The sequence below is a fragment of the Cervus canadensis genome, chromosome 6 (assembly GCF_019320065.1).
Source record: "Cervus canadensis isolate Bull #8, Minnesota chromosome 6, ASM1932006v1, whole genome shotgun sequence".
Lineage (NCBI taxonomy): Eukaryota > Metazoa > Chordata > Mammalia > Artiodactyla > Cervidae > Cervus > Cervus canadensis.
Window position 1 is genome coordinate 77,078,711 of NC_057391.1, and position 144,179 is coordinate 77,222,889.

At 44.6% G+C, this 144,179-nt stretch overlaps 1 protein-coding gene and 1 long non-coding RNA gene across 3 annotated transcripts; one reads left to right on the forward strand and one right to left on the reverse strand.

Moving 5' to 3' along the window:
* Positions 1–5,232: 5,232 nt before the first annotated feature.
* Positions 5,233–88,433, reverse strand: MAP3K9 (mitogen-activated protein kinase kinase kinase 9). 2 transcript variants are annotated; one of them, XM_043472426.1, is made up of 12 exons: positions 87,670–88,433; positions 79,817–80,230; positions 42,125–42,305; positions 31,487–31,635; positions 30,378–30,553; positions 25,038–25,278; positions 22,493–22,615; positions 20,615–20,768; positions 18,320–18,388; positions 16,780–16,892; positions 14,723–15,529; positions 5,233–13,328 (listed from the first exon to the last, which is right to left on the reverse strand). In XM_043472426.1, exons 1-12 carry the CDS (start codon positions 88,067–88,069, stop codon positions 12,844–12,846), a joined length of 3,312 nt encoding a protein of 1,103 aa, XP_043328361.1. In that variant the 5' UTR covers positions 88,070–88,433; the 3' UTR covers positions 5,233–12,843. The 2 variants fall into 2 exon arrangements, with proteins under 2 accessions (XP_043328361.1, XP_043328363.1); XM_043472428.1 differs by lacking the exon at positions 18,320–18,388.
* LOC122443815 lies at positions 88,087–120,212 on the forward strand. The gene is made up of 3 exons (XR_006270114.1): positions 88,087–88,185; positions 117,965–118,151; positions 120,115–120,212. It is a non-coding gene; the product is annotated as an uncharacterized LOC122443815 (long non-coding RNA).
* The last annotated feature ends 23,967 nt before the right edge of the window (positions 120,213–144,179 follow it).

Genomic DNA, 144,179 nt, shown 5'->3' on the forward strand with positions numbered 1-144,179 from the left:
TAAAGAGCAATATTGCATAGGAACCTGGAATGTTAGGTCCATAAATCAAGGCAAATTGGAAGTGGTCAAGCAGGAGAGGACAAGAGTGAATGTCAACATTCTAGGAATCAGTGAACTAAAATGGACTGGAATGGGTGAATTTAACTCAGATGACCATTATATCTACTACTGTGGGCAGATCCTTTAGAATAATGGAGTAGCCATATGGTCAACATAAATCTCAATAATGCATCTGGATGCAATCTCAAAAATGAGAGATGATCTGTGTTCAAGGCAAACCATTCAATATCACGGTAATCCAAGCCTGCCCAGACTCAGTAATGCTGAAGAAGCTGAAGGCTGAATGGTTTTTATATATATATCTATCCTTTAGAACAACACCCAAAAAAGAATGTCCTTTTCATTTATAAATCTATTAAAGTAGGAATCAAGTATATAATCTATCTTTTAGTAACAGGCAAATTTGGGCCTTGGAGTACGGAATAATATACAAAGGCTAATAGATGCCAAGAAGAACGCACGTCATATCTATAATACTCTCTCCAACACATCATTAGAAGACTCTACACATGACATCACCAAATGGTTCAACACCAAAAACCAGTTATTGTTTATTCTTGCATCCAAAGATGGAGAGCTCTATATCTCTCTATCTATATAACAAGACTAGGAGCTGACTGTGGCTCGATTCATGAACCTTATGCCAAATTATATATAAAGAAAGTAGGGAATATATAACACTAGGACCTTCAGTATGACCTAAATCAAATCCTAGACTTATACAGTGGAAGTGAGAAATAGATTTAAGGTATATACATGCCTGATGAACTATGGACATAACATACTAACAACAGACAGACCCATTCCCATGGAAAGAATGCAAAAAGGCAAAATATAGAGCCTTACAAATAGCTGTTTGAAAAAGAAGGACAAAAAGCAAGAGGAGAAAAGGAAAGATATTCTCATTTGAATGCAGAGTTCCAAAGAATAGCAAGGAGAGATAAGAAAGCCTTCCTCAGCGATCAGTGCAAAGAAATAGAGGAAAACAACAGAATGGGAAAGACTAGAGATCTCTTCAAGAAAATTAGAGATACCAAGGGGACATTTCATGCAAAGATGGGTTCGATAAAGGACAGGAATGGTATGGACCTAACAGAAGCAGAAGATATTAAGAAGAGGTGGCAAGAATACACAGAAGAACTGTACAAAAAAGATCTTCACGACCCAGATAATCACCATAGTGTGATCACTCACCTAGAGCCAGACATCCTGGAATGTGAAGTCAAGTGGGCCTTAGAAAGCATCACTACAAACAAAGCTAGTGGAGGTGACAGAATTCCAGTTGAGCTATTTCCAATCCCGAAAGATGATGCTGTGAAAGTGCTGCACTCAATATGCCAGCAAATTTGGAAAACTCAGCAGTGGCCACAGGACTGGAAAAGGTCAATTTTCATTCAAATCCCTAAAAAAGGCAATGCCAAAGAATGCTCAAACTACCACACAATTGCACTCATCTCACACACTAGTAATGTAATGCTCAAAATTCTCCAAGCCAGGCTTCAGCAATACGTGAACCATGAACTTCCAGATGTTCAAGCTGGTTTTAGAAAAGGCAGAGGAACCAGAAATCAAATTGCCACATCTGCTGGCTCATCGAAAAAGGCAAGAGAGTTCCAGAAAAACATCTATTTCTGCTTTATTGACTATGCCAAAGCCTTCGACTGTGTGGATCACAATAAACTGTGGAAAATTCTGAAAGAGATGGGAATACCAGACCACCTGACCTGCCTCTTGAGAAACCTATATGCAGGTCAGGAAGCAACAGTTAGAATGGACATGGAACAACAGACTGGTTCCAAATAGGAAAAGGAGTATGTCAAGGCTGTATATTGCCACCCTGCTTATTTAACTTATATGCAGAGTACATCATGAGAAACGCTGGGCTGGATGAAGCACAAGCAGGAATCAAGATTGCAGGGAGAAATATCAATAACCTCAGATATGCAGATGACACCACCCTTATGGCAGAAAGTGAAGACGAACTAAAGAGCCTCTTGATGAAAGGGAAAGAGGAGAGTGAAAAAGTTGGCTTAAAGCTCAACATTCAGAACACTAAGATCATGGCATCTGGTCCCATCATTTCCATGGGAAGGGCCCTCAAGGCCATGCTAAAGAATGTGAATCTTCTCCTACAGACCTTAGGGTGTAACATGATCAGACCTGTATTTCGTGAGCATATTTGCTAGGGATGATCTGTTGTCCTAACCCTCCCCCTTACCCGTTTCACAGAGAAGTCCCCAGTGCCCACCACTGAGACTGCACAAGAGGCCCTCCCAGCTGGGTAGCTGCAGTGTGACCCGTTTCTGAGAGGAGAGGCAGGGCAGAGTGCAGAAGCCCACTCTTCACCACCACTACCCCTTGCCCCTATCCCAGAACATGTTCTCCAACTTGAGCTGGTCAGACTAGATTGGGTGGGGACTGGAGGGCTCAGAGGATTAGCACATCCCAGCCTTGAATGAAGCACATTCCATCATCAGCTAAACAGGGTGTGGTGTACCTTGGCCCAGCCCAGCTCCTTTCATGGAGGGGTGTGTCTACATGTTGCAAGCTGAAGAGTGCATGACAGGCCCATCCACAACCAGACAAAGACCTCCATGTACCTTCTCTCTTAGGACTTTCTTCACGTCTCCTCACCAGGTTTTCCTTGCATTTTTCAGGTGGCTCACCAGTCCAGCACCATCTCTCCATTGGGAGGAAATGATGAGGAAAGGGGTAAGGAAGAGAAGAGATTCCATTTGGACCGGGAAGCTGCCCCTGGCCCCAGCACCAATTTCATCTTCCAAGAGCAGGGCTTGTGCAGTTACCTTGCTGTGTTACTAGGCACAGGGGGGTCAGCCTCAAAGCAAGGGACCTGTGGAACATCTGCAGAGACCCCTGGGATCATGAGGAAGTACCCCCAAACTACTACAGTCATCCTTGTTTTGCTGACTGTAAAGTGAACATATATTCTTTGAAAAAGGCCTTAAAAGTTTTGAAAGTAAAGAACATTTTTAGGTTATCCATAATACCTCTCCATAGAGACATAAATAATGACTATCTTTCCATCTTTTACTTATGCTTATCAAAGGGAATTTTTTTAAAAGATGGAAAGGGAAAGGAAGTATATTTTCTGTATTGGGATCAAGTTATTTTTGAAGTTTTTGGTATCCTGCCTTTTAACTTTTGAATGCTTCCCTATTTTCTTAATTATTCTTGAACAATCTGATTTTAATGGCTACAATACCTCACATATGGTTGAATCATAAAATCAGAACTTAGTGTGAGGTATCACCTGGGGTCACTTTCCCACAAGAAAGAGACAGGTGTGTACTGCTTGCTGTGAGACAAAGCCATCTCATGCCTTTGTGCTCCACCATCCCTTAAGACTCAACTCAGATGTCACCACCTCGGTGAGGTCTGTGAAGCCCCAGCTCAGGCTAATGCCAATCCATGGTGTTCCTATAGGACCATCATAACACTGACCACCTTAAACAGGTGTCTGTATATTTCAGTCTCTTCTAGCAGACCACAAAGTCTTGCAGAACTGGCCTGTATCTGAACAAGCTGTAAATCTCCAGTGTCCAGCTGGCACCTGGCACAAAGATATTCAATAAATGCCTTGCAGAGACGGAAAGTTTAAGCAACCCCCTGTTGCCAGACATTTAAACTGTTTTTATTTTTATTTTTTTTTGTTTTTTTTTTTTTCAATTATTTTTATTAGTTGGAGGCTAATTACTTCGCAACATTGCAGTGGGTTTTGTCATACATTGACATGAATCAGCCTAAACTGTTTTTAATTTGTAATTAGAAACATGCTCTCATATTCTTAGATTCCATGTTGACCGAGGAAGAGGGTAGAAGTAGACCCCCAAAATCTTGTTTGGGTCATTTGTAGTCACTAGAAACCTCCTGTAAATAACACTGAGATGACCTGTAAACAAGTCTTTGCCTGCATCTGACTCATTCTTATGATATGAAAGCAGAAGCTAGAACCAGACAAAGCCCAGCTGCACTGTTTGATAGTTCTGTGGCCTTGGGCCTGTTCCTTGACTTCAGTCTTCATTTTTCTCAGTATAAAATGGAGAGAATAATGGGATCTACTCTTAGGATGCTGAGATGTTGTAAATGAGATAATGCAGGTCAAGACAGTACAAGGCTTGGTACACTGTAGCTAGTTGTTGTTACTAAATGAAATTTCTGAGTCCATGTTATAGAATTAATGCCACAAGATCAAACTGCTCTGCAGAAACATGGAGCAATTTATATACATATGTCTCTCATAGCATTTTTTTTGAACAAGGAGTTGAGTCCATTTTTCATCTTTGCCCAGTCAGCCTGACAAAAGTCATATGGCTCTGGTCAAACCAACTTTGAAGTTCAGCACCAGGTCATCTTTCTCCTCAGTCTAAGAATCTAGCATCCACCCCAGACACCCTCCCCAGGTAGCAGAGAAAGGGGCTAAGAGGTATGAAGTGAGTGAAGGTCGAGGTGTTAAAGCATGAGCGGGTCAACATGGAAGTTCAGAAGCCGCTTTTCCACATGCAGCTGAGTGATGAGAAACAGTATGGACTAAAGAATGGCCCCAAACAAAATTCTTCTGTCTGTTTTCACCCTCAGCCTCACCCAATGCACAGTCACGGAAAGTGAGCACAAAGGCTGCTTTGTGGTGAGCTTGCTCCAGAAGAGACCCAGAGATTAAGTGGCTTGTCCAAGGTCACACAGCTGGCAAGGGCCATCCAGAGTATCAAGGCCACAAGGAACCCACGACTCACAGCTGGCAAACCTTGTCCACAAGTGCACGGCTCCACTGGCGTTTGTCCTCTCAGTCACATTCCCAGCTTCGCCGGGAACGTCAGGGTGGACAGTGATAGTGGGCGAGACAGCACATACTTGCTAGGAGTTCTGAAAGCCAAAATTCACTGCCTGGGCAAAGTCAGTGTGCAAAGAGACTGAACTGTGTGGGTAGGCACCTGTTGGTGGGCCTCCATGGTCCAGTTGGGGGGGTCTCTAGAATCTTCAAGGAGGTTCCTCACCTACCTCCTCTTTCCTGCACCATATCTACCCCTCTCTCCAATTATTTTATCCCTACATATGGCAGTCCTCAAGAAACAGTCAGTTACTTGGACATCTAGTGTACTTACGAAGAAAAGAGGGAAAAGGACAAGTTTACAAAGCACCACAGCAAACCAAAAGTCATGATTGTAACAGTTTTATTCAAGTCTGTGTGTGCTCTGGTGGTGAGACCAGGCTGAGATCAGCCTTACGCTGTAATACGATAAGAGGTTTAGCCATTGAACCAAGCCTGCTTGGCATCCCTAGTTAACAATTTACAGTACCTTGAAAAAAAAAAAAAAGCCAAAGAAAAGAACCTGATAAGTTTCCTTCAGGACTTTTCTATTTTTAAATATTGTTGACAAATTATAATAACTTAAATCCCAAAGCAAAATGGGAATTCAAGGACACAAGGTCAGCACGCATGGACAGAACACTGGAGCAGGGAAGGCTGGGGAATGAAAATTAGGAGCTACACACAAAGGAACAAAACCAGCGGGGTATGTGAACTTCCACTTTACCTAGACTCAAAGGCTCTAACGGGGAGGAAAATCCCAAAGAAAGGTTTTCTGTGAGTTAAATAAAACCCATCTCCAGCTCCTTTCCTTAACCTCCCTAGAAAATACTGATACAGTCTCAGACTAAATCTGCAGGTATGTGCGTGTGAGCATGTGTGAGTGTGAGTGTGACTATGTGAGCAGGAGTGTGTGTGTTTACCGGGGGGAGTGAGGAGGATTAGAGGAAGAAGTGGACAAGTTCATCACCTTCCTTCTTTGCCACAACTGGGTAACAAGGGCATGTGATTTGATACAATAAAAAGGCAAAAGCCTGATTTCAAGTTCCCAAGAGGAGCTACAATAAGGCTTCCAAACTCGAGAGGCCCAGAGGGATGTGGGTTGAAGCTGCAGTAAAGAGTGGTCAGTCATGGGGCAACTGTGGGCTGGAAAGAGAAGTGACAGCCCATAGGCCTTCAGTGATCCTGGGAGAAGAGCTACGCGACTGACACATTCAACACCCCCTGAACAATCATGAAGAGGAAACGAAGGAGAAGGAAGTAGCAGGTGCAGAGAGGAGGTCGGCTGAGCTCCAGGGAGATGGCAAGCCCTGTCGGGTGTCTCCAGTCTCAGAGGCTGGTGGTAGATTAGGCACAGGACAACTCCTCCTTGGATAGAGAACCATCTCAGAGCCTCGCTGGACCTAAGCTAGGCTGACTTTACCTCCAGATTGTCTAAACAGTGGTCTAAAATGCACTCAAGAGAAAACAAGAGAAGACTTTGGAGCCAACAGATCAGCAACACTCCTTCCTAGCTGAGTGACCTTGGGCCTATAACCATCTGAGCCTCGGTTTCCACATTCTTAGTTGGAGGTAATATACTCCCACCCCACCCCCAGGGTAACTGAGTCAAAAAGAAAGAAAAGAAAAGAATATACACTTTCAGGACAGCACTACTCACCAGAAATATAATGGTTTCAAATAATTTATTGTTAGTCCTCATACCCAGACCAGGATGAACCCATGCCTCATTCTGACAGTGATGAAGCAAAGAGCCATAGCCAGCATGGCCTCTGGAACTGGAGGGAAAGATAAGTAAAATAAAGATGACAGAGAATAATAACAGTAGTGAAAAGGATACCGATGGAGGTGACGTGATGGCTGACATTATGAAGGTCACTGAGGGCCAGGCAATAGAGAGCCTGTGGAAGGGAGTAAAAAATGCCTCTGTTCATTTCTGTCCTTTCTGGAACTGGGAAAATGGTTTATTCACTTCTCTGAAGGTTCAAAGATATCCCAAGAGTTTTCAGATGGAGACTCTGAAGCATCCTTCCCACTATAATCCCTTCCCTTTACACAGGCACTTCTCTAAGTGGCCTCAGGGTTTCAGAGAGGCTGACAGGCAGCTAGGGGACATCCCGGAAAAGTCACCCCCAAGGCTGAAAACTGCCCTCTGGTGTTTCACTGCTGTTAAGTCAACACATTCCTATGCAAACACTTCCAGGGTCACCACCCAACTCAGAACCTGAAAGGAAAGAAGACCAGAAAAGACCTAAGCCTACCTCACAGTTCTGCCCTCAGCATGTTCAGGTGAGGGGCAGGCAGAGCTGAGACCAGGATAAGGTGAGGCAACTCGCCTTGGATGTAAAATTTAAGGGGTCACAAAAAACCCCTCTGCTATCCAGATGAATCATATTTCAAAGCAGTACTTTTAAAAATTGAAATTAATGAAAAATTCATGATGAACACAAATTCAAAATTTTTTTAAATGTCAGAATCTCTCAAAGCAAGTAGTTAGATGTGAAAGGTTTCAGGAACACGGGCAACAGGTTATTGGACTGGCCAGAAAGTTCGTTCGCATTTTCCATATTTTACAGAAAAACCCTAACTTTTTGGCCAACCCAATACTTATGAAACTTGGTTTTAGACTTCAGGAAGTGTAGAGAAAGACCACTATATCTGTGGGGCCATCATCTACCAGGACCCCTCTAGATAAACCAATCTGACCTCTGGGTTCTGACGTTGGGTTTCCTGGACGTCCACCCAACGCAATCCAACAGGAAAGGCCTGTCTCTGAACCTCTGGCACTGTACTCTGGTGTCCGTCCTGAGATTCCTACCTAGTTGCCAGGTTCATGCCTGCCCATCAGGCAGGTAAAACTAGATTGTGGGTGTTTGCGGGGAGGGTGGATCAGACTAGTCAAGAGGGAGACTGGGTCAGGGGAAAGGCAAGTCTGTTTCCAAAAGAAACAAAGAGAGGAGTAGACAAGCTCCTGGCTCTGCCAACAGCTGGGCCCTGAGACACTTCTCTATTTCCAGCTGTGGTCATGAGTGAAAGACCCAACGCCAGGCCATGGGCAGGAGATGCAGAGAACCACAGCCAAGAACAATCAGGAAGGACCAGTCCTACTGGCTCCAGATCACGGAGCAGCCCAACCTTCAGAACAAATCATGGCTCCCTGAGCAGCCTTGGGAGGCCAGGGTGCTCCCCTAGGGCCCAAGATCTGAAATGGACAAAGGAGGGAGTGAAGCCTGTCAATAGTGCATCAGGACAAATGGAAAATAATCTAAGTGAATGTGAGGCTTACCCAGGCCATAGGGCCAACCAGAAACACAGGGCCAGGTCAGGCTAATTAGACACCTAACCCCTGTTAATTAGCCTTAATCAGCTAGGATTCCAGTTTCTGCCTCCTGCCCTTCCAAAGCCAGTGACTGCGGTGGTGGGTGCCAGGCAGCAAGGCCAGGGCACAGCCAAGAATGAGGCCTCCCTGGAAGCAGTGGAGGGTTTCCCCTTCTGATGTGGAGTTTTACTCATTTGAATTCCTGATCTAAGAAAACAATGATACGTCTGACCAAAGAGAGACATTTGGGAATCTGTTCCTCATAATAGCTGTGACTTGACAAGAAGGCATCTCAGGCCTGAAGCCAAGGAGAGAAGCAGGTGGTCTAGTCAGTCAAACCACACGAGACTGCCAATATTTGACTTTCAAACACATACACACACACACACACACACACACACACACACAGAGTCCTCTACAAAGGGAAGCAACCCAGCCAAGGGAGGCTTATCAGTGCTGGAACAGGGGCCCTGGGACTACAGACTTTTAAGCTAGAAAGGTCTCTTGCTACAGGTGGGGAAGGCAGCATCACCCCAGGCTCACAGCTGGGCTCAGACATCCAGAGAGAGGGAGAGACGTGTGTGACATCACACTAGTGGGTGGGTAGCTGTGATCACCAGTTTCCTGCCGCCCCTTCCCCTTACAAGGCACCATGGGCGGCTCTCCCCTGACCCCAGTCCACAGTCTCCGGCAGAGACCTCGCAAAAGCCTGGCACTACAGAAGCGGGAGCACCTGCCCCCTCCCCGAAATTCTTTAAGAGACAGCAGTGTTTCTGACCTGCCCTCACAAGCTTGAGTCAAAGAGGTGGACTAAATGAGACATGTGTGGAAATGGTCAAGGTTCTGCATTCACAGAGGGGTCTGCCACATCGCACGGACGTACCAGTCCCACAGTGTACCACTCACAGCCATCCTTTAATACCCGCGGCTCTGTATTTTGAAGAGTTAAGAATGCTCAAGAGGGGGTTCCTTCCTTCTAGGGGAGGGGGGCGGGAAGGAGTCTCTCACAGGGGCCTGTGAGCAAGAATGCTGACACGGTATCAGGCCTAGATGCTCTTGGGGTGACTTGTGTCCTGAGCAACTGTGGTCTACGGGAAAAGCAGTCTTGTGATGAAGCCCCCACCACGACATGTGTCCCATGGGCCAGCAGAGCCTTTCCCAAAGATTGTTTCAGGAACTAGCCTGATTCCTGCCTCAAAACACATCAGACTCTGGGAAATGACTCAAAGAAACGAGAGGCCCTAAATCATCATTTTGGTGCTGACTCCAGCTCCCTGTCTCCCACTTCCTGCTCCATAAGACACTCATGGTAGGGATGATTAGCCTAACAACTTAAGTGGGGGAATTAGGAGCGATGCTTGTAAACACCAGGTGCCACATAAGTACAGGAGAAAAGCATGTGCCTGACCACTGTCCCCATTAGTCATTAGGCCAACTCCAAATCTTGCCTCTTCCAGAAGCCAGAGGAAGAAGGCAAGTCCCCTAGAGGCAGAGGTGCTGGGGACTACACCGTCAACTTCAGCAGTTTGTCCTGTTCGCTGGCTGGGAGCCACGGGCTTCTCGGACCTGCTCTGATACACGCTCTTTTGCCCTTGTAAGGGAAGCAGGTGACGGCTGCTCTTACAGGAAGGAAATCTGAGAGGGACTAAGAGACAAGTCCGAGGTCAGACAGCAAAAGCAGAACAGAGAACACAGCCAATGCATTCAGTCTCAGAGCCAGGTGCCCAACTCAGCAATCGGTCCAAGCAGCTTATTGACTTCTCTTCACTTCGATCTTCACCTTTAAGCATTTTCCCTTCTCTACCATCAAGTATATCAAAGGTAGAAGCAAATAATGTACTTTTGTAAAGGTTAGGAGGAAGGGTTAGCACTATTCTGAGTCATCCAAATGTCAGTTACCATCACCATCATCATCACTATAGACTCCCCCGATACTAAAGGATGTGAAGCTAAGAGCATCCTTCAAAGCCTCTTAGACATAACATATGAAAATAACTGGGACACCTATTCAGACCCTGGCAGTGACCTGGATCCCCAAAGACAGAAGACAATCCTATGTAGAATCATTGGAATGAACTGAAGAAGCCAGAGGGGCAAAGAGCAGTATCTGCTTTCTATCACCATCTTCCATGAAGGCGCACCGGCCAAAAGCAGTGGAAAGTGTCCAAGGAAAGGGGAAAGGGGGGCAACCCAAACCTTATTCTATAGGATCCTATCCCACCCAAGCCTTGCCCCAGAGAGACAGACAGAGTGGCAGATGGGGGCCCCTCAGAGACCCAGTTTGAAGGAGCTGAGAGATGGAAAGTCCTCCATCGTCATGGAAGCCCACAGATGCATCTTCAGAATAACCCTGCTTCTGCCTCTTGTAGGCAGAGCTCCTCCCACAGTAGAGCCCCTGCCTTCCCTTGTCATCCCCTTGGTGAATGAGGAAGCAACGGGTTCAAGCTGTCACCCAGTGGCAAGGGTTTAATCTAGACAAAATGACAAAAAGCAGAAAATGAGCAAAGACTCCTTGCCTCATTCCAGAGCGCTGGCCAGAGCCAGGGTGGTCTGGACTACACTGTAGGCTGCACCCACCAGAGGACCAGGGTTTAGATATGTGAAGGTGGCTTAGGGCCTGGGGCCATGGAGAGTCCTGGGAAAGGACACAGGCCATCTGAGAATGAAGAGCAGCCACTTGGTTGGCTGAGCTGATGGGATTCAAGCACCATCCCCCCAACCCCACCCCCTCTAGCCAAGGAGTGGGGTCGGGGGCAAAAATCATCTCTTTCGGACTGTCTTCGCTGAACAAAGAAATGAGACGCGACAGTAGAACCCTGGGCAACAAAACCAACAGTGCCTCCCCACCCAAAAGTAGGTGGGGCCCTTGAACCTAAGTGCCTGCCAGTGGGCTCGTAAAACAAGGAATAACTTGAAAACCAAGGTCATTCATTTTGTCATCCTCAGGGCAGGACTTCTAGCATAGTCACAGAGAGAGCAGTGACCAAATCCATCACTTGTGCCAACATCGCTGGTCTCCTGTCCTGTACCCGGGCAGCAAACGCAAGGAACCAGCAGGTGGGCTGCCAAAGTCTGCAGAGAAACAGTCCAGGATAAACGACGGGGGAGTGACGCAGAGAGTCTGGGGCCGGGACGAGTGTGAACTAAGGACTCTACTCCTGTTAAGTCGTTGTCCCCACTCAAAGACAACCGTTCACACTTGCCTCAGGAGCCTCAGGGTAAGAGGAAGAGTAGAGACCTGTGTGAGAAAGCTCTAGAAGCTCAACATTCAAGTCCAGGAAATGAATTCCAGAAAAGTCAGGATTGGCTTCTGCTCCTTCCTATCCAACTCATGGTCTGGAGCCCAGCAGCAGGGGCGACCCCTGCATGGAGCCAAGAGGTCCTAGTCAGTCTCCAACACTCGGGACTTGAAGCTGAGGGTACATGAGGGGCTCACAGAGCACCTTACCGGTATCGTCACTCACCACATCCATTCACGCAAGGAACTACTAAGGGCTCAGTTTTACTTAAGGGCATTGCAGAATGATGATGGGTGAGCGGGAAGCCCCACAGCTCCAACTCCCAGTGTTTAGGACCTGCTTCTATATGCTATTCTGGTGCATGGTAGAGATACCTCCCCACCAAATATGTAACCCCAAATCCACTAATGCCAGGGACTGGAGGGCAGATCAAGGCAAAGGAAGACACACACAGATCAGATGACAAAAGGGGCAAACACAGGAACTTTGTCTCTGGTTTCAGAACTGACACCAGAGATTGAGCCTCCCCGGGCGATTCCCGGGATGAGCGCATGTTTTTATCAGAATCGGGTCTGACCACGTCTGGACCCCCAGGTAGGAGACGGGTGCTGTCAACACATGCTGGTTTCTGCCCTTCTTTGAGTGTTTATAAAAGGAACGAGGACAGACAGACTCTGTTACCCTCTTTACTGCAACTCCACTGTATTTCTTAACTCCCCCCTCTTCCCACTTCTCATGGAGGCAGGTCCTATACCACTGGGAGGCTCAAATAAAGAAGTGGGGGTGCACGGAAGTGCAGAAGGTGGTCCCAGCTCCCTCAATTCCTGTGCCCAACGTGGGGGCACTCTGCCTTCCATCCTCCAGCTGGCACCATAGGGCTTAGGACACAGAGAAGCTCACAGCTCACACCAAATGAGATTCTCATTCGTGAGTTTCGGGCAAGCATGTGGAAGAGGAGCAAAATCAACCAGAGACCATCCAATACTGGGCGTTTGGGAAGGCTGAACTCAGGGCTAACAGAGGGACCCCAGGAGGGCACCCTCTGGGGGGCTGAAGAGAGGGAGCAGCAGACAGATTCGGCTGAGTGACTCTGCAGAGTCACCCTGAAGGCGAGGAAGACTGTGGAGGGTGGGGGACATGCACGCACCCCTCCCTCCCCTACACAGCCAGAGCTGACGGCCACAGCCCCTCCAGCAGACCTGGGCAGAAGGGCCCTGCAGGGTGAGAAGCCCTCTGAAGGGGCCCTGCTTCCATCCCTTCCATCTTCAAAGTGCATTATCAGTGCAAGAAGCAGGGCGGGAGGCTCAGGGAGGTCCAACTCTGAGAAAGGGCTGTGCCAGCCAGCTCCCCTCCCCCTCTCCTCCCGCGTCCCCCCTTGCCCGCCCTCAATCCTTCGCGTGCTAAGACCAGAACTCTTGCTGGATCTCATAAGGGGCAGGCCTGTGTGTGTTCAGTTCGGCTCTGCACAGCGGCACAGTGCTGTCCTGACTCTGGCCCTCCGCATCCAGGTCCAGAAGCGTCCGCTCGGCGGGCGGCAGCGGCCCCGCCTGGAACGGGAGCAGGGCTGGCAGGCCCGGCCGCTCCTCCACGGTGCTGCTGCTGCTGGCCAAGCAGGAGTCCAGGTTGCTGGGCGTCTCTGTGCTGGAGCTGTTGGCCGGGGAGGCGCTACGGGCGTGGCTGGGGGACACAAACCACCAAGGGTCCAGCCGTTGCCGGTTGGCCGAAGGACGAGGCCGAGGCAGAAACTCCAGAGTCTTGGGTCTCTCCAAGGTAGAGTCCTGCTGGGTGTTCCAACGCCTTGGGGTCGGGGGAAAGACCACATTGGGGTCAGGGAGACGGGGGAATTCACCGGGGTCTCGGCTGGGGCTGGGTGTTTTCAACATTCCTGGTCCAAGAGACAAAGGGAGAGGTATCAGGTGACGGACCACACTCATGGGCCACGCACCCCACTTACTCCCCGCCCCCACCCCCCCACCATGGCCCTGACCACCTGGGATAACTTGAGAAGTGAGCACCTACTATGTGTCACGCAGTGTGTTGGCAGGCACTGGGGGTGTAACTGAACTACAGACCATATCCAGGGCACAGACTGTGGTCCCTGTATCTTATAATAATGGGACACATGAGGTCATATCTGTAATGAAACAACTTAAGGAAATGTCTTTCATTCTCAGTTCATCCATTTAATAAACATGTGACAAGAACAAGGGCTTTCCCGGTGGTGCTCGTGGTAAAGAACCCGCCTGCCGATACAGGAGACATAAGAGATGCAGGTTCAATTCCTGGGTCAGGAAGATCCCCTGGAGGAGGGCATGGCAACCCACTCTAGTATTCTTGCCTGGAGAATCCCGTGGACAGAGGAGCCTGGTGAGCTATGGTCCATAGGGTTGCAGAGTCGGACATGACTGAAGTGACTTAGCATGCACGACAAGGACAAAGCAGGTATCAGAAACCTAAAGACTAGTCATCTGGGGGTCTCTTTCTCCAAAGAGGCCACATGTCTGATTTGAACAAAAACATCTGAGCAGAAGGGCAAGCTGAGTAGGAAAGTACAGCTATCACTCATATTCGAGTCTCACGAAAGGGTATGGCCACACCCTCTCCTCCTATGGGATTTCAGGTGGTTTTTATGTCAGATGGAGGTCTTCCAGGGAGCAAGGGATGGGGCGGGAGTGAGAGTGTATGCTCAGGTGACTCAGATGTCAGCCAGAGGAGGACAGGATGTGCAGCGGCACAGCAGATCACCTGAACGCATGTCCACGTCTGGGAGTCAGGTGTGAGTAAGGGGTGAGCGATGCAGGGTGTGATGCCCGGCTGGAAGCCTGCCTTATGAGTGTGTCTGCACTCATCCTCTGTACTCACACTGTAATGAGAGGCAAGAGCCTAGCTAGGAGGCAGAAAATACCCTCCTGTGCATGGCAGGATTCCTCCCTGTACTTGCAATCTTCTCTTCAGGGAACAAACAGAGCTGGCTCCTACCCTTGTTGCGACCTGCAAGCACTGTCCCATACTCCCAGACCCAGGGCCCCAGCATCTCACAGGAGTCCCGGTCGGATTCTCTCCAGATCCTGTCTGTCTGCTTCCCCTCTTCAGGGAAGGCCCCCCTGAGGCACAGGAAGGACAGATATTAGTCCCCTCCTGTGGCCCAGAGCAGCCTGTCTCAACTGGTTGAGTCAGAGGAGGAACTGGAGGTCGGCCTGATATCTTCACTCCTGGGAGAGAGGCCCCAAGGTGGAAAGGAGGAAGGAGGAGGAGGAGGAGGAGGAGGGCAGGCCTCACCTGCTCCAGGGCTGGGACTCAGCCCATTGCTGGAGGAGGGGCTCCTGCTGGCTGGAGGGGCAGCCGGCTTGAGGGCCCCGTCGGAAGGAGTCCGCCGGTGGGCGCTGGGCTGCACCGGGGCCGTGAGGGTGACGTGGGTGGGGGTCAGGGACTGCTTCGGGTCTCGTTTGAAGCGCTCCACTCGGACGTTGACCAGGGGATTGCGGGTGCAGGGGCTCAGGGCTGGGGCCTCCACAGGGCTGACGGGCATCTCGTACACCACGATCTCATCGCTGTCGGATCTCAGCAGGGAGCGGGTGGAGTTGCACTCCGAGATGGAGGAGAGAGACAGTAGCGTCAGCGAGGCGGAGGGGTCTCCTAGCAACAGCACGGGCTCCTCCTTCTTGAAGAGCTTCCGGGATGGGGGGCTGGTGCTCCGGCGGGGCCGGCTGGCTCTCAGGAAGAGCCCCTCGCGCCTCTTCTTCTCCTCTCGGGCTGGTGGCTCGGGCTCCTCCGGGGGCAGCAGCTGGCACTTGCCAGCTTCCAGCAGGTCAAACCCGAGGCCCGTGGCCGCGAGGACGGCCCCGCAGCCGAGCAGAGCCACCTCGCAGCGGCGGTGCTGGGGGCCGCCCCGCTTGAGGCTGTTGGTTGGCGTCAGCTGAGGGGTACTGGTGGCCGAGTTGACCGGGGTGGGCTCCTCGTGACCGCCGTCGCTGAGGGGGCCATCCCCATCTTCCCCGCGAGGGAACGGGATACAGAGGTAGGACTGGTTGGGTGACGGCGGGAGACGACTCTCCCCACTCCGTGGGCCTTCACTGTCCTCGTCCTCTGAGAAGACGAGAGGAGTGGAGGGGGAACAGAAGATGGGAACTGAGGCGGCAGGAATAAAAATCTGGTCCTTCTCCCCGACCCCAGGTCCCCGGCTTAGAGCTAGGGATCCAGAAGTTGAATAATCAGGGGTGCAGGACCAGGAACCGATCGGATTTCACGCCTCCACACTCAACAGTGACCAACATAGGAAAGTCACTCTCCATCCCAGAGCCTGTTTTCCTATTTGCAGGAAAGGGGACCTGCCAATTTGCTCCTTCTGTCATAGAAGTGCAGCATCAGTTTCCCAGAACAGGTAAATCAATTATTTTACAACTTGAAACTGGAAGGGAAAGGAGTTCAAAAGGGACAGGATATATGTATATGTAGAGCTGATTCATTTTGCTGTACAGTGGAGCTAACACTGGGCTTCCCTAGTAGCTCAGATGGTAAAGCATCTGTCTGAAATGCAGGCGACCCGGGTTCGATCCCTGGGTCAGAAGGAAATGGCAATCCACTCCAGTATTCTTGCCTGGAGAATCCCATGGACAGAGGAGCCTGGTGGGCTCCATGGGGTCGTAAAGAGTCAGACACCACTGAGCGACTAACATACACAGGAATCAACACAACATTGTAAAGCAACTATACTCCAATAAAAATTAATTAAAAAAAAAAAAAAACGGGAAGGGACCTTAAATTTCTAGAATTGACAACCTACAGACTTCTCTTAAGACCCATTTCCTGCAAAGGCTTAGAATCCTCGGCATGGATGAAGGCCAATCTACTCTATGGACTGACTTATTATGACCTTGGAATTCTAGAGAGAGGAGTACTTTCTGAGAGACAGCCTGGAGAAGGCCTTACACATTTAGTAATCACAGGGCAACACTGGAGGAGCTTCCTTGGAGGAACACTGGGGTTCTATCACCATCTCCCATCCTATGGACTCCCCACATTAAAATACAAGGAAGCAGACCCAGGAAAGGCAAGTGCCTGATTCCACACCTCCCCCTGCCTCATTGCCCTAAGGAGACTCTAACGAGCCCCTTGGGACAGGAGGTCAAGGGCAGATTCCACGGCAGCGGTGGTGATGTGGGAAGACTCCCTGTAATGGGTGTAAAGTGAACTGAGAGGGAAGGGTGCAGGAGAAGCATTGAGGAGAAGAGGAAACAGCCCCGTGAAGCAGTGCTAGAGGTCTTGAAAGAGTCCAAGAAGCTTGGCCAAGAGTTCCCTGAGGGATCGGGGAGGGTTAACACAAAGGCAATGCTTACCCATCTCCATAAGGCTGGTGAACCCTGGCAGGGCTGGACTGCTCCTCGGGCCCTTCCCCAGGTTGGGGGCACTGGACGACCACTGTTTGTATCCATCGACCAGGGACTTGAGGCTGAACGAGAGGAAAGGAGGAAACTGTCAGAACTGGTTACTCCCTTACCCTCAGCTCCGTGGGCCTCTCCCCGTCTGCTTCATTACAGCAAAGCCCAAGAGCCTCAGGGTACAGGCAACAAAGCTTACTGAGCCCACCTGCCTCATTAACAGAAGTGCACATGCTCTGGGGACAGAAAAGCAGAGGCAGGACACACCCCTTCACATGCTGCCATGGAGCTGTGGGAAGACCTCCTGGGCAGGCTGGCAAGAGAACAGAAGGAATGAGGACTGCCCGGCCCTGGCCAGGGTCTTGCCTAAGCCCAACTTAAGGGAAAGGCCAAGACGCCACAGACACTGACTATAATACAACACACCGGTGACATCAGAAAAACGGCAATGCTGAGATGTGCAGTGCAAAGGCAAGCACTGGGCAATGAGCTCACAGAGATGGGCCAGGCCACTCCACTCACACCACTTCTCAATTTCTCCTTCCAAGCCTCCGGCATGCTTAGGGAACTTCCAAAGCCATCCACGTTTCAAATACAAAAATCGACCGACAAAAGCTGCATCAACCCAGTGCACTTTGGGACAGACCTATGTGGGTAGTACATAAGGCTGGACTCGAACCTTCGGCCTGTCTGGGAACGGAGAGGAAAAGGACAGGAGCTGGCTTTCAAATCCCTGTTATCAGCTCCCAGTGGCAAGTCAGTAATTCCAAGGACACAGACTGGGTACCCCACCAACCCTCTTACAGGACAGGGCATCAGAGGCCCTCAAGCACTGGTCTTTTTCCTAAAGAACAGTGAAGGAGGCCTGAGGAATCTGTGGACTATGATTGCCAAGGAGATACTGGGATTATAACCAGGGACAGCTCTCATTTTAGAGCTAGAGAGAGCCATTCAACTAAAGCCCACTCTTCCCAGCCCATCTCCAGGGAGGGAGAAGGACCAGCTTTTTCCCCTGCCTGCAGATCTCTGTTTCAAGTGCTATCAGAAATACCAGTGAGTTAAAGTACATTCCAGACATCAGTGATTTCAACCAAAATACACAGCCAGAGAGAAACATGCTGCCAAACCCACAGCCTGAGACTTCTGACTGAAAATCTTATAAATCCCTTCCAGCTCTGGATCCAGGGAATTCAGATCATCAGAGTCAAAGCCTGTGCTGAAGACCAAAGGATAAACAGCCATGTACTGACTGCCTAAAATGAAGGATGCTGGGAGAATCTTAACAACAGGAGTGGTCAGGGCAATGAGGAAATGTAAGTCGGACCAACACAGGAATTTTCCCAAGGTGCACGATGGTACTGCTTCCAAAAAAAAAGTCAGCATGGCCCTGGCAATAATGAGGCTTGATTCTGCAGGGTGTGCTGTGAGGACAAGGAAACGGGGGTGGGGAGGAGGATTATTATAGTACATGTGATGAGGTGGTGAAGATCAGACTCACCCCAAGTGGAAATGTGGAGACTCTGATGGGGTACTTAAACCATTAGCTTTCTCCCGTCTCTGAGGGGATCTTCAATGAATAAAGAGAATCAGTAGCAGGCAACAGTGGATACATGCCGCTCAGCCTCTCCCACCTGAGAACCCTCAAGGCTGGGTTCCTGTTACATCGCCAGCTGCCCTCCCCTTGTTCGGAATGCAAAGCCCACCCCATGAAGGGATCATAACAAGATGGCCCTGCTGGAATGGTCACAGGTCCACGACCTCCCTATCTGTGGGATAAACATCCCAGGGGCAGCCACAGCTTAATTAGTGGGGGGCTGTGAATCCATAGATAGCTGCTGATTACAGACTGTGCATATGTTTCCTACAGAAACATACTGTTTTTTTTAAAAGGATGGGGATGCAAATTCACCTAATGTTACTGATTTCAGTACAGCTTTTTGTCATTATACATTTTCTTCAGTCAACAGGAACTAACATTAGAAATAGTGTCGTATGGAAGCTCTCAAAAATTCCCAACATTAAGTCTTTTCCCAAGACTGGGTGGATTTTATTTCTTCAGAGGAATTGATAATCATGAAAAATTAAGTCACATATTTTGAACTGCTTCAAAAGTTTTGAGGGCAAATCTATGTAAGGAGGAAGAAAATTCTAAAGTTAATGTTTTGTGTAATGTTGAAATGCAGTGAATTTACTGGCAAGACAAAAAATATGTTGAAATGAAACAACCAGAGAGACTGTTGGGATCCGTAGCCAACCTGGTAAAGCCTACCTGGAATCACACTAATGTCATAAATACCAAGGGACTCAGGGTGACTGCGTTCCTCAGACCCAGCTCAACCCCACTCCAGCCAAGGCTCAAGGGACAGACTGAGAAGTGCTTGCACTTCCAGAATTTAGTACAGCAGAGCAACCACGGGACTCCATCACTGATTTCTTACACTGTAGCTTAGGGAGGCCTGCCCTACATATCTAAATTTTCTGTTCCAAAGTAACTAGTGACTTCCAAAGCCTTCATGAACCAAAACTTATTTTCACCTTCTAACATGGCGAAATAGATTTTGAACATGAAATCTTAGTATTCAGAGAAATACCAAGGCCAAGGCCAGTTACAGGTTGAAGGCACCTTTAAGTCTAATAGTCAACCTTAGAAGCTCTCTGGAAAGCCACTAAAAAGGATGAAGAGGGCTGCTGCTTATCCTCACACTTGGAAAAGTCAAGAAATATGGTTCTAGATTCTAACACAAGAATAAGAAGTATACCCCATCACGTGCATTCTTCAAGTGTGAAGCAGAATTGCATGAGAAGCATGGAAGAATCATCAGAGCAAGTATTTACGTAAGTTTATTTACATAAGTTTACTATGAGCTAGCCCACCTTTTAAGGGACTTCCCAAAGATAAGCTTACTCAGGGTCAACTCCTTGAGACGGGTATGGAGAGAATCCCCATTTGACAGATGAGGATACATTAGACCCCACTGCTGGGTGTGGAGGAGTCGGGAGCCTGGAGTCAGCATTCGTGCACTTCACTACCAGACTACAATCAACTGGTCTGTGAAAGACCAGGACCTGTGGGCCACAAACCCACAGTGAAAACACAAGCACATCCAAGGCAACAGGGCCTGCTGTGTGCTTTGTCCAGAGGGGTCTCACACACATCAGCGTGGCTATGGGGTGGGCTCATAGAGAAGGGTTAGTGGCCCTGGAGTGACCTCCGCCTGCACCTCCAGGGCCGGGTAGCTCTGCCTGCCTCTGGTTCAGGACAAGCCTCCGCTCAAGAGCCCTGTCATCCCGCCTTTCCTTGTCTCTCCTCTGGGCAGATGCTTTAAGGACAAGAGCCAGGTGTAAGTAAAACACTCAGGCAGAACTCCTCGCAACTGGCAAATGCTTGGGCTACTTGCTACTCTGAACAGGATGCTCCAGGGGCTGGCAAACTAACTCATGAGCTACATCCTGCCCATCACTTGTTTTTGTTCAGTTTTACTGGAATGCAACCACGCTCATTCACTCACATATTGTCCATGGTCTGTGGCTGCTTCTGCATTACCACCACGTGGGGCTGAGTAGTTACTACGGAGACCACATGGCCCACAAAGCCTAAAATACTTCTTACCGGGCCCTTTATGAAAAAAACTGTGCCAACTCCTGAACTAGGAGGTTTCAGGGAACAAGGCGATTGGAAAACCTTGTAAAGATCAAGAGGCATGTAATTTTTTTGAACAAGGTGAAACACACAGCAGAGAAAAAGGTATTTCACGCCGCATTTTTAAAGGATTTCCCATCATCTGGCTCTTACCCTTCGTCTCCTGAGGCAAACTCCTTCTGACCAAGTGTACTTGGCCCCCACGTCCGCCCCTTCTTCTTGGGGGCCCTCTTCTCCTCCTCCTCCCCCTCCTCCTTGGGGACCACAGAACTCCGGCCCCAGGTTTTGCTGCTTTCGCCTGGTGTCACTGTGAATAATAAAGGTCAACTGGGATTAGGAAAACAGAGAGGTGTCCCCCTAAACTAGCCTCTCCCCAGCCAGACACACATGCTCAGGTAACTGGAGCTGCAGGTGTGGGGGAGTCAGACTTTGTGAGTAACTCTGTGCCCAAGTAGAGCCTGCCAGGCATGTAAGGGAGCTCCCAGCCACCATTCACTCTGTGCCCTCAGAGTGCCAAATGTGGGAAAACCACCCAGATTCTTCCGAATCCAGTGGAAGGTGGACACTCTGGCGAGCCAGTCACCAGAGCTCCAAACAGATCTGACTTAGGGAACGTGTTTTATTGGGGGTGGGTGGGTGGGAATTGGCCTGGGGGATGATGTGGAGGAGGGGGGTGGTGAGAAAGTAGGTGGGAGAGATAAGGAGTAACGATGATGTGGAAGTGAAGATATTTTGGTAAGAAAGTGCTGGAAAGCAAGGAAGTGAGTTCAGCACTATGGAGAGGGAAGTTAGGGAATGGAAGCAACAGGCCTGGAGAAATATAACACAGAGGGGAGGAGGAACCTTCTCCTGACCCTGACACCTTAGAGCAAGGGCTGAAACCCAAATTCTTCAGAGACTGGCCTTTTATCATCAATGAATGGAAGGAGTGTATTAGTTGCTCAGTTTTCTTCGACTCCACAACCCCATGGACTGTAGCCCATCAGGTTCCTCTGTCCATAGAATTCTCCAGGCAAGAGTACTGGAGTGAGTAGCTGTTCCCTTCCCCAGGGGAGAGTGGAGGGAGCCAGTTACCAAAAAACAAAGAGTTAATGGGACTGAGGCAAAATACAGAGCACATGAAAAAAAGAATCCACTGATTTGACTTGATTTTTCAAGGAAAGCCAAAAATTCAGGTCCTGGGGATGGGGTGGGGGGTTGGTTTTGGGATGAAATCTCTCTATCTTTAAATTAGGGCATATGCCCCTTCAACCTCTCCCTTCCACACACTAGGAATATATGGATATATGCTTGTGTATGCATAAGTTCTTTTTAATAAACACCACCATAAAATAAAATGGGCTCAGATTTGGCCTATTGTAAAGTATTTGGCAAGTTTACCTTGGAACCTACACTTTGACAAAGCCCCTTCCTAGGAAGCATGGACAAAAGAAACACCATGATGCCCCAAGTATGGCAGAGGTCCCAAGTCCTAAATATACCAGATCCCAAGTCCAGGATACCTTCATCACATTCCAAATTACTCAGTAATTCACTAAAGATCCCGCCAACACCCACAAACCCCTCTGCAGTTATCTGGCTAATAGTGAAAGGTAGAGGAGGCAGGGTCAAATTCATGGAGAGATGAGGTAATGTGGGTAAGGGCCTGCATATATATGTGAGTGCAAGCGTGCCAAGTCACTTTAGTCATGTCTGAGTCTTTACAACACTATGGACTGTAGCCCACCAGGCTCCTCTGTCCATGGGGTTTTCCAGGCAAGAATACTGGAGTGGGTTGCCACGCCCTTCTCCAGGAGATCTTCCCAACCCAGGGACTGAACCTGTATCTCTGAGGTCTCCTGCATTGGCAGGCGGGTTCTTTACCACTAGCGTCACCTAGGAAGCTCTCACACACATGCATGTGTACACATATTGTCCAGGAGAGGTGGCAGAGTTATGACGGAGCCAGCCTGATCAGTCTGTGGCTGGACAGAGCAGGGGACAGGTGCCCTGGTGTGTTCTGGCCCCAGCTAATTTGGGGAACAGGCTTACACTGGATGGCACGAAGGCGAGGGATGATGGTGGGGCTCGCAGGAGGACTGGACCGGCTGTTGATCAGACTCTTCCTTTTATCCATGGTGGGCGAGGCCTGTACCGTGAACTTGTGCTGGAAATCTGCTTGGGGGAAGACAAACAGATATGTGGGTGTTAGAATTTTCCCATCATCAAATTCTTATGAACTACAGGGATATATGGGTTCCCCTGGTGGCTCAGTGGTAGAGAATCTGCCTGCCAATGCAGGAAACTCAAGGTTCGATCTCTGGGTTGCGAAGATCCCCTGGAGAAGGAAGTGGCCACCCACTCCAGTATTCTTGCCTGGGAAATCCCATGGACAGAGGAGCCTGGTGGGCTACAGTCCACGGGGTCACAAAGGAGCTGGACACTACAACTAAACAACAGGGATATGTGGTCCCAAACAGGAAATACAGCCAATATTTTATAGCAACTATGAATGGAATATAACCTTTAAAAATGGTGAGTCATTATGTGTGCTCCTGAAACTCATATAATATTTTACATCAACTCTACTTCAATTTAAAAAAATTCCTATGAGAGAACTGACACTTGCTGGCAGCCTTGAGGGATGGGCACTATGTCCTGCGGAGCTCCTTTTCAACTGGGAAACGTTCTCTTTTAGAATCATTTCTTTTTCCCATTGGGATGTGGCAGTTGGATGTATATAGAGACAGAAGCTTCATTACCCAAATGAACTTCATTAGACTGTTTTCGTAAAGTTGTCTATATAATGTACATAGACGTAGCAAGTACCTACTGGGAATAAATTTTTTAAATATCATGAGACCTTGTCGATTATTCTGTGTATGTGTGTTTAGTCACTTGGTTGTGTTTGACTCTTTGCGACCCTTTGGACTGTAGCCCGCCAAGTTCCTCTGTCCATGGGATTTTTCAGGTAAGAATGCTAGAGTGGGTTGCCACTTCCTTTTCAGGGGACCTTCCCAACCCAGGGATAGAACCCGCATCTCCTGTGTCTCGTGAGTGGCATGTGGCTTCTTTACGCACTGAGTCATTGGGGAAGCCCAGTTGATTATTCTAGGAAATCTAACATAAAATACATAAACTACTCTGTCTCATATAATCTATTAGTACACATCTCCTTTACTCAGGGACCAAACCAGGGAGACCGATGCCTCTCATTAAGTGCAGGGTAACATGGAACCTGAGAAAATGAGGGAGATGCAGTTAATGGTCCAAATTCCGGTTTATTCCAAAAGCATTTATATCAGAGCATGAGGAATATAAAATGTACATTCTCTGAGTTTCTGGGATTCATTCTCCCCATCTATCGAAGGGCTTATCATAAAGATCTGCCTGTTGGCACCTAGGTTTCCCCTCTAGAAGGTGATCTCCCTGGAGGTGGGCTCCATGGCTTTTCTATCTGCTTCCTTAGCACACATCAAGATGCTGGCACGTGTTGCTCCAGAGATGCTTAAAGACTCTGTGTTGCCTGAAAAAAAAATGTGTAGCAACACTCACTGAATTTCACTAAATGGATTCTCGTCTATACCTAAGCCACCATCCCAGTGCTTAAACTCATCTACTACTGCTCCCATTTTACTATTTTCCCTTGATTCCTTACACTTCTAATAAGCCTGCTTTCTGGGGACTGACAGGCTCAGAATACAATGAACTTTTTTATCTACATAAACACACACTTGAATGCTCACCTCCCTCCGTGGGTACGTAAACTCCAGAGACTCTAATTCATAGTTTCTTATTTCTTTGCATTTTCCCAAGGTGGTACCTACTGCAAATGTACCTTTGCTCAAATAATGTTTTTCTGAAAGGTTATGTGTAAATCAAATTCTTAAACATTCATCCTAATCTCAAGTGCACACAGAGAACTAATTATTATGGAAACCCTGAGTTATTTTGCAGAGCCAGGAGTCTTCTTATCTCATAGGCACATACACACACTCACCCTGGGATTCTTTTACCCCAATGACATCTTCATTCTCCAGGTTTTCCTATAGTAAGAATTGCCTGTATGCACGGCCATGCTTTTTAGCAGACCGGACCATGCCTGCCTGTCGGGCTGGCCACAGTCATGGCCTTGCCTTCCAGTTCTCTGTGCAGTCACACTCCAAAATCCCCCTGGAAGGTTGGAGCTTCTCAGCAGGCCAGGCTTTCCCTGGACTAGAACCTGGGGTCTCCAACCAGCTCCATAAGGAACCCGGGGTCTCACATTTCTGAGCCCAGTCCCTGGTTCCCACAGACCCCCTGCCACATGAGCCCCACAGCCCACTCGCACTTCCCCCAGCTCATGCGTGCTCAGTCGCTTCAGTCGTGGACTGAAGCCCATGGACTTTGTGACCCCATGGACTGTAGCCCACCAGGCTCCTCTGTCTATGAGGATTCTCCAGGCGAGAATACTGGAGTGGGTTGCCATGCCCTCCTCCAGGGGATCTTCCTGACCCAGGGATCGAACCCGCTGGTCTTACGTCTCCTGCATTGGCAGGCGGGTTCTTTACCACTAGCGCCACCTGGGAAGCCCTCCCCCAGGTCCCCGGGCACCAACCAGAAGGGAGGCTGATGCGATTTCCGTCCTTGAGCTTCAGCCGGCTCTTCCTGAACTTGCCCTTGCGCTTCTTAACCCGGGGCTTCTCCTGGCACAACTGGTGGATGATGATGTTGAGCTCTCGTTCCAGAATGTCGATCTCCCGCTCGGCCAGCTCCTGCTCCCGGCGCCGCAGCAGCTCCTCCTGGTTCTTCTGCTGGAGCGCGGCCCGCGTCAGCTCCTCCTCCCAGGTGCGCAGCTCCTGCCAGGCAGGTAGAACCATTAGAGAGAAGGGGGCACCCCCCTGGGGCAGCGGGGGCTCACCCCTGGGGGAGCAGTGCTCACGGCAACCTGGACAGCTCTCCTCTAATGCCCCACACTTCACTCTCTGGAGGAGATGGGGGTGCTGGATAGCTAGTTGGGAAAGAACACCTGACCACCCCAAATGGTCAGGGAAGGCAGGCTCAGAAGAGACATCCTGAGTACACAGCTAGAGTAGCCACAGGCCAAGCCCTGCAGAAGGGGGCTGAGATTTCCTAGTGCTGGAGAAGACTCTTGAGAGTCCCTTGGACTGCAAGGAGATCAAACCAGTCAATCCTAAAGGAGATCAACCCTGAATAGTCATTGAAAGGACTGATGCTGAAGCTGAAGCTCCAATACTTTGGCCACCTGATGCGAAGAGCCAACTCATTGGAAAAGACCCTGATGCTGGGAAAGATTGAAGGCAGGAGGAGAAGGGGGTGATAGAGGATGAGATGGTTGGATGGCATCACTGACTCAATGGACATGAGTTTGAGCAAGCTTCAGGAGATAGTGAAGGAGAGGGAAGCCCGGCGTGCTGCATCCACGGGGTCACAATGAGTTGGACACAACTTATGGACTGAATAACAACACCTTGACTGGTTGATTAAAATTATCTGTGACCAGGAAAAAACAATAGAGTTTAGAAAATACATAATCATGTACTTAACTTTCATAGTCTCGGTTCTATTTTGATTTTTTTTCCTGTTACATAAAGGAAATTTTTTAAAAACCAGAGCCAACTTAAGGTAATCTAACTTAAAAATGAGCCTGCTATAAATGAGTCACATTCTAGGCATCATCTAACATGCAAATAAAAACAAATACATTCCCAGGGTGGCTGTTCAGAAGGTTCTTGAGGCATGTCATCTAAATCTTGGTTCACCTGGTGAGTGAATCCACTGAGGCATGTGGTTGAAACTTTCATCTTATCTTAAAGGGCAAACATTTGCTCTAGAGGGACAGAGACAGCCCAGCAAAGAGAAGCAAGAACATTTCCTGAAGTCTTTGCCAGGCACTTGCTCTAGAAACAATACCACACTGGGTGGGCAGAACTTCTTCCTTGCCTTCCCTTTGTCCTGTGTGAATTTATAAATGAACTCAGCATGGAGTTCCTAGGAAGAGGTGGGAGCTTACAGCATCAGGAAATAGGAGAGAACCCAGGAAAGAGAATAAAGCATCTGTAAACAACTTTAAAAATCTGGATTCTAAACTATTAACACTGGCTACTGTAGGCCCATGATGAAGTGAAAAAAAGCTATGGCTCAGCTGGTATGGAACCCCACCTGCCAATGCAGGAGACACAAGAGATGCGGGTTCAATTCCTGGGTCAGGAAGATCTCTTGGAGAAGGGATGGCAACTCACTCCAGTATTCTTGCCTGGAGAATTTCACAGACAGAGGAGTCTGGTGGGCTATAGTCCACGGGGATGCAGAGTCGTACATGACTGAGTGACTAACACTTTTACTTTCAGGATTGAAATGGGGTGGGAGCAGAGGGTGAAAACTTCAGAAGCTTTCATGTCAACAACCTGAGAGAACCAGGTCTAAAAAGGGGGGAGGTTTTTTTGTTCTTTCAATAAAGCAGCCAGACCAACACTTCTGTGATTGGAACTTAAAATTCTCAATTTAATGCTCCACTCTAAGAAGTCATTCTGCTCTAGAAAAAAATATAGAAATGGAACCCAGGGCTAGGAAAAAAAGTATGTGAACACATACTGGGGAAGCAGAGCAGCAGGCAGAGAGCAGAAGACAGAACAGAGGAAAAATGGGAATAAAATATTCTGATGAAAGGAGTGTTTCATTCAACTTGCCTTCTGTCATAAGAATACCTGCTAATGGCCACTGAAGTGATAGAAAGAATAGAAATGAAAAGAAGATGAGCACTTTGAAGGTTGGATGGTACAGGGTATATTCTCAGTAGTTGCTGATTAACTGTTGATTCAATGAATGAATGAAAGAAATGAGGAGAGGAGAAGACAATGTTATAAACACAACCCTTCTTTATGGTAATATGGATTCATCACAAGTGCCTGAGAAATGAGCTTGAACTTTTGAACTTCTTCTTTGATGAATAGATTGATTGCTGTGTGCCCTCCAAATCCTTGGCTTTCTTGTTCGCCTGCTTTGTTTTCACCAACAGAACAAAAACATGTAGAAGATTCAGAAAAATTATTCCTGGTTGGTTCTTTTGCTGCTAATGGGAAAGCTAAAATTAGTTCAAGCTACTCTCAGCCTTCCTAAGTCCTCTCTCCTACATGCTTTTGTCTAAGGAATGGCTTGGGTCTAAACTCCTTCCTTTAAGGGAATTCGAACCCCAGCCCAGAAACCAATCCATCCTCACATACAAGGAAGCAGCAGGTTGAGCTAACCTGAAGAGTGAATTATGTGGGAAACCAGGACATTCATGGAGTACTGGCCTATGGCACCATATACCTGGAACCCTTCCAACATGGTAAATCCCCTTCTTGTGAAACACCTATTTGGGCATCAACTCCATACTATGTAAATCACATCTTTCACATACAATGATTTAAGAGGAATGTCTCCAGAGAGAAAGCTCATCATCTATCTTTACCCTCACTTGCTGAACTCCAGGCCTTATAATGGAGAGGCATGTTCAAGGCAAGGACTCTGAAACACAGTGGTTGAATCTGTGGCCTTGGGCAAGTTAAAATGGGCATCACATATAATATGGAGGTAACAGCACCAACATCACAGGGTTGTATTACCTAAAACAATTACTAGCTTTTTATGCAAGATTATGTAAGAACTCATATAAATTACTTAGAGCATGGCATATAGCACATGCGCTACACATGTTAGCTATTATGAGAACTGGTTTGACTTTTCCTAGTATCTACTTTCTGACAAAATCCAACTTTCATTTTTCTTACCAGTTGGTACCCTTATAATGTCATCAATCAAAAGAAATAATCAGAGAACTATATTCAATATTCTGTGATAAACCATAGTGGAAAAAATATGAAAAAGAATATAAACATACATATATATACACACACACATATACTTGCATCACTTTGCTTTACAGCAGTAACAAATGCGACACTGTAATTCAATTTGTTTTTGTAGTTCAGTCACTAAGTTGTATATGATTCTTTTGTGACCCCATGGACTCTAGCCTGCCAGGCTCCTCTGTCCATGAAATTCTCCAGGCAAGAAAACTCGAGTGGGTTGCCAGTCCCTGCTCCAGGGGATCTGCCCAACCCAGGGATTGAACCTGAGTCTCCTGCATTGGCAGGTGGATTCTTTACCGCTGAGCCACCAGGATAGCCCATAATTCAACTACACTTCAATAAAAAATAAATTAAAAAAAAAAAAACCCAGGAGTTAGTGATTCAAAAAAGGTCAGGAACTCTGGGGTTCTAGTTGGAATATAACTAGTAATTGGAACAGTCTCTCTTAATCATTCTGCTCAATGGTTAGTGCGGATCCACCCCCTCTCCCAGCTAAAGAATTGTCACAAGCTCATTGCATCCCCCTGCAGAATGCTCCTTGACTTGCCAAACAGTACCCTGGTGGCTCAGTGGTAAAGAATCCACCTGCCAATGCAGGAGACTTGGGTTTGATCCCTGATCTGCAAAGACACCCTGGAGAAGAAAATGGCAACCCACTCCAGTATTCTTGCCTGGGAAATTCCACAGACAGAATTAGAGGAGCCTGGTGGGCTACAGTCCCTGGGGCCACAGAGTCAGACACGACTAAACACAGAGTCAGACACGACTAAACAACAAAAGCGGGCTTAGGATTGCTACATTGCATCAAAACATTTACATCTTCAGATCAGCTCTGGAAATGATTTTTAAGTTATTTGTTTAGGGAACAATGATGATATTGGAAAGAAGATGGTTTTGGAACCAGAAGGCCCTGGTTCAAGATTCTGCTTCCTCACTTACTAGTTGTGTGACTTTAGATAGATACTGATCTTCAGCTCTGAGATGCAAAAGTTAATAACACCTGCCCTACATGCTGCAGCAGGGGCCATAAGACTCCTGGATAAAACGGATGAAAAGGTCTCTTCATACCTTGCAAGTGAAAAGAACTGGGAAGCCATGAAGACAATTTTAGACACTACTATTATATTGCTTTCCGAATTTCCACAGTGGGGAGTGAGAATGGAAAGAAGAAATTAACTAAGTCTACCCATGGACATCCCTCATGCCCCGAGCTGCAGGTCCTGAGGGACAAGCAACATAACTGCTTTGATTTGGATTAGCTTCCTCTGTGTGGACCCTGACTGTCAGCTAGACACTACGGCATAAAAAGGGGCCATTCAGAGAACGGTCACCAAAACAAAAAGGCAGATCTCTAATGGGCTATGAGTCTCTGAACTCCTCAGTTGGTTCAGCCTTTGAGCCCCTTCCATAAAAACATGAAACATGCCAAATAACTTGAGACTCATGGTATTTTTAGCCCATGTGCTGTTTCTGATCCTGATCCCCAAAGACACTGGCAGGATGTTCTGATAACTGTTCTCAGTGTTCAAGTATCCCTATATCCTGTTAACCCCATTCGACGAGTCCATTACAGAAACTAGACACCTTTCTAGAACTTTCTCGTAATATGTCCAGCCGCCAGAGTGAGACATCCTGTTGGTACTTGCCCAGTGGTGCTCCTCCTCCAGTTTCAACAGTGAAGTAGATACTCTGCAAGGAGAGCTTTGGGCTCATGACTTCCCTCACTTATTCCTGTGCGTGCATGCTCGGTCAGTCGCTTCAGGCATGTCCAACTCTTTGTGACCCTATGGACTGTAGCCTACCAGGCTCCTCTGTCCATGGGATTCTCCAGGCAAGATATACTGGAGTGGGTTGCCATGCCCTCCTCCATTTATTCCTACCACATCCCCCAAAGAGAGAAAAACTCTCTTATCGTTTCAGGTCACACCTGAGGCCTGGAGAACACTCCATATAAAGCCAGGAAGGAAAAAGCTGCTTTGATATCACAAACCAAGCAGGAAGGTGACCGCATCACAGTCTTGCTCAGAGGCCCCAGTGGAGAAGGTCCACTGAATCAATGCATGCCTTCTGCTTCTCTTTCTTACCTTTTCTTTGGCCCTGAGTTGGTCAAACATCTCCTGAATCTCGTGTTTCCAGTCATCCTGCAGGCAGTGGAAGGAGTCCTTGGGCATTTCAAAGAAACCAGACTCCTCTATGGTAGTTAGCTGGTCCAGGATACTCGTGAAAGATGGGCGTGAATGGGGGTCGGGATTCCAGCAATCTGCATGGAGCACATGAGTCAGGAAGCATGAACGGACAGAGGCAGACGGAAGACTTAGGATGTCATGTGACCTCATCTGACAGAAAACCACCTCTCATTTCTTCTTCCAGAAATAAGAGAAACTGGCATTGAGGGAACCCCCAACAGGGCTCAGGAGGTAAAGCAAGCTGCCCAGCATCACAGTCATCAAGAGTGAAACTGGACACGCAACACAACGACTCTGCGCCCACTCTGCTCTACTCATTTAGCAGAAGAGAGGCAAGTCCAAAGAGTTTTCTTGCATGAAGTACAACTGCCACAGTTTATCAAGTTAGTATAATACATGATTCCGGGCAAGACAGTGGGCAGGTACACCTTGGGCCTTGATTTCCCATCAGTAAATGAGCTATACCCTTCCCCTCCTCGATGTGCTGATGAGATGAAAAGTACAAGCAGGGGGCCCAGAAAAAGTGAATTCTATCTACTCGCAGCTCAGTCCCTAACCACTGGAGTGGCCACCTATCCATTTAACCTCTCTCAGCTTAGGGTTTCTCACTGATAAAAATCATAGGGCCTAACTAGATGACTTTTAGAATTCCTCTCTTCTTAGATCTTCTTCGTTTCTACACATACGACACTCAGAGGTCTTGAAAGTCTGCAGCTTTCTCATTTCGCATTAACTAATATACCGAAGCACTGGATAGCAGCCTTTAGTTTCTAAGTTAAGTTGTATAGTTACTGGATGGACAGAAGGGACGTGGGTGACACCAGTGTTTTAGGGTGTTGATATCATCTTGAGCTAACTCTTGTAACCATCTTTAGGATTCCTCCTTGACTGACTCCTACTTCACCTCCTCTTCCAGTTACTGGTCATGCGGAACTGGCCAGAGTCTATCCACTGCTGACAGAAAGGTAAAACAGTCTCCAGTTTTGTTCCAGCCAGGGGTCACTCACCTTCCATGAGTCTGGCAAAAGGTTCCGGGCATGTAGAAGGAATGGGAAGGGCCAGCTTGTTCATGGCCACTCCATAAGCGACCGCTAAGCCATCGATTCCCCGGAAGGGCACCTCACCAGTCAGGAGCTCCCAAAGCAGCACCCCATAGCTGGGGAGAGGAAGAAGACAGAAGTCACACAAATGAACCACAGCTGTAACTTCATCGAAATACCTCATGAGGCTTTGCCGAGCATCCCACATCTTCTCCAACATGTAGGGAGACTAACAGAACACACAAACTGCCATAATATAAAAGGGAGGCCATAAGCCCTACTGGCTATAAGCAAAAACTCTGGAGTCAAGCACACTTGGTTTCAAAGTCTTCTTCTTCAAATTCCTCATCCGTGAAGTGCGAATAACATGAGCAGTTGGACAAGGCTATCATGAAATGAATGCTCTATTGTTTAAATCACTGCTCAAGGGCTACAGCTATTCTGTGGTTGCTATTGTGAATGTAACAAACTGGACGAAGAGGAAGGCTCCCAGGAATATATTTTTTCCTGCTTTAAGAAAACTTCAAAAAAAAAAAGAAAACTTCAGCTTTAGTCACAGATATATTATTTTCTTTTAAATTTTATTTAAGTATAGTTGATTTACAATGTTGTATTTAATTCCTACTGTATAGCAAAGTGATTCAGTTCATTCAGCTCAGTCGCTCAGTAATGTCCAACTCTTTGTGACCCCATGGACTGCAGCACGCCAGGCCTCCCTGTCCATCACCAACTCCCGGAGTTTACTCAAACTCACATCCATTGAGTTGGTGATACCATCCAACCATCTCATCCTCTGTCATCCCCTTCTCCACCTGCCCTCAATCTTTCCCAGCATCAGGGTCTTTTCAAATGAGTCAGCTCTTCGCATCAGGTGGCCAAAGTATTGGAGTTTCAGCTTCAACATCAGTCCTTCCAATGAATATTCAGGACTGATTTCCTTTAGGATGGACTAGTTGGATCTCCTTGCAGTCCAAGGGACTCTCAAGAGTCTTCTCCAACACCACAGTTCAAAAGCATCAATTCTTCGGCATTCAGGTTTCTTTATAGTCCAACTCTCACATCCATACATGACTACTGGAAAAACCATAGCTTTGACTAGACGGCCCTTTGTTGGCAAAATATTTGCTTTTTAATAATATATATATTTAAATATATATAAAATAATATACAATATATAAATTTAAATATATATATAAAATAAAAATATATATTTATTTAAATATATATGTGTATACACACACACACACACACTCCACACATATATCCTTTTTCATATTCGTTTCCATTATGGTTTATCCCAGGATATTGAATATAGTTTCCTGTGCTATACAGTGAGTGTGTGTACTCAGCTGCTAAGTCATGTCCAACCTGACCTCATGGACTGCAGCCCACCAGGCTCCTCCGTTCATGGGATTTTCCAGGCAAGAATACTGGAGTGGGTTGCCATTTCCTCTCCAGGGGATCTTTCCAACCCAGGGATCAAACCCATGTCTCTTGCACTGGCAGGCAGATTCTATAATGCTGAGTCACATGGAAGCCCATGCCGTGCAGTAGGCCCTTACTGCTTACCCAGCCTATATAATGGTTGGCAGTGCGAATCCAAAACTCCCCTCCCTTTTGGCAACTACAAATCTGTTTTCTACATCTGTGAGTCTGTTTTTATTTCATAGATATGTTCCTTTGTGTCATATTTTAGATTCTACATATAAGTGACACATATAGTATTTGTCTTTCTCTTTCTGACTTACTTCACTTAGTATAATAATCTCCAGGTCCATCCATGTTGCTGCAAATGGCACTATTTCATTCTTTTTAATGGCCAGGTAATAGTCCATTGAATATATATACCACACACATCTTCTGAAACCAATCATCTCTTGATGGGCATGTGGGTTGTTTCCGTGGCTATTGTAAACAGTGCTGCTTTGAACATAGGGGTGCATGTATCTTTTCAAATTACAGTTTTGTCTGGGTACATGCCCAGAAGTGGGACTGCTGGATTACATGGCAACAGATATATTGTTTGTTCAGCTTTAGAAAAGCAGAGAGATGACCACCCGAAACAAACAGATTTTGCTCCAGTGAAAAATTTCTTTCGGTGCCCATTAGGCTGAATAGATTCTTGCCCATGACCAGCATGAATGCATCCATAACAGGAACTCTGTCTAATTCAAAGGGGCAAGTTTCACAAGGGTGGACTGCAATGGTGGAGCAGGGCAAGCTTCAAGTTCCCTCCCTACCTTTAAAGTCCACATGAAGAATTTCTTTTCATTTGTCCTTGGAGTTAGAAAACTGGGAATACAGAACTTACTGGAATAATTATCCTTATGAATTCACAATCACAACCAGGCAAACTCATGTAGTGTTTAATCCTTCCAGAAATAAGTCAGGAACAGAAACCATAAGGCCATGAGCAGTTGGAAGAGGGGCTTTCCTTATATTTTCAACACAAACCTCAATTTTTTGGTAATACTCATTGGTAGTTCATAACCAAGAAGACATATTAATTTTAAAAAGAATAATAAACCCAGTAACTATTTGACCATAGTACCTTGTATGTACAGCATGCTAAGACATTTACAAAGGTCATCTGGAATCCCTACAACAAACCTGCAAGATAAATATTATCATTTTTTCAGATGAGCAAAGTTAAGTTTTAGATAGGGTCAGCCACATCTATTAAGGGTGTATATAGAGTAAGTCACAGTGGTCCTGGATCAATTCTCAATTCTTTCTCCCTAGAATGCCCTTCTACCATTTCTCTGCTTGGTAAACTCTGCTAATTATCTTTCAAGATCTGATTCAAATGCACCACCATTTATTTATTCATTTTAAACATCTACTATGCATCAAACTCAATGCCAAGCACTGGGATATAGGATAAAAATACACAGATCTTATCCACAAAGAAATCAGAGAGAGGAACAGAAAAAAAAACACTACTTAGAATACAGAGAGAGAAGTCACAACAGAGATACTGTGAGGGCACAAAGGAAGGTCACCTACATCAGACCAGGACAGAGGCAGGAGGCAGCTAAACCCTGAGCAAAACTGCTAAGCGAGGGAGAGAGGCCAGGGATCAGCATAAAAAAAGGTGTGGACTTGCCCTCAAAGGACTCCAAGTGGCCTGGCATGGCTCCAAAGGAAAGCAAAGTGTCCACCTCTGTGCCAGGGCATCCCAGGGGTCTCTACAGAGGGACCCTCAGAGTGGACTGGCCAGTCTCCTTGGAAAATGGCTTTCTGCCAGTGAGCCCTCCAGATACTATACATTTTCTTCATGTATTTTGACAGGGGGAAAAAAAAATAGCCTAGTAGACTGGTAGTTACAGGTCTTGTCTTGTCCTGACAAGAAGTTGGATTTTAGTCTGAGACTGATGGGAACGATTGGACGCTTCAGGAAGCCTTTCCTGACACCCTGACGTGTTACTCAGCCCTTCAGTTGTTTGTTTACCAGCCTGTGGTCTCCTAAAGGGCAGGGACAACCGGTTCGTAACCTTTGCATTCTCAGGGCCTTGCCCAGGCTCTGGTACGCCTACACCCTCACATAGTGAATGAGTTGATGAGTGGATGTAGGAGTAAGGGCACCAGACTGTCCTGCAGGCTGCACCAGGGGCCGCAGAGTAAGCCCCAAATATCATCAGGAACTGCACCAGGGCACTTCCTGTCAAACCTCTCAGGTGACTTATCCAGATAGCGGCCATGCTGGGCAGCACCCATCAAGGGACGACCTCTACGAGTTCTCAGCATTGCTACCTAGATTCCATGCTAGTCATTCCCGTGTGCGGCTGTGTGTTCCTGGCACTACTGCCTACTTCTGCTCTGAGGAATAAAAACTCAACATCCCCCACACCCCTTTCTTCCATCCAGGCAAAGACAATCAATGTCCCAACCCTAATGACCTGGAAAAACAGGGTGTTTTCAAAGATCCAAACGTATCCAAAGATCCAAACGTATCCTGTCTGTGTCCTCAAGTCCCGCCTGCTATGGTTTTTACACTGAGTTCTACTCCAGGGTGATGTCTCAGGTCACCTGGAAGGGGGAGGAGCCAGGGACCGTCCCCTCCAGCTTCCACAAGGGCAGCTCTGCTCTCCCCTGGCTTGTCTTTTGTTCATGGGCTTTCCACTTCATCCGAAGGGCTCTACAACAAGGGAAAGTGGGAGAAGTGCTGCTCAAGAAAGACTTAGACAGGCTTGAGTCAAATGCCTGCTTTACCACTCACAGCCGTGTGACCTTGAGAAAGCAAGCTCACCTCTCCAAACCTGTCTCCTCAACTGTGTAACAGTGCCGGCAATCCCAACACCTCACAGGAGAGTTGCAAGGAACAAATAACAAGAACTACCCTGCGACCTGAAACTGCCACCTATTGCTGGAAAACACTGCGTGCTTCTCCATGGAAAGGGCCTGAAATGAGAAAGTGTCTGGAGGGGCACTAGCATTCAGGGAAGAAGCCCTTCTGGGGATGACTTAACCAGTCAACGTGTTCCTCTGCCAATGTTCCTCTGTATTTTTATAACAGAAGGTGGGTGATATAAATGAAGGTTTGGTGTTCCTTTGGCAGGAATAGAGTCCGAAAAGGGGACTGGAGAAACACCCAATAAGTGGCTCTGAGCCCCCAGGGAGAGGTAGACATGATTTACTTGGGTTTAGCCTATTTTCTTGCCCTCCCAGGGTTAAGAGAAGGTCAAGAAGTCTGTTCAAGACCATTTACAAGTGGCCTCCCGGTACCAGCTCAGCTAGAACTCTGCTTCAGCATCCCTTCCCCTGAGAGAACTGCCAGCTCCCACAGGGTTGCCAGTAATTTCCCAAGAGTCCTCAGAGCCCAACCCCAAACCCTTGGGAATGCACCCCGTGTCAATCATTAACCACCTTCAGAGGTGCAGTAATCCTTTCCACTGTTTGGTAACGCTGGATGTGGGGGAAGGGTGTTTTTTCAAAGTGAAGGAAAGGCTTAGAGTGAACAGCAACCCTTCCGAACTGAAGGTGCAGCAATTCTGCACCTGTGCTGGGCCAGGGCTGTTTTTCTTATTAACCTGCGTGGACTTTAAGACTGCCAGCTCAGGGGTCCACTCTCTAAAAGGAGACAATGTCCCTTGAATGGGCTCCTGCGCTTGGTCATCAGCTGGAACCCCACATTGCAGGAACCACACTGACCGTTTAATAATCTTGGCAAAGACAGCTGAACTAGCATACATGAATGCACTTTGCAAACTGTGAGGTAGCATATAATCGCTCTTCTTATTGTTAACCAGGCCCTCATTCAAAATGACGACATATTTACATACTTAATACTACTTTACATATTTAATACTAATTTATTTACAAACATACATGTTAATATATTTATTGACATAATAAATACTTATTAACATGGCAATATGTGGACTTCCCTGGTGGTCCAGTGGCTAAGACTCTGTGCTCCCAATGCAGGGGACTCGGGTTCAATCCCTGGCTGAGGAACTAGATCCCACATGCTGCAACTAAAGAGTCCACATAAATCCCACATGCCCCAAACCAAAGATCCCGTGTGTGACAACTAAGGCCTGGCACAACCAAATAAATAAGTTAATTAAAAATAAATATTAGAAAAAACCAAAGAGCAGGAATCATAAAAAATGCACAAAACTGTTTTTTAAAAAAAGCATGAGCACTCATGTAAAAAAGGATAAATACAAAAAAAAAAAAAGGCAATATGTTCATGCTGCATTATATTCAAAAAGTTAGCTTACAAAACAGAAATGATCCCATTTTAAGGGACGGGTGGGTGATCATGGGAACAGGAACAAACACACCAAAATGTCATCATAGATTATCTTTAGAAGTGCGCTGTGGGTGATTTTCTTCTTTTCTTTCTTTTTCTCTTTTGTTTATCCATATTTTCTATTTTTTTTCTGCAGTGAACATGTTTTCCTTCTGTCATTTAAAAAACTTAAAATAATTAACAAAATGCCCCCACCTCATCCTACACACCACAGGCAAGGAGTCACCATGGGAGGATGCCCTTCGACTGTCAGCACTGCCCTCCCCGCACAGCACAACCAAAGGGAAACAATGTCTTCTTGAGGGAGTCTGGGCCATTCTCATCCTACCCCCCATCACAGCATGGAAGAGGTCCAGAGAACTATACTTGAAGAACAGTGAGACACACTTTGCTGGCCCTGGGCACCTGGCAACTACAGAGGCCCAAGGCCCTGGACGAGTTCAGCAGAGTGAAGGCGAGGTAGGGGAGCTCAAGGGAAGGTGGTTGGACTCAGGCTAAGCCCAGTATCTGACACTGAAACCATACCATTACCTTCCACACTCAAGGCCCATAAGGTAGAAACGAGATAGGAATAAGATGATACCTGGAGGATGTCAAGCTTGTTTTGCAGAAAACCAGGGAAACCACAGATACAGAAAACAACCTGCTTCAAGGAACACTGAGGGACAACCAATAGTGAACTTTGATAATGAACTTCACACATCACAGGCTGAAAATCCACCTCACGTAATGCAGGGAAGCCCCCTGAATTTGCACATGCAACCCATGCAGAGGCATGAAGAGCAGTCAAGACTGCAGAGAACTCCAGAAACTGACAAATCACCTTCCACCAATCATTTCCCAGCCCCTTCCCCTCTATTCCCTATTTTCACATAAATATCCCACTCAACAGTCAATTGATTTGTTGTTGTTCAGTCACTAAGTCATGTCCAACTCTTTGTGACCCCACGGACTACAGCACACCAGGCTTCCCTGTCCTTCACCATCTCCTGGAGTTTGCTCAGATTCATGTCCATTGAGTTGGTGATGCCATCCAACCATCACATCTTGTCGTCCCCTTCTCCTCCTGCCTTCAATCTTTCTTAGCATCAGGGCCTTTTCCAATGACTTGCCTCTTCACATCAGGTGGCCAAAGTATTGGATCAATCAATTAGGGAGACAGATCTGAGTACCACTTCCTGCTTGGCTGCCCTGCAATAAATCCTTTTTCTCTCTGCAAAAGTCTTGGTTGGTGTTAGGTCTTTCCATTATGCAGCAGGAAGCGAGCACACTTGCTTGGTCATAACACAGAGTAAGTAATTTTTAAATAAACATTTCTTGAAGGAGTAATGCATTACAAGGCAGTTTGGGAACCAGCTTTGTCCTGAGTTCCTAGACATGCTTTAGCTCTCGTGGGACATCCTGTGAGGTCTCAGGCGTGATGGGCCATGGGCCAATCCCCCTGGAAGAGGGTGCCCAAAGTGCAGGATTAAGAGTACACAGATGGTGAAGTGGCTGCAAGCACAGATTTTCAAGAGACACATATCTAGTTCAAATCACAGCTTTCCCTCTACCACCTGGGTGAACCTAGGCAACTAACTTCAATCGTCTAAGCCTCAGTTACATCATCTGTAAAATGGAAACAATAATACCTACTTTTGGAGTCATCTCCAAATTAAAGATAAGCTGCTTGCCATGGATAAGCTCTCTTTCCCCTTTTCTGTGGGATATAATTACAATACTTCTGCAGAAGTAACTGTCACTCAGATGTAACTGTTCAGATATGAACAACATGCTGAGGGATCCTTAAAGAATCTGAGTTCCTAAATGATCTCAAGGTGCACAGCTGTTCCACCAGTTTGGACAGGCTGGACTGCTCCTTGAAAAAGAAATACATTTCTTCCATTGATAGGTCTCTTTGTAACAGAAGCTTAGCTTAATACATCAACTAATCTAATTAGCCTACAGTCAAGTAAAAGTTGAAGCGTATGAAATTACTGTTTTTATAGGTCAAAAACAGTTGAATATCAGCATATAGCTCAACCTAATGAGATCTAATCAAATATTTTAAGCAAGTTTGGAACACTCTTTTCTTCACAATCGCTACTTCACCCTGTAATTAATGTGCAGGGAAGTAAGATTCAATATTCAGAAGCTATAAAGCATCATTGAAAGAAATTAAAGAAGGTCTAAATAAATAGAAAGATATCCCAGGCTCATGGATTCAAAGACTTAGTTTTACTTAGATGGCAATACTCCCCAAGGTGGTCTAAAGATTTAACACAATCCCTACAAAATTCTAGCTGCCTAATTTTCAGAAATGGACAAAAAGACCCTAAAACTCATATGATAACTGAAGAGACCCAAATAGCCAAAATAATCTTGAAAAAGAAGAAAGTTGGAAGACTCACACTTCCTAATTTCAAAACTTACTACAAAGCTACAGTACTTAAAAAACAGGTGGCGTTGGCATAATGGCAGACACATAGATCAATGAAATAGAACTGAGAGTCCAGAAATAAACTCTTACATTGTGGTGAACTGATTTTTGACATGGATGTCAAGACAATTCAATAAGGAAAAAAATAGTCTTCTCAACAAGTGGTGCTGAGACAACTAGATAGCCACATGAAATATAATGAAATTATACCTCCACCTCACACCACATACAGAAATTAAGTCAAAATGGAAGAGACCTATACATAAGAGCTAAAATTATAAAACTCTTAGAAGAAAAAAAAGGTATAAAACTTCATGACTTGGTTTCTTGGATAGGACACCAAAAAGCACAAGAAATCAAAGAAAAGGCTGATAAATTGGACACCAAAATTTAAAAAGCTTGTATTTCAAAGGATAATATCAAAAAAGTGAAAAGAAAACCCACAGAATGGGAGAAAATATTTACAAATCATGTACTTGATAAGGTTCTTGCATATAGAATATATAAAGAACTCTTTCAACATAAAAATGTAAGGACATATAACTCAATTTTAAAACTGGTAAAGGATTTCAACAGACATTTATTCAGAGGAGATATACAAATGACCAATAAGCACATGAAAATACGCTCAAGATCATTAGTTATCAGGGAAATACAAATCAAAACCACAATGAGATACCACTTTACATCAACTAAAATGGGCACAATAAAAAATAACCAGTGTTGAGATGATATGGAGAAATTGGAACACTCATATGTTGCTAACAGTAAGCCAAAAAAAAAATTGTTTGGCAGCTCCGGAAAAAGTTAAATAAAGAATTACCATACGACTCAGAAAATTTCATTCTGAGATATATACCCAAGAGAACTGAAAACATAAGTTCACACAAAAACTTATACACAAATGTACATAGCAGCATTATTTACATTAGACAAAAAGTGAAACAACCCAAATGTCCAACTAATGAATGAATAAACAAATTGTGGTGCATCCATACAATGGGATATTATTCAACTATTAAAAAAATGAAGTTGTGACACATGCTACAACATATATGAATCCTGAAAACATGCAAATGAAGGAAGCCAGACACGGAAGACCATAAAATGATTCCATTTATACAAAATGTCCAAAATAGGCAAATCCATCGAGACAAAAAGTGAATTATTGGTTTCCAGGAAGTAAGGGTAGAGATAGGAGATATTGGGGAATGACTGCTAATAGGTATTGAGGGCTTTTTTGAGTGATAAAAAGTATTCTGTTTGTCATGGGTTGAATGGTAGCTCTGAAAAGGTACATCCAAGTCCTAATACCCAGAATCCTTATTTGGAACAGAATCTGCCCTAGAGTCTCTGGAGAGAGTATGAGTCTACTGATACCGATTTCAGACTTCTGGCCTTTGGACCAAAAATTTCTATTGTTTTAAGCCACCAGATTTGTAGTAATTTGTTACAGCAGCTTTAGGAAACTAATAACAATGATGATTAGTGTAAAACAACGTAAATTCACAAAAAAAAACCATTGACATATATTTTAAAAGGTACACCTTATGGTATATGAATAATATCTCAATACTGTTATTTAAAATACACACACACAAGCTCACTTTACAACACAGTGAGAAGTAACAACTTCATAGACAAAATATAATGGTCATCTATAAGTCCTTTAAAGGATTTATAGATATAAAGATGATCTAAAGTCTTTTCTTTTATATACCAAGATGATGCTACTGTCTCACAGCCATGAGGATACTTAGACTCTGTAGATGCTCATTCTCCCATTAGTGGGAACAAGATTTTTAGATCCATGTCCTTGTGACTTTTTGGGCTGACATTAACTAGAGGGATGGTTGGTCTAATCTTTGACTCTGCAGTTCTGGGTACATGCTTGAGACCTATCTTCCCATTTCTTTATCAATGCTCAACAGACAAGACAGATCCTTAACTAAAAGCTTAGCTGGGTAACTGGAAAGGATAATTTCCAGCTCACCCAGAAAAAAGAGACAGCACAAACAATACTTATCCGCTGAAGAGCTTACAGTGAGAACAAGTTCATCAGTAACAGCCACTGATGCTAAGGAAACCAGGGTGACTGTGGGGAAGGTCTACGGGAGGGACTGGGTCCCCCACCATCCTGTAGGTTAGTACACACGGCCCCTAGAATCTCCTGGTCTTTCTTAGGGGTCAGTCACCAACACAGAGGAGCCTACACAGAGGTACCAGCCACAGCACTGCAGGGACTTCTGGTTGATGAGGCATCAGAAACTGTCATTCAGCAGTGTGGAATTTAGTATAAATTGCTCTGAAGAGGTCACCCAGACCTCTTGGGGGTGCCTGGGATTCTACACCAATGCTCCAAGTCCTGAGGCATCTGTGCAGTGAAAATACATCTGGGGAATGCTGACTGTTCACCTCTGGACCTTACCTCCACACGTCGCTGCCTTTGGAAAACATGGAGGCACGAATGACTTCAGGGGCCATCCAGGCATACGTCCCAGCCGCACTCATCTTGGTGGTTCGGTGCCATTCCCGAGCCAGGCCGAAATCAGTGATCTTCAGAACCTTGTTGCTCAGGTCTCCATTCTCCACCTTCTGGAGGATCAGTACTGGACAAGGAAAGGAACACAGAAAAAAACCAGAGAGTCTGCATTAATCACAGGAAACCACGCAAAACAGAGCCCTCCTGCCATCCTCTGGGCCTCTCCTGCAGACTCCATTGTGTGGCTACCGTGGGTGGATGGTGGAGCCACCATCCTTAAACACCTCGGATGTACTCATTCTGGTGCCAGATATACTGCAGGCATGATCTCAACGCTCACAACCACCTTATGAGGTAGATACTATTGCCACGGCTGCTCTACAGACGAGGAAACTGCAGTGCTACTAAATAAATTTTCCAAGGTCACTCAGCTAATAAGCCAGGGCTGAAACCCTGGCAGCCTGACCCAAGAGCCTCCTCTGTTACCGTGACACCGTAGGGCCCCCTCACACCCCAGGACAGAAGAGCAGGGGGTCACAGCCGACTCTCCTGAGGAGAAGCTCCCCAGGCTTCCTGTCTCTTTCAGGGCACTCCTGGGCTTTCACCACTCTCAAACCACCAAGAGTGGAGGTGCCTGTTGGACTTCTGAGGTTTTCAGACAGTGTCTGAACAGTTTCCATGAGCCTCTGCAAGTGACTTTATTTAAAGTCTTACGAAAGCATGTCTTTGGGGCACAGAGTTTCCCCTTAATCTGAGCTCCTGGGACGTGAGGAAGCCGAGCCTCCATTCCCACAGCTGGGACGGTTCCCAGGGCCCCTGGGTTGGCACCCCTCTGAGGCCCAGATGCTGAACCACCTGGAGTTCAGAGCTCTGTGAGCAGGATTTCAGAGAAGGAGGGAGGATTCTCTCTGCCGTTCAAGTCTAAACGGGAAGAGCAGGAGAAGGGGGTGGGTTTTAGGACAAGAGCTGAAAGCAATCCCTCAAGTCATACAACTGTACTTTTCTTTTCCTGCCCCCTAAACCGCACCCGGCACATGTCCACTGAATTGTTACACAACAAAAGGATGTGGGCCAAAGTTTTCTATGTCCTGTGTGCTTCCCAGAAAATCAGCAGTAAAGAGAGATTGTTGTTGCTGCTGCTGCTAAGTTGCTTCAGTCGATTGTTGTTGTTTAGTTGCCAAATCTCGTCCAATTCTCTGCGACCCCATGGACTGTAGCCCACCTAGTCTCCTCTGTCCATGTAATTTCCCAGGTTAGGGATTCTTTCTGACCCAGGGATTCTTTCTGACCCAGGGATCGAACCTACGTCTTCCACTTGGCAGGTGCATTCTTTACCACTGAGCCACCAGGGAAGCCCCAAAGAGGGATGACAAGCAGCTAGAGGGCTAGAAGCACAAAAGAAGATAGCCGCTCCCTGGATCTAATGGACTAAGTTCCTTCCTCCACACCCTCTCCCCTGCTCCCCTGACCCCTGACACACCCCCACCCCACTCCAAGCTTCCAGCATTCTGAATGGGTCCAAGTCTTGAAATGCTTGGGAGATTAAAACAAACAACAAATAACTTTCTACATCTCATCTAATCACAAAAATCTTCCCAGATTCTTCTGTGCCTCTCTCCCCTTCTCTGCAGGTAGAGAGATAACAGACTAATAAGCACTCAGGCTGCTGGGGAAGCAGCACTACAGAAGCTACCATGCCCTCTGCAGTGGTGGTAACTGGTTGCTAAGCATTTCTCTGAGCCACTTTTAAATAGAAGACGCGGGGAGAGCCCTTCCCCTTACAGATCCAATGGAGTGACAGGATTGGACAGGTGGCTGGGATGGGGGGCAGTGGGAGGAGGGTTATGGTTTCACAATGCTTCATGAGTTCAGCTGAGCTTTCTCGGAGCCTATGCTGGAACGGGAAGGCAGAGAAGTTTAGATGCTATGACAGGAGACTGACTTTTAGAAACGGAATGGCCTACTGAAGATGATTTTCTAAATATATCAGTCACTGGATGGCTTAAGAGGGATAGCCAAAAGATGCAAACAGGCAAGAGGCAGCCCAGGGCAATTTGTGTAAACTGGAATGCCTTTAGACAGTGCCCGTCCAGCCCAGTTCCACCCAATCTCCATGACTCCCTGCTGCCTTACAGCCAGATGACCTCAAACATCTGTTCTAACAAGTTGGGCTCCTGAAAGCATGGAAGTTAGAAATCTCTGGCCTAGGGGTCCTGCCCACAGCAAAGGAGAAAGGTTATAAATCCTGGCAGTCAGTAATTCTAGCAGATGGTTGCAGTCAATGGTTCTCAAGAATAGTGTCCTGAAATACTGGTATCTACCAAATATGTATTACTATTAACAATCAAAGCAACAAAGTTTGTGAAAGCTGTTTTTTGGTAGTGTTTTAAAACTGAGATGAAATCCATATAACAGAAAATTAACCATTTTGAATTGAACAGTCCAGCCGCATTTAGTACACTTGCAATGCTATACAACCACCACCTCTGTCTAGTACCAAAACATTTTCAACACCCCCAAAAGGAAACCCCATATCCATTAAACAGCTATTATATGCAGAGTATATGCACATATACATCATGTGAAATGCCAGGCTGGATGAAGCACAAGCTGGAATCAAGATTGCTGGGAGAAAGATCAAGAACCTCAGATATGCAGATGATACCACTCTAATGGCAGAAAGCAAAGAGGCACTAAAGAGCCTCTTGATGAGGGTGAAAAAGGAGAGTGAAAAAGCTGGCTTGAAACTCAGCATTCAAAAAACTAAGATCATGGCATCTGGTCCCATTACTTCATGGCAAATAAATGGAGAAAAACTGGAAACAGTGACAGACTTTATTTTCTTGGGCTCCAAAATCACTGCAGACGGTGACTGTAGCTGTGAAATTAAAAGATGCTTGCTCCTTGAAAGAAAAGATATGACAAACCTAGACAGTGTATTAAAAAGTGACACCACTTTGCCAACAAAGTCCGTATGGTCCAAGCTATGGTTTTTCCAGTAGTCATGTATGGATGTAAAGAGTTGGACCATAAAGAAGGCTGAGTGCTGAAGAAGTGATGCTTTTGAACTGTGGGGCTGAAAAAGACTCTTGAGAGTCCCTTGGACAGCAAGGAGATCAAATCAGTCAATCTTAAAGGAAATCAACCCTGAATATTCACTGGAAGGACTGATGCTGAAGCTGAAGCTCCAACACTTTGGCCACCTGATGCGAAGAGCCAACTCATTGGAAAAGACCCTGAGGCTGGGAAAAAGTGAAGGCAGGAGGAGAAGGGAGCAGCAGAGGATGAGATGGTTGGATGGCATCACTGACTTAATGGTCATGAGTTTGAGCAAACTCCAGGAGATACTGAAGGACAGGGAAGCCTGGCGTGCTGCAGTCCATGAGGCCACAAAGAGTTGGACACAACTTAGCAAGTGAACATTATCATCACACATCATCCCCGTTCTCCCCTCTTCCTAGCTTCTGGCAACCACCAACTTGCTTTCTAATGTTTCCAAGGTTCACCCACATTGAAGCTCATACCAGTACTTTATTCCTTTTTAGTGACTGAATAGTATTCCATCATATATATATACACCATAATTTGTTTCTCCTTTTGTCCACTGATAGACATTTGGGCTCTTTCCATCTATTGATTATTGTGAATCTGCTGCTATAAACATATGTGCACATATACTTGTTTGAGTGCCTATTTTCAATTTTGGGGGGTGTATACCTAGGAGTGGAATTATTAGGATATATGGTAATTCTCTGTTGGACTTTCTGAGGAAGCACCAAATTATTTTCCACAGCAGCTGAACCATTTTACATTCCCATTAGCAATGTATGAGGGTTCCAATTTCTCTGCATTCTCATGATACTTGCTATTTTCCTTTTCCTTTTTCTTCTTATTATTGTCATCCTACTAGATGTAAACTGGTATCTCACTGAGGTTTTGATTTGCATTTCCCTAATGACTAATGACACCGAACATCTTTTCTCATGCTTATTGGCCATGTGTACGTCTCCTAAGGAGAAATGTCTGTCATTCTGTTGCTGAGTTATGAGTTCTTTATATATCCTGGATACTAGACCCTTATCAAACACATGATTTGCAAATATTTTTCCCTTTCTATAGGTGTTTTACTTTCTTGATAATGGTCTTTGATGTACAAAAGTTTTTAATTTAGATGAAGTCCACTTCACCTATTTTTCCTTTTGTTGTTTCTACTTTTGATGTAATACCAAAGAACTGCCAGATCCAAGTTCATGAAGGTTTGCCCCTATGTTTTCTTCTAAGAGTGTTACGGTTTCAGCTCTCATATTTAGGTTGTTAATCCATTCTTAGTTAATTTCTGTATTCATATGAGATAGGGGTCCAGTGCCAGTCTTTTGCATGTGAATATCCAATTTTCCCAGCACTGTTTGCTAAAAGGGAAAGCTTTACTTTTTAAAACAGAGTGGAGCATAGTTTCCTCCAAACATGTTTTCCTAGGTATGAGAGAAAGGTTATATTCATAGCAGCTTACTTATCTACACCACTGCTATGAGGCCATTCCAAGCGTCTACTGCTGACAAACACAGATGCAGCAGTAACAAACTACTGTGTTTTTACTTCTTGGAAAACTTAAGGATGTTTTATCAAAATCTGGTGAATTCCATGAAAGCGTATCATATAAACCCCCCTCTTGTGGGGGGTGTGGTAGAACAAATGCTGAAAACTAATATATACAAGTCAAGAGGAGTCTGGCCAGGCAGAGGAAGAGAAAGAAAAAGATGCATTGAACTCAAATCCTAGTGATTAATCAGATATAGGGGCTTGACACAGAAGGAAGACATCTCTTGTCTTTCAGATATGGATGACAAGTAGAATGGCAGTACCCCTAACTGAGAAGTCGAAAGACAAACCCATTTGAGGAAGCCAAGTTCAGTCTGGGACATAATGGGTTAGGGTGACAGTAACAAGAGTCAGTGAGAATAGAAAAAAACAAAAACAAAAACAGGCAATCTAAATTCCAGGCTTGACATTTTCCATGCAACGCTTGTTAAGTTTCATAAACTCTGCATCATTATTCCTGATTCTATAAAATGGGGATAAAGATTAAAGGCAATACAGTGATAAGGCACCCACCAGAGTGCCTGACACATAAACAAATAGGCACGCAGGATATTACAGCTATCATTACCACTATTATGATTAAGGGTCTCATATGTATGTGGAAACCATGGGACTCTGAGTTCAAAGTACTGAGAACTCTATTGGAAAGCCTGGCAGGCCCTGACACATAATAACCATGCAATACATCTTTACTGTATAAATACATGGGCTTCTCTGGTGGCTGAAACAGTAAAGAATCTGCCTATAACATGCAAGATCCAGGTTCGATCCCTAGGTCGGGAAGATCCCCTGGAGAAGGGGAATGAAGGAAATGGCAACCCACTCTAGTGTTCTTGCCTGGAGAATTCCATGGACAGAGGAGATTGGTGGGCTACGGACCATGGGTCGCAAAGAGTTGGACATGACTGAGTGACTAAATCAAATGGTTGATTAAATAATAATGACAGCTAACCATTATTGATCACTTATTATATACAGACATAGCTCATTTCATCGTACTTTGCCTTATTGTGCTTCATGGATACTGCAAAGAAAAGTTTGTGACAACCCTGCATTGACAAAGTCTACAGGTGGCATTTTTCCAACAGAATTTGCTCACTTCATGTCTCTGTGATAATTCTTGCAATATTTCAAACTTTTTCATTATTATTATGCTTGTAATGGTGATCTGTGATCAGTGACATTTGTTCTTACTGTTGTAATTGTTTTGGGGAACCATGAACCATACCCACAAAAGATGGCAAACTTAATTGGTAAATGTGGTGTGTTGTGTGTGTTCTGACTGCTCCATCAGCTCTCTCCCATCTCTCTCCCTCTCCTCAGGCCTCCTTATTCCTTGAGACACAACATTATTGAAATTCGGCCATTTATTAACCCTACTATGGCCTCTAGGTATTCAGGTGAAACTCTCTCACTTTAAATCAAAAGCTAGAAATGATTAAGCTTAGTGAGGAAGGCATGTCAAAAGCCAAGACAGGCCAAGAGCCAGGCCTCTTGCATCAGCTGTTCAAATGGCAAATACGAAGGAAAAAAGTCTTGAAGGAAATTAAAAGTGTTACCCCAGTGAATACATGAATGATAAGAAAGCAAACAGGCTTATCGATGATATGGAGAAAGTTTGAGATCCAGATAGAAAAATCAAACCAGCCACAACACTCCCTTAAGCCAAAGCCTAATCCAGAGCAAGGCCCTAACTCTCTTCAATTCTCTGAAGGCTGAGAGAGGTGAGGAAGCTGCAGAAGAAAAGTGTGAAGCTAGTAGAAGTTGTTTCAAGAGGTTTAAGGAAAGAAGCCATCTCCATAACATAAAAGTGCAAGGTAAAGCAGCAACTGCTAATGTAGAAGCTACAGCAAGTTTTCCAGAAGATCTAGCTAAGATCATTAAGGCAGGTCACTCCACTAAACAGCAGATTTTCAATGTAGAGGAAACAGCTTTATATTAGAAGCTGCTACCTAGGACTTCCATAGCTAGAGAAGAAAAGTCAATGCCTGATCTCAAAGCTTCAAAGGACAGGCTGATTCTCTTAGGGGCTAATGAAGTGGATGACTTTACGTTGAAGCCAGTGCTCATTTGCCATTCCAAAAATCCTAGGGACCTTAAGAGTCATACAAAATTTACCTAGATGGGTACCAGGCAAGCCTGGATGACAGCACCTCTGTTTACAACATGGTTTACTGATTATTTTAAGCTCACTGTTGAGACCTACTGCTCAGAAAGATTTCTTTCAAAATATTACTGCTCACTGACAATACATGTGACCATCCAAGAGCTCTGATGGAGATGTACAATGAGATTCTTGTTGCTTTCACAACTGCTCACACAACATCCATTCTGTACCCCATGGATCACGGAGCAACTTTGCCTTTCAAATCTTAAAATTATTTAAGAAATACATTTCTTAAGACTATAGCTCCCACAGTGATGTATCTGATGAATCTGTGCAAGGCCAATTAAAAAACTTCTGGAGAGGAGTCAACATTCTCCATGCCATTAAGAACACTAGTGATGTTCAAAATATCAACATTAACAGGAATTTAGAAGTTGGTTCTGACCCTCACAGATGACTTTGAAGGGTTCAAGACTTCAGTGGAGGAAGTCTCTGCAGATGTGATGGAAAGAGAAATAACACGAATTAGAAGTAGTATCTGGAGACATGACTGAATTGCTGCCGCCTCATAATAAAACTTTAACAAATGAGGAATTGCTTCTTAATGGAAAAGTGGTTTCTTGAAATGGAATCTATTCCTGGTGAAGACTGTTGAAATAACAAAGGTAGAATATTACATAAAACTTAGTTGATAAAGAAGCTGCAGGGTTTGAGAGGATTGACTCCAATTTCACTCTACTGTGGGTAAAAAACTATCAAACAACATTGCATGCTACAGAGAAATCATTTGTCAAAAAAAAGTCAATCAATTCTGTAAACATCACTGTCTTATTTTAAGAAATGGTACAGCCACCCTGATCAGTCAGCAGCCATGAACACTGAGGCAAGACCCTCCACCAGCAAAAAGATCATGACTCACTGAAGCTTCAGATAATGGCTAGCATTTATCAAGAAAGTATTTTTAATTAAGGTATGTATATTGTTTTGTGGACATAATAGACTACACTCAACAGGCTACAACACAGTGTAAACATAACTTTTATATGCACTGGGAAACCAAAAAATTCACGTGACTTGCTTTATTGTGATACTTCACTGTGGTGGTCTGGAACCAAATCCAAAATATCTCCAAGATACAAGCCTATAGTGGAGTTATGCTCTTTACATGATGTATGTAAAGAGCTTGCCATCACCTTAGTTAATCCTTAAACCAATCCTATGAAGTAAGCATAATTATTTTCCCTATTTCACCCGTGCTGAAACAGACACAGGGAGGTTAAGTCAGCTGCCCACAGTGAGTGAGGGATGGAGAGGTGTTCCAAGGCCGGATCTCTCTTCACGTGTTGTGCCATCAAGAGGACAGGAAGAAATCCTATACATCTTTATGGCTTAGCTCAATTTCCACCTGATCCCTAACGCTGTCATTAATCAACTAGTCTTCACTGTTCTCCTTTTTCATGAAGTATTCCTTCAGCACCCAAAACCAGTGCCACATAATTTAACACTATATGCTATTTTTTTAAGATTTTTTTTTTTTTTTTTGCTGCACAGGTCCTAGTTTCTGCACACTGGGTCTTAGGTATGGCATGCAGAATCTTAGTTGCAGCATGTAGAATCTAGTTTTCTGACCACAGATCGACCTCCAACCCCCTGCACTGAGAGAGCAAAGTCTTAACCACTGGACCACCAGGGAAGTCCCCTATATGCTTCTTCCCCTCCAGGAACGAAGCAGAGGACCATGCTCTCAGAAAGAACCAACCCCTCACTGGTCCCTTATTTCACTGAAGTAGTCCCTGTGCATCTTCTCAGACTATCCTCTTCCCCATCCTGTTGCTGCCAGGGTTGGAGGGACATCCCTCCTACATTATCCAACCATGAAGCACTAAGGGGAGCTGGGTGGGTACCAGGCAAGACAACAAGACTGGAGAAAGGGGGAATACTTCAGCCAGGGTTAATGGTGATGAATGCATCCTGCTGCTGTCAGGCGGGTTGGGGTAACACAAGGATAGATAAGCTGGAGATGTTGTCCTTAAGCGCCCCCTGCATGATGTATGCAAAGACATGTGACAAAACTGAGGATCAGCTCAAGACGACATGTGCTTCAACTGAAGGCTCATGTTCTACCATCAGCAGTAAGATAATCACAGTTTTCCAAGCCTCAGTAAACCAAGGACACTATTTCCAGATAGGCCACCGCCTATATACCATTTACTTAGTATTTCTCATTAATCTGACTTTTAAAAAATTACAAAAAGAAAAAATTTTGTATCATGATTTTAAGTGGAAAAAAACAAATATTCTCCTAGTATCAGGTAACCTGTGCAAATAAATAAAATGAGAACAAAAATTAATGTTAGTAAGTTTCAGCAGATCCTGCACTAGTCAAAGTTCTGAGCCTAAGACCAGCTGCCTCTGTTAGAAAATATTGCAAGGGTTAGAGAGGAATAAAGGCAAATTCGCACCAAAATGAATGTTGATCCTCCATGAATTCAGAGAGAGTAAATGACTTTCTATGGGATTTGATGTTCTCTAACACAGACCACCAGCAAGGATCTCAAGTCCATCCCCTGCTAGAACAAGAGAGAGAGAAATGAATGAGTCAGGCAGGGGTGGCCACAAAGGACACTGTGAGTCTGACCAAGTATCACTTAGCTGGAGGCCAGGCTCTCAAAACTTGGCATAACTGAGGAGACTTTCCCATATGTCCTAATGGGAAATTGAGCTTTGGTTGATGATTTATCATTTTGAGATTTCTAATTAATTATTCATCTCCATTAGCACAAGGGACTTTGATTCACTAAATGTTCACCTTGGCGCCAAGGTTCCCACATCCCCAAGCTTTCATTTGGCCCAAATGATTCAACATCATCTCTCCCAGATTAAACAATAGGTCCATTCTGTTTTGAGTGCTGTGTTTTACTTGGTTTAGTTTTTGGTTGTTTTTTTTTTTTTTAAAAAGCTGTCAAATATATATACACATGAAAGAGTGTATAAAACACATAGGATTTAAAGAATAAGATGAAAACCCATCTGACTCCATCCAGTCCCTTAGAAGCTCCACTCGTTCCTCTCCATCACATCCCTTCCCCTCTCTCCAGATATCTCACAATCTTGACTTCTATTGCTGTTGTTCAGTCACTAAGCCGTGTCTGATTCTTTGCAATCCCATGGACTGCAGCACACCAGGCTTCCCCAACCTACACTATCTCTTGGAGTTTGCTCAAACTCATGGCCATTGAGTTGGAGATGCCATCCAACCATCGCATCCTCTGTCGTCCCCTTCTCCTCCTGCCCTCAATCTTTCAAGGCATCAGGATCTTTTCCAGAGTTGGCTCTTCTCATCAGGTGGCCAAAGTATTGGAGCTTCAGCTTCAGCATCAGTCCTTCCAATGAATATTCAGAACTGACCTCTTTTAGGACTGACTGGTTTCATCTCCTTGCTGTGACTTCAATTATTTGTCCCTGTTATCTTACCCGCTATGTATACATTTGTGAATTAAGATGTAATTTAGTTTTGAAAAAGTGAGTGATGAGCACAAATGTAGCTAGATGTACTAGTTTCCTGGGGCTGCTGTCAAATTAACACAAATATGGCAGCTTAAAACAACAGAAATCTACTGAATCTCCGATCTGAAGCAAGACTTCTGGTCCAAAATCAAGGTGCTGGCAATGGCCATGCTACCTCCAAAGGCTGTAGGGAAGAACCCCCCTTTGCCTCTTCAGGCTCCTGGCGGCTGCCAGCAATTCTGTGTTCCCCAGCTTAGGGCAGCATAACTCCAGTCTCTCTACTGGCCATCTGCCCTCTGTGTCTGTCTCTGGTCCTCACATGGCATGCCCATTGCTGTGTCTCTCTATCCAAAATTCTCTCTTCTTATAAAGACACCAAGCACTGGATAAGGGCCAGTTCTCATACCACAGGACCTCATCTTCACTTGATTACAGAGACCCTATTTCTGGGAATTCCCTGGAGGTCCAGTGGTTAAGACACCCTGTACTTTTGCTACAGAATGCCTGTTCAATCCTGGCTGGGGAACTAAGATCCTATAAGCCACGTTACATGGCCAGAAGAAAAAGAAAAAACAAAGACTATTTCCAAATAAGGTCACACCCACAGGTTAGAACTTCAACATGTCATTTTTAGGGAGACACAATTTGATCCACAATACAGTAAAAAATATTGCCTTTGCTAGACGAAAGCTCTCAAGGAAATAAGCTAAACGGTGTCTGGCCATGGTCCCAGAGAACTGACAAGAAGAGCCCTTCCTGAGAAAGTCAGTAAGCAAGATCATATACGAGGGCTAGAAAAACTGGGTAGGTGGCCATGGTGGGGACAGCTGACTGCAGGCAATTGTGGGGAGAGATGCAGACATTGGCTATCCATCAGAAATATGTTTGTGGGGGGTGGGCTCCCTCTATATTCCGTTTCTAAATTCACTTGGGCCTACCTCAGGTTCTTGGGGTTGGTCAAAGAAAACATTTTTGTCTATCCAGGCAACAGAGTTTCATGAGCACATGAGCAAGACAGCCAAGTATGGATAAGAATCCCGACGAGGCTCCCTAGGTAGTCATTCCTCAGGTTAAACTGACGGAGCACCAGCAGTAGGCGAGTTGGAGATGACAGTCCTAAGTCACACTTTGGGATCCAAACTGCCCCCCTCTGTGTCTCATGCACAGCTCCTCTCCTGGGGTCTCCTTTCACAGTCCTCGGGGGTTTCCCTTCATCGGGGTCCTGTGTCCTATACCCTGCTTTCTCTTTCTGCTGCCTTCTTCTCTTACTTTAGTGATAGGCATTCTCCAACAGCTCCTTAGAAAGAATGCATGGAAGGTACACTTTCTTTGTTATAAAAGTTCTATGTTCTATCCCCATACTTGGCATAAAAATGATGAGATTTTCCTTCATCATCTTGAAGGCATCATGCATCAGTTTCTTGCTTCCAACATTGCAGTTCAGGAACCTGGAGCCATTTTGCTTCCTGATGCTCTGTATGTGATGTGTCTTTTTCTTTCAAGAAATTTTGAGTTGCTTCTTAATCCCCAGTGTTCTGAAATATCAGAGGGATGTGCCTTGGGTGAAGACTTTGTGAGTCCTCTCAAATCTGAACACTCATGTTCTTCAGTTACAGGGAACTTTCTTGAAGTATTTCACTGTTACTTTCTTCCCCATATTTCTCTATTTTCTCTCTCTAGAGCCTTTATTATTTAGGTCTTAGGCTTTCTTTATTGGCCTTCCAATCTTCTTATCTTTCCTCCTCTACTTTTTCATCTTTTTTCTCCTTTTGATCTTCTTCCTGAAATGTTATCACTTTGTCTTCTAACCCTTCTATTAGGTTTCTCATTTCCCCTATCATGACTTCAGTTTCTAAGGGACCTCTTTTCTGTTCTCTGAAAAAAAATCTTTTTTTTTTCGATTGAAAGACAAGCACCTTTCCCAGAACAATCTCTGAGCTGCAGCAAGGCAGAAAGGGAAAATGCAACAGATAAAGAACCAGAATGCCTGGGTTTCTGGCTTCAGGGCTATGCAATCTTCACCAGGCCCCCGTGGCCCACCTCTGACCTTCTCAAGAGTCTATAATTCCTTGAAAGCTGTGATGGTTCCCCCCCACCTCCCCAGGGGTCAGCACAGCTCCCCCACCCATCTTGAGCTGAAGGCCAGCTACAGTTAAGGGCAATTAGGCCAGAGGCATTAGGCCAGAGGATTCTAGCCCAGAGAAAAGCTCCCCTCACCAGACCCAGCCAGGCCTTAGGGCGCCTGAGTCAGCTCTGAAGACACAGCTTCCGGCAGCTCCTTGTCTCCAGGGGAGGGAAGAAGACCTCCGGCTCAGCCCCACCCAGCAGCCCAGGGAACCAGCAGTAAAACCCCACGGCAGGCTCGCTGTGGGGCTGAATCAGCCGGAGCCACGTGGAAGAGCCTCACTTCATTGAGAGCATGGCCAGCACCCAAGCCCCGGCCTCTCCTGCGCCCTGGCCCTCGGCCCACTCTGTGCCCCCGGGCGAGGCCGAGAGAGGCCGGACGGACCTGCTCACCGCGGCGAATGATTCAGCGCCTAGACTCCCTGACTCTCCGCCTCAGGAGAGGGGTGGCGTTGCCGGGAGATGGCAGGGAGATGCCGGCGGCCGCTGCGGCCCCAGCCGGGTTCAGCCCTGTCAGCAGAGCTGCGCCGAGGTCCGCGGGCACGGCCAGCAAAACAACGGGGCTTCCCGGCAAACACCCGGCACAGGCAGCCAGAAAGCCCTGTCGGGAGAATTGCAGAAAGATGGAGCGAATCGGGTGCTTGGGGATTTAGGATCCACTCGTTCTTGGTACAGAAGAGGAAACCAAAGTGAAAGGGCATGTGCGGTGAACTCCTGGCAAAGCCAGAGAACTCGGTACAAGGAGGGACTCTGTCCTAGAGCCAGGGCAAATCCGAACTGTGACAGCCTCCCTTCTGTAACCTGAAGAGGCCTAATAGGTGTTCAATGAATAATGGTCCTGAACGAATGAATGAATACAAACTATCCCCAAAGGTTTCTAATTAAGTCAGTTAAGGCAGTGGCCCCAAATATGTGTTTGAGGACTGGTTACACTGGATTCACCAGAGGCTACAGCAATTATTCCTGATCTTTTAAAATATGTCCTTTCGGCTTTTAAAAAATGCTATTATGATGGCAGCTGTACTTACAGTGTGTGTTGATTAAGAAGAAAACACTAACCAGAGCTCATGTTCATGGGAGCCTTCGTGTGCATAATCTTATTTAATTGTCTCAACCATTCTGGAAGGCACTGAAGATATGGAGAGTGAAATGAAGAGAGGCTGGCCCACAGGTGGCAAGAGGTAGGGACAGGACATAACCCAGGTCTGAATAAGGAGAGTCCCAGACTACCAGGCTATATTAAACACCCTGGAGAAAAGTGTTTTTAAATGACTTTGCATTTTATCAACACAGTAGCACCTACACACCTTTTAAAAACAGAAATATGAATACTCATACTTTCTACAGTGCATTTAGATTCAAAGGCACCTTGCAGTAGCCCCCTCCCCCAGGGTCTGCAGCCTACCATTGGGAATCACTGATGGCCAGGCTGCCACCGGAAGCCCATTCTGCAAAAAAAGAACAGCTGGTTACTGCCCCTGGGGGAAGGGTCCACTCGTCTGCCATCATCTCCCATCCAAGAAACAGGTGTCCCAAAGCCTCCGACTCCAGAGGGATGGATGGGTGAGTACCTTCAAGGAAGGGTTAAAAGGGTTAAAAGAGAAGGACAGACTCAGCAGCATTTGTGAGAAAGAAAACAAAGTGAAAACACAGCAGAAACGAACGAACTGCCACATTAGCAATCCTGGCAGCGTATCATGAGAGGACTAACAAGGGATTAATGGCAGGAAAAGAGCTTAAAGTGTGTGACCCAGACTGCCAGTCGCCCTGCAGTGGTTATGCTCCCCTCCTCCCATAGTAACAGAACCCTCCATTTCAAGATGGGCACCCGGCCACGGATAACATTAACATTTCCTAGGCACCTTGTTCCAAGGTACAGCCAGGTGCCTAAGAAGTATCATGTGACTGCTTTCTGTAACCTGTCATAAAGGACATCAGCTCAGGGCTTTTGGCCCTTCTTTTCATCCCTTCCTACCCTGCGCTGCCTGGAACATGAATGTGATAGCTGGAGATGGAGCTACCATCTTGGACTAGGAGGAGAAGATCATGCCCAAAGGCTGGCAGAGGTATGGATGGAGGAGTCTAGAGCCCATGGAACAGAGATGCTGTGCCAGCCGTGGATGGTCTCCTGTTAAGACCTTTATATACAAGAGAAACAGATTTATCTCAGCTACTGTTACTTTGGGTGTCTATTTCTCATAGCTAACTTAATCTAACTAATACAAAGTTCAATTTCACTACTATAAAATCTCTTTATAGCAAAACAGAAATAGACACGTTAAAATTGAAAATCTAAACCAAAAGCCACATTCCAGGCAATAAAATCTCCATATGATATAGCCAAGGATTTGGACAGCCTCTCCAAACTGCTATAAAATGATTCAATTTGAAACGTGTTTCAGATGCATATTTTTTTTTTTTTAGTAGAATGTCATGTTCTATAATAAGTGTTGACTTAAATCCTTCCCCCCCCCCAAAAGCCCACATGTATAGAGGGCCCATATGCATTGTGCTAAGTACAGAGTGTTCAAATATAAATAAAACCAGTACCTCCCCTCAAGAAGATCACTAGCCGGGATGGAGATTCAGGGAGTAAGAAAGGCAAGAGCAGGAGAGCTTTATTTTTTATTATGAACCTTGTGATATAATTTGGTTTGTCAGACGAGATAATACGCATGCGTTACTTTAAAAATATGCATATATTGTTGCTGTTTAGTTGCTCAGTTGCATGTAACTCTTTGAACCCCCTGAACGGCAGCACGCCAGGCTTCCCTGTCCTTCACTATCTCCTGGAGTTTGCTTAAACTCATGTCCATTGAGTCAGCGATGCCACCCAGCCATCTCATCTTCTGTTGCCCCGTTCTCCTTCTCACCTTAATCTTTCCCAGCATCGGGGTCTTTTCCAATGAGTCGGCTCCTCACATCCAGTAGCCAAAGTACTGGAGCTTCAGTTTCAGCATCAGTCCTTCCAATGAATATTCAGGGCTGATTTCCATTAAGATTGACTGGTTTGATCTCCTTACAGTCCAAAGGACTCTTCTCCAGCACGACAGTTTGAAAGCATCAATTCTTTAGTGCTCAGCCTTCTTAATGGCCCAACTCCACATCCATACATAACTACTGGAAAACCATAGCTTTGACTATATGGACCTTTGTCAGCAAAGTGATGCTTCTGCTTTTTAAAACACTGTCTAGGTTTGTCATAGCTTTTCTTCTAAGGAGCAAGCATCTTTTAATCTCATGGCTGCAGTCTCTCTGCAGTGATTTTGGAGCCCAAGAAAATAAAGTCTGTCACCTTTTCCATTGTTTCCCCATCTATTTGTCATGAAGTAATGGGACTGCAAGGAGATCCAACCAGTCCATCCTAAAGGGAACTAGTTCTGAGTGTTCCCTGGAATGACTGATGTGTTGTAGCTGAAGCTCCCAATACTTTGGCCACCTGATGCGAAGAGCTGACTCATTTGAAAAGACCCTGACTCTGGGGATGACAGGATGAGATGGTTGGATGGCATCACCGACTCAATGGAGATGAGTTTGAGTTAACTTCGGGAGTTGGTGATGGACAGGTAGGCCTGGTGTGTTGTGGTCCATGGGGTCGAGAAGAGTCGGACATGACTGAGCAACTAAACTGAATGGGACTGGATACCAGGATCTTAGTTTTTTGAAAGCTGAGTTTCAAGCCAGCTTTTTCACTCTCCTCTTTCACCTTCATCAAGAGGCTCTTTAGTTGCTCTTCACTTTCTGCCATCAGGGTGGTATCATCTGCCGATATGAGGTTACTGACATTTCTCCTGGCAATCTTGATTCCAGCTTGTGATTCATCCAGCCCAGCATTTCACGTGATATATTATACATATAAGTTAAATAAGCAGGGTGACAATATACAGCCTTGGCGTAGTCCTTTCCCACTTTGGAACCAGTCTATTGTTCCATGTCTGGTTCTAACTGTTGCTTCTTGACCTGCATACAGGTTTCTCAGAAGGCAGGTCAGATGGTCTGATATTCCCATTCTTAAAGAGAATTCTTATTCTTTTTAAGAATTTTCCACAGTTTGTTGTGATCCATACAGTCAAATCCTTTAGCATAGTCAATGAAGCAGAAGTAGATGTTTTTCTGGACGTCCGTTACTTTTTCTACGATCCAAGGGATGCTGGCAATTTGATCTCTGGTTCCTCTGGCTTTTCTAAATCCAGCTTGTACATCTGGAAGCTCTAGGTTCACATATTGTTGAAGCCTAGCTTGAAAGATTTTGAGCATTACCTTGCTAGCATGTGAAATGAGCACAATTGTGCAGCTGTTTCAACATTCTTTGGGATTGCCCTTCTTTGAGATTGGAATGAAAACCAACCTTTTCCAGTCCCGTGGCCACTGCTAAATTTTCCAAATTTGCTGGCATATTGAATGCAGCACTTTAACAGTATCATCTTTTAGAATTTGAAATAACTCAGATATTCAAAAGATATGTAGAAGGCAATTTAATAATATATGTAACCATATACTAAGAAAATATTAGTATACAAAAATACATAATTTGATCAGTCCTTTGTTACAAATATGCTATCTATCTATCACATAGAAAAACACCTGAATGCTATGGACTGGGACTTGGGGTGACAAGCTTTTCTCTATGTTCATCTGTATTGTTGAAATCATCTAAAATAAGCACACAGTTTTTGTTTAAATTTTTAAAGATTAGGTCATTTAATAATACTAATAGCTACCATTTCTTGCATGCCTGCTATTGTCCTAGGTACAATACAAGAACTTCATATACATCACCTCATTTAGTCCTCATGACAATGCTGCAAGGGGGGGGGGGTGACAACCTTATTTTAAAGATTGGAAAGCTGGGCTCAAAAGTTAAGTACCCTTCCCACATCTAGGTAGAGAGAGAGAAGCAGGACGTGAACCCTGCATTGGCTTCTATGCCCATGCTCTTTCCCCTGTACCACGCTGCCCCTCCCCTCTGGGGTTCTGATGTTCAACAGATCCATCTCTACAAGCCCTTGCATCTCTATAATGCTGGTCTCTCCTATACCAGTGTACGAACCACATCTGCATTTGATGTGTCTTGGGGCAGCCTCAGATCATAAATTAATTGGGCAGACTGCTCACCTAATCCTATATCCTATATGGACAGAGCCACTGCTAAGGGTGGTTTTCTCTGTCAAGTTGAAGCTTACTTCTCACTGAAAGGGACAAGGAGGGATAATTGTGTTCAGAGCGGAAGCAAGCTGGCAGAGAAGCCCCAGAAACTAGGAGTCAAATGTAATTCTGAGTCCACTGTCCTTTCCACTAGAACCTGGGGGACAAGTGGGGAATCTCTAAAGCTAAACCATTTGAACATTGCTCTAGATGCTGCTAGAGAAGGGATCCTGCCCTTTATATGTAAATGGGAGGGCTTTAGAAGTGAAGTCTGTACATATTTGGGGAGCTAGAAGCTATTCAAACTAGGACAGCTTTGACAAGGTGTGGTGGCAAAGGCTTGCTGGGGGGCAGCTTCTCACCAGCCCTAATTCAGGGCACAGGTGTGCTAGAAGCACCATGGCTAGCATGTTAGCTTGAGGGTTGGGACAAAGGTCTCGTGGGCAGGACAAGTAACCCTCCTGCGCCAGGTCTGACATCGCTTCAGAAGCTGTGAGATTTGTTTTGGGTCACACCAGCCAATCCTGCGAACTCAATACCACCGACAATCTCTCAGTCACAGCCCTCTAGATGGCACAGCTAGGCAAACCATCAGTAAGGTCAGTGGAGAGCTGGGGAGAGAAAACGAAATGTTAAAAAGTATGAGGATAAGAAGTCATAAAGCAGAGAAACCCTAGGCTCTTAAAGTTCCACTATCACCCCTAGACCAGCCTCCTCCAAACAGGTGAGACAGGTGCTGAGCATAGCAGAGGGGTCAGTATGGCTGTTCACTGGAGCCCAAAACAAAATGTGCTTGATCCAGGATCTCCACTTCAATTTACAGAATCCTCTCCCAGGGGCCCTTCAGCCATGAGGCTGTAAGAACTATGAAATGCGTCTGACTGACTCATCCAGCTGTCCGCCTGACTCTAGGTCCTGGTGCTTGGCCCAGGGTAAATGTCATTATCCCTTTCACAGGCAAGTCTTCAGTTCCTGCCCCTACCCATACCAAGCCACCATCCACATCTCTTTTTCCTTTTCCAAAATGTGTACCCGACCCAGTGATTCACCTCCAGATCAGCAGAAGCACCCCCTAGAGAGTGGTAAGAAAGGCTGAGGTTCATATATCAGAAAGACAAAGAATAAGCATCAACTCTGAAACTCTGCACCTGGGGTCCACCAATAAGGAAACGTTACTCACGGCTCATCCATCCCAGGAAGGACAATTCATCATGTTCAAAAAGGGAAGGAAAGGTTATTTTAAACAGGAAGATTCTCCTTGCTCCATTACTTTCCAGAGCTCAGAAAGACTCCTATCAGACCAACCTGGTGCTATTAACAATGGTCAGGGTACCCTGGATGGAATTCTGAAGCACAAGGAGCAGCCCCTCACCAGAGGGCAACATGCCCCAACTAGTCAACTCTTGAGATGCTGGGCTCAGTCCACAGACTTTAGGGCCCCACCCTGACTAACTGGAGCATCCACCCTCCTCTCCAGGAAGGAGCCAACATGGATGGAAAGTGATTTGGTTAACTAGGCTCTAAAACACAACCTATACCCAGGATCACAATGAGAACTGAGAAAATATCCAGGCTGTTACTCCAAGAGATCAAGACTCATCCCCACTAAACATTCCTGTGTGCAAATCCACTGGGTTGGCCAGTAAAAGATGGCAACTGCTTCGGTTACTGGAAAAAGTCTGCTGGCACTTAGACAGGCAAAGGGAGAGGGACAGAATGGGATGAAGAGATGATCTGATCAAGGAACATAGGATGGCACTTCATTCATTCTCACATTTCTATGCCCATGCGTGCTGGCCACAAAGTTACACCTATAGCCACTTTTATCATCATTACTGGATTTATATATTTATGGAGCACTTCCTACATGCCAGGCACTGTGCTAAGCATTTCACAAGCACTATCTCTTTTTAAAAACCTCAAGAGATGGGCAGTGTTCTCATCTCTATTTACAGATGAAGAAACTGCAGCTGAATCAAGTGAGGATCTACCTCAAAGTCACACAGCCAGGAAGTGGCAAAGCTGGATGAGTGGCTTCAGCTGCCATGTGCTTGATGAGGATCTGATTCTGCCCTATCTTATTTGAGCACCTACTGTGGAATAACAGGCAAAGGAAGAAACTCCTCGGAAGAAGGTCACAAAATTTACATCTCCCCTTGCAACTGTAAAGGAGGGTCAGGGCTTAGTCCATGGGAGAGCATCAGAAGGGCACTCTACGGAGGGTGGGTAATGTGATTCCAAGCCAGAGAGGGGGAAGAAACCTTGATGCCGCAAAGAAACAGGAAAGAGTCCCTTGTAGCTGGAGCAGAACCTTCATGAGGGGAAAAAGGAAACGATGGAGCTGGAGCATCAGGCTGGGGCGGGACCGGAAGATGCAGGCCACATGGAGGGGCCGGGCTCTATCCTGGAGTCACAGGCAGTTTTTAAGCAGGGAAGTGGTGTGAGCAGATTTGTGTTTTAGTCAAACAACCAAGGCTGCAGTGAGACAAATGGAACTGAAAAAGCAAGAGGCTGGCAGCAAGGACACAAGAAGTAACCTATTAACTGTTCAGGGAAGGTGATGAAGAATGGACTAGGTACTGGGGGTGGGGATGATGGGAGAAGAGGCAGAGTCATTAATTACACCAAAGGGGGATGGAGTGGCCAGCAAGTCCTAGGAAAATCCTCTGGCTTTGCATGACCCGCTTGCTCAAGCAGGGAACCTGTATGTCATCAGTCTCATAGGAAGGTACCAGCATTCAGTGAGTACAGGGGGGCTTTTAGATGCCCCACTCTCCTACCTCTGTGCCAACATCTGCCCACCCATTCTTTCCTTCCAGCAGGGACCAAAGCTGCCCATCTCCCTCCGGCCTCCTCACAACCACCAAGGAACACGGCTCCTTTGCTTTCAGTTGTAACCACCAACTCACACCTTACTAACTGTCTCCGTCTGGACCACACGCCGCTGCACAGTCCAGACACGCTAAGACCAGACATTACTTGCCAGAAGAGCTCCGTGCCACACTGGTCTGGCACAGTGGGCCAGCCCCAGATGCCAGGGCCCTGCGCTTCACAGTGTCAGCCAAGGGTGTGCAACCGAGAGCTCAGGGAACGGCCAGGGCTAAGAATCAGGCCAGAGGGGATGCATTTGACAGATGAGCTTCCCTCGGCTGGCTAGGGTGTTGTCCTGGAGAACCAGTCCTCAGTCAGGCACCTGGGCCTTAGGATAGCTAACGGGACTGTGACACAGAGGCCTTGGTGCACACCCCAAGAGTGTCCAGGGTTCCAGGCCACTCCCGACTGGCAGGCTATGTTGTGATGACAGGCCATGGGGAGCAAGGGAGAATCACATGTACACGTGTGGACCAGCACTTGAGAAACAGCTCGAAGCACCAGGCTTCTTCGTAATGTCCCCACATCTGTGCTTGCCACATGATTCAACAGCAGGAAGGGTGACCTTCTGCTGCCTTTTGGGGCTAGAAGATAGAGAGGGATGTGGTAGGGAATTACTCTTATTTAGAGACAGACAGTGGCTCCAGTAGGCACAGCAATTCATCAGCCTGTCTCAAGCTATTTTTCAGTGACCCCTTGACTAGCCCCAGTTTTCCCCAGAAACTTCCCTTTCATCTCTTCTCTGGAGGTCGTATCCCCATCTTACCTCATTCATGCTACTGAGGAAAAGTTTTCTTACAGCCAAGCTTCCTGTGATTAAAACAGAAAAACTGGTATCACCTACCTCCCCGACCAGAGTCACCAGCATGTGTTTGCCGGATGCCTTGCTCACCAACATCCTAAAATATGACTATTTCAAAAGTCAGATCTTTTGGGCAGCTATAGCCCAAAAATCTAAGATCCACCTGAGCACCTATAACCACTGCCATCTTGCACAAATTAAGCTCGGATAACACAGCTGGGACTCCAGCCCTGAGCTCTTCCAGACACAGATGGCAGCAGCAGGAGACAGAAAGCCAGAGACAGAGCCCCTACGCAGCCACTTTCCTTATTAAAATCATCTCCAACACCCGCCTGCCCTGAATATCCCTACCACCCAGCTCAAAGTGACTGAGGACAGTTGCCAGATCTCTGCCATGCCTGGGAAGCACCCAGCTACAAACTAGATAAAAACAATCAAAAAAAGAGTCAGCACGTCAGACTCTTGACGATTTTGTCAACAAAGAGTCATTCTCCTTTCTTGGCACATGGGTGTGGGGGGCTGCTGCATGACTGACTCCCTAAAACCTTGTATCCCCAGCTCTGCCATCAGAGTTCCCAGGGGCAGGCATGGAAGGCTGATTTTCCAAATGACACAACACCTCCCACCTTAAATGCTTCCTCCAATGAGACCCGACACCCCTCCCACTGAAAGATGTGTCTATGTGGCCTGTCTGTGAACCTGGGGGGGCCCGAGACTCACTTCCAGGAAGCAGAGGAAGTGACATTGCGTGACTTCCAAGCCAGACCAGAGAGGATGACTCAGCTTGGTCCCTGGAGCACCTGTGCTTGAAGTCTTGAGTCGCCGCGTAAGAAGGCTGAGAGCCCTGAGACACCACGCTCCTGGAGGAGCAATACACTGACAACCTCACCAGCCATCCTAGCCTTCCAGGCCTCCCAGCCCAGGCACCAGATACGGACACAAACAAGCCTTCCAGACGATTCCTGCCTTCATCTGCGGCCTCACTCTGAGCCTTCAAATCTTCCCAGCGGAGGCTCCAGACACCGAGAGGCAGAACAAGCCATTCCTACTGAGCCCTCCTTTTCTGACCCCAAATCTCCATGAGTATAATGAAATGGCTCTTGTTTGGGGTGGTTTGTTCTGAGGCAACAGGCATGGAAGCAGCTGGTGACATACTTGTGGGTCTATTCTCAGATCTGCTGCCACCAGAGAAGCAGCTGCTCTTGGAAACACAATTTCAAGAAAAAGTTCCCCTTTATTGAGCATTTACTTTGCACCAGGCACTGTGCTAAGGGCTGATACACAGAATTTCACTTAATGCTCATTCTGGTGCTGTGAGTTAAAACTAGGATTATCCTCATTTGACAGAAGAAGAAATGAGCTCAGAGGCTGAGGACCTTGCCCAAAGTCAGGTCTGCCTGACTCAGAGCCCCTAATACTGTATCACACTCTGCTCTTCGGCCATGCAGAGACAGAAGCTGTTTGTGTAGGGAAGACTCAGTTCCTTACCATAGACGGCCTGGCTTTCCTGTTCAGTAGGCCAGGTCTGGGAATTTCCTGAAGAAGCCAGGTCACAGGGACATGGCATCAACAAACACCAGGCCTTATCTGAGCAGGGGCCGGCTCCCTTCCCTATAAAGGCATTGCTGTGGCCTACCACCCTTTTGGGCTCCCCAGGTGGTGCTAGTGGTAAAGAACCTGTCTGCCAATGCAGGAGACATAAGAGACGCGCCAGTTTGATCTCTGGGTTGGGAAGATCCCCTGGAGGAGGGCATGGCAACCCCACTCCAGTATTCTTGCCTGGAGAATCCCATGGACAGAGGAGCCTGGCGGGCTACAGACCATGGGGCTGCAAAGAGTTGGACATGACTGAAGCAACTTAGTGCGCACGCACACACACCCCCCACCCTTTTCCTGATTCTCCCTGAATCCCACTCCTTCTTTAAGGTCTATCCATCAAGGCCTTCCAGAGAATCCTCCGTACCCCTGTCCGTCTCATATACCCCTGCACAATATTCCATACGGCTTCATACTGTTCTGGTCGTTGGGGGGTGTTTACACAGCACGGCTCTGAGGATGGGAAGAAGGTGGTGGAAGAGACATCTATGTAGGCATATGATAAAATGACTGACCCATCATATTGCCTACAGCATCGTTATAATAGCAGACACAGCCGTCTCCCACAAGGACCTGTTGGGCTGAGAATCATCACCCAGGCACGACACAAACGCTCCAGGCTCTGCGACCTGCGCTTCACCTGAGGCATCAAGGGGAGAAAGGATTTGAGGGCGGAGGAGGAAGCAGAACACACCATAGAGACCCATCACCAGCACCTTGCAAGGGAGGGAGCCCAGCCAAAAAGGCTCAAAACAATGGGAGCTGCCATCTTGAACCGCAAGTCCTTAATCGTCCTAGAAAGCTAAGAGACACAGATTAAAGCTTCCTGTGAGTCATTCCTCAACCTCTCTGCCTAAGTAGGGAGGGACCAACCTCCAGACCTCCTCAGGTAAGACTAGCTTTGTTCTGACTCACCGTCTTCCTGTCGGTGCTATGGATGCTCTTGCTAGTACCTTCCTTCCACCTCCATGCCCACTGGGATGGGTGAGACAAGGCGTGTGCCTGCCTTTCCAGCCTACCTCCAAAGAATACTGTACTTCCTCTGGGATGGAGCTGAAGATCTTGCTATGACGGTAAAACTCAAGACCACATAGATTCTCAAGGTGATGCAGTTCAGTTTCCAGGAGAAAGCCAGCCTGTTCCTTCTTTCTTTGGTACTTGGGAAGGTGGGCATATTGGGCACAGCCAGAAACTGCTGGGAATAAGCTCCAATGCCTTATGTGCTGTTCTTTAGGAACTTCTTCCTTTTTCCTGAGCAGGGAAACTCTTACTCTTCCTGGAAGGTCATTATCGGTAACCTTCCCATTCCCACTCACTTCTCCTACATACTACATATCAAATCAAGCACCAAAAAACTTATGCTGGGCCTAAAACTGGTCAGATTCATGGTCCATCCAACCGAGAGCCAGGCAAATAAGGCCAGACTCACAAGTTAGAATCATGGGGCAGAGATGTGTTCAATGGCCAGAGGAGGATCCTAAAGTAATTCCAAATTAGGTGGACTTGATATTAGGCAGAGGGCTCATATGGTCCACTGCAACACTTCTCAAATCCATTTTTTCCTCCCACTCATTGTCTTTACACAAATCAGCCCACAAATTTCCTGCTTAAAATTCCATTTTAAAAAATGTTTCCGTTGGGCTGAAGGTGCAGGATTCTAGTCCTTGTCCCCTTCCCTGTCCTCCTATCACAAAAGCTCAAAAGTACCAGTAGCAACAGAGTCAAAATTCTCTCTGTGAGGCAGCAGAAGGGGACAGCTGGGAAGCTTCACTTATAAGAGATCTGTGTGTGCGTGCTCAGTCACGTCTGACTCTCTGTGATCCTATAGACTGTAGCCCTCCAGGCTCCTCTGTCCATGGAATTTTTCAGCTAAGAACACTGGAATGTGCTGCCGTTTCCTCCTCCAGGGGATCTTCCCGAGCCAGGGATTGAACCCGCATCTCCAGCATCTCCTGCATCGGCAGGTGGATTCTTTACCTGTAAGGGTTTGGGTGCTACTCCCTCAGCGATCAGTCCTAATCAGGGCAGTAAGTAATGAATGGTGAAAAGTCTACAGCAAATCCCCTACATGCAAACCTTCAAGGTGCCAACTTTCAAAGATATGAACATGTATCTGGTTCCAGCAAGGAACCAGAACCTGTGTCATCAGCATCAGGTGTGACTGAAATTGCAGCTTGCCCTCCATCTCCTACAGCTGAGGATTCTTCAGCCCTATTATCTTCCACCTCCTTTCCCAGGTCCAGCCAGTAACTCTTCTTGCCCGTGTGCTTGATGCCAGACCCTGTATCCTAGCTGTTCTACTTTTCAAGGGACTGTACTATAAGATTAAAAAGCATGATTTTTTGTGCTTGTCTTTTATATACTATTTGTATGAAAAGTATTATAAACCTATTACAGTACAGTATTATATAGCCGATTGTGTTAGTTGGGTAACTGGGCTAACTTTGTTGGACTTAAAACTGGCCTTACAAACGTGCTCCCGGAAGGGAACTCATTCATACATAGGGGACTTACGGTGACTTCTTTTTCACAGTATTAATCTAAGAATATAAGCGGGTACCACAAGGCATGCCTAGCAATCTGTCTTCCATGGGGCATGGAACTGCCATTCTGCTGCAACACGGTCCGTCTGGTTACACACTCAGCTGCAAAAGCAGTGCCCCAGGAAGGCCTGCTTCCCTCCCAGATGACACGGAGCTAGGAGTTGTGACATCTGAACGACCACGAAGGGCTGTGCCATTAACAAATGTGTCCAGACACTTTCTGAATGTCTACATTACTCTTCTGGTTAGAAATTTTTAAATTCCATAAACAAGCATCTGTGAACTTATCTGGAAATCTACAGACTCGTCCCTTGTTTAACCAAACACAAAACCATAACACAAACATAAGCAAAACCAAGATAAAACCAATAGAGCGGAAACTTTCAGAGGCGTCAGAGGCCCCTGAGCTGAAACACTGCAGGATCACCTCCCTGCAACTCCAGATGTGGGGACAATCCACCCCACAAAGCCACAGGATTTGAGTTCAGTCACCATCATTCTCTAGTTCTGTTCTTGGGCAAGGCATTAAACCTCTCAACCTCAGTTTCCTCTCCTATTAAATGGGGGTGATCACCACCTCTGCCTGGAGTACTTAGATACTGTTCCAAATCAAACCCTATAGCACCAAATACAAAATATGATTATTCTCCATCCTAACTCTAAGAATACTGGGGGGTGGGGAAAGTAAAGGGACATGTACTGCTTCATCATGAATAACAAGCTAAGGGAACAAAATCAGATAGTGCCACAGCACATTAATCATCTTAAATCACCGTAGAGAAGCTTTTACTGGGAAAACCTAAGTTGATTTTCCATTACCATCCATGGGACTTGATGGAGTATCCTTCCATGTCACCAGCTGCTATGCACTTGGGACAGACAAGTAATTTAATCCAAATAATTAGGAAGGGTAGGTCTCCTATGGCATTGGGGGTAGGGAGGGGAGAAAAATTGCCAATGGTAATGAGATTACTGATCCACCCCTGAGTCTCCTATATCTAGGTTCAGGTAGCCAGGAGTTCACTGCTTAAGATATAAAAATGTTTTTCAATCTGATTAAAAAACTGGCCAGGATAGAAATTTTTGCTAAGAAGATACACAGATGGCCAACAGGCACACAAAAAGCTGTCCAACATCACTAATCATCAGGGAAACGCAAATTAAAACCACAATGAGGCATGACCTCACACATGTTAGAAGGGCTACTACTGAAAAAAACAAGAAACAATAAGTGTTGGTGAGGATGTGGAGGAAAGGGAATCCTTGTGCACTGTTGGTGGGAATGTAAATTGGTGCAGCCACTATAGAAAACAGTATGAGGTTCCTCAAAAAAATTTTAAATATAGAAGTACCTTATGATCCAGCAATCCCACTTCTCGGTATATATCCAAAGGAGATGAAATCACTACCTAGAAGAGTTATCTCCACTTCCATGTTCACTGTAGCATTATTCACAATTAGCAAGTTACATAAAAAACTATGTGTCCGTCTTTGGATGAACGGATAAAGACGAAGTGTATATATATTATGGAATATTATTCAGCTATGAAAAAAGAACCCTGCCATTTGTGACAACATGGATGGACCGTGAGCGTATTACACTAAGTGAAATAAGTCAGAAAAAGACAGATACTGTATGATCTCTTTACCCGTGGAATCTTAAAAAAAAGTCAAAGTCATAGAAACAGAATAGAATGGTGGTTCCCAGGGGCTCAGAGGTGGGAGAAATGAGATGCCAGTCAAAGGGTACAAATTTCCAGTTATAAGATAAATAAGTTCTGGGGATCTAATGTACAGCACGGAGACTATAGTTAACAACACTGGATTATATGCTTGAAAGCTGCTAGGAGAATAAATCTTAAATGTTCTCACCGCACAAAAACACGGTAATTATGTGAGGTGATGGATGTGTTAACTACTCCTATTGTGGTGATCATTTCGCAATATTTATGCGTGTCAGGTAATCATGTTGTACATCTTAAATGTACGCAATGCTATATGTCAATTATATCTCAGTGAAACTGGGGGGAGAAAAGAAGAAACAAAGATTTTTTTACTGTTTTTTTCCTCCTGAAAATTAAACCACCTAGAAAAACAGTGAATACTGTTATCCTTCTACAGAACACCGAGAAGAAAATGACCAAATTCACATTGGCAAGCAGGAAAGACAGACTTCATTCCTCGGCTCTGACCTCTGGGTCCTGTAAGTTAGTCATTGCTGATTCCCTGGTTTGTGTCAAGAGCCTCATGCCACCACTGCCCACCACACTGGCTGGAAAGCCAGGCAAAGTAACTGGCCATTGTCAGGTTCTGGGAGTGGCTGAGAGAAAGAACACAGTCATGAGATTCAGGAACCCCAAGTACATGGCTTTAGGCAAGCCACTCAACTTCTCCAGGTCACAAAAGAAGGCTCCTTTAAGCTCCAACCTTACCAATAGACACTAGAGAAAATCAGGATCACTGGAAACTGAAGACTATCTCTATTTCAGTCAACCATGGCCCTTTGCCCTTCCTCTTGGATTCTGAAGATTAACAGAAGGCAGGAACAAAAAAATATAGTAAGTATCCAGACAGTATGTGAACTATGACTATAATGGTAGGAGAAGATGAGGTATATTGAGCAAATCATATATAACCATTAAAACAGCCAGATTTGCACAGTGGAATCCGGGATCACTTTTTTTTTCAATCATCATCCTTCTTCCTGTTACACTGCTGTATCAAGCACGTCAGGTTGGAAACAAGTCACCAGGATTTGCAGGGAAAGGTCTTACCTACAAGATTCATCACTGACTCACCCTTGCCCCAAGTTTGGGGTGCCCCAACTCTGCTCCCAGGGATGGGCAGACAGACGGAGCCTTCAGAGGTGGGCAATTCTGGAGGCAGACATTAGGCTTCTGACTTTCCAAGCAACTTCAAGGAACCCTTTCCTTAGGGTTCCAAACTCCCCAAAAGTTTATGAAATGGCTATATAAAAGCCGAGGCTAGACAACCATAGGGCAGCTCACCCAGTAAAGGAGTTTGAGTCCATCCAGACAGGAAGTAGGAACAGAAAAGGCAAGATTTCACAGCAAAATTGGAACTGCTGCCAAACATCTGGACTGCCATATGTAAGTCCTATGTTAGGCAGGGTTGGGGAGTGGGGGAGGTAGGAGCAGGGAAAATGGAAGAAGGAAAAACAACAACACTTCTGCTGTCAAGAATCCTAGTGGGTGGGGTATAATTTAGGAGACTGGGATTAACATATACACACTATATATAAAACAGATAACTAACATGGACCTACATAAATATTGGTTCTCTAGTGGTTAGGACTCTGCTTCCACTGCTGAGGAACTAAGATCCCATGTCACATGATTTACCCCCCCACCCCAAAAAAACTTACTGAAAAAAAAATCTATAGTGCAATTGGAGAAAATGTAAATAAAATACTGAAAATACAAGTATAAGACAAATCATACTCAAAAGTACAAGATCACTAATTGTGGATGTAAATACCAAGGGAATATAGCTGCTGGAATTACAGTACTACTGATCAGTAGATGTATGCACCACTTACTATGTGTCGGGCACTGCTAAGAGATACACCTACCTGATTTTATTTAATCCTCACTTCTACCCAGTAAAATGAGGGAGGTGGGATTATGATTATTCCCATTTTACATTTGCAGAAACTAAGAGAGTACATCCTTTCCTGAAGGTCCCAGCTAGCATCAGAGCGAGGACTCAATGAATGTCACCCAGAACTCACGTGGGTTCATCTCCAGTGGAAAAGGGGGTTCACCTCTCAAGTGTAGGCTCTAAAGGAAGAGAGCTTGGGCATTGTCTGGAGAAGGTCTCTGGGGGCAAGGGGATTCATGCACGGGAAAAGGCACAGGGCTGGAATCTGTGATGATCAAAACCACAAACATTTCTTGAGGACCTTTTAAGTGCTGGGCACAACCAGATTTGGAAATAAAGCTGCAATACCGAGAAGGAAAAGAGGTACTCATACTCCATTCTCCTTCCAAAAGAAGGCAATGACACTCAAAATAAAATCTCTTTTGCCCACTCTGAATATTTCAGGGTCTCAAAAGAGACCACACCACAAGAATGCTACATTGATTTGGGGAAGCCGGGAGGGGGATGCAAGAAAGGGCATTCCCTTTGACCTTGGCAGCAGACGAAAGAGCGAGAGAAATATATTGCCTTCCTCCTGGGGCTAAAGCATTTTAATTATCAGCTGAGAGGCCAGCAGAGCCATAAAACTGGCCAGCTGTCCCATTCAATCAGGCCAAAGGCCATAACAAGACAAGGCGGCGTTCTCAGGGGGCCAAGCATCGCGAGTTAAGGCTGGGTCTGGAGACAGCAAGAGGCCCGCACACAGCAGGAAGGAGCGGCTGGGGACCGATGCCTTCCGTGGCTTCAGCTGAAACAAATCTGCCCGTTTCGGTGGAGAAGGAAATGGCAACCCACTCCAGTATTCTTGCCTGGAAAATCTCATGGACGGAGCCCGGTAGGCTACAGTCCATGGGGTCACAAAGAGTCGGACACGACTTTGTGACTTCTTTGTTTTTGGTGAGAGGGATAAAACTACCCCTGGCTGACTTGGCAGAAAGCAGGGCTTTCTGGCTGCCCAAATCCCCATACTACTTTAAAAAGGAAACCCAACTAGAGCCTGTGTATACCTAAAATAACAAGGGATAGAAAGAGCGGGGAAAGGGGCAGCCCTTCACCGAATGTGGTTCCAGGTGATACCTTCATGGTAAGTTTCTTCAGTCATGTCCGACTCACTGCGACCCCATGGACTGTAGCCCACCAGGTTCCTCTGTCCATGGAATTCTCCAGGCAAGAATACTGGAGTGGGTTGCCGTGCCTTCCTCCAGGGGAATCTTCCCAACCCAGGGATTGAACCCACGTATCTTACATCTCCTGCATTGGCAGGCAGGTTCTTTACCACTAGCACTACCTGGGAAGCCCGGATGATACTTGGCGCACGTCATTTCAGGCCATCTTAAAACAGCACTACTCTCTTTTGTCTTGTCCATGTGTTACAGATGAGAATCCTGGTGCTCCAAGAGACACGCCCAACATCAGGGGCACAAGAAGTAGCCTAAATCCGAGTCTCTCTGACTCCCAGGCAGTGTTCCTTCCGTGAGACCACATGGCTCCCAATGTCAAGCTTAAGGGGGAAATGCTTACTTCTCAAAATCTTCGAGTTTCCAACAGAGAGCAAAAATCCTGGGAAAGTTAGGAAAGAAGGCCAAGTGTGATCCACAGCCTTAACATTTCTCATTTCTGTGTCTCATGGCCACTTCTAGTGTGCTGCACAAGCAGTCTCCCGCACTTTTGTGGGTGATGGGCACAGAGGCACAAGATTAAAACCACTTAAGTGGTCTAGAGGGCTTCCCTGGTGGCTCAGTGGTAAAGAATGCCCCTCCAATGCAGGAGACATGGGTTTGATCTCTGGGTGGGGAAGATCCCCTGGAGAAGGAAATGGCAACCCACTCCAGTATCCTTGCCTGGGAAACCCCTTGGGCAGAGGAGCCTGGCAGGCTACAGTCCATGGGGTTCGCAAAGAGTCAGACATGACTTAGTGATTAAACACCAAGTGGTCCGGAGCCCTGCCTGAAAAAGCCGTGTGTTGTTGATTGAGAGGAGTGGGTGAGAAACCAGCCACAGAGCTCTGACAGGCCAGGATGCCCCCTCGCTCAGCTCCAAGGACAGAGGTGGCCTGTGATGAGCTGCATCCTGCTTCCAGGAGGAAGGAGGCTGCCCTTGGTATATTCTAAGTCCCTGGCATGATTCATGTGGCCGGAGCATCTTGTCTCAGCAAGGCCATCTGTCACGCTCCGAGCAGCGAAGGGGGAAGGGAGAACCTGTGGGCTCTGGTCAGCTGTTTCCCTGCTGTACTGCTTGGTGAAGACTCCCCATCGGGAGCTCTGGCCCCTGCAATGAACCCAGGAAGCGGGGAGCCTGGGTGCACTGTAGCCTGACTCATATTTAGACAGAGGGTAGGGTCATCATCCACCCTCAATACACACACATTCACACTTTAGATCGTAATGTCAGCCCCGGGAGGGAGGGATTTTAGAGACCATCTCATCCAAACCTCTCATTTCACAGATGAGGAATCTGAGGCCCAGAGAGATGATGAGATGTGCCTGGGGCCACCCAGCCCGTCTGCCCAGGGGGTACCTGGTCAGTGCTCCTTCCACTCCCCCATCCTCTTCTTACCCAGATGCCCAACTAAGAAGCTCTCCTTTCGCCATAACCTTCTCTGAGCCTCAGATGAGTATAAGCTGTAACCCTCTTCTCCCAAAATTAGTATGAGCTGTAACCCTCTTAGTTGGGCATCTGGGACCATGCTTGTACCGGGCTGGTTTTAGGTCCTTCTCTGTGACCCCAAAGGGAACTCCTTGAGGGCAGGACCATGTCTGTTATAGTCCCAACACCAAGCACTCAAAATCACACGCCAACGAGAACCATCTCTGCACAGGAGATGGTCACGTCCAGGTGAAAGGGGGAAAGCAAGGCTTCCAGGCAAAGTTAAAGAACTGAGAGGTACACGGGGCCTGCAGTTCAGACCTCCCAGCCTAGCCCACTGAGTCACACTCACCTGGATGGTTATTTGCTTCATTTCTGCTTTATTCACTTGTGTATTTATTTTGACTTGCAGAATGTGTCTCTGTACCCACAGAAAATGCAACCCATCCACTGAACACAATACTTTAGGACATGCCTGGCAGCTGCTGGCTAACCTTAGAAAGAGACTCCTGCTTAGCACTGACTCCAGAGACAGGCTATCAGGAAGTGGCCAGATGTGACTTGAGTACAGGAAAATGAGTAGGATTTGGACAGGTAGAGAGATGAGGTGAGGGTACCTCCGAAAGCAAGCTTGTTCCCACAGCAACAGTAAGTGTGATGAGGGACCAGTGGGTGGGAAGTAATACACAGTATATTCCAGGGGAAAGATGAAACTGGCCTGGCTAAAGGGAAAACGCCTTCAGAGGAAGAAGAGGGAGATAGGACAGCAAAGACCCATGAGAAGTTCACATTTAAAAAGAGGAAGGCTAGCTGAGTTTAAGCTGACATTTGAAAAGGCGTGGCTAGTCCCAAACCAAATCCAGTTCATCGCTCACCTCTGCTCTTTCAGCTATGAAATTAAGAAAGAAATTAAGAATGAGTTCTCACAGGTTAATGACATGTGGACGCTAAGGCCCAGTGATCAGAGTAATGTTATTCCTAATTATATAAAACAAAAGCACTACACGAAATAAGTATCAGGGCAGTGAAGCACCCCAGCTAACCCTCAGCAGAGTGCAGATAACAGTGCAGCCATGAGGAGTCAGGCCTGGTCTCAGGACTCGCAGTGAGAACCTAGAGAAATGGCTGCCCATTTTGAGCCTCTGCTTCCTATTTGTAAAATAAAAGACACAGTCTTCACTCTGCAGCATTGCTGTGAAAATTAGATAAGAACCCACATAAAATGCTTAGATAGGGCCTGACCAAAAGAGAACACTCAATAAGCATTAATTGCTGGTTATTATTATTATTATTATTATTTAGAGGTTTGGTGATGATGATTATATACGGGTTTGGTTTAGTTAATATACTGTATCTAAATACTGTACTTGCTGTTGTTGTTTAGTTGCTAAGTCATGTCCAATTCTTTTGCGACCCCATGGACTGTAGCCAGCCAGGCTCTTCTGTCCATGGGATTTCCCAGGCAAGAATACTGGAGTGGGGTTACCATTTCCTTCTCCAGGGAATCTTCCTGACCCATGGATCAAACCTGCATCTCCTGCTTGGCAGGCAGATTTTTTACACTGAGCCACGTGGGAAGCCAAAATACTGTAGTGGAAAACTGTAAAACTTTTAAATATCTTGTGGTAGAAGAGTATTTACTTAATAAGAAAGTGGTCACAATTTAGCAAGTTGGCAGTGGGGAGAGAAAGCATGCTACAAGCCATGTTCAGTTCAGTTCAGTTCAGTCGCTCAGTCATGTCTGACTCTTTGCGACCCCATAAACCGCAGCACGCCAGGCCTCCCTGTCCATTACCAAGCCCCAGAGTCCATCCAAGCCCATGTCCACTAGGATTTCCTGTGTAAGATTTGGGGCTTCCCAGGTTGCTCTAGAAGTAAAGAACCCGCCTGCCAGTGAAAGAGACATAGATCAATGTAAGAGACGCAGGTTCGATCTCTGGGTTGATCTCTGCCAATGTTAGAGACATGGGTTTGATCCCTGGGTCAGGAAGGTCTCCTGGAGGAGGGCATGGCAACCCACTCCAGTATTCTTGCCTGGAGAATCCCAAGGACAGAGGAGCCTGGCAGGCTACAGTCCACAGGATCACAGTCACACACAACTGAAGTGACTTAGCACACACGCACAGTTAAGATTCAGGGGTGAAAAGAAATATGCAAAAATGCAAAAAAAAAAAAGGAAAAACACACACTGCATTTAGCTCTATGTTCTTCCATGTTTTTTAATGGGAGGAAAGAAGTTAATAACAAAAGTAATACCACTACCTTCACTTTGAGCAAGGCTTTTCATTTTCTATCACCTGATTTTTATACTAATTTTATTTTTAATAGCCCCTATTAAACTGTTATTTTGCCAAATGCCCTTAAGCCAAAAACCTGAAATCCACTTACCTACCCCCAAAAGGACAATCTTTCCACTAAAAGACCATCTTTCACTAACATCTTTGCTAACAATCAAGTGGCTGGTTTTCCCCAGTGTGAGGAGCAGAGACACATAAATCCACTTTTATAGCCAGGACTTCAGTGAGTAGTTTCAAGAAGAGATGTTTAAGTTAATGATGCACTGCGGTAGCATAGTAGAAACCATCCCTTAAATCAGGAGTCTGAGCCACACATCCCAGCGCCTGGCTAACCTTGCTTTATTGGCTGTATAATGCTAAAAATCTAATAAACATCTAAGAGAACACTTCTTCCCAATGCATGTCCCCAGATTTCATGCTAAGACTGCCAGCAGAGTTTCCCCACCATCCACGTTCCTCTCTTCCTTGGTAACAGACCCTGATTATTAGCCAGGCTCCACGCCAACCCAGCATAAAACCCTCCACCGCCCCGTGGCCCCTGCGCTAGCCATGGCTATGGGACTCCATTCTAGCCACTGAATACACACAGATGTGTTGTGCTGGATTTCTAGGAAGCTCATGGGAGACGACTCAGCCACAGGAGCAGCTTCCTCTGTGCTTCTGCTTTTCCTGCTCCTTCAGGCCTGTGACTCTGACCAAATAATTGGCATTTCAGAAATCATCTTGGATCCTAAGGCAACCCTGAGATGCAGTAAAGAGATGTGGAGATGCTTTAAACACCCCTGGCCTTCTTTCCAAACACAAATGAATGTATACCTTGTTTTAGTCACTGTTACTTTGTTTTGTTTTTTCAAGTTATGTGCATTAAACCAAAACTTACTTCAGATGATACATGAACAACCTAAGATAGTCTATGCTACAAATATGTCATAAATAGCACAGGACTTTTTTAAACAGATGATCAGAAAAATAAATAAATAAATAAACAGATGATCAGGATATATAAAACCTTTTAATAAATTACTTTTTTACTAAACCTTTTGTAACAGATTTTATCACCAGCTATTTCCTTTTTTCCACAAGACAGCCCCCATGTATACCTTATTCTTTTCTCTAGGTGTTCAAAGTCAACTAACACATATAATTCACAGAATTCTGCCCTCACATGACTATAAACAAAATGAAACTTTCTGGAGCTTCTAATAAAAACCAAGCGAAACAGCATCTCCAAGTATCCCCAGGATCCCCAAGTCTGCAAAACACAAAGAACTTACAACTCTCATTCTGCAGGTAAAGAAATGACGTAACATTTCTAAAATGATTTTCAAGTCGGTACACGCAGCAATGGAATAAGAACAACAGCGTCATCAGGGTTCATATTGGATAAATTCAATCACGGACAAACAGCCACCCACAGACAAATACCAAGGAGTCACCCCAACTCACATGTGAGATCTACAGCAGGCATCAACATCAGCACCAGTGGACTATGCACATTTCAGGGCATCAACTGTCTTGCTGGGTAAGGTCCTTTAAAATAGTACCCTATGTATGCCCTGTCACCATACACTGTACCTAAAGGTCCCCCTCGGAAATCCTAAAACCCACATTAGGACAAGGACCAGGGTTTTGTCTCCAAGGAGACAGAATGACACTCAGGTCCCCTGCACCTCCTTAGCAAGTTAGTTTTCCCTTCATAAGAGTCTAGATTTCCGTGCTCGCTTCGGCAGCACATATACTGAAAGAGTCTAGACTTCCAAACATAAATCAAAAAATGTAAAACCTTGTATCTGCAGCTTGAAATTATACCCAGATGTAAAACTTCATAGAGGAAATTATTAACTTTTACAATCACCCTAGACCAAGTTTTAAAATGGGCTCAATTATGTAAGATTAGTGCACAATGCCTGGTTCACCCAGCATGATAAGGATATAAGAATGCATTTTTTAAAAATTCAGCTTCTATATCACGTTTTCTACCAACACATCTGCTTATTCTCACTCCATCATCCAAAGCAATTTCTAGGTAGAAATTTTTTTTTTTCTTAAAAAGGAAGTCAGCAGAAGTTTTAACTTATTTTATACATTTAAAAAGCTTTTCCTGGTGGCTCAGATGGTAAAGAATCCATCTGCAATGTAGGAGACCTGGGTTCAATCCCTGGGTTGGGAAGGACCCCTGGAGGAGGGCATGGCAACCCACTCCAGTATTCTTACCTGGAGAATCCCCCCCCATGGACAGAGAAGCCTATAGTCCATGGAGTTGCAAGGAATCAGACACAACTAGGCGCACACACACATACACATTTAAAGAACAGAATTGCGCAGGAGGGATGACAATAATCATATAGTAAAGAGATAGAATAATGGCAGAAGGAAAAGAGAAACCAGATTTACTTTATGGAACTTAAATCCTTCACATGCATTATATCCATAATACATATCTAATGCTCCATACTCTCACCAGGGGGAAATCTGCTCTTACTAAAGGGGAAGAGGATACATGTAGATGAGGTAAGGGTAACAAATGCTATTTTAAAGTAAGCTGGAAAGTGTATTTCTGTATATATGGGCCATATATGCTTTTTAAATGTCTGGGAAAACATGCCAAATGCAGTATATACACTTCCAGAAGGAAAACATTATCGGTGATCCTTCTTTCTGTTTATCTACACTTCCTAATTTTTGCAGAACAAAAGTACTTACTACCTACATTATTTAAAACGTATTTTTTAAAGTTAACAGATTCACAATAGCATCAACACAAAAATAAGCCACATCTGGAACAACCAGGAGGAAAACAAGGTCTAAAGGATTTCTGGGCTCAAAGCTGAAGGACACAGAGCGTGAAATTCCTGGGACCCCAAACTCCTCTAACGCCCTCCTCTCTGGACAGGATGCCCAAAGTGACTTTAGGCATATACCACTTAGCAAATTGTATCCTCTCTGCCATGCAGTTTAGGCCGGGGAAAGTCCAAATTACCACACAAAAGCAGCATACTCCCAGGGCCTGCTGATTCAGCCAAGTAAAGAGACTGAAGTTGATACCAACCCTCCATTTAATTATGTCTAACACTTGCTTTACAATCCAGTTTATGGGTTCTAGATGTTTAATAAACAGTTACTTCTCAGTTCCCTGCTATTAAACACTGTGTAGTTATGACAATTAATTAATACCACCTTGAGGCTATCAGGAGAGCTGCAGGTCTACCAGTGAGGTCGTGTTCCCCAAGCTGACACGGTCACCTGAACGGGCCTCACGGCTTAAACGACACGCCTCCTCTCTCTTATTCCCCTTCTCTGATGGGAACTCAGGTTGGACAGTTCGGACAGAAATGCAAACAGATGGTATTGGTTTGCTCTATCTATTGTTTCACTGAAGAGGAAAACTCCTTTTGTGTTCAGAAGCACCCACCCTCTCCTTAGAATGGAAAAATGAACCTATGCGTTTTGTTTGAATAGTACATCACAGAGATACACACCGCCAACCGTGCCTGCTAATTGGGTTTTTTCTTTTTTTGGTATTTTTCTTCTTTTCTCTTTTTGGTAATTTTTTCCCCTTTTTCTTTCTCTTTTTGGCTGTGCCCTGTGGCATGCAGGATCTTAGTTCCCCAACCACGCCCTCTACAGTGGAAGCACGGAGCCCTAACCACTGAACCGCCAGAGAATTCCCAAAGGATGGACTGGCTTTAAGCAGGGCATTTCACTGCCCACTAAGATTCCTGAGACATCCACCCCAACCCAAGCTATGGACCGGGTCTGAAAGTGATCTCCAGCCCTCCAGCCCCACCTCTCCATACTCACTGTTGCTGGATTTAAGGTCACGGTGGATGATGGGGACGATGGCCTCATCATGTAAGTAGTTCATCCCTCTGGCAATCTGCACGGCCCAGTTCACCAGGATGTCTGGGGGAATCCTTTTCCCAGATAATACTCTATTCAAAGGCCCTCCACGGGCAAACTCCATGACCAAGCAGAGGTTGGGTTCCTTCAGACACACCCCCCGAAGGGCAATGATGTTGGGGTGCTTCAGCATAGCAAAGAGCTTGGCCTCCTGGCGGACGTTCTCTATGGTCTGGCTGATGTCCTCGTCGGGATCATGGCGAGCTGCTTTCACGGCGACCTCATCCCCAATCCAGAAAGCACGATAGACCTTCCCAAAGCCCCCAATGCCGATAATCTCTTCCAAGGTCAGCTCCGCAAAATCAATCTCTAACACTGAGAAAAAAAGGCAAAAAGGAGCAAGTCAAAAACACTTGAAAAACACCATTTAATCACCCATTTATCTGGCTGGGGAAACACAACAAGCTGTCTGTTCACTTGGCTTTTCAGTCTCCCCAGAATAAACTCCCCAAGGACAGGAAAAGGGGGTAACATTTTTTTCTGTGGCCAGCGCGTTATCTTTAGTGACCAGCGCAAAGTAGGTATTCAGTAAGTATTCACGAAATAACTTCTACTTGGAACTTCATGAAGAATACTGTACTGAGAGCAACCATTTTAACTAACAGAAAAACTGCGGGAGATCAATCATTGTGTGGCTTATTCACATTTTACTCTGTATACACTAGGTAGAAAGAAGCAAATAATACAGTGCCAAGGCAGACAGACAACAACCAAACTGTAGGGTAAAAGAGCTTTGGTGGTGGTATCATCCGAAGATGAGGGAAATCACTCACTCCCACCACAGGACAGGGATTAAGAGAGTGAGTGGGAAAAGGATTCTCAAGGAAGGAAACATCTGAAATGGGCCCAAAGAATGAGAGGAAGGGATATCATCAGGAAAAGACCAAGGTGGAGAAGACAATCCCAGTAGATGGAAGGTCATGAGCCAGAACATAGGGCATGAAGCACTTATTCACAGTAGACATGACATGGAAACAACCTAGATGTCCATCAACAGATGAATGGATAAAGATGTGATACATACATACAATTGAATGTTACTCGGCCATAAGAAAGAATGAAATAATGCCGTTTGCAAACATGGGTGGACCTAGAGATTATCATAGCAAAGGAAGAAGTCAGACAGAAAGACAAACACCGTATGATATCACGTGTACGTGGAATCTAAATTATGACACAAATGAACTTATCTATGAAACAGAAACAGACTCAAAGACAGAACAGACTTGGGGTTGCCAAGAGGGTTAGTGTATTGAAGAGAGATGGAGTGGGAGTCTGGGGTTAGCAGATGCAAACTAGTATATATAGAATGGATAAATAACAAGGTCCTGCTGTTCCTACAAGGGAACTGCATTCAGCATCTTGTGATAAACCATAATGGAGAAGAAAATAAGGAGGAAAGTAAGTATATGCATAACTGGATCACTTTGCTATACAGCAGAAATTAACACAACATTATAAATCAACTCTATTTCAATAAAGAGAAAAGGGCCGGGGGGGAAAGAACATGGGCATGAAGGTATGTAGCCTATCAGGAATTTCAGGGAGTACAGGGCAGCTGGATTGTATGCATTAGGGTAGAAGAGGCTCAAAGTCTTGCTGGGGTCAGACTTGTGACTTAGAAAGGAAACCAACTCTGGCAGCTATGTGAAACGTAATAGCAAAAGGGACCGCTAAGGAGACCACCGCAGTAATCCAGGTACACAAGCACAAGAGTCAAATCTCAGTAGCCATGAAGACTGGAAATCAGGAAAAAAAATCAGGAGACCTTCAAAACTTGGTTTTGCCAGGACCTGGTGATTAAAGTATGCGTGAAAGAGGAGTCTCTGAGGCAACATCTTACTCCCACCACAGTTCCATCCCTGAGGTTCCCAGTGTCACCCCCACCCTCATTTCCCATCCCAAATCCAGAGTTTGAATCTACCATACTTGACTGTATCTTTAGCTGTTTGGAAAGACTTCCATGGATAGGGAATAATAACCACCAGTGATGATGAATCTTGAGTTAGATATGGTGTTCTGTACAAGTAAAGTGCTATTTCATGTTTCTCTCATGAAAACCCTATTCTCTGTCATCTCAGTCTCTTTCCTTGTCTTCACCCAGATGACCCAGCTGGCCTCGGGTCTCAGCTTCATCTCCTAGAGGAACTTTTCCTAACCCCTCTACTAAACAAGGCCAGGCCCCCATCAAGCACTTCCATAGCAGTCTCTATTGGCAAGACTCATCAAGGTTATAATTACTTGTTCAATGCCTATTGTCCTACTAGACTGCAAGATGCAAGAGAGCTAATCCTCTCTGCCTGACACACCACTGTCCCTTACGTGCTGAACATTCAGCTGGTGACCAATAGACAGTAAAGCAAAATGGGGAGAATCTACTTCCGTATGACAGAAATCAAACTCAGATCTGTGGGGGAAAACTGGAACTGGACCTCCTGAAACAAATACAGAGAATAGTCACATTGCTACAGAAGAAGAGATTGAACACAAAGATCACGTATTTCTGAACTCTTGGCAAGACCGAAAGAGGAGATGCCCACTGCAGACTGTTCTTTTCTATTCTCAGCCAGCTCCACAATGTCTCCATTCTCCATTCAGACATTGGTGGTGCTCAGAACTAGGTTCCTGCTCAGTTACAGCACTTCCATCCTATCAAAGGCTAATATTCATTTATATTTTGTAATTCACCTGGCAGTCTGCACAAAGAAAACTCTTAGGAAGTTAGTCGGACTGCCTTGAAGTCTACAAAATATGTGGCCCATTTGCACCCTCAAAGTTCCAATTGTTCAAGATTATCACCTCAGTAACCAACACAACATTGTAAAGTAATTTTCCTCCAATTAAAAAATAAATTTAAAAGTTTTATGAGAACAAAAGTAAATAAATGACAGCAACAACAAAAGATCATCACCTTATCTGACACCCTTCTTGAAAAATAAATGGTGGGTCCTGCAGACTAATAACCTACATCCATTCTACAATCCTCCAGTATACCTTTCAGTACTACAGAAGCTGGAAAGTTTAAAAACTACATTTCCCAGACTTCTTGACAGAGTGCTGGTTCAGCCAATGAGATGCATAAGATTCAGAAGGCAGAAGTGATATGGAGACCATCTCCTTGCTGCTTCTCCTGGTAAGCAAGGCTGTGGAGAAGTGGGTTTTCTATAATATCATGTCAGTGTCCAATTATTCAGCTTCCCAAGTGGTGCTAGTGGTAAAGAATCTTTCTGCCAATGTAGGAGATTAAGAGACATGGGTTCAATCCGTGGGCCAGGAATATCCCCTGGAGAAGGAAAGGGTACCCTACTCCAGTATTCTTGCCAGGAGAATCCCATGGACAGAGGAGCCTGGTGGGTTATAGTTCATGGGGGTAGCTTATTAGTTTTGCAGATGTGGAAAGGAAAGTTGCAAGGCCAAGTAGTCACCTAATCTCCAGACAGCAACTACAACAGGGTATTGGAGAAGTCAACTTCAGTGGCAACTCCTGATTCTGTACCTTCTCAGAGAAGCAGCAGTTTGTCTGATGGGCCAGGTCTGCAATGGACTGGGGAGTTGGTCCCATAGTTCTAGCCAAGAGCCCCTTCTCCCTGCCCTTCCAACAAATCTACAAGCACCCAATTTCTTCTACTAAATTGTTTTCTGTTTAAAGTAGTTTGAGTGTTTTTAGGTCCTAAAATGAATCCTGACTGATTATTAATTATTGTCTTATCTATTACATGAATAAGAAAAAACATGCCTACATCAAAAAGAGATTAGAACCTTCCTGGAGAAAACTGTAAGTTATGTTAGGAATCCCTTGGTCATGGAGGGAGCACTCTTTTTTTTTTTTTTTTTACCAGATTTGTCATGGATAAAAAGGTAGGTGCCTATTTAATAAATGCACATTTACATATTTTATTCCTCAGATATCTGAGTGATCCTTAAGGAAATTAAGTGCTGTATTTTCTTGTGTATCCACCCTCTTCTTTCCTCTGGTCTGAAGCATAGTTGTGAACACACAGGAGGTGTTAAATATTTATTTAAACATTTATCACTGTTGTTGAGTCACTAAGTCGTGTCCAACTCTTTGCAATCCCAGGGACTGTAGCCCACCAGGTTCCTCTGTCCAAGGGATTTCCCAGGCAAGAATACTGGAGTGGGTTGCCATTTCCTTCTCCAAGGGATCTTCCCAACGCAGGGAATGAATCCATGTCTCCTGCATTGGCAGGCAGATTCTTCACCACTAAGACACCAGGGAAGCCCCTTATTTAAACATATGAGGACTTAAAAGATGTGATTCTGAACGAGGGTGCTGAAAGGACAGCTCCTCTGATGGCATTTCACAGAAGACAGAAAACCTCTGTGGGGAAGGCAAAGCCCTGATCTCTCTCTCTCTCCCTCTCTCTCTCTGTGTAGAACATAAACTCTCATGTTCTTGCTATTTAATCAAGGAAATATTTTGACCAGCCTTCAAGAAAAGCATAGAAGAGAACTTACAAGCAGACGGAAGACAGAATAGTGGAGGATGTGGGGAGGCTCCTCTCCTTTCTCTTCCCTGTTAGGAAGTCCTTGTGGATAGAAACTAGACTATCACTGCAGCTGAGAGCTTGTGGGACTCCTTCCCTTCCCTGCTCCAGTAAAGACCTGGTTTAAAGTAAGAATCAGGTCAAGTCTCATGCAGCACATATTTCAGTTTCTGTGGAAGAATATTTCCAGGAATATCAGGAAAAAATCCTTATTTCTTTCAGTTTTGGAGCCAAGACATTATTCCCTCTCAAATGTATCCTTAGAAACTAAACATATAGGCACATTCTGATGAGTTTGGGGTAAGTGAATAGTACACACATCACTCATTTAAAAATCTTAAGTACATCTGAAAATATACCCTTATATTTCTAGTGAGTGCAAGACAAAGAAATGTAAATCAATCATATCCTTAATGTATGCCCTGCTTGAAAACAAAACAAGTCTCCTGTAAGAGAAACTTTTTCTCAATACCTATGGTTATAGATTTCCAAAGATGATATAACTATACATTTTCCATCTTTCACTAAAATAAAGAAGATGAGCACGCTCCTGGGTTATTTATATTTGTCAGCCCCACGGATAGCTAAACTCTAATACCTATATTGGAGAAGATAAATGCACTCTATGAGTGTTGGATGACTTATAATACCCTTCCTATATGTTTTCCTTGTCACAAGATTTAGTAATTTCCTCCTCTTCTGTTTTGATTAAAGTCTGCAACAAAAGTTTCACTCTGAAAAGCAGTATTTGAAACTAAAACTGAACATTATTCATGGCAACCCACTCCAGTATTCTTGCCTGGAGAATTTCATGGACAGAGAGGAGCCTGGCTGGCTACAGTCCATGGGGTCACGGAGTCAGACACACGACAGAGTAACTAAACACTTTTGTGTCTTCTATTCACAATCTAATAGCAAAATTCATGCCCCAAAGAGGAAGTTCAAAAAACTAACTGGGGAAAAGTTGTCAAAGGCTCAATTTCATTCAAAGTCTTTGGAGACAAGGTCGTCAATCACCTTATTTTCTGAGTGACAGTAACTGAACCAGTGGACACAGCATACAGACCAGAAACATTTGATCATATCAGCAACTTCCTTTAGCGAAGCACTGCACTGAAATTATATATTTACATCACCAGTTTCCCTCATGTGTGACTTTTAAGTACCTCCTCACCTTCTCATTTCTTTATCCCCTGGTATTTAACACAGTATCTCTCTTTTACTAGGCACTCTAATTGGTTTTCGATTAGAACTAAATTTTCTGAATTATCAAGAATTAAGCCCAGACAAGATCAGAACTCCAAGTGTGGCTAATTAACGTAACAAGACCTTCAAATGCAATGTTGTTCAAGTCAATTCTTTCAGTAAGTACAGGATGCTTCCTAATTTCTCGTCATCAGAGTGTTAGATACAGGAATCTATTCTAACCAAGGTAACTTTTGTTACCAGTAAAGGTGAAGTCCTGGGCACCCAACGGAGAAGGAGCTTCTAACATGGTGCAGTGTGGACCTATCTGGCTTCCTGTGCATGGGTTCGTCCAGCCTCGGTCAGGTTCACTCCTGACTGCTCTGAAAGCAGGAGCACAAGCTACTAAAGAAACTCAGTTCCTGCTCACGAACCTCACAGAGCTCTTCTACTCTGACACCAGATGTCTCTGAAAAACAAATCACCACACATCACCCACAAAGAACCTCAAAATATGACATGTTTAAAATACACTACTTTCTAACATGCCAGGCCAACATCTCTTCCAGTATGTGACCAAGTTCATCTTCAACACTATCTGGGACATTATATGCTAGGACCTTTAGCCTTCACTTTTCTAGCACTAGTGCCAAAAAGATGCAACAACTTGAAACAGTGTAACTTGTCACCTCCAGGTATTATCAAGATCAAATAGCAGAAGCAGGAAGTTTTTAACTGAATAAAACAGAGAGAAAACAAAGGAAGCTAAATAATTGAATGTCAATTTGACAGTTAAAACAAGGAAAGAGGCTATGATTTTGATACTAATGGCTGTTATTTAATAAACATGTTAAGATACAATACAATTATTTGGGTGAAAATAAGTCATAGGACCAGAGAAATAACTGTTACAAGTAAAAGTTTTAAACTATTTAAAGTTATCCCTCGGTAATGATTTTTTAAATCAGCTAAGGGGCAAAGTACATAAAACACAGAATAAATACAGATACATGTCTACTAACAATACTTTTTTAACAGGAAAGAAATTATGGAAACCCTCAAATACAAAATAGTGTAAACTGTACCGGGAGATATTTACATCTTTCTTCTAAAACTACCTAGCATCACGGATTAAAGGATTCTAATGGCAAGTTAACTCCTTTGAAAAAACAAAGAAAAATTCATTACAGGGTGTGGAACAGGGGGCTCCTGGGAAATTGGTGAAAACCAGGACACTGGAAGAAAGGCCCTGGGAGGGACCTCTGGGTATCATTCCCCTGAGATTTGGCAAATACCAAATATAGGCAAGGATCTAGGGTGAGAAGAAAGGAGAAAATATATTGTCTAGGTGTCAAGGTGCTAGGATTTCACCACTGTATCCTGTGCTCCTGATCTCTCTGGGGGGGATGACATACTTTTCCCTATCATTTCTCCACTCATCACCTGCCCCTCCACCTACTCTCTCTCTCACACACACCTTTCTTAGCACATTATTCAGTGAGACTCCTAAAGGAACCACTTTTGAGATACAAGATTAGGATTGAAGAAATCAACACGGTATTTCAAAGGTGTTTCAGAGGCTTCCGGGACTTGTGAACCAGCTCGGCCCTGAGGGAGACACCACCATCTCCTTTAAAGCAAAAGTAAGGGGCGAGGACAGGCGATAGAAGAGGTCGAGAAGGTCCCTGATTTGAGGACTAAGGTTATTACAGAAACCACCAGCTTGCTAAAATCCTGCCAGATTTGGGGGGCGGGGGGGTATTGGGGCTTCAGGATGTGGAATCGAGCTGCTGCTGAGGTAGTCAGGTGAGGGTGAAGAAGCCCAAGCGCCTGAGGTTCCAGGCGAGGCCTGCCTGCGGCGTGTCTGTCTTACCCACTGCACCCACCAAAGCCCGTGTAGCCTGAGCGCGCGCACACACACACACACACACACCCAGGTCAATCATTGCCCACCCCAACCTAACCTTCAGGGAGGTCTCCCCTCCCTCTGCAACCATCCCCAGGCTTCCATCATCCCCCTCGTCCCCCTCCCCCGCCGGGCTCCCGAGCCCGCCTTCGCCTTACACTGAATGGGCGGGTAGCAACTGGGGTCCTCGCCGCCGGGCTGGCAGCGGCTGGAGAAGGCGCTGCGCGGGGTCACGTAGTTGCTCGGGAAGATGCCCACTCGCTGGTTCAGCTGCCCGGTCCACCAGCCCTCGTCGCCGGACACCTGCGAGTCCTTGGACAGCACCTCCACCACGTCGCCCAGCCGCAGGGTCAGCTCGTCCTCGCCCGCCGCCTCGTACTCGAACACGGCAGTCCAGAAGGGCAGCGGCGCGCCGCAGCCCAGCTCCCGGGGGGCCGCCACCGCCTCCTCCTCCTCTTCTTCCTCCTCCTCGGCCCCGGCCCCGGCTCCATCCTCCCCCGGCGGGGCGGCAGCAGCGGCGCTCGCCAGGCAGCCGAGAAGCGCACTGGAGGGCTCCATGGAGCGGCCGATCCATAGGGTGCGGGGCTGCCGCCGCCCGCAGGAGCCGCCGCCGCCTATTGTTCATGCGGCTCCGCAGAGCTGGGGGGACACCCCTCCCCCGACGGCGGCCTCAGGTAGGGCCGGGGTTGGCGGGGCGGGGAGCGCCGGATCGCTCGGGGCTGGGGCCGGCCGGGCGCAGAGACAAGTGCGCGGAGCTCGAGCGCTCACCGCAGCATCGGGTCGCGGCGGGCCGGAGCCCTAGCCTTCGCGATCGCCCCCCTGGGACGGCCTGGCTACCTCCGCCGCGGGTAACCTGCTCGCGCAGCCGGTGCCAGCAGCCGCCCGCCGCTGCCGCCGCCGCCGCCGCCGCCGCCGCCGCCGCCCGCCGGCAGCCGCTCCCCGCTCCGCGCTGCGCCCCGCCCCCTGCGCCGCCCGCACGCCCTGGACCACCTGACGCGGACCTGGCTCCACCCCAGCCCTGCGGACCCTAGGGGGCGGGGCCTCTCTGCTGAAGGGCCCGCCCCCGGGCTATCCTGTCTTCCCATTGGACGCCGCCGACCCCCGCCAGCCATCCACCCCGCCCCTCTCCACCCACCCTGCTCCTACGTCACGGGTCCCCCCTGTCCCCTCCCCCGCCCTGTGCGGGCTCTCATTCTCAAACCCCAGGTTGACCCATTTCTCTCTCCCATTGGCCCGCCGCAGCTCCAGCCATTGGTCTGAGCCACCTGTACGTTTCCTGGGAGTGTTCAAGGAAGAGGCTGCGGCCTCATTGGGCGCCTGGGGAAGGATGGGTGGTTCCGCAAAGGTAGAGCCGAGCCCTCCTCATTCAGACCAAAAACGCTGAAGGAGACCGCTCCCTTTGTTTGCTGCGAAGGAGCAGGGACTCCCATTGGGCACCACCTGTGTTCTTGATCTTAAAGTGAGCTTTCGAGAGCGAGCGGAGGAGAGGCGAGCTGGGTAGCGCCCTCTGGGAGAGCTCTTTCTTCTCCAGCTCCTTCTTACAGTTGGATTCTCCCTTCTCTTGGAGCTGCCTCTGCTCCAGTCCCTACCAGGGGGATCAGCTTCGACTCCCCTTCGACTGTATTGCACCCCTACTCCATCTATTTCGTCTATTAAGGCCTTCAGGCCCACTGGAATGAGCTTTAGAACTCTTAAAACTACAGTTCTTGCCTTTATGAGGACTGTATACAGTTTACCTTTCCTTGGGTTCTTGTAGGAAGAGAGTCCAATATCGTCGATGTTTAGAATTCAAACGAGAGAGAGAGACCACTTTGCTGGGGCTCAAACTGAGGGTGGGAAAACTGTCGGTGAAGTGGGCTTGGGCCATCTGAAGAGACGTCATTTTAATACAAATATTGAATTTCTTTCACCTGGGGGAATTGCACCTTGGATCACGGTAATCTCTGTAGCCATCATATTAAGAACGTGAATATACACACAAAACGATACTGCAGTTCATGAGCAAGACATACTTTCCATCTATCCTTTTGTTATCCTCCACTCCTCAAACCTTAAGAAAGAGATAGGTGGCCCTAACATTTTTTCTGTGCTTAAATTCTTTCACAGCAATATAGATTTTCAATGAGAAGATTCTGTGACTTTTCAAAATAAGCCCATGCTGAGAGGTCCTGCCTGATCTCTGCTAAAGTTTTCCCCTTCCGTGGTAGGAATAGGTCTGATTTACTTGGCAAGTTTAGTGCTTCACTGTTTTTGTTGTTGTTGTTTAATTTCAGTTTGGGGTTAATCGTTAGACAGACTGACGTTAGACAGTGAGGCAATTTGAAAAGATAACCAGGGCTGGCATCTCCAGCTTTGCTGCCACCAGCTGCAAGATCTTGGGCAAGTACTAAACCGTCTGCTCACCCTTAAAGAGAAGGGGTGATCTGGAAGATCTGTCATCTTACAGACCTGAGATTCTGTGGTTTGCACATGAGTGTGACTACACTGTATGCCAGGAAATGGCTACCCACTCCAGTATTCTTGCCTGGGAAATCCCACGGACAGAGGAGACTGGCGGGCTGCAGTCCATGGGGTTGCAAAGAGTCAGACATGACTGAGGGACTAAAAAACAACCACCACCCATTTCAGGACTTGAAGAAGGGAGGGTAGAGTGTGGTCTAAAGATCAACTGGAGTAGGTCTTGAGAAAAGACCTACATTCTGAGTAAATGCCCTGAAACAGTGTTCAGATTCTTCTTGTACATAGAATCAGTGAACTGGAAAAGACAAGGATGAGTCTTTGCATAAATTCTCTAAATTTTGTTCAAAATAAAACTATGCCACTCCTAAGCAGAAGAGAGCAAGCAGAGAGGGAGTACAGACATTTTGTGTTTTTTAAAAACACAAGAAAAAAGATCTTAATAAAAATTTAATTTGGAGGAAGAAGGAATTTTTCAAAATGGTATTAACAGAGAAACAAACAGAAAAAAAATACTAAAAAGATATAGAGAATAATCATCAATGGTGATCTCTTTCAAGTGGTAGAATTATGAGTATGGGCAATTTTTATTGTCATTTTGCTTGATATTGTGTGTTTTACTATAAGGTTTTTATCTCGACTCCTCCCCTCCCCAGAAGAGAAGAGAAAAAAGAAAAAACCTTGGGATCTGTCTCAGTAGGAAAAGTCTAATTCCCCACATAACTTAAATCCCGGATACCATAGCATGTGTTTAGAACCTCGTGAAGAGTCATTCATTCATCAAACATTTCAAGAAGTCATTCAGTAAATATTTGTTGAATGGATAAGTGCTAGGAATTCAAATAAGGGAGGATCCTTCAGGCTACAGCTGTCTAGCAGAGGTTGTCTAGCCAGGTTTCATGGAAGAGGCAGAACTAAAGCCAGTCCTGGAGGTGGATGTGGGAAACAGGGAGGAACCTGCATTCAGGAGTGGAGGGTGAGCATGCGCCCAGCTGCAGAGGTGGGGAAGCCAGAGTAAGCCCAGGGGTGGAGTAAAAGGATGAGAAAGAACTCTGAAAAGATGGGTTGAGACCAGATTTGTTGAGGGGCTTGTAATTACTTGATTCAGAGGAGTAAGTATTTAATTCATTATTTGTAATTATTTACTATCTAGCTTGTTCACTATGAGGGCAGCAACTATCTGTCTGGTTCTCCCCAGTTGTCCCAGCACCTAGAGTGTATCTGGCACATAATTGGCTCTCAGCACGTGTTTGTGACTGAATGACTGACTTGAATACCAGACTGGGAAAAAAGTCTGGGTTTAGTTAAGCAAACAAAAGTTTAGCTCTGAAAGCTTTCACACAGGACTGGGAGGTGATCAAATGTTGCCATCTCTGAGGATGAGAATAGATGACAAATGGATAAGGAGGTGCTTAAGTTGGGCATGGAAGGATGTATACAGCTTGATTAGTGGAGACTAGGAATTGTGAAAATGGAAATCAAAGCAATGGACAGAAATAGCCTTAGAGGGCTTCCCAGGTGGCTCAGTGGATAAAGAACCAGCCTGCAAATCTAGCAGATGTAACAGACATGGGTTTGATCCCTAAGTCAGGAAGATCCCCTGGAGGAGGGCATGGCAACCCACTCCAGTATTCTTGCCTGGAATCCCAAGGACAGAGGAGCCTGGCGGGCTGTAGTCCATGGGGTCACAGAGTTGGACACGACTGAAGCAACTTAGCACACAAAAGTTCTTAGTATGCTTAATACCCACTAGATAGTTAGCATATTTATTTTCTTCTTTCCTTTGTCCATCCCCCACAGAAACACTCAAGGGAAGAAATTAATTAATGGCACCCTAGGAAACTGCAGAGACTTCTTGACTGGGAGTTGAACCAGGTTTTTCCCTTTAAAAAAAAGAAGTAAGGAAAAAGGAAAGAAAAGAGAGAAGGAAGGAGAGAGGGAAGTTAGGAAGGTGGGGAGGGATAAAAAGCAAACAAGTATCACAGACTGATGATTAAAGTTTGGAGCCTTGGATTTTGACTGAATCGGAATCCATACTCATTGTTTGCCATTAGACAAGTCAACCCCCTGGTCCCCCCAGATCCCTCGTCTGGAAATTAGGGATAATACTATCTCATTGGGCTCCTGGAATGATTAAATGACAGGATGTATATTATGTGCTTAATACAGAGTTGTCAAATAATAGTAGTAGTTACCATTCAGTTCAGTTGCTCAGTCGTTTCCAACTCTTTGAGACCTCATGGACGGCAGCATGCCAGGCTTCCCTGTCCATCACCAACTCCTGGAGCTTGTTCAAACTCATGTCCATCAAGTCAGTGATGCCATGCAACCATCTTATCCTCTGTCATCCCCTTCTCCTCCTGCCTTCAATCTTTCCCAGCATCACGGTCTTTTCCAATGAGTCAGTTCTTTACATCAGGTGGCCAAAGTACTGGAGTTTCAGCTTCAGTATCAGTCCTTCCAATGAACATTTAGGACTGGTTTCCTTTAAGATTGACTGGTTTGGTCTCCTTGCTGTCCTAGGTACTCTCAAGAGTCTTCTCCAAAACCACAGTTCAAAAGCATCAGTTCTTTGGTGCTCAACTTTCTTTGTAGTCCAACTCTCACATCCATACATGACTACCATAGCTTTGACTAGATGGACTTTTGTTGGCAAAGTTCTGCTCTTTAATATGCTGTCTGGGTTGGTCATAGCTTTTCTTCCAAGGAGCAAGCGTCTTTGAATTTCATGGCTGCAGTTACCATCTGCCGTGACTTTGGAGCCCAAAATAATAATAGTTATTATTATTTGAGCCTAAATAAATAAAATTTATTTATTTTATTGATAACTGAGCCTAAATAAATAAATAAAACTATAATAATAGTTACTATTATTTGAGCCTAAACCTTGATTTGATAAATGAATATCACCCTCTCCTCAGATTTCTGGAAAGTGCTTTTTAAAACTATTAATTTACAAAACAGAATAGTCACAGACACAGAAAACATGCATATAGTTATGAAGGGTAAAGGGGGGAGGGATAAACTGGGAGATTGGGATTGACATATATATACTACTGTATATAAAATAGATAATTACTAAGAGCCTACTGTATAGCACAGGGAATGATACTCAATATTCTGTAATGACTGAAAGACTCTAAAAAAGAGTGGGTATATGTATAACCGGTTCACTTTTCTGTACAGCAGAAACTAACTATACTTCATAAAAATCAATTAAAAAAGGAAAGTATTCATACTTTGGTGCTAAAATCCTTGAGGCTGATCCCTTAAGCTTTTCTAAGAGTCAGCCAACCCCTCTTAGCTCTCGCATTACACCATTTCAGGAGAGGAGCCCTAGTTCCTGATTCATAAACCCTATTTGCAGTCATATGACATATTCAATAAATGTTTTGGGACACTGTGTGGTAGGGTTGATAGAACAGACGTTGGAGCCAAACACTCAAGTCCAAATCACCATCACTGTCACTGTGAACAAGGCACTTCATGCCTCTAAGTCTCCGCTTCATTTGTTGTAAAATGATGTTATTGTGAGAAGTAGATGAAGTCAGAAGCTCTCCTTGTAGTACCTAATACATAATAGGTGCTCAATAAATTGTAAATGTTCTATTGCAATCAATAGTATTTTAATTCCTGTCTTCTGAGAGTTTGAAACATCAAAATGGTGAGACACAGTCCCTCTTTTCTTCTCCCTCCCATCACCTACAAAAACTTCAGATCAGAAAACAACTGTACTATGGCAGCTGTTTAGAATGTCTCGTCTCTGGAGACTGAGCTGCATTTTAACAATGATTAGAGTCTTTTAATCAAGGAATAAAGATCAAGCAGTATTTCTGCTTCATTAAGCCTTGTTGCAGCCCTGTGGGACAACTCTATGAAATTATACCTCTTACAACCATGCTGGATCTGTAAGAACTTCCTTTAAGCCTTTTAGTCAGGGACCCCAAAGAGATTCAATCAGTAGAGAATTAAAGGGAAAATTATCCATACCATTGGGGTCTTTGAAGCACATGTAATGACTAGGAAAATGATCGCACAAAGTGGAAAGAGAAAAAAGAAAACTATCTGTTGTAATCTTAAAATAATTTAAAAGAAGTAAATTGGATAAATCAAGAAAAACAACTGTATATGTAGTATATTTCCAATTCTATGGAATATATATTTACATTAATATTATTGAAAGAAATATATCAAAATGTGAACAATTATCTCCAGTCTAGATGATGGGGTTAGGAGTGATTTTTTTTTCTTTGTCCTGTACTTTTCAGTATTTTCTACCATTAAAATGTACTGATTTTCTAATGAGAAAAGTATTTTGTAACTAATGGTTATGAAAACTATTAAGGATGTGAAAATGTGCATAGTATAACAATAAATGGAAAAAATAGTGAAAACCCCCTTCATAAAATCTGATCATAAGCATAGTTCCATAATCTTATTGATTATTTCTGAGCTGAGTGGTGGAGTATGGGTAATTTGTATTACCTTCATTTTACTTTTATTTTCCATATAAACCATGCAATACAATTGTAATTAAATTACAGTTAAATAAAGAACCAAAAATCTCTTTAGGTAATAAAGAAAGAGATTTCAAGCTGAAAACATTGTTGCTAGTTGGAGAGATGGTAGAGAAGGGGAAAAAAATAGACCCTGAGAATAACAATAATAATTACATTAAAACAGTAATGATAAAGGCTACTATTAATCAAAGGAATACTATATATGCCATCACTGTTCACAATCTTCTTTTATTTATGTCTTTAATGACTCTTCCAAGCAAACAAAAATTTCCTAGAATAAGTCCATTGCTGACAAGGAAATGGCAAGCCACTCCAGTATTCTTGCCTGGAAAATCCCACAGATGGAGGAGCCTAGCAGGCTATTGTTCATGAGGTCGCAAAGAGTCAGATACGACTGAGTGACTTCACTGTCTTTTTTTGCCTATCTTTGCCTATCTTTTGTCTCTTTTTGCCTACCTCCTGGAGGGAACATTCTTGGTTATGTACAGACAAATATGTGGCTAGGTATTACAGAACTAATTTAGCTTAGCTGTGGCCTTAGTCATCTAATACTGGTACAGACTTCTTTTATTCCTCAACTTTTCAAACTGGTGACCAAGGCTCAGCTGAAAATTCAGCTCACTGTTTTGCTTTTGAGGTTACTGTCTTTTTATCAGAAAATGATCAATTTAAATTTTTTTATATTTGTTATTTAAATAAACCAGCAAGATCTGATGAATAAGCTACTCTCACAGCTGTTGGTGAAAAGTAGATTTCACAAGAGCAGGAACTGTTTTGGTTGCAGAGGAGGCACAACAATGCTAAAGACCTTGCTGGACAACCTCGCCACCGTGTGGTATTGAGGAGTATGGCGGTCATTTCTCTCTCTCTTTTTTTTAATTACTTTTTTTTAATAGTTTTAAACTTTAAGAGCTGTAAGTAAGCTTCAGGATCCATGGACAGAGCCTCTTCAAATGTTGTGAACATCAAAACCTAGACCATGGATATCACTGAGGCTTGAGCCCAAATCATCAGACCTTCTGACCTTTCTTGCCACACAACTGCTTTTACTTCAGATTCACTCAGGGACTGGCTGCAAGTCAGTTTCAGGGAACCTTAGCGCCATCTAGTGCAAAAATTCAATTTTACAACCAAGGAAACTCAAGCCCGTTCAGTCGCTAAGTCGTGCCTGTGACCCCATGGACTGCAGCACACCAAGCTTCCCTGTCCTTCACCATCTCCCTGAGTTTGCTCAGATTCATGTCCATTGAGTCAATGATGCTATCTAACCATCTCATCCTCTGCTGCCCCCTTCTCTGTTTGCCTTCAACCTTTCCCAGCATCAGGGTCTTTTCCAATGAGTCAGCTCTAGTCAAGTATTGGAGTTTCAGCTTCAGCATCCATCCTTCTAATGAATATTCAGGGTTGATTTCCTTTAGGATTGACTGATTTGATCTCCTTGCAGTCCAAAGAATTCTAAAGAGTCTTCTCTAGCACCACAATTAGAAGCATCCGTTCTCCGGCGCTCAATCTTCTTTATGATCCAACTCTCACATCTGTACATGACTACTGGAAAAATCAGACGGAACTTGGTCAGCAAAGTGATGTCTCTGCTTTTTAATATGGTGTCTAATTTTGTCATAGTTTTTTTTTCCCAAGGAGCAAGTGTCTTAATTTCATGACTGCAGTCACCATCCCCAGTGATTTTGGAGCCCAAGAAAATAAAATCTGTCACTGCTTCCACATTTTCCCCTTCTATTTGCCATGAAGTGATGGGACCGATACCATGATCTCAGTTTTTTTAATGTTGAGTTTCAAGCCAGCTTTTTCACTTCTCTTTTGCCCTCCTCAAGAGGGTCTTTAGACAAATGACTTGATAAAGGTCCACAGCTAATTCTGTTTCCCTTATTTTCATTTACTCATCAAATATTTACATTTGTGTCTACTATGTGGCAGGCACTGTTCAAGGCACTAGAAATACAATAGTGAATGAAAAATAGACAAAATTTCCTTCATAAATCTCATCTTCTAATAGGAGAGAGAGACAAGATAAGCAAGTAAAATACATGATATAATAGTATAGAAGAATCAATGTTAGAAAGGGGGGAAAGTCAAGGGAGGAGAGAGAGGGAAAGAAAAAATGTTAGAAGAGGTTATATTTCAGAGTGGCCAGAGAAGGCCTCTTTAACAAGTTTGACTTTTGAAATAAAGATCTGAAGAAATTAAGGAAGCCAGCCATACAGATTTGGAGAAAGAGCATTTAGGCAAAGGAAACAGCAGTGCAAAGACCCTGATGCAAGAATGCGCCTGTATATTGAAGAAAAGATCAAGGAGACTAACCTACTGGGCATGAGAATTCCAAGGAAACAAGAGGCAGGAGCAGTAATGGGGGGCAGATCATGTGGCACTTCCCAGCCAAAGGAGGACTTTGAGTTCACTTTTGTGAGCAAAGAACCAAAAGTGTTCCTCATCACCCAGTTCTCTGAGGGTGAAGTCCCAACCCCTGGCAGTCACACACACACACACACACAGTGCACCATGAGAGCAATTCAGGATGCAAAACAGGATAGGCACTTGTACTTTGGATAAATGGACCACTGGATAGCAGACGCATGTCTCAGGAAAAATTTCACTGAGCCTGGATGCTTCCATTGTCCATAACCAGAAAAGCACTAAAATCATTAACTTGAGATATCTGTTCTTGGTGACCAGCAACCATCTTTTACCAAGATGGATGCTTAGCTGCATGTATTCCCTAGCCCCTAAAAATGTATATAAACTGACTCCGACCCTACTTTGGAGCTGTTCCTCAGACTGACTCCTGAGCTATAGTCCTCAGTAAGTCCCTTAATGAAACTTAAACTCTTACACTGCATGTTTTTCTTTAAGTCAACACTTTGAATAAGATGTGCACCATTGAAGAGTGTTGAGAAGAGGAGATGTGTGATCCGACTTAATTAACAGTAATGCTCAGGCTTCTGGGTTCACAGTGGGCTGCAGAAACAAGGGCAGGGACATGAGATGAGGAGGCTCTTCAATAATTCTGGCACCAGATAACAGCTGATGAGGCAAGGGAGGTGAAAAGGGGTATGGTGAAAGGTGGTCAAAATTGTAAAATATATTTCGAGAGTAGAGCAGCTAGCTTTGCTGGTGGGTTGGAAGAGGTGGGAAGGAAAGAAGGTTTGGGGCGTGAGCAACTGAAACTGTAGCGTTGCCATTAATGGAGAACAGAGAGCATCTCAGAGGCTCGCTATTAGGCATGCTCAGTGTGAGATCACTGTCCTACCCCCAAAGGGAGATGTCAGGAGGGCAGCTGATTATGTAGGTAGGTCTGGAGTTCAGCCAAGAACTGTTAAGTAGTAACAGTCCAGTTTGTCCATAAAGTGACTAAGGGCACCGTAATGATCAGAAAACATTCAAGCCCAAATGGTAAAATACTTCCTATCTTAGCATCCAGATTTCAACCCAGGAAAAACATTTTTTTCCCATTGAATGAAAAGTTCTTTAAATTCTATAGTGCTTTAAAATTTCCAAAAGTTTCACACACATGATTTCATACAGCCCCCATAATAACACTTTATTTCCCCCACTCCTAGACTGCCCCTCCCACCCACACTGGTAACCACTAGCTTGTTTTGTATATATGTGAGTCTACTTTTTTGTTTTATTCACTAGTGACTTCATGGACTGTAGCCTGGCAGGCTCCTCTGTCCATGGGATTCTCCAGGCAAGAATACTGGAGTGGGTTGTCATTTCCTCCTCCAGGGGATCTTCCCAACCCAGGGATCAAACCAGAGTCTCCATGTTTCCTGCACTGCAGGCAGATTCTTTACTGCCGAGCCACTGGGGAAGATCTGTGGTGTTTTTTAGATTCCACATATAAATGATATTATATAGTATGTGTCTTTCTCTGACTTATCCAAAGAAACTCTTTTAAAAATGGCTCTGCATTGCAGTGTTGAAGGCTGTTCACAGACGTGACATGAGTTTTATGACACTGGTTGGTTAGATCTTTAAGATGACATCTGTGTGTTCTCTGGGTTACAGGATGGAGCCCCACATGGGAGCCCCAGAGGGCCACCTGTCGGACCAGTGGAACATCAGGAAAATGATCTTGGGCTTCCTATGGGACTAAAAGTGGATCAGTCCCAATTTGAAGACTTCCCTTCTTTCCTCTTTGGTTGGTGTTGATGCCTGGATCAGGTGCAATTGTTTGTAGCAGTGTGATCTGTCTCTTTATTATTTTATTACTTGCCCTTAACTGTCCCACCAACTCTGCCCCACTCTACCCTCCCATAATTTTATACATGTTGAAATTGATATTTTTTTCCTTTTGCATCTTGTCATCTCTTGAGGACAAAGTGCCTGTGTTTGAAGCCCAGTTTCGCTATGACTTGCTGTGTGTTTTAGGACAAGTGATTTAACCTCTCTGCTAAACCTCAGTTTCTTCAACTGCACAATGGGGGCTTAAAAAAATCATACCTACCTCCTCCAGTGCTTTTCTATAGCTTTATTGTGGTATACCTGATATACAAAGAACTGGACATATTGTAAGGTGTACAGTTTGATACATTTGGATGTATGCAAACACCCATGATCTGAAGTGGTTTTAAGGATTAAGTGAGGTATTTCCAGGTGGCTCTAGTGGTAAAGAACTCACCTGCCAATGCAGGTAGACGTAAGAGATGCGGGTTCCTTCCCTGGTTCAGGAAGATCCCCTGGAGGAGGGCATGGCAACCCACTCCAGTATTCTTGCCTGAATAATCCCATGGACAGAGGAGCCTGGAGGGCTCCAGTCCATAGGATTCAAAGAGTTGGACATGACTGAGCATGCATGCACAATGTAATACATGGGAAGCTCTGAGTGCCTGCAGCCTAGCAAGCCCTCAGTAAAGGCAGATGGGATTATATTACCTCTTTGGGCACTCAAAAAATCCTATAAAGCAGCTATTCTTTTTAAGCAACTTTGCTAATAAGGCAACTGAGGTGCAGGGTTCAATGTGATGAGGCAGTAATAAGTCACAGAAGCCCTAGACCCAGTCACAGGTAACAACCTTCGATCCCCAAGTTTTTCTCTCTTGAATCCATTTCCTCCAGAGGGTTGGGCTTTGTGTTAACCTTCTCACCAGGTCTTCTGGAGTCCACTGGCTTTGTCTTTGTGAAAAGACACACTGGGATGGGAGAAGAATAGCAAAAAGAACCTTTCTCAGGCACATTACAGTGCGTCAGCCCTGTGCTAAGCACTTGTCAAGCTTTCCCCATTTCATCTTCACCAAAAACCTACGCACTGAGTACTTTTTAATAAGCCCTTTGTATATAAACTGGGGCCCAGAGCTATTAAATTACAGGAGTGGTGTTGTTACCAAAAGACGTGTGGTAGGTCTGGCTGCTCACTGCCTGAAAGCCAATAAACAAGCCAGATTAGTGGAAAGGAAAGTTTGCTTTATTTCAGAGGCTGTCAACTGGCCATGGGGAGGGCAGACATCTGCCCAAATGCCAATTCCCCCCATCCCTACCAGTGGCAACCAGTGGGGCAAGAGCTTTTATACACGGAATGAGGGCGAGAGGGCTGCATGCAGAAACAGCACAGTCACCTCTGATAGTCATCTTGAAATCGGTCATCAGTGGTCTGACCAGCGTCATCTTGATTGTTTCAGGTACAGTTAAGCATCAGTTCCAGGGTTCGTTTGTTTCCATTTCTTTGAGGCCAGTTCTCAAAATTGTAGCAGCTCATGTGATGAGTATACTCTGGTCATCGTGTAGTTAACTTCTTCCACCTAGAGTTTTAGTATCTATCAGACAGCTCACAGGATATCGCTCAGAATATCATCTAGAGCCCTTGAGAAAGAGCTAAAGTCCTTGACCACGCTTGATAACTACATTTTTACTATTTGGTCTCCTTTGACTGTTTTCCTTTGTTTTCACATTTCTTCTCTGATTAAATTTATTCTTTGTCTAAAGTTTTCCAGGGACAAAAGGCAGACACAGGATATGGTGGGGGGCTGGGCAAGGACTAGGAGGTCCTGCTCTGTTTCACTGTGAGTTGGAACAAAGTCTCAGCCTCACCCCAGTTTATGCACAGAAAGGCTTTCAGCCCAGCAAGTGTCTTGGGCAAAATCCATCACGCTGTAGAGGTTCTCTTTGGGAATTCCATTCAGATTGGAGGAGGCAGATTGTCCCTTTATGCTAACCTGTCCCAGGCCCTTCTGTGGCTGCTGAACAGCGACCCTGCCCGCCCTGCAAACTCAGAGGCTGTGCCAGCTCTCAGCCCTGCCAGCCCGGGGCCAGGCTGAACCACTTCACATACAATGTAGCCTCCAGCTCAGAGAATCCCTGGTCCAGAGAATCACTCCAGGCACAGAGGACGGACTGAGGATGTCTCTTTGGGCCCAAGGAGAACACAGAGGACGTCTGACATCTGGACTCAATCCCACAACTGTTTCCACCCCTGACCAGGAACTTGCAGGCCTCATCCACCCTCTTGTGTCAGGGCTGGCAGTCTGCATTTATTCCTTGCTTCTTGGCATTTAGATTCCCTTCCTCCACTTCTGAACCTCCAACACATCATAAGTGGAATTTCCTATGGTTAAATGGGACAGTTTTACTCACTCAGACCTGAAGTTCGATGTGGGAGAACAGAAACCTCTGGGGGCTTTACCTGAGCTTGGGGGGTTTTGGGGGGTTTGTTTTTAAATATTTATTTATTTGGCTGCACCTGGCCTTACTTGGGCAAGTGGAACCTTCAGTTGCAGCACATGGGATCTAGTGCCCTGACCAGGGATCAAACTTGGGTCCCCTGGCTTGGGACCACGGAGTCTTAGCCACTGGACCATCACGGAAGTCCCTGAGTTTAGGTTTTGATGTAAGCAACCTGGTGTCCTTCCTTCCTCTCTTCCTTCCTTTCCCTCTTGCCCTCCTTTCTTCCTACCTTCTTCCTGCCTGTCCTTCCTTCTTTTTAAAGAGAAGGGCAGAACCACAGCATGCAGTTTGAGCAAGCTCCAAGGATCTCCTTATCCCACCCGAGGCCACCTCCTTCTGGGTGAGCTGGGTTTGGAACGCTTTGCACCCTTCAGTTGTCTTGGGGGTTGGGCATGGCTGGCTGCGACTGTTTGGCCGCTAAGTTCAGCCACTGGTTGTAAATATATGTCCTAGTGCCTATTAATAACGCAGAGGCAGCACACTGTCCCCTGTCACTCCGGCGACTCCAGCTGTGATCCCCTCTCTGCCCCGCCCTCCTCCCACGGCCCCACGTGCGCAGGCCAAGCCATCTGTGCAGCTCGTGAGCTACAGCTGGGTCTGCAGATGCCATCTGCCCCCTCCCTCACGCGCCTCACCCTCTGCCCTGTGTTCCTCCCTTCTGAGGCTGTGGCACCAGGTCACGAAGAAGGGTAGGTGAGAAGGAAAGGAAAGAGGAAAATAAAATAATAGCAAGTGATTCTGACAAACCCTCCAGCCCTTGACTTTCTTCACCAGGGCTCCTCCTAGTCAGTCGCGATGAAAATAATGGTCCTGGTTCTCAGAGCTTCTAAGACCGGTGGTTTGGTTAAGAAGCCTTTCCACTGGGTAGGCTTGCTTCAGCTTCCCAGGTGGTACTAGTGGTAAAGAACCTGCCTGCCAATGCAGGAGATGGAAGAGACAGGTTCGATCCCTGGGTCGGGAAGTTCCTCTGGAAGAGGAAATGGCAACCCAGTCCAGTGTTCTTGCCTGGAGAAGCCCCATGGACAGAGGAGCCTGGCGGGCTACAGTCCATAGGGTCACAAAGAGTCAGACACGACTGAGCGACTTAGCACAGTACAGGCTTGCTTCAGATACTGAAGCCACTAACAGCCCCGGAAGTTTGTCCTCTTCTTACTGAAGCCTTCAGCCCTCTTATTCAGTTTGCTTCTTGCCTGACTCAGTTTCTCTCCTGTTTTATAACCTGCTGCCAAGGAAGGACTTAAAGTTTGAAGTGTAAATAAATAATACCTCAAATATTACCTGAAATGAGGATTTGAAACTTAAAACGGACACAAGAAGAAAAGCACCTCAATAGAGAACAAGAGCTCTGGGAGACTTGGTTCTGGTTCTGTATGCCTGGTGACCAACTGGGGTGACTTTCACCCACATTCAGCTCATCAATAAAATGGGGACACCAATCCCTTCCTACCTTGGAGCAGAGGATGGCACCAGATTGTCCTCAAGATCTCTTTTAGCTCTGAAGAAACGGAGTTGAACAGAGGAATGGATGCCACCAGCAAGCTGGAGAAAAAGTATCTTAAGAGCCTATGATTTCAAAGGTTGGGACCTCTGAAATCAGATAGTCAGGTGTGACCTAAACAGCATAAATACTGAGACACTGACGGTAGTCATGTCACCCTCAGGCCCTTTTGTAATCCCATCGCCTCAAAATCATCCTCCACCACTTCCTTCAAGCAGAGCTTCCTCTGCTGAGGGAATCACTACTTGTCCTTGAAGACTGAGCTCCAAAATTCCACACTCTGCGAACCCTCTCCTGACTATCCTAAAGGCACAGAGGCCTCTCTCGGTCACCCAGGACTGACCCACACTTAAGAGTCCTCATCACTTTGCACTGCCATCGGCTCCCCTCGTGCCCCTTGACCGTCAGATCTCTGAAGAAAGAGACTTGGCCTGCTCCATCTTTGCCTGGCACAATTCCTGTTTGTCCTACTTTGAACACAGAGAGATAATACTGTTATCGCTACTATCACGAAGGACTTTCCCCCTGCATTTTCTCATTTCGCCCTCACAGAGCCCTGGGAGGATGGACCCAGAGTGGTGATGTGACTTGCCCAGGTCATTTGCTAAATTGCAGAACTGGAAGATTTCACCCAGTCTGGGGACCATCAACTGCACCTCAGAGGTGTCCCTGAAAGCCTCCTGTCATGTAAGAGAAAGCTTCCCCCAAAGGTAGCGTCCTCCTCAAGCCCTTGCTCCCCTCTCTCCTATCAAGTTCAAATGTCAGGCCCGCTAAGGGAGCTGAAAGTTCTAATAACCCACCTTCTTTTCATGTTTGTCTTCCTTCTCTGGTGAAGACCCTCCTTGAAGAACAGAAATTGTTCTCCCAAAGGCCATCAGACTTCAGGCCTCTAATGGCAGAGCCTGGGCCCTCCACGTTAAGGCATGATCTTTCCAAGTTGCTGGAGACCCCCTCTCTCAGATGGCAACATAGGGTAAACCACGATAATATGGAGGGCTCTTGAGGGCTTATCTGTAATTGCTAAGAATCACCCACTGGGTTTCCCTCGTGGCTTAGCTGGTAAAGAATCCGCCTGCAATGCGGGAGACCTGGGTTTGATCCCTGGGTTGGGAAGATCCCCTGGAGAAGGGAAAGGCTACCCACTCCAGTGTTCCAGCCTGGAGAATTCCATGGACTGTATAGTCCAAGGGGTTGCAAAGCGGCAGACACGACTAAGTGACTTTCACTTTAACTTATCCACTGGGTAAAGAGGAAAATTCGACATTCACCATCACAATTCATCAGGTTGTCTGCCTTCTAGCTGTGTTTCCCGTAGCAAGCCATTCAGTGCTCTGGACCTCAGTCTTCTCATCTGTGAAAATAGGAATTTGATTTAATCAGTATACATTAGACACCACCACATACAGAGCCCAGAGCTAAGTAGTGAGATAAAGGAGATATGGAAGAAAGCTCTTAATACCTAATTTGCCAACTTCATGCAGTTGGGCCAAGAATCAAATGAAGTCATGAATATCAAGTATTCTTTTTTTGAATTAAAAAAAAAGTTTTATTGGAATATACTTGATTTGGGCTTCCCAGGTGGCACTAGTGGGAAAGAACCCTCCTGCCAGTGCAGGAGACATAAGAAACTCAAGTTTGATCCCTAGGTCAGGAAGATCCCCTGGAGGAAGGCATGGCCACCCACTCCAGTATTCCTGCTTAGAGAATCCCATGGACAGAGGAGCCTGGTGGTGTCCATAGGGTCTGAAAGGGTCGGACATGACTGAAGTGACTTAGCACATATGCACGCATATTTCATTTACAATATTATATTAGTTTCAGGTATACTCAAGTATTCTTGAAGCCCTGCAAATGTAAGCAAATATGTTATTTGGCTTCTGTAGGAGACACCAATTGTGTAGTCTGCTCAGATCGCCCCTTTTCCAAGAACTACTCTTATACCCAAATCCACATCGTAATGGTGACCTCTCTACAAGCGCCATTTTGGCTATTTTGGCCATTTTCGTTGATTGAGCAAGAGGCAGGTCCCTGGCCCAAACTGGGTCACATAGGGTCCCTGCTGTATGTTTTGAATGGGGACGAAGGCAGCTCAGGCTCAGTCACCCTGGGGTCTTGACTAGAGGAGATACAAATCCTGGAGGCACAGACAGCTGTTTTCTGGCAAGGTGGACTGAAAATTAAAGAATGCCAAACTGCCACATTTGAATGGGAAAAAATGGAGCAGATTCAGAAAGGAGGCAAGGCAAGAGGCAGAGGTTCCCTGGCATCCAGGTCTTGGTTCAATTCTGTCCCTGGCTGCCAGAAATAGTGTCCTAGCATGGACCATCGCTGGTTAAAGACAGTTCTGATGGCCATCAGTGACTTGCCGCTAAAAGATTGTCATTAAGCAGTTTCTAAGCAAATTCAACACAGGCTAATGTAAGGCAGAAATACTTCACTAGCCCATGTAAAGGTTCATTCATTCATTCATTCAGTCAATGAATATTATTGAATGCAGCTATTTACAAGGCTCATAAAACAAGTTGACTGCACCGGCTATGATTTAAACCAGCCACTAGGTGTCAGCCTTCAGGCCTGCCGGGTCTCAGCGATCCTGAAATTCCCCAGCTGTGCCCTTGGGAGCTCGTGAGTGGCAGAAGCGCTGCTGTCACTTGCATGTATTCCTGAGACACTCTGGAGCCTTGAACACTATGACATTTGTCTGCCCATCACCCTTCTCCTTCTGGTAGCAGCCACTAAACCCCCGATTCTTAACCCCCACCAACACATGCACCTTTGGGAGCTGCCCCACCCAAATCCATGCTCTTCTGATGAAGCTGTTCATCCTCTGGTTATGGGGTGAACACAGGACGTTGGTGGGCAATCAGAATCTCTTCCTGGGGAATATGAATTTTGAGTTAAGACAAATACCCAGAGTCATCTCACAGCAGCACCCCATAAAACAGATCCCCAAGGGCCCTGCTGCAACCAAGGTAGCCTGCTCCCAGGACTCAGTTGTTCCTTTAAAGCTATAGCCACTCCAATATCCATCATTCAAAAAATAAATATCTTCTGAGCTGAACTGGCCCATCAGTTACTTGTAATCTAAGAGTCCTGACCATCTCCTTTTCAGAGCAAAGCTCATGGATGAGTGAAGGAAAGAGAAGAAAAGTAGAAGAAAGAAGGAAGTTGCCTCAGGCCCCCTACCCCAGCTTACAGCCCCAGCCTCGATCCTATTTTTAAGACCCTTTAATGAACCTATATTTATCATGAGTTTTTTTTTCAGTTTATGGAAATCTACACAAGTCATTTGGCTGAAGGCTGGAGCTTATTTCAGGAAAGCAAGTCTGTCTTTTCCCCAATGCCCTGTTGGTTCCTCCTGCACCTGTTCTGTCTTCAGTTAAGCTACCTACTGCTCGTTCCTAGAGCAAAAAGAACTGGGACCCAGATTCCAAAGTAGGGTGTCAGTGATGCTTAGAGAAACAGGCATGTGGTTTTTATCATAAATTGTCTTGCTATAATCTTTACAGTCAACACAGATCCCTCATGAAAATGCATTTCTTATCTTATAAAGGTTTCCTTCCAAAATAAGACCCATAGAATCTGTCCAAATAAACCATTAAACCAACCCCCTCATTTTACAAATGAGGAGACTAAGGTGCAGAGCAAGTAGCTGGCACACTCGGTAACACAGTGCTAACCAACAGCAAATCCAGGACCAGAACTCAGGTCTTTTTACCACTAGGTCAGAGTTCTTTCCAGTATTTCATGCCTCTTCCCACACTACAATTCACTTTCTTTAAAGATAAGAATTTCCTTAACCTGTATATACATAAATGTTCCATCGGGCAGTATAAATATGTGACAAAGAAACTGGATAAAGAAACCCTAAAGTATTCACTTCCACTACTATTCAAGATCTATGCATTATGTAAATTGTCACTAAGGATATAGATTATCCAAGTCACACAATTTAATGCACATTCAACTCTTGACTAAACATAATGTAAACAAAGTTACCTGGTACTCAGCTGTTTATTGTTTACTTCCCAAAGTGACTGGTGGGCTTCCCTGATAGCTCAGTTGATAAAGAATCCACCTATAATGCAGGAGACCCCAGTTCGATTCCTAAGTCAGAAAGATCTGCTGGAGAAGGGATACGCTACCCATTCCAGTATTCTTGGGCTTCCCTGGTGGCTCAGCTGGTAAAGAATCCACCTACAATGTGGGAGACCTTGATTTGATCCCTGGATTGGGAAGATCCCCTGGAGAAGGGAAAGGCTACCCACTCCAGTATTCTGGCCTGGAGAATTCCATGGACTGTATAGTCCATGGGGTCGCAAAGAGTTGGTCACGACTGAGCAACTTTCACTTTCAAAGTGACTGGTAGAATTAGAACTGTTGAAAGAAAAATGACATGGAATTTGCTTTGGGCAAACGTGTTTAAGAAGATGCTCAGAGGTAGTGAGCTCTCCATCACAAGAGGTCAAGCAGAAGTCAGTCAAGCAAACATTTGGTAAGGATGTCAGAGACCAGTGGTTCTCCAAGTCTTTCATAAGCCCCAGAATCATCCTGAGAGCTTGTTAAAACAGGGACGGCTGGGACCCACGCCAGAGTTTCTGATTTAGGGAGTCTGGGATGGGGTTTGAAGTTGAGCATTTCTGATCAATGTCCAGGTCATGTGATGCAGCTGGTCCTGGACCACACTGTGATGGAGGGAATTCAAAGGTAATGGGATGAGCCCCTTCATTTCAGCTAAAGTATGCAAAGCAAGGCCACATTTCTGTTCAATGTCTTATCAGGTAGCTTGAATTCAATGTTGCCCTGTGAAACTGGGCTTCTTTCCTGCCTGGGGTTACCTTTGGTGATAGTCCTAAATTCTGTTGGGACAAAGAGAGGGTGATATCAGGACACTAGAAATTGCTGGTAGTGTAGGATGAGCTGCTCGAGACAGAAGCTCACACTCAGAGCCATCCCTCTGCAAGTAGCACCGTGGGCACCAGAACGCACTGTTGATGGTCATGACTGAGGGCCAGTCCTCACGCATTCCAAGTGCCTCCTAAATGGCGAGCTGGAGAATCTGCCATGGCTGCTGATAGGACCACAGTGGGAAAAAAAGAAACAAACATTTGCACAGCCCTATGCGATCCTTGCCTACACCTGTAAAAGCATACAGCCAACATTAATTGATCTTTCGCTCCATGTCAAGTATTGTTCTAAGCAAGTTACACGTAGCTCTTTTTAAAATTTTATTTATTTATTCATGGTTGCTGTAGGTCTTCGTTGCTTTGTGAATGCACTTTCTCTAGTTGAAGCGAGGGCAGCTCCTTTCCAGTTGTTGTTTGAGGGCTTCTCGTTGTGATGGCTTCTCCTACTGCAGAGCATGGGCTCTAGGCATGCAAGCTTCAGTAGATATGGCACATGGGTTCAGCAGTTGTGGCTCACTGACTCTGGAGCGTGGGCTCAGAAGCTGTGGTTCACAGGCTAAGTTGCCCCGCAGCATGTGGGATCTTGCAGGATCAGAGATCAAACCTGTGTCCCCAGAATTGGCAGGTGGATTCTTCACCACTGGTCCACCAGGAAAGTCCACACAAAGCTCTTACTTAATCCTTGTAACAACACTATAAGGTAGTAAGTGGTAAAATTGGGGTTTGTACCCAGATACTTCAGCTCTGCATCTCACACATAAGTGTTGTCAGTGTAAGGAATAGAGAAAGAGGTTGTCCCTCCTCATACTGTTATGCGAGGCCAGAGTTTTAGCCCCTGGCTGTTGTAACGGTCTTCTCTCAAGTCTAAAGGTCTGGGCTCCTTAAGTGCATGCATGTACCCGGTTATTGATTTCAAAGCTCACTCAAAGTGCTAGGTGACTAGGTCAGGCAGAGTTTCCAGCCTTAGACACATTCTACCTACAACAACCTTTCTAATCTGACAATCTCAGTACTGGTATTGAGCCCAAATAGTCCTTCTGGCGCGCCCCCCACCCTTGCTATTGTTATAGCCTGCCCTTTGGGGAGTCTTTATGTCCCTTCCTGCCTGCTGACCCCAGCTGGTACCACCTCAGGCACTGGAAGTGTCAAATAACATTAAACCCTAAAGAAGTGTAGTCTGAGTCCTAAATCCCTTTCATTCAAGTAGACTCCTTGTTCCCTGAAACATATTTCTCCAATCTTTTTCCAACATCAACCACACAGGGCATCAGATCAAGCCCTCACTGCAAAGCTTGCCATATTTGCTTCCTTCTCCAGGACAATGGGCCACCACTGGCTCTATCTTTGGGTAACCAAAGGGCCAAGTTAGATAATTCTAGCAAAACAAGATTTGCCCTAGGTCCTTTGTGATACCCATCCTAGATGAGAGCTTTCAGCAGGTGCCTCTTTTAAAGGACAGCTTCTCTCTCAAATGAAATAATTATATTTTTAACCTTTCTTGGGTTCTTATACCGGAGAGAAGGGGCCCATCCCAGTTAAAGCATCGGCAGTTTAATAGTGTCATCATTCAAGGTGTATTGAGCACCTATTGCACGTAGGGCACTGTGCTAGGAGCAAAAGATAAAAGTAGGATAGCGGCTTTCCTAAAGGAAAAGAATAAAAGCTGTATAAGTCTGCAACATCTCCAGGTCTCCTGCCCCAAAGATGACAGGAAGGGCCTGGGGTGGGGAGAAGGAAGGGAATGTGAGTAGGCAATCAGTAGCCTGAAGACTGTCTGCTAGGAAACCCAGAACAGATTGACATTAAGTCTATTTAAGGGCAGCCTCAACAATGAAAGCTTATTAGCCCAAACCTTCAAAATAGACCCACTTTCTAAACACGTAGCTAAACTTTTCACTCCCCCACAACTACATATAGAAACATCTCACAAGAATAACTTTTCACAACACACCCTCTGAAATACATGATGCTGTTGCCATTTAAACAGCAAAATAACTGAAGTGCAGATGGTACGCGATTTGCCTGCTATTGTGATGCAAGGCAGTGAAAACACTAGAAACTGGCTCTGAGGAGCTTTCTGGGAACTGCCTTAGATTTCACAAAGGGCCCTTTGGGTAAGCATTATCACTGCATAACAAGTCACCCCAAAACTGATCCACTTACAACAACATCTGTTTGCTCATGATTCTGCATTGGCAATGGACTTACCTGGGCAGTTCTGGTTTTGCCTGGGATCTCTCATGAGTTTGCAATCATCTGGTGGGTTGACTAACGCAGGATGATCTGAGATGACCTCACTTACCAGACCAGGGTCTTAATGCTAGCTGCTCCTCTCCAGGTGATGTCATTCAGTTATCTAACGCAGGCATACTTAACTGCAGGGGCATGCCAAGAGGCCCACAGAAAAGTTGCAAGATTTCTTAGGCCTAGGTTCTGGAATGTGTGCCCTTATCACTTTTGCCACATCCCGTTGGTCAAGAAACAACTCACGAGGCTAACCCAAATTCAAGGAGTGGGAAAACAGACTCTACCTCCTGACGAAGGGAGCAGCAAACTATTGTGGCCGTGCTTTTTACAACGAGAGATAGCTAGGCTTCATTTTCACCAGTCCACTCACCCTGGCAATTATTGTCCCTGCAGGGACCCAACCAGCATCCACCTGCTCTTGCTCCCTATGGGGATGGTTGTAAGAAGCATCTTCTACATTGGGGATTGAGAACCTGGCACTTAGCTTTAGCCCCTGGATAATGCCTAAATTCCTGGGATATAATCACATATATGTGCTGAAATGATAAATGAAGTTGCAGACCAGCAATCATTGAGTAGACACATTAGTGGAAATTGCTGCCTCTGTGTCAAGGCACAGGTACACAGAGCAGATATCACGCATTCATGGAAATCACATCATCACATGATTTTTCAGGTGACAGCCTGATTATCTCCAGGCATGACACATCATTTGTTCAAAGACAAGTGAATACACAGCAAACTAATTTTCTTCAGATTTCAAAATACATTTTAGAAGAAAATACTGTGGTAGACTTGATCATTTTTCTTTATTATCAATCGGGCCTCTCAATATTTGGTAAAACACAAGAAAATCCTTGCTCAGGCAAGGAGATCAAGGAGTGAGGAAAGAGCCAGAACTGACTCTGTACAGGTTTACCTAAAAGAGATCAACCTTGCTACAAATGGATTAAACTTGTCCAAGTGAGGGCTAATTAGATGCAAAATTTTTGCAGATTCACTGAGGCATAAGAAGCTGCATGTATTGAAAGTGGACAACATAGTGATTAAACCGTTGCCTGCAAAAGCATTGACGCAATCAAGATAATTAACATATTCACCAAACCCATAAATTTTCTTGTGCTACTTTATAATCCCTTCCTTCTGTTCCTCTCCCCTTTCCCCATCCTCAGGCTGTCACTAACCTGCTTTCTGTTGCTACTGATGACTTTGCATTTCTAAACGTAAATGGGATCATCTAGTATATACTTCTTTTTTGTCTGGCTTCTTTCAATCTGCATGATTACATTGAGTTGTATCTACAGTGTGGAGTACATAAATAATTTACTTCTTTTAATGGATGACTAGTATACCATCATATGGTAGCACCATAATTAGTTTGTTTATTCCCCTGTTGATGGACATTTCAATTGTGCTATGTACTGAAGTGGGCTTCCGAGGTGGCACTAGTGGTAAAGAACCCGCCTGCAAATGCAGGAGACATTAGAGACACGGGTTCCATCCCTGGGTCTGGAGGATCTCCTGGAGGAGGGCATGGCAACCCACTCCAGTATTCTTGCCTGGAGAATCCCATGGACAGGGGAGCCTGGTGGGCTACAGTCCACAGGGTCACAAAGAATCCGACATAATTGAAGCGACTTAGCACGCACGCCTGTACTGAAGTGTGTCCTGACAAAGTTGAAGCCTTAACCCCAAGATGACTGTATTTGGAAATAGGGTCTTTAGGAGGTAGTTAATGTGAGGTAGGGGCTTCCCTGGTGGCTCAGACGGTAAAGCGTCTGTCTGCAAAGCTGGAGACCCGGGTTCGATCCCTGGGTTGGGAAGATCCCCTGGAGAAGGAAATGGCAACCCACTCCAGTACTCTTGCCTGGAGAATCCCATGGACAGAGGAACCTGGTGGGCTACAGTCCATGGGGTCACAAAGAGTCGACACGACTGAACGACTTTACTTACTTTACTAATATAAGGTGAGTCTTAAGGGCGGGGCCCTGATGGAATACAATTAGTGTTCTTAGAAGAAGATACACCAGAAAGCCCTCTCTCTCCCCCTCTCTCTTTCCTTCTGATTCTCTCTCTCCAAGCACAATCAGATGAAAGGACAAAGCAGCCATCTGCTAACAAGGAAGAGAGCCCTCACCAGAACCAGGATCTTGATCATGGACTTTCTAGCCTCGGAATTGTGAGAAAATGAAGTGCGGTTGTTTCTGTTGTTCTGTCTACAATCTGTGGTATTTTATTACAGCAGACTGAGTAGGCCAATACAGATTGTTTACAATGTAGGGCTATTCCAAATGAAGCTTCTGTGAACACTTGTGTCCAAGTCTTTGTGTGGACATATGCTTTCATTTCTCTTGGATAACTAAAGTGAAATGGCCAGGTCATATGGTCCATGTATACTTGCCTTTTCAAAAAGCTGTCCACAGACCAGATCAACAGGCTTATTAGAAGGAAGAACTAAGGTATCTACTAGGATTATTTTTGTAATCTGCTCTGTTAGTAAACAACTGAAACAAAGAAAAAAAATAATAATAAAAAAAATAAAAAGCTGTCCACATATTTTCCAAAGCGGCTGTACCATTTTGCATCTCACTGACAGTGTATGGAATTTCCAGCTGCTTTACATTTTACCAATATTTAGTATGCTCAATCATTTTAATTTTAAAACAGTTTAATTTTTGACAGAAAATTATTTATTATTCACCATTCTAGTGACTGGGCTTTCCTGTAATGCAGGAGACCCTGGTTTGATTCCTGGGTCAGAAAGATTCTCTGGAGAAGAGATAGGCTACCCACTCCAGTATCCTTGGGCTTCCCTGGTGATCCAGTTGGCAGTTGGTAAAGAATCTGCCTGCAATTTGGGAGACCTGAGTTCAATCCCTGGGTTGGGAAGATCCCCTGGAGCAACCCACTCCAGTATTCTTGCCTGGAGAATCGCACGGACAGAGGAGCCTGGTGGGCTATAGTCCATGGGGTCACAAAGAGTCAAACACAACTGAGGTGAACTAGCACAGCACAGTGAATATGTATGGTGATATCTCATTGTGGGTTTAATTTGCATCTCCGTAATGGCTAATGATATTTATTACTACTTGTTCACATATTTGTCATTCCTGTATCTTCTTTAGAGAAGGGTCTGTTGCTATTTTTTGCTCTTTTATTATTGGTTGAGAGCTTACCAAATGTAAATTTGAATAAGCATAAGCATAGAAAATTAGATCCAGAATCTTACTGGCTGTCCAGGCTAGGCAAGCCTGAGAATTGAAACTAGAACATGCAGGAAGGATGTGTGGGCATTGAAAACTAGGAGGAGGGTGGTCAGAGCTGAAAGGAGAGTGGGCTGTAGGTCTGAAGATAAATTCTGCCAACTTCACAATTTTGTGTAAGTGTGGTCTTAAGGCCTCCCTAACAGATTTCTCACCATTGACACCTAATTCCAGCCCTAGATCCTCTGAGAGCCTCAATTTCATGACAGTTTCTGTGGGAGTTTCTTGTTTTAGGAATGCACCATATGTCATTCTTGCCTAGAGAAGCTTTCTGTGTTTATAGGCAAAAACAGGGACACCCACAAGAAGTACCTACACAAGATTTGGCCCAGAGTTCTACCGGTGAGCAAAATGTAGAACAGGGCTCTGCTGGTGGCTCAGTGGTAAAGAATCTGCTGGCCAATGCAAGGGACACGGATTTGATCCGTGATCCAGAAAGATTCCAGCATGCTGTGGGGCAACCAAGCCATGCACAACTACTGAGCCTGTGCTCTAGACCTGTGAGGCACAACTGCTGAAGCTTGCATGCCCTAAAACCTGTGTTCTGCAACAAGAGAAACCACTGCAACGAGAAGTCCTCGAAAACTAGAGAGTAGCCCCCACTCGCTGCAACTAGATAAAAGCGCACACAGCACAGTCAAACACAAATAACATTATTAGTTTTTAGAAGTGGAGAACAAAGTAGTGTCTAAAACATATTCCACTAAAATGAAGACCTTGGAAAGGAGGAATAAAGGGAAAGGACTGAGGAGTGATAGGAATACGAACATTCAGTGCTGTGATCAAGGTCACTGTATTCACCACAGATAACTCCTTGCCAGAAAGAGACAAGTGAAGAGAATCCAGGGGAGAGCAGAATAGATGATGAAGGATCAGAGAAGTTGATTTATGAGGCTGACTTAATAGAGCTCACTGAAGCTAGTTCATTTAACAAAATGTGACTGAAGCTAATTTTCCATCAGAGTCTGAAAGAAAATGGAAATGCTCTCTTAAAAGACTAGGAAAATAGCAAATGTACAAGTTAGCTTGTCTAGCAAGCCCATTAAGTAAAGGGAAAACAATTTTTGCCTTAAACAGACCAATTCTTGAACTAAACATGTGCTCCCCATGTCCTGACAGACCAACTCACTGGCATTCTCCTATTTTCTTTCACCTTTCTCCTCATTCCCTCCTTCTTTCTTTTTGTCTGGTGAGTGTCATATTACACAAAAATCTCCAGCTCTGGGAGTTCTTATTTCCTCACTTTTTAGAAGAATCTTCCTTCTTGGCCTCCACCCTTAGGTCTGCCCACCCATGGCCATATCCGTATTTCTTCAGCTCCATCTAAATGCCATAGACTGAGGTTTACCCTCATCTCTTCCGTTACAGACCAACTTCTCTTGAATTAGGACTTTCTTCATGCCAGGAGCTCAGGGAAAGATGATAAATGATCCTTAATCCCACCATCCTAACTAATATAATCACTCACAGCATTTTGGCGCACTTCCTTCAAATCATTTTTCTCTTGCATTAGAATCACACTGGTAAAATTATTCATCTCTGTGTGTAGTGGTATACTAGAGATAATAGAGCAACTCTGTGTTGATGAACATGAGGAGATTTGGGGAGACTGTCCTGCTCAGAGAGCACAGAAGCTCCTTGCCCCTCCTCACATACCTTACCCTATATACCTCTTCCATTTGGTTGTTCCTGAATCATACCCTTTAATCACACACTGATCACCTAGTGAGTAAAACGTTTCTCTGAGTTCTATGAGCCACTCTTGCAAATTCAATGAACCCAAGGAGGGAGTTGTGGGAACTTCTGATCTTTAGCCAGTCAGGTAAGCCCAGGTCCAAAAGCACCTGGACTTACAACTGGTGTCTGAAGTAGGGCGGGCAGGCTTGTGAGACTGAGGCTTTAACCTGTGAGATCTGATGGTATCTCCAGGCAGACAGTGACAGAACTCAGTTAGACCGCAGGATACCCAGCTGGTGGCAGAAAATTGCTCAGTGGTGTGTTAAAACACACACACACACACACACACACTGAAATTGGTACCAGAATTATGGGAGTAAACTACAGATACATACAACAACGTGGGTAAAACTCAAATGCTTTATACTAAGTGAAAGAAGAGTCAAAAGCTACCTACGAGATGATTCCGTTGATGTGACACTCTAGCCAAGGCAAAACTCTAAGGACGGAAACCCAATCAGTGGTTGCGTGGGGCTGGAGTTGAGGAAATAGCTGACTATAAAGAAATAAGGAGGAATTTGGGGGCAGGTGATGGAACATGAATGTAACAGTGGTTACATGACTATATATTTTGGTCAAAATTCACAGAACCACACAGTGTTGGATATACTATAAATAAAATTTAAATCTTCTTAAAAAGAACAGGGGGAGGGAATTCCCCAAAGCCCAGTGGTTAGGACTCCAGGCTTTCACTGCAGGGAGCATGGGTTTAATCCGTGGTCAGGAAACTAAGATCTTGCATGCCACATGGTGTGACCAAAAGAGAAAGAATAATGGTGGGAAAGTTTTGGCTTATGAAACTCTATGCTATCATTTGTCTACTTTGGCGATAAACGCTATTTAACATCAGGGAGGAATAAAGGATATAAGGACTTGCAAGAGAAAAATGCCCTGATTACTGTCTCAACATATGCAAATTGTCACCACAGTCGTTGTGAGTTATCCATCCTGATTCTCCTCTCCTGCTTTAGCTCCCACTGATTCATGTGTGTTGACCTCTGAATCACTTTAAGTAGCCTTGTGTACATGGCATCATGAGATCATGAGAATGCCAGATCAGTGCTGTGGGTGCTATTTTAGGGTCTTCCCAAAGTCTTTTGTAAATATATCAGTGAAAGTGAAAGAAAGTGTTAGTCACTCAGTCGTGTCCGACTCTTTGCTACCCAATGGGCTGTGTAGCCCACCAGGCTCCTCTGTCTATGGGATTCTCCAGGCAAGAATACTAGAGTGACTTGCCATACCCTTCTCCAGGGGATCTTCTTGACCCAGGGATCAAACCTGGGTCTCCTGCATTTCAGTCAGATTCTTTACCACATGAGCCCCCAGGGAATCATCTGTTGATGTCAGAGTGGACATGAATTTCATGCAGAAGCTGGAAGAAGGGCCCCTTTCCTAACTCTCTGCCACACTTAGTTCCCACGGTTCTAAAGCCTGGGCTTTATCTGTTAGGCACAATACGTACGGGACCTAGGGCCCACAGTACTTTCAGGGGCCCACAATATAAGTTCTTTTAAAGTCAGAGGAAAAACCTTAACTTTGGGATCCAACAGAATGTTTTCATATTTAATATTAATATATTCATATCTATATTGATTGCTATAAAACATAATTTCTAACATTTTCTTTTTTTTTTTAATTTCTAACATTTTCATAGAGGAAGGCATCCAAGAAGACACAAGAACCTGAGGCCCGTGAAAGTCATAATACAGCCCTTCCCAGAGAAGACATATGTGTTGCCAGAAACTCATAAAGTCTCTTTTAAAGGGTTGGTCCACCTTTTGCCCCAGTCCTCTTAATCATAAAGATTCAAACTGGATCAGATAGTGATGAATGGGTCTTCGCTTCTTTTCTGGCTCCCCCTTCACCAAAATCCCTCTCCATTTCTCAAGTTACAAAATCAAAACTTTCTTGTGCGTTTTGATCAGTCGCTCAGTCGTATCCGACTCTGACTCCACAGACTGTAGCCTGCCAGGCTCTTCTGCCTATGGGATTTTCTAGGCAAGAATACTAGAGTGGGTTGCCCTTTCCCATTCCAGGGGATCTTCCTGTCCCAGGGGTTAAACTCGCGTCTCTTGCGTCTCCTGCGTTGGCAAGTGTATTCTTTACCACTAGCACCACCTGGAAAGCCCCGCAAAACTTTCATGCAGGTAAACAAATGCAAATCTTCTCTAAGAAGTTGTTTTTTTTTTTTTTTTCAGTTATTGTGTTGGGAGTCATGTCCTTTGGGCCCAAAGTCTTATACTTAAATTGATCACTTGAGCGTGTAGTGTTTCTCTCTCCCTCTTTTTTTGCAAATAATTTTATTTATTTATTTATTTTTGGCTGTGCTGGGTCTTCAGTGTTGCATGAACTTTTCTCTAGTTGCAGTTAGCAGGGGCTACTCTCTAGGTGTGGTACGTAGGCTTCTCATTGCCGTGGCTTCTCGTGTTGCGGAGCACAGGCTCTGCAGCCCACAGGCTTCAGTAGTTGCAGCAGATGGGCTCAGTGGTGGTTCCCGGACTCAACAGCTGTGGCTTAAGGGCTTAGTTGCTCTGCAGCACGCAGGATCTTCCCGGACCAGTTCTTGAACCCCTGTCTCTTGCATTGGCAGGTGGATTCTTTACCCCTGAGCCACCAGGGAGGCCCTGTCTCTTTTTCTTTAAACTTTTGCTTATATATTAGTTATTTGCTATAGTTATATATTATATATTTGCTTATATATGAGTGAGGTATAGTTTGTATACAATATTACATGCTTCAAATGTAAACACAGTGACTCACAGCTTTTAAAGGTTAGACTCCATTTATAGTTATCATACAACATCGCCTATATTCCCTGTTCTGTATAATATATCCTTTTTTAAAAACATTTTTATTGAAGTATAGTTGCTTTACAATGTTCTGTTGGGTTATGGATACCAAGAGGGGATAAGGAGTGGGGTAAATTGGGAGACTGGGGCTGACATATATACACTACTGTGTATAAAATGGCTAACTAATGAGAACCTTCTGTATAGCACAGGGAACTCTCCTCGATGCTCCGTGGTAACCTAAATGGGAAAGGAATTTTTCAAAGAGGGGATATATGTAGTGTTTTTCTTTGATTCACCAAATCCAAACGATGATGGCCTCAAGGGTGATACCTTTGTCTCCCAATTCAAATCCAGTTGCTAACCACCTCTCTGACATGGAGCAGCTACTTGGGAGGAGAATGCAGAGAAACCTAGGGAAGATGTGTGAGACATGGGCTCTGCTGGCATCCAGACGGCGAAGAAGCAGAAGTGTTGACTCCCTCCCTGTCAGATGGGATCTGGGGACCAGCCGCTGAGAGCTCTAAGGACAAAAAAGAGTCAGGTATGGAGAAATTAGTGGACCCTCCCATTCCCCACCACCCCAGGAGGGCAGCACCATACTGGGTCCTAGGAGAAGCCGCAGAGGAGTAAACCGGTCAAGCTAAGCTCCTTCCTAACTCTGCGCCTCACCATTAGCAATATTCCCTGGCTCAGGAGCTCCAACCACTTCACCAGAACCTTACCTTCTTACAAGAGAAGCCACCAGATGTAGGTGAAAGTGTCCTTGACCCCCCTGAGAGCTGGCTCAGGTAGTTACCTCTTTTCATGTATAAGGGGGAATTTGGATACACAACCTACTAGCAATCTTCTTCAAGTTTCTGTAGGCTTTCCAAAGGTAAACCAGTGAGCCTTAAGTGAACTTCACGGACATTGAGACAAATTCATTTACACTGACACGGAATAAGCATTCCAACTCCATATTAGTGATGCCAAAGTCTAATTTCAAACTGTTAAAGTCTAGTAGCATATGCATTAGAAGACAGAGATGCCATTTCTCCATCCTCTTGAGCCAACCGCAGAAGCCAGTCATTGTGATTTATCCAAATCAGACCAGTTATATAAATGAGTAGAAGGATGATCTGGGAATTTAGAGCTCTAACCCCAGCTGGCTCTGTGACTGACTAAAGACATTCACTTTAGTCTTCATTGAAGACAACTGAAAGATTGAGCCTTAAGATTTCATCCTATGTAACTATATTAGTTTCCTGGGGTTGCCCAAACAAAGCACCACAAACTGGATGACTTAAACAACATAGATTTATTATTGTCTTACAGTTTTGGAGGCCAGAAATCTGAAATCAAGGCATTGGCAGGGTTGGGGCTGTGAGAGAGAATCAATTCTTTGTCTTTTTCCTAGCTTCCATAATAGCAGCCTCAAATGTTTCTTGGCTTGTAGATGCTGCCTTCCCCCTTCATCTTCACATTGTCTTCCCTTTATGGAAGTCTGTTTCTCTGTCCAAATTTGCCCTTTGTATAAGAACACATATTACATTAGGGCCCACCCTAATGACCTCAACTTGATCATCTGCACAGATCCTATTTCCAAATAAGGTCACATTTATAAGCACCTGGGGTTAGGACTTCACTACCTCTTAGGGGACGCAATCCAATGCATAGTACTAACTAGGTTAAAAAAAAATCAAAAAGGGGAAAATATGTGAGCCCCAAAGTAAAGAGAAACATTTGCCAAGAGAAGTTGGAATGAAAATTGGGTAAGGTCTCCAGGGACGGGGGAGCCTGGTGGGCTGCCGTCTATGGGGTCGCACAGAGTCGGACACGACTGAAGTGACTTAGCAGCCATAGCCCACTTAGTCTGATTTTTGCCGAACTGTGAAGAGTATTTTATAGGTTTCCTCCATGAAGATTACAGGATCTTTTGTAGGGATAGTACCAGGGAGGAAAACAGTTTCAGAGGCTTCTTCAAATAGAACGAATAACACATACATATGAAGGCAAAGGTGTAGATGGATATATTTGTCCTACATATCTGTAGATCCAGCAATACTCAAGCACATAAATTTAGCCTTTCATCCTTGTCAAGAAGCCAAAATGAACCTCCCACCCAAATGTCACTTGAAAATCTTCCACTGGACTCACTCATTCATTTATCAACTAGATCCACCGGTCTACAGAAACCCCATCTTCATTTTACCTGCTGGATGAAAATGGAGATTGCCTTGACTCACCAGCCCTCAGGCTCTTAGAAATAAAGGGAGAGTCTTTCCTGAGCTGCACATTTATTTATTTATTTATTTTTCCTGAGCTGCACATTTAAACCAGAGCCCAGAGAGTAAATGGTTTAATGCCCTGACCAAAGTTCAGTTGTTTGTTTGTTTTTACGTTTGCCTTCTTTGCTCCCATTACATGTGACGTTCCCATGCCTCTCCCCCTAACACACACGCTGTGGAGAGACGCAAATCCCTGTTGAGCACTAACCTTGCTAACAATGAGAAATTCTTCCCCAGATGACTCGGGACAGATTGGAGCCAAACCATTTCCTTCAGTCCCTGAGCACATTGTTTCCCTCCGGTGACTCCGCGATCCAGAAACAGCTGCAATAAAACAACATTCTGATCCAATCCCTCGAGCCATCCTTACCCTTTTGTTTTTCTGTCTGGATGGAGGAAAGAGAAAACCCTTGCAAAGCTGCCATGGGGCGTTATTTCTAAGCATCTGCTGATGAAGGTACAAGCCAAGCAGTCCTTTTTACTGAAGGAAAGGAAAGCAGAAATGGAAAGAAGAAAAATAATGATGGAGAAAACCCTGAATGAGTGAAATAAAGTTGCACAACGGAAAGGGAATTGAGCAAAAACATTGCTTATAGGATGCAATTGAAATGCACTCATACAGGAAGCTTAAGCTCACCTTGCCTTTCACTTTGGGTGAACAAGGAAGCCAGTTTATTTCAATGTTAATTTGAACTGGTCTTACTTGAAACTGTTACTGAACTCAGGTTCAGCTGCTTTCTGCTCAAAAGCCAATAATTTAGGGGCAAGTGTTGGTAGAAAAGAAAAGTGTTTTATTCAGAAAAGCCAGAAATCTCGGGAGAAAGAGGATTTTGTCTGGAGACCAACTCCAAAGATCCTGCTAAACCATGACAATTTTTAAAGGGAAAAAGGAAAAACAGTCTTACTTAATCATTAAGGTAGAAGGTCAGATTCTTCGTCATTTTTCCATTGCATGCAGAGCTGCTGACATCTTCTGATCTTCCTTTGGGTGGTCTCCTGCATGCATGCAAATTGCTAAGGGGGAAGCTGGGGTAGAGAGTCAGTCATTCTTTACTTAATTTTTCAGTCTTACTCTTTTAAATCTGGTTTCGGAAAGAATCAACAGTTTAGGCAAGGTGTTATGTCTATTCAGTAAAGCAGAACTCAGGACTTAGGTTAAATGTTACCTAATGATCTCATCTTTATGATCAGGGCTTAAGGGGAACAGAAACAGACAAACAGAAAGTGACAAAAGAGCTGCTTACAAATCCCATTTGTCAGACACCATTCCATTCCTATGGGATTAGGGGTGAAGGTCCATCTTGTGTAACTTCTTTAGGCTGACATAGGGCACTGTTATTTTCAGAGTGGAAGATGGCGACATGGGTCTATAGCATCTATTTACTGACAGTTTTAGTTGTTGGGTTTTATGGATGGAATCAGTGTTTGCCCTCTAGCTTCTGGTTGGGATTACCTAATGGGAAGCATCACCAATAAGTTAAAGGTTGAGTGAGGCTGAGATAATTATGACTGTGGCTTCCTCTCTCATGGCTCACCACAGGTTGGCTGTTTTTCTGTACTGAATGTCATAGCTCCTGGGAGAGGGAAGTGTCCCTTCCTCTTCACGCAGCTATGCTCTGCCCTTCCCCTTGCCCTTGCCTGTGTGGGGGTGGGTAACAGAATCCCACTCTCACTGGCCCCAATTCCTTAAAACTCACTCTTGTCTTTATAAGTGGATTAATCCCTTAAACCTTTCTTTTTTATAAAAAATGTTCATTGAAGTATAGTTGATATACAATACTATATAAGTTACAGTGAACAGTATGGTGATTCACAATTTTTAAAGGTTATACTCCATTTATAATTATCATAAAATCTTGGCTATATTCCTTATGTTGTACACTATATCCTTGTAGCATAATTTACACTTAATAATTTGTACTTCTTACTCCCCTACTCCTATATCGGCCCTCCCTCCTTCCCCCTCCCCACTGGCAACCACTAGTTTGCCAGCATTTATCTGTGTTATACCAGTTTATCTGTGGGTCTGCTTCTTTTCCCTTAAACTCTTCTTATTGTATAGTTTGAGTGTGCTCTCTGTATCTAGGAGGTACCCTGGATGTTACAAGGCCTATTTTCCCTTCAACTACACTGTCTTTTATAGGAGGCCCCCTGTCTTCAAAATATCTAGCATGCTCCCAGACACAGAGTAAACATTGGTCACCCATGCTACTGGGGATCTCAGGAAAGTCCTTCATTTAATCTGGCCTCTCTCTCCAAAGTCACATGATCAGACCCATTAAAAATCATGTATGATTCTGTTTGTTCACACAGAGTCTGCTCATCCTTGTTGCCCCAGAGTTGCATTTAACGGGATTTTGCTGCTTATGATAAGCAGTGTGGTATAATGGAAACAGTATGTGTTTTTGGAACCTTGCTGACCCAGATTCAAACTCCCAGCACTGCTAATTACTAGTTGGGTAACAGGGGAAAAAAGTCTTACAGTCCCCAAGAGCCATTGTCATCATCTGTGAGTGTGAAACGTAGAATCAGCACATCTTTGCCTCCTCCCCCAGCACTTTTTCTATTTTTACCAACGTGGCCAAGTAGAGTACTTTGCCCCAAAACTGAACACAATGGCTGATGGTAGAACAAAGTCAGTTTCCTCAAGATGAGGGGATAGAAAATAAAGAAAGGGAAAATGATAGAAGGTTTAGACATATTGGCAACATGGCTCATGTTTATAATCAATATTAAATATGTTTGGGGGAGATGTGGAAGAAACTGTGATGTGTAAAGAAGCCAAGGGAAATAACAGATGAAGAGGTGCAAAAACAACCAAGGTGGGATATTCCAGTGCTGCTTGTCTGAAGCGATGCTATTGTATTAGTAGTCTTTTTACTGAGAGCAGGTTGAAGGAAAGAAGTTATCTAGTGTAGAAAATAGGACACTAAGCAGAGAACATGATCAAAAAAGACACAAAGACCGTGAACATGATTCCTTTTACCCCTTATATGAGTTGGTTTATAAGTAACTCCTAAGTTGCCATCAAAATGGAATTTAAAATTTTTCAATGCTAGCAATAAAGTGAGTATCATAACACAGAACTCTTGAAATAAGTTGATTGACTCTTATTTCCTTTATATAGATAAATAGATAAAACCCATGTACTTTTGTGAAGTGTGGGAAAGGTTTCTAAGAATCCCTGCCTGGCAGACTTTGTGTGGACAAAAAGACAACCCTAGAGAAAGGGACAGGAATGTTTGTCTCATGCCCTGGGATGGGAGTGGGTCCATCACTGGCTACAGCTAAATGTGTTCTTTTGGGCAATGTGCCAAGCTTGTGTGGATGCCTGGCTCTTGTGAAAAATCACAGCAGAGTCTCATGGTTCGTAATACCTTCTTCAAAGGGTTACTATGAGGCAGTACAAGGAGACAATATACATAAAGAACCTAGTACTTGACACACAGTGAGCACGCCACACACGCTTTTTATTATTTTCTATAGGGATTTAGAGCATGCACACAATTTAAATAAAAGTTGCTTTTTTTTTTTTAATTTGGAAAATCATTATGATTGACATTTTCCTTGTGGTTATGCCAACAGTTGTGATGCCCCCAAAGGATTATTTTCCACCTCCTTTCCATCTATCTTCCTGACAAACAGTGAAGAGTATCTGACAACACTGAGGACCAAACAGTACAATGGAGCTACATACAGAAGTATTTAAGTTGCTTGAAGTAAACTATACATTCAACAAAAGAAAATAATATGGATGAATATATACATGTATACGTAATTCCACCACCACCACCCCCCTCAACAATATGGCCCTTCAGTTCAAGCCAATTACTTCATCTGGTGCTCAACCAAAGAAAGAGCCATGACCATCTGTTCCAACTCTGGGGGAAAACAGGCTGAGTTGAACTTAACTGTGAGTTGGCACAAAATACATAAAACCAAGTAATCTGTACTATGTGGGTGATCTAAGAGATTTCTAATGGCAATTTTTTACTGATACAATTTTTGCCCCAGACGTTGACTCTTAGAACCCAAACTCAAAGCTTGGTACCACACCACTGCCACACACTATTTTGTGTCATTTCAAGTTGTCAGACCATAAGTGTGTTTGAAAAGTGATCCCAACCATAGCCAGTATTACTCTGATGTTAATTTGGAGACTGCTTAGGCAGCCTCATAACTGTGAAGACATCTGCATTACCATGTTCCCGCCAGGAAATTCCTTCTCTCGATACTGGCATTTATGATATTTTAAATTACTTATTTAAAAAATACTTAGAGAGTATCTACCATCTGCTAGGCCCCTGGTTCAGCTCTAAGGATACAGGAGTGAGTAAAACAGGCTCGGCTTCTGGTCTCATAGAGTTCACATTTGAGGAGGGGGACCAGATACATTGATCAGTGATTCACACCAATTCATGCATTCATTCATTCAAATGAATTAAGAGTCAACTATGTGCCAGGGATTATACCAGGTTCTAGGGATACTACAGTCAACAAAACAGACCCAAACCTCTCCTTCAGGGAATTTGCATTGAATTAGGGATGACAGAAAATAAATAAGATAAATAGGTAAACTATATGGTCTAATAGATACTGATAAAGCCTGAGGAGGAAAAAAACAAAAAAGGGCAGTTTTAAATGTTGGAGGAGTGGTGAATTTCAGAAAGAATGGCTGAAAGGCCCCCCGGAGCAGGTGATTTTGAGTAAAAGCCTGAAAGAAGTGATAGTTCCAGCCTTACAGGTATGTAAGAAGAAGAATATTTCAGGCAGAGGAAAGGGTCAGTGGAAAAGCATGTGTGAGTGGTGTGGGGAGAAATTTCTCAGCCTAGACTAGTGTGGTCTGAAGGGATAGACGGCAATTCTCCAGGGTCAGAGCTCGGACACTTAAGGCAAGGAACACAGGGGTAATCTTTGCTGTGCGCCATCAACTGCTGGGGAACTTATCACTCCAAACCTACCGGTCTTCTATGAACTCTACACGGATGTGAGTCTGCGTTCTCTTCATCTACAACCCCGCCTCCATGATAGAATGTACTCTCAATTGCAGTTGTTTCCTACTGAGATGATGAATGTGCACTGCTTTCATCAGACTCCTCCAACTGATCATCTTTTGAACAATGGATGCATCCATAGGTGGCTGGCCAGGGTCAGGGGAGTGGTCTCTAGCCATAAAAGAGATAAAGTAAGGTGACCACACTCTAGAATTTTAAAGCCTTCGTCTTGGTCTTATTAGAAAGTATTCTAACCAGTTAAGCAAACAAGGCCTAGATGAAGTTGAAATTGTCAGCTGGGAGATTCTTACTTGAAGTAGGAGTTTCATTCTCCTGTTTGCATGAATAGTACATATGTGTTCCTCTCAACTGGTTTTGTACATTTTCATCTCTGCCAATATTATATTCACAGAGAGCTCCTGAAATACCCTAATTATAATAAGGAAAAAAGAAGTAAATAAAATGGTTCCATTCCACTTCTCACTAGAAAGTTGATTCTGTAAGTCTAATAGTAACTCTCTCTCCTAATCACCAATTGCTCTGGAGTTTAGCAGAGAACAGGAACAAAATGTGGCCCAGTTGAAAGAGAATGAATGAAAAAGAAAATTAAAATACTTAACCCTTATCAATCATTTTGAATGTGCCTCATCCCAGGAGGTAGGTATAAGTATTAGTTATGACTTACCTACAAAACACAGAAGTTTAGAGTAATGAAGTGATTAGCTAGAAAGTCACCACTGGAGCTCAAAGCCAGCATTCCCATCCAGGAAGTCTGACTCCATATTTCACACTCTTAATCTCTACTGTATTGCCTTTCTGAAATGAGCAAAAAGTAAGAGAGGAGAAAAATAGTGACAAGAAAAGGGAGAGTTGAATAACAGAAGATGAGGAAAGGAAGAAGGGACTCAAGCAGTTTCCACATTCTGGAAAATAACTGAGTAGAATTAACACTGCCCTTGAAACACAACTATTTCCCTCAACACTCATTCCATGGTTTCCAAAAAAGTCACAGCCATTGTCTCCTTTCTTTTTCTAATCTTTGCACTATGCTATGCTATATTTAGTCACTCAGTTGTGTCCGACTCTTTGCGACCCCATGGACTGTAGTCCGCCAGGATCCTCTGTCCATGGGGGTTCTCCAGGCAAGAATACTGAAGTGGGTTGCCATGCCCTTCTCCAGGGGATCTTCCCAAGCCAGGGGTTGAACTCAGGTCTCCCACCTTGTGGCGGATTCTTTATCAGCTGAGCCACCAGGGAAGCCCAATCTTTGCACAGTGCTTAGAATGATGCTATCTAAACAGCAAGTGTTCACTAGACCCTATTGACTAACCAATGGTTTTGCACAAGAAACACTGAAGGACTCTTAGGCAAGCAGATACATTGTGAAATCTATAGCAGTGAGATCTTTTGGATGATGTGTTTTCCATTGTTTTCTATTTGTCTAATGTGAGAAGGTCACAAGAGTCAACCCTCAGTGGACGTGGCACCCATGAAACAGTCTTCTGTAATGGGTCTTACAATGACTCTCCATCACAAGTTCCACCATAGCTCCTGGGTGGTTTGTGAGTAGTCTGAGCCCTATTCACATCCCCACTGCCAGTGAATGAGTCTACAGTAGGCAGGCCTGGGCCAGTTTTAACCAATGAGTCACTAATGGGTTTTCTCGGCACTTCTGGAAAATATGCTTCCTTACCTTTAAGAAAGAGCATAGGCTTCTGGCTGAATCCTTAGACTTCATGACTCTCTTCCAACATGGCCCAAGACAGCTCTCCAAACAACAAAGTGTAGGTGCAGCCCCACCAAATTAACCAAATCTCTTACCTAAGTTATGCTACCAAACAAAGACTTGCTTTAGAAATCAACACTGAAGGGTCTAGAATCCAGATATGGTTTCAGAACTGAAGAACTAGGTACCAATTCCAGAAAAGATCAGAACCCGAGGAGGTCTCAGAATCAAGCCAAGAACAAGATCACCCTGAAGAGAAGATTCAAAGCAGGAAAAACAGATGACATCCTGCCAGCTACTCTTCCTCCCAATCACTTACCCTGATTTATGGACAAATCCTATCCTGGGGTTGATTCCAGAGAACAACTCATTAAAGGAATTGAGGCTCCAGATCTGAGCACAAATTTGGTTTCAAAAATAAAGATCTAGATTCTGAGTCCAGAAAAAAGGAGAAACTGAAGAAGCCTTAGAAAAAAGACAAAATCACAGACAAGACCTCAGATATAAGAGAGTTTGAAATGTAGAAACTACATGAAATTGCACAAATCTCACTAGCAATTGTCTTTTTCCCCTGGAATTAGATCAGAGTAAACAGAGAGACAAATTCAGCATATTTGATATCACAGCCCGGGCTCCAAACCCCTCTCAGTCTTCCTGGGGACATATCCTCTACATATACCTTCAGCTCCTCTGCAACTGAGCCTTTTGGAGATGATAAACATGACTTTAGGAGCAAGAGGCAAATATAAGCACCACACAGCCCTACTGACTGAGTCTGGATCCAGAGTTCAGTAGATCTTGAGGACAATTAAAATGAACTTATTAATATATATTTTTAAACAAGAACAAAAAGAAAATGAAAGAGCCATATGAAGTTAGCAGAAGGTATGGAAAATTAGGCAATTAGCCCAATAACACCAAAAGCTCTCTAAGAACTGGGAAACTTACTTTAGAATGAAGTCAGCACTGGAAACAGGAGAGCAGAGGAATAGAAAGAGCTACTGGATTCCCCGAATCCTGAACCCTGCCCCTAATTCTGATTTCCTGTACTCAGGCCAGCAAGCTTCTTTACGATCGGAGCTAATCTGAAGTTGAGTTGGGTTTTCTGTTACTCATATTTTAAATTATCCTACTTATATAGTCTGATAAACCAAAAAAATGGTGACTGTGCATGGCCTCATGGCCTGATATCACTTCCAGCATGGTTTATTTGTTCAAGCTATTCTCCCTTTTCCATAATTATGACAGTCTGCCCATCTGACAGGTGCAGCCTTTCTCCTGATGTGGTGGCTTGGCTGGAAAATCCCATCCTCCCACCCATCCATCCATCCACTGTCCAGCGGATGGATCAATAGATTTGTTGCAAGCATTTATCAAGGCACTTTGCTAAGTATTGTTAGGCTACCAAGAGAAAAAAATCAAGTGCTCTCTGCTCTCAAAGACCTTAGAGTCCAAAAAGGGAGCAAAATTATGTATATAATTAACTATAGCAAAATGTATAAAATTGTTAAGTGTCACTAAAATGCAGATAAAGTGACACAGTCAATCAACATAAGGAAAAGACTGTTTTCCACTAGGGGATTAGGGCCATTTTTATGAAGAAGATGAATTAAAAAAATTTTAATTGAAGTATAGCTGATTTTTACAATGTTGTATTAATTTCTGCTGTATAGCAAAATAATTCAATTATGCATATTCTTTTTCATACTCTATTGTGGTTTATTACAGGATATTGAATATAGTTCCCTATGCTACATAGTAGGACCTTGTTGAAGATGGATTGGGAGTTAGACCTTGGATGATAAAGAAATGATGCAAAGAAAAGAAGCATTCCTGGCAGAGGACAGCAAGAGGCAAAGGCCCAAAAGAAAGTCACAGGGAACAGAGAGGGAACAGTTGGCTGGAAAATAGAGTTGGAATTTGAAAGGGTCGTTGAGACCAGATGGTGAAGGGCTGTGATTCCAGGTCCAGGTATTATTCTGTGAGTAGGAGGGTGGGAACTGAATCAGGTATGAGCTGGGCAATAGAGTGTGGTTTTGAAAGAAAGAATATTCAAGGCAGGGTATAGCAGGAACAGAGAGCAGAACCTAGGTGGAGTGGTCTTTCTGTGTAAATGGAAAGACACTAACATTTTTCAGAGTTTGTTTGAGCACACAGTGATTCAAATCAGGCAACACCAAACCAAAGGTGTTAGGAACACCAGAGAGGTTCTTATAGAAAGGACATGGAAGGAAAGCAAGGAAATTATTTGCTTGGTTATAGCTTAAGCAGGTACTTTATAGGTGTCTGTTTGTGACTGTCCTTAAATTTCATTTTCTAAGCTGTGAGGGCATGGACTCTGGTTTAGGTTTTGGTTTTCTTATATAGGCTGCCAAGGCGTCAGATTGAAATCTAATGGTCTCTTTGCTTAATTACTTTAACACCTGAAACATCCAGGAAATTCTCTTCTGTAATTGTGAGCCAGGCTGGAGAATATAGGAGACCCTACTTGTGAGATGGGATCAAGAGGGAGGGACAGTTTCCAGAGTCTAGGGGTGTCATGCCGGGCTTTCCTGGCAGCTCAGCTGGTAAAGAATCCGCCTGCAATGTGGGAAGCCTGGGTCCAATCCCTGGGTTGGGAAGATCCCCTGCAGGAGGGCATGGCAACCCACTCCAGGATTCTTGCCTGGAGAGTCCCCATGGACAGAGGAGCCTGGAAGGTTGCGGCTGATGGGGTCGCAAAGAGTGAGACATGACTGAGCGACTAAGCACACAGGCGTGTCATGCCAGCCCTGCATTGGTCAGGCCCAGTCAGCACATTTAGGAGCAGTGAGATGAGGAAACTCTGGATCAGAACCATGTGAACCAACAGGAAACAGGTGAGTGCTGCATAGGTCCAGGGGCCAGAGGGGGAAGCATCTGAGCAGAGAAGGCAGGATACAGAAGTAGTACACCCTTCGGCAGGACAGAAGAAAGGCAATTCAGAAGCTGATTGGTTAGGAGTGTGGGATTAACAGATGGACGGTATCATATATAAAATAGATCAACAACAAGGATTTACCATCTAGCACAGGGAACTATGGTCAATATCTTCTAATAAACTATAATGGAAACAACTGAAAAAAGAATATAGATACATACATATATGTATAACTAAATCACTTTGCTATACCAAACTGAAACTAACACATATTGTAAATAACTATAATTCAGCAAAAAGAAGAAGAGGAGGGGGGGGAGGGGAAGGGAGAGGAGGAAGAGAAGAAGAAACAGCAGGTGCTGAATGAGAAAAAGCATCAAAGAGCCAAATACTGGGTTTGGGCAGAGAGTCGAGAGCATAGACCAGGAATCAGGATGACAGCTCTGTTGTAGACACAAAGTGAAGATGGCACAGACTTCAGAGTAAGCAGATCCAGGTTTGTATCCAAACGCAACTCTTTATCTGCTGTGTAAACTTGGGTAAGCCACTTAACCTCTCTGAGCCTCCATTTCCTTGACTAAAAAAGAACATAATAATGCCTATCTCACAGAGTTGTTATAGCAAGTGTAAATAATTCAGGGAAAGTGCCTGGCACTTGGAGCTCTCAACAAATGAGACCTGTTATTATTATCAACATCATCCTCATTATTTATATTGAACCATAGAGATTTCTTCGGCTCAGGCTGAGAAGATAAAGCAAATGGGAGGAGGGTTTGCCAAGAGAGGAGCCAGGAGGGGGAGCCGGGCGTCTCCAGAGCGGATTCCAGATGACTCCGCTCACTTAGATCCTGGCCATTTATAATTGCCGGTGTGCTCATCTGTTCTTGTGCTCTGTGATGCTACCTGCATTGTCACCATTTCCTCCAGCAAAAATAAAAGGACCTAAGATTTCCACTAAAAGAGCCACCCAGCTTGTGCTCTGTAACTGGCATATCTATTCATTTTTTCTGCAGGATGAGCTCTCATTGATATCCAAGGATACCACCTGCTCAGGGGTTCTAACAACCGTCTCTATGGTTTCTGGCCAGATCTCATTAGCTAAGTGAGGTGGAGCCCAGCAAGGTTAATAGGTTAATGTTGGCAGGGGAGGTTGAGCGGGGAAGAGGGGAGACGGGAGACACAGGTGGTTACAAGAGATGATTTTCGAGATGGAAAGTCATGCTGACCCAGCCTGGTGTCAGGGGATGCTTACTGGGGTAGAAATCCAAGGTCACAACCTTCTGCAGCCTCTGAGAAGTCCATGACGGCATATTTATTCGGAGGAGGACATTCACCACAGTGATCCTGCATTGTTTCCAACTGATGTGGTTTTCCTTCTTTACTGAGCTCACTCAGCTCTTACTGCCCAATTTAATAACAACCAACATTTATTAAACCCTTACTTCATGCTAGACACTGGGCACTTATATGCTGTCCCATTTAAACCTCATTGCACCCCCTATGAAATTGGTAATATCGTTTGCTCCACTTTATAGATTAATAGAAGCTCAGAGAGGTTCATCAACTTGTCCAAGGTCACACAGCTAGTAAAACTCTGAGCCAGGGTGAGAATTCAGGTTTTCCTGATTCCAGTTCTCCAACTCTGAATTAGAGTGGTAAGCAGTTCCTCTTGCATTTTAATAGGCATATGAGTCACATTGTTGTTTAGTTGCTAAATCTCTTTTACGACTCTATGGACTGTAGCCCACCAGGCTCCTCTCTCCATGGGATTCTCTAGGCAAGAATATTGGAGTGAGTTGCCACTTCTTACTCCAGGGGATCGTCCCTACCCAGGAATCAAACCCATGTCTCCAGCATTGGCAGGTGGATTCTTTACCGCTGAGCCAACAGGGAAACCATATGAATCATGGGGGATTTGTAAAAATGAAGATTTTGACTCAGTAGATCTGGATGGGCTCCGAGAGGCTACATTTATAACCAGCTCCCAGGCTGTGTGTGTGCTATTAGTTCACGGATCAAACTTTGAACAGCAAGGAACTTACTTGATAGATCGGGTTTACAATGGTGGGTCAGTCTCCTGAGGAGTTAGGATTTTTGTCTTGGATAAGAAACTTTGATGCCATCTACAGAGTATCTATTTGCTTTCCATGCTGAGTAACAAGTTATCACAAGTTTAGTCCCTTTAAACAACTCCCATTTATTATCTCATGGTTTTGGTGGGTCAGGCATCTTGGAAGAACATCACTTGTCTCAGATTCTATCCAGGCTGAATCAAGTTATCATCTGGGCTGTGTTCTCATCTGGAGCTAGGGGTTGCACTAGCTCATACGGGTGGTCACAGAATTCAGGGTCCTGCAGCTAGAGGACTGAGATCCCTGTGCCCTGGTTGGCTTTCGCCAGGGGCTCACTCTCAGCCATCCTGGAAACACTGAATTTCTTGTCACCTGGCTCTTCCATCGTCAAAGCCATCTATGGGGAATCTCCCTTTCCCATACTTTAAATCTCCGAGACTTTTTCTGCCTCTGATCTCTAGTTGCAAATTTAGGTCACGATCACCCAGATAATCTCCCTATCTTAAGGTCAACTGATTTGGGACCTTAATAACACCTTCAAAATTCCTTCACGGCAGCACCTAGGATAGTGTTTGACTAAACAACTAGGAGAAGTCTTGAGGATACCAGGGGCCAGAAATCCTGGGGGACATCTTAGAATTCTGCCTGTAACAAAGTGTTTTGGTTTTTTCGGCTGAGCTGTGTGTTGACTGATCAATGATTTTGAGAGTCATGGAAACTGAGACTATATAAACTGCCTCATTTCTGCTTTCATTTCTGCTCATTTGACGTAAGCATCTCTTTTACTATTAAATTCACCAACCAGGGTTTCAAAATAGAAACGAACTGTCTTGTGGGGAGATTCCAGCAAATTGAGCTAAGCCCTTTTTCTTATTTGTTGTATAAACTGAAAGTGTAAAACAGCAACTGATCATTTGGAGTTTTTCACTGACTCACAACCAGTGTCCAGGAATAAGTCCCCAGATAGAGTGATGTTTACTTGAAGGCAGCAGGTTCTACTCCGAGTGCTCTGTAGATGACATGAGTTAATTAAACATTGTGCTGTGTGCTTAGCCACTCAGTGGTGTCCCACTCTTTGCAACCCCATAGACTGTAACCTGCCAGGCTCCTCTGTCCATGGGGATTCTCCAGGCAAGAATCCTGGAGTGGGTTGCCATGCCCTCCTTCAGGGGATCTTCCCAATCAAGGAATCAAACCCAGGTCCTCCACGTTGCAGGCAGATTCTTTACTGTCTGAACCCTCAGGGAAACCCAATTTAACATTAGTGCCTGCATTCTAAAGAAGGGTTTGCAATATCCTGACATCGAAGATCTGACTGAAGTCCCAGGACTCAAGCGCATCTTTTCTGAGTTCTATCCTGTTTCCCTCCCAATGGCACCGTCCTATGTTTACATGGCTCTTAAAGTGTTAACCCAGCATTGTTCTCCTTACTCGAAGAAAAGTCAAAGTAAAAAGTGGGGAAAAAATCTGCTAGAAACCTGCAGTGGGGAGGTAATTCCCAGGGGTTTTCTGTAACAGGGAGAGTTCCCTCACCAAGCAAAGCAGAGAGGGGAGGGACAGGCACACTGCAGATGTTAGGTTTGGTACCTCCAAAGCTATATAGCAAGATCATTATGTGGGAAATACTGCAATTTTCTTAGCCCACTCACAGCATCAAGCGCAGCAAGGGAATGGCTCTGGGAAAATCCCAGTGTCCATGGCAACCTCGGGGTGAGGAGGGGAAATTAGTAGTGGTGTTTCTTCCTCCAGAGCTTGAAAGCACGGTTGAGGTGACTGCCTTTAACTGTATTTTTGCCAGCATATAACACGGCCTGCTTTGCATTTTTGGTCTCACAGCACCGTTTTTGAAATATGAATCTTAAAAGCAGGGCATTTCTGCTGTGCCTGCTGAGACCTGCTTTATCACTCTCCTATTTCAGCGTCAAGAAAATGATGCTGTCATTCCACCTGGGAGGTTATTTTGATTGTTCCAGACAGAAAGCTGGCTGATCACATTAAGAGTGAGAGAAAGAGAGAGAGAGAAGGAGAAAGAGAGTGTGTGTACTTTTACAGTGTATATGTGTCTCCTTTCTGGGGCTGAGAAGGAAATGACCTCATCTCAGCAACGGATAAACACATTTTGGTGGTAACTGATTCCTAACTTTGAGGTCTTTGAGCACCGTGGCCATTTGCTAACAGACAAGGAGGATATCTCACTAAAGTTATCATTAGCAAAGTCCTCTGCCACTGGCTTCTAAATAGAAGCATAAACGTAGGGTAGTAAAATAGAGACTAGGAATAAAATAAGAGAGTTGAAATAAACAATCTCTAAGGGCCCCTTTGATTTAAAGAAAATTCCAAGTTGGACATTGGCAGACCTAGAAATGATGATAAATGCCCAAAAAGGGAGAGTATAAATTTAGAAAGGTAGTGGAAATCTTCTCAACTGATAAATGAATTTGTGTGTGTGTGTTTGTGCCTACACGTGCATATGCAAGCTTTCTTCAACTTACAGGTGAATTTTTTTTTTTTTAATTTCAGAATGATGGCTTAGTTGATGACAGAGTGGGAAGGACTCATAGGCCAGCCAGAAGCCCTGGAGCAAGGCAGACGTTCCCAGGTCTTGGCAGAAAGAGTCAGACTGAGAAACTGGCTAGCCGGTAATGCCAGGAAGGGGAAGAGATGTGAGTGGAGGACAGCCACATAGAGGAGAGGTCTGGGCAGCCTGAAATCCAAGCTAGCTGCTGTGGGTAGTGGGCTCATGGGAACTGATTCTCGCAGAGTGCAGTTGAGAGGAAGGATTTGGGAGGACTGACAGGAGCAGGAACCCAGCACCCAATCTGGAACAAATGGATAGAACAAGTGTCCCTGAAAAGGAACCCAGATTCAGGCTGCTAGAGACTTGATCTCTCGGCAACAGACTAGGATGAAGGAAAAGGTCTGTGTAGGTCCCACAGCAAGGCTGACTTTATACCCTCCTCTAGAGAAACCAGCTTAGGGCTCATTAAATTCTCCCAGATCTGAGAGATACTCTACGGTCTCAGCTGGGCTAATTGACAAATCATAGAATTAGGTGTGTGATTTCAACAAGTTTAAGATGTGGTTCCTGTCCTCAGGGGTTTATAATCTATTTGGGAAGAAAAGGTCAGCACGTATGAGACAGAGAAAAGGATGTCTGGGTGTTCATTAAATGCGTCACATACCAAGTTGCAGTTGTTACAATAAAAGGAAAAATTAGTATGACCAGAAAGGTCAAGGAAGGTTTCATAGGGACTGGTGCCTCTTAGGGGATGGTTTGAAATTTTTAAGCAAAGAGGAGCAGATCCCGGGCATTGGGAATAGGAGATGTTCATGGGGGTGGAGAGAGGAGAGTAAGAAATATCATGAGATACCTTCTGCATCCTGTTCTGACAGGTAAGCATAGTTAAACCTCTCATTCCTGCAAAGGCAGCCATTAGTGGAACAGCTGATGGATGAGTACTTGGAAAGCAGAAGATAAAGAAAGGAAGTGGAGTTTCCTCAGTAAGAGAACAGGATGAGAATGAAGGTGGACATACCTCCCAGGCTCTGTGTTTGTGGCCAAGAGTCTGTTTCAGTCTCTTAATCAATCCAGCCTTGATTTGCAACAGTGCTCATGCAAGCCTGCAGGGCATTTCCCTACACGCTTCCTGACTGGGCTCCCCACCCTTATCATTTTGATTCCTGGTTTCCTTTCCATTTATTTAATGACTGCGATGGAGTCAAATTTTCCTATTAATTAAAACCCTTGGGATCTTAGAGGCTTAGTCAACATTTTCCCCCACTAGCTGACATAATGAGACACTTTGTGTTCCAAGAGCTCTGGATCTCATTGCTGACAGAACAGGTCACCTGTTTAGCATCGTCAGGATGAGAGTCACCGTCAAGATGACTGCTCTATATTGAGGGGGATGAGTCAACTCAGCATATTTATCTATCTTCATGGCTTTTACTGTAAACAAACAAAAAAAAATTGAGCTTCAACATATTTCTTTAACACCGACAGTTGCCTTTCCTAGTCTGCTGCTGCTTAAGAAATTCCTAATTGTTAATGTCAGATTCCAGGATACTGGCCTAGCCTATATTGCTGAGAAAGGAACTGGTGGCAGAGAATCTTGGCTCTCAGCTGCCGTTTGACTCTGTGGGAGCAGCAAGAAATAAGAGCTGGGGTAATTCCTTTCTGTTAGCAGCTGCTTAAGCAGACTTGACATTTGGGCTGGATCAGTATTTCAACCCACCCCAGTGTAGACAGTTTTCCACCTTAAGCATGTAACGTATGTACCACACCACTGAGCAGGCTTTTCCTGTGGGCTTGTAGCAAGAAAAAGCTGGATACCCTACAAGGTTGGACTGGGTGACCTGTGCAAGGTACTGGTGGTTGTGGGAGGTAATGATAGTGATGGACACTTGTTTAGCAATTTATAGCAGATTGTTTTAAACCTGATTTAATCCTCTCAACAAGTCTGAGAGAAAGAGGTTATTTTACTATGCATTCTACAGATCAGCAAAGAGACTTCCTTCTTAAGCAACAGTCAGTGTGTTGATACTCAGAAAGGAACCCAGTTTCTCTGAATCTCAACCCCACATCCTTCCTAGTCAACACAGAGGTTTGAGTCTACAGTGTGGCAATCAGTTGTGAGATATCATACAATAATTTGTCATTAACAAAAAATAAGATTTGATGTTGATATGTTTACTTATATTCAGGTAAAGAGTTGACTCATTGGAAAAGACCCTGATGCTGGTAGGGATTGGGGCAGGAGGAGAAGGGGATGACAGAGGATGAGATGGCTGGATGGCATCACTGACTCAATGGACTTGAGTTTGAGTAAACTCTAGGAGTTGGTGATGGACAGGGAGGCCTGACGTGCTGCGGTTCATCGGGTCGCAAAGAGTCGGACATGACAGCGACTGAACTGAACTGAAAATTGGCATATAACATTCTACTAGCTTCAGGTGTAATGGTGATATATTTTAGAATCATAAATCAGAGTAGATGATGTCTCTCTCACTTTTTCGTATTCAAATGTGCTTTTGGAGCAAGGAGAATGGGTCAAATTGCAGAAAGCTACCTGGGGAAACACACACATCAGTTTTACCTGTGTGACAGCACTGGAAGACCATGGCTGGTGGAAACAATAATAGTTGTCATGATGGTAAGTTACTGCCCTGCTTCACTTCCCTGGAGAATGTTGGTTTTCACCAAGGTTTGAATCTAGGTTCTCCTACCAGAGTATGTTGCCTATGTGAATGGCATCCACCTTGAAAGCTCCAGAAGGCACAGGTGGAGAATCACTGGAGCTCATTGTGCAGCCTTCCCCACAGATCTGACTCTGACAGTACACTGTTCAGTTCCTTGGAGCCACTATTTTATATTAAAGCTGGGTACCTATCCCTGACACATACTAACATAATAGTCATTTACTTAGAGGAAAAAGGTGTATAACCAAATCTTAATTTTTATTTGTACAAAATGTTAAAACTACAATGTTCCAGCAATACCATTACTTTGTCTGTAACATAGGCTATAGAACCACTGTTATTACATGAATACAATCTAAATATTTGTGAAGACCTGAGAACTTGCTGCAGCATCACTCCTGGCCACTCTGCAGAGATTCAGAAGATGTACCACGTAGTGTGACTTAGAAGACACACTCAGAATATGTTTGGGAGCCCCTTTCATACCAAATAGTGATGTTGTGATTTCTACCTCTCCACCCGCCCTGGGACACTTGGCAATGTCTGGAGATATTTTTTATTGTCATCATTGGAGATACTGGCATCTAGAGATGTTGCTAAACATCTTACAAGATGCTTACATCTTAAAGCCCCTTCACAACAAAATATTATTCATCCCAAAATATCAACAGGTCTGAGGTTGAACCTCTACTCTGAGACTCTGCACTGACACTAAAAGGATAAGCATGTTTGTAGAAACTTCTGTGTGATGCAGCTGAACAAATGCAGTTGAGTTCAATCACAGAAGGGGAGAAAAGAGTTGGTTACTAGAACTCGGCCATCTCTATGTCATTCACCTTTTGCGAGTCAGTTTTGCTGAAGCCTCTAGATTATGGGTGAAAAGTCACTTGCAGTATTTCCTGTGGGTTTCTGGGTGTCTTGTTTAGCAGTGGGCTGTTGATGATACTTGCTTTTTCCACTGCTATTGCCTGTTCCAAACTGTTGCTTTCAACTTTTGCCTCTGCTGCCCACCTTCCAGGACCATTCCTTTTTCTCCCTCTCTGCAAATCCAGGCAAAAGACCTCTTGCATGTGCTTGCTGTAGGTCGCAAACCATTGCTGATGGTTCAGGGTTACTTGTACATTCCTTAAGTCTTCCTCGCCACAGGAAATTCCTTACTGGCCATGGTCTCACATAGGGTTTTGCTGTCCCATCCAGCTGTCATTCTCTCCTGCCCTGTTCATCATCTCTTTAGGGTGCCTTACACTGTCTCTGTTGACCAGCTAAAAACTCACAGATCCCTATTTCTTTTATATATGAAGTAATTTGGCCTTCTTAGTTTCACTCACTACTTCTCTTGCCCTGGCAGAGGTGGGAGTGGGATTACTCAAATAGGAACATCAAAGTATTTTCCTAGACAAATAACAGCAATCATAAAAAAGCCATATCCCATGGGCTGGATTATGACATTGTTCTGGAAGGCAGACATGTAAATAGTGTTTTACAAAGATTTTTTTTTCTTCCACAGACTGGGGAGACTTTCTTCAACAGACTGGAGAGAAACCATGTGATGTAGTTATTAAGATCAGTGGGCACTGGAATTAGACAATTAGGAATTTGAATCTTGGCTCCACCATTTTTTGCCTGTGTGACTTTGGGCAAGTTACTTAACCTCTCAGTCCTTTAGCTTCCTCACTATTCAGTCAGTTCATTCGCTCAGTCATGTCCAATTCTTCACAACCCCAAGGACTGCAGAATGCCAGGCTTCCCTATCCATCACTCCCAGAGTTTGCTCAGACTCATGTCCATTGAGTCAGTGACGCCATCCAATCATCTCATCCTCTGTTGTCCCCTTCTCCTCCTGCCTTCAGTCTTTCTCAGCATCATGGTCTTTTCCAATGAGTCAGTTCTTCACATCAGGTGGCCAAAGGATTGGAGCTTCAGCATCAGTCATTCCAATGAATATTCAGGACTGATTTTCTTTAGGATTGATTGATTGGATCTCCTTATAGTCCAAGGGATTCTAAAGAGTCTTTTCCACACCACAATTCAAAAGCAACAATTCTTCAGCGCTTAGCTTTCTTTATGGTCCAACTCTCACATCCATACATGACTACTGGAAAAACCATTGCTTTGACTAGACAGACCTTTGTTGGCAAATTAATGTCTCTGCTTTTTAATATGCTGTCTAAGTCATAGCTTTTGTTCCAAGGAGCAAGCATCTTTTAATTTCATGGCTGCAGTCACCATCTGCATTGATTTTGGAGCCCAAGAAAATGAAGTCTGTCACTGTTTCCATTGTTTCCCCATCTATTTGCCATGAAGTGATGGGACCGGATGCCATGATCTTCATTTTTTGAATGTTGAGTTTTAAGCCAGCTTTTTCACTCTTCTCTTTCACTTTCATCAAGAGGCTTTTCAGTTCCTCTTCACTTTCAGCCATAAGGATGGTGTCATCTGCACATCTGAGGTTATTGATATTTCTCCCTGCAATCTTGATTCCAGCTTGTGCTTCTTCCAGCCCAGTGTTTCTCATGATGTACTCTGCATAAAAGTTAAACAAGCAGGGTGACAATATACAGCCTTGACGTACTCCTTTGCCAATTTGGAACCAGTCTGTTGTTCCATGTCCGGTTCTTCCTCACTATTACAATGGGGGAAATAATAGTACCAACCTCATAGAGCAGTTGTGAGTGTTAAAAATGTGACGCATGAGAAGTGCTCTAATTCAGTGGCAGACATGCAGAAACTGCTCAACAAATGGTGTGTACTGAAGAGTGGCTTATATAAGCAGACTGTCCACGAAAGAGAGACAGTATGCAAAAACACATTCCTCTAGAGAGGGGTGAGTGTACTAAGCTTTAGGAGTTCAAAGAAAACAAAGGCTTCTGCCCTTTGAAAACACCCCAGTCTCCTGGGAGAGACAGAGCAGTAAACAGATAACTCTAATGTGATGTGACAGAGCTCGAGCAGATGTCTGCTTATACTCGTCAAAGGATTTTTACTCAGCAGTGACCCTGACACTGTTGCTGTTGGATGAATATTAGTTTCTATCCCACTAGAGAATCACAATGCCTAGTACATTCTCCTTGCAGTGAGAGGAAGATTAGTAGAGTGTCCCCGAGTATCTGGATTTGGTTGGTCCCATTGCCAAAATCCACTGCTTAAGGATCCAAGATGTGTCTCCCCTCTCTATGGGTAGACTCAGAGGGGCTTCAGATCCTCAGGTGCTTCACCTTTGAGGACTGGGGGCTCAGCAGCATCTTAGAAAGCATACAGGAGCCAGCTACCTGCCCCAAGCCTATAGGAGATTAATGACGCCATGTCTAAAAAGAGTGTAAATTATTAAGTAGAACATTAAATATGCCAGTTTTAAGTGACTGAATTCATTGAAGTCAGACTATACCATTTTTAATTGCTTATATTGGGAATACATATCTTGAGTAAGCACATTTCCAAATAGCAATGATGATGGAAATGCAACAAGCATTTTTCTTTGTATGATTTCAAGACATTTCTATCCCGTGATCTCCCTAACCTCCAAAATATACTACGGTCTATGATGAGTTACAGAAGCTCTCTGAGCTATTGTTTTGCTAACTAAAGTCAATGAAAACTCAGATTTTTAAAAAACATAGAGTATTGGATGTACATTAAGTGTCATAAAACAAGAGAGGGTATCATTATTAAATAGCATAAAATTAAAGTTAATCAAATGGGGAAAAAAATCAAAGTTGGACTGATTTCTCACAGCTACCAAGATAAATTCTAAGTAGATATAATATTTAAATGCTTAAAATGAAACCATCTTCTCTTTTAGAAGAAGCTAAAAGAGAGTTATTCATCATAAAGTAGGGAAGGCTTTTCTCATTATGGCACTAAATACAGAACCATAAAACAAAAGAAAAGATTATATGTTCAGTTTCATAAAATGAAATTTTCAGCATAGAAAAACCATAAGCAAAGTCGAGAGACAAATGACAAACTGGATGGAAATATTTGAAGCTCTATTACAGGCCAAAGACTAATTTTCCTTGGCATATGAACTCAGACAAACTGGAAATGAAAAGATCAACAGTGCAATAGAAAAATGGGTAAAGAATATGAACGGGCAAGGCCTGGAAGAGAAAGCACAAATAAAAGTGATTCATCCTCACTCACAATAAAAAAATTGTAAAGTTTTTAAATATACCAAGATATCAATTTTCAATGATCAAATTAGTGAAGACCCAAAAGTCTGATACAAATGTCTGTTGATGAGGGTGCTCTGAAACAGGCACTTCCTACCCTGCTAGTGGGAGTATAAACTGGTACAACAGCTAGATAGAGCAATTGGCATTAACTCTACATTTACAAATTCATGCTTTAGATATTTGCCAAATGTGCAAAATGCAATATTATCCACTATAGCCATGTTTTAAAAGCAAAAAATTAGCTACCTAAATGTTCATCCATAGGCATTAAATTAATCACGGCACATTCATATAATACTGTATGTACTATATAATTAGATACAATATAACACCATGCAGTGAAAAAGGAGTGATGAAGCTCTTTGTTTGCTATATATTGGAGATTATTATATAATAATGTAATATTAATATTGATATATTATTAATATTCTATAATCATCTCCAATATACAGTGTTAGGCGAAAAAGCAAGGTGTTAGGAATTCCTTGGCAGTCCACTTAGGACTCCTCTCTTTTTTTTTTTTTTTTTTTAGGACTCCTCTCTTTTACATACAGGGGCCTGGGTTGGATCCCCTGGTTGAGGAACTAAGATCCTACAAGCTGAACGATGCAGCCAAAAAAAGAGAGCAAGGTACAGAAGGGTGTGCGTCACATGTGATGCTTTGTGTGCAAAAAGAGAGCATATATGTGCATGTGCATATATATGTATGCATGTACTTTCCTTGAATATACGTAAAATACTTCTGTATAGCTGGGGTCATCACTGTATATCCTTTTGTTTTGGATATTCAACTATATGAAGTATCATCTATTAAAGCTTTAAAAAATGAAATAAATAATAATAAGCCAAAAATGTGTAAATGAGTCAATTAATACATTAAATAAAGTAAATTTAATAAATACATTTAATGGCTGAGTTCCTAAACCCATGTATGTTTGTCTGTCTGTTCAATCTCTGTTCCTCCTCTTTGATCTTTAACATAACCCAGTTTTATTTAGGCATCCGCCCCTCCCAACATACTCTTTGTGTCTCGGTTCATATCTGGGACTGTCTGGTCTAAGGGTAATTCCATTCCCATGGCAGTACTTGGTCCAGGAACCACAGCCAAAGTCAGTGTGTGGCATTGCCCTGAGAACAGGAATTGACTCAAGAATGCCAGAGGCTCCTGGGAAAGAAGTTTCCTTGCTCTTAGGTGAACTTCACCCAAGTTCATGACATTTCTATGTGAAACCAGTAACTGCTACAGTCATTTCGCATCTGCGAAGGAAGTGGTCCAAGGTCAAAGCCAACACATACAGGAGGTCATCTCAGGGTACTGCAGGAAAATAGATCCCCAGAGACACTAATTAAACTGTCTCTGAAGCCTGCGCTACCCCCTGGAGTTGCAGTTGTCTGAAGCAATACTGCTCCTTATTGTTTATGTGAACGCGAGTTGAATTGTCTGTTACTCAAAGCCGTAGGCTAATACCCAGATTGCACAGAGGAATATGTTTCCAAGAATCGAAGTGAAACACATGGGTAAGTCAGAAGGAAAAAATGCCTTCTGAAGTTTCTCAGACTTAGCAAACTGCCAAGGCACATGGCATGTGTTGACATAAAAACTTTCCAAATCAGGCTCTGAACTCCAATTAGAATATGGTGCAGAAATAAGCTGGGAGGAAGAGGTGAAGACGCTGAGCAGAAAGATACCAAACTTTACAGAGGTTGTGACCCAGTAGGGGGGTCACAAAGTTTCATCTCCTTTCTCTACATTGTCTCAGATAAAAAGGAGAATATATTACTTTAATGATGAAAAATGACACACCAGCCCCAAAGGCCACATGAAAGCAGAATGGTAGAGAGGCTGGGCCAAGCAACCCCCCAGTAAGTTAATGTCAGGTTTTCAAAATACAAGCCTGAAGGCTAAAAAATAAATAACTGCTTATAAAATGCTCTTCATAAATTAGGAAGTTTAAGAATTTCTTGTAAACCTGAGGTGGTTAGGAGTGAGAGATTTAAAAGGGAAAAAGGAAATTTAGATTACAGCTGTAATTTTGAAGCAGAGTTCATTTTTCTGTTCTTGAGACTGATTTTCACAAATACTTCTGAGATGTCATATTTCTGAACACCCCTCATATGGAGTTTGTTTTCATTTTCTGGTAATTCCCACAAGCTGAGGGTCATTACAGGATTGAGACTGGGAGGCTTTAGGATCTTCTGGACCAAGGAGAATTCTGGAGGTAGATGATAAGATTTTTTTTTTTTTTTTCTGTATTAAACCACTGGCCACCTTTGAAAAGGGGAAGGAAGATGAGATTTTTCATAAAGGACCCTTGAGTCTAGGGTAATCAGGAAAGTAAGAGAAAACTAGAAAAAGACAGCAATGATCCAGAAGCAAAAAGATTTCCTAAGATAGGGACGGCAAGGTGCCTGTTGGACTCTGTGACAAGGAAATCACTGGCAATCTGGGCAAGAGTAGTTGATGAGAGTTAAGTTAAAGGAAGATGAGGAATGTTCTTTCACCCTTAAGAGACTTGGCTGAGTAGGAGAGGGGAATGAAAGTAGAAGCTGGAGTAGACAGAAGGCTTAGGGGTGACAGGGCCTGTTCATAGGCTCAAGGCAAGTGCCAGTAGAAAGAGCATGCTTATGGTGCCTAAGGGACCAGGGTTGACAGTCTGAGTTAGAGAATGCAAATGATGGGGTCCAGAGCATGGGTCCACCATTTCCTTACGCAGAACAGCACCTCATCCACTAAGAGAAAAAGAAAAAAAAAGATGCATGCATGTATAGATCAATTTAGGAGTAGAAGGGTAGGAAACAGAGAGTACAGTCCAATATCCTCTGTTTTCTTTGTGCTATGGGAGTAAGAATGGTATAGATGTCTTGAGAGTATTGGTAAGATATTTTACAGTCATTAAGAAGGATGCAACAGGCACTAAATAAGAACCAAGGAACTACTGGAAAGAATCCAGGTAGAAGCTGAGATTAGGACTTGGAAAGTTAGCCTGTGTGCTGCAGGCAGCAAAGACAGATAGGTCCAGTATTAGGCTTGGTTTCATGACAACGGTGGGAGGTAAGGAAGTGAGAAAGCAGCAGTCATGGAAAGACTGACCTGCAAAACCACGAGACTTACACCAGATAAGGAGGTGCAGGGAGGAGAAGTGGTTATGGTGGGGGGGGCGGAGAGGGGGAGTCAGGAGAAAGAAAAGAAGGAGGGTGTTTTTTAAAAGAAAAAGTCAGAAACAGTAGTGCTCAATACCA

Bases quoted from the DNA above. Each gene is read 5' to 3' on its own strand.
- MAP3K9 (XM_043472426.1), bottom strand. From the start codon at position 88,069: ATGGAGCCCTCCAGTGCGCTTCTCGGCTGCCTGGCGAGCGCCGCTGCT. The intron at 42,306-79,816 runs GTGAGTATGGAG...TTCCTTGTCCAG, and splicing joins TGACCTTAAATCCAGCAACA to TACTGATCCTCCAGAAGGTG. The intron at 22,616-25,037 runs GTTGGTGCCCGG...TCCCCCAAGCAG, and splicing joins TCGCATCAGCCTCCCTTCTG to ATTTCCAGCACAAGTTCACG.